General features: G+C 43.6%; 2 protein-coding genes across 2 annotated transcripts; one reads left to right on the top strand and one right to left on the bottom strand.

The window, feature by feature from the left end:
- The first annotated feature begins 47,000 nt into the window (after positions 1 to 47,000).
- On the top strand, positions 47,001 to 62,915 carry LOC142740413 (high-affinity choline transporter 1-like). The gene is made up of 5 exons (XM_075849950.1): positions 47,001 to 47,135; positions 55,682 to 55,825; positions 58,204 to 58,357; positions 60,274 to 60,491; positions 62,261 to 62,915. Exons 1-5 carry the CDS (start codon positions 47,007 to 47,009, stop codon positions 62,777 to 62,779), a joined length of 1,164 nt encoding a protein of 387 aa, XP_075706065.1. The 5' UTR covers positions 47,001 to 47,006; the 3' UTR covers positions 62,780 to 62,915.
- Positions 62,916 to 66,657: 3,742 nt separating this feature from the next.
- On the bottom strand, positions 66,658 to 102,737 carry LOC142742065 (high affinity choline transporter 1-like). The gene is made up of 8 exons (XM_075851482.1): positions 102,364 to 102,737; positions 92,211 to 92,324; positions 81,012 to 81,167; positions 78,230 to 78,378; positions 74,242 to 74,385; positions 72,176 to 72,329; positions 69,766 to 69,983; positions 66,658 to 68,364 (listed from the first exon to the last, which is right to left on the bottom strand). The coding sequence occupies exons 1-8, from the start codon at positions 102,539 to 102,541 to the stop codon at positions 67,864 to 67,866; spliced, it is 1,614 nt and encodes a 537-aa protein (XP_075707597.1). The 5' UTR covers positions 102,542 to 102,737; the 3' UTR covers positions 66,658 to 67,863.
- Between the last annotated feature and the right edge of the window lie 41,442 nt (positions 102,738 to 144,179).

The raw sequence follows: 144,179 nt of genomic DNA, 5'->3' as shown, positions 1-144,179 counted from the left end.
TAGTTCTAAAAATTTTTGCAAAAAAACTGTCCGGTCAAAATGCTTGCTACACCCCTAAATAAATTCCTCGAGGGGTGTAGTTTCCCAAATGGGGTCACTTTTGGGGGGTTTCCACTGTTTTAGTTCCACAAGACCTGTTCAAAGCTGACATGGTGCCTAAAATATATTCTAATAAAAAGGAGGCCCAAAATCCACTAGGTGCTCCTTTGCTTCTGAGGCCGGTGCTTCAGTCCAGTAGCACACTAGAGCCACATGTGGGATATTTCCTAAAACTGCAGAACCAGGGCAATAAATATTGAGTTGCATTTCTCTGGTAAAACCTTCTGTGGTACAAAAAAAATGGATTCAAAATGAATTTCTGGAAAAAAATAATGAACTTTGTAAATTTCACCTCTACTTTGCCTTAATTCCTGCGCAATGTCTAAAGGGTTAAGAAACTTTCTAAATGCTGTTTTGAATACTTTGAGGGGTGCAGTTTTTAAAATGGGGTGACTTATTGGGGGGTTTCTAATATATAAGGACCTCAAACCCACTTCACAACTGAACTGGCCCCTGTAAAAATAGCATTTTGAAATTTTCTTGAAAATGTGAGAAATTGCTGCTAAAGTTCTAAGCCTTGTAACGTCCTAGAAAAATAAAATGATGATCAAAAAACGATGCCAATCTAAAGTAGACATATGGGGGATGTTAATTAGCAACATTTTTGTGTGGTATAACTGCCTGTCTTACAAGCAGATACATTTAAATTGGGAAAAATGATAATTTTTGCAATTTTTCGCTAAATTTTGGTGTTTTTCACAATTAAATACTGAATGTATCGGGCAAATTTTGCCAGTAACATAAAGTCCAATGTGTCACGAGAAAACAATCTCAGAATCGCTTGGATAGGTAAAAGCATTCCGGAGTTATTACCACATAAAGTGAAACATGTCAGATTTGAAAAATGAGGCTCTGTCAGGAAGGTCAAAAGTGGCCAAAGAGGGAAGGGGTTAAAGGATAAAATACTACAGTCGGCTTACCTTATAACCCTTCACCCCTTCCCCTGAATAAAACTCCGACAACTGTTGTGGTGAAAGGCCATAGCAGCCATATTTATTAAAATTTTCAATCAAATATGCTGATTCAGCATAATCATCAATATATAGATTAACATATAAATAACCAATAAGCAAATAATAACATAATAATAACATAATGGTATATGTCAAAATATGGGAAAGAGGAATAGCTCCTAGAAGGTAGTCTCCAAAATTCATTTTACCCTTGACCGTCCACACCTGACCCAAAGGCACTGTATATAATTTGTAAACTGCTCCTAGGGACTCCATCCCCCCAGGAACTCCACCTGGTGTATTTTACACCAATCCGATGCACGGCCCCTTTTCGTGCACCTTACCATAAATTTTCTGCCTCCAAGGAACCCCCTCTCCCTGCCACAAATGGGCTACAGTGACACCTTACTGTCGACCGTCCCGCCCAGGCGTGAACCTAGCCCCTTTGCTGGCGAACTATAGAAAGGCGCCCCCCCCCAAATCTATCCCAGTAACCCCAGCCGAACGTTCTGACTTTCTGAGTTCATCGGCCCAGCGCAGATGGCATGATGAAGTGACATAATCGCGCTAGGCCGCTGACGTCAATAGTGTGCTCTTGGACTGTTGTAGACCGCAGGCCTAAACCAGGCTGTGGTCTACAAGAGAAAACAGTGCGGCAGAAAGCCAACGGTCCAGGGTTGGCTGGCAAATTTTAGCCTGGAGGCCAGCACACAGCACTTGCCCAAGAGTAGCAGCCCATTTTGGGGGCACTTGGCAATGGTTGAGTTTGCCCTCCCTAACACCACCCCTATAGAACTGCTACATTTCAATGGAAAAATCTTCAACCAGAGGAAAAAATGTTTCCCAATGGTGGAGCCTTAAAAGAAAGCTTCACTTGAGCCTGGGGCCGGGTACTCCGCCATGTGGAAACATTCTTTCCTTTGGCGATTTACTTTTCAGTTGACAGGTAGCAGACTTACATGAAGGGGAATTCTTTTTCTTTGACCTCTAGTTTCTAGTGCCTTTGCAGGGGAGAAGGAAAGTGTATATTTTTTTATTTTTCATTACCTTTTTTTTTTCCGGTCGGTTTCAATGAACCGTTTGGACTACGCCGTAGAATTATTGGACTACTTTCACGATCTATGTTTTTTTACATATTTTTTTAAAAATAAAAGGTTGAAAATGGGTTGTGTGAGGGAGTTTTTATTTCAATTAAAAAAAGGTTTCTAGTGTCCATCTGTTTTTTTAATACATTATTACCGCCAGTGTAATGGCCGCTATCTGATTGACAGCATCCATTACTAAGGCTGGGGCTGATGGTATGTTCACACGCACTGTTTTCAGACATAATTCGGGCGTTTTACGTCTCGAATTACGCCTGAAAAAACGGCTCCATTACGCCTACAAACATCTGCCTATTGCTTTCAATGGGTTTTACGATGTTCCCACGAGGTGTTATTTTACGCGTTGCTGTCAAAAGACGGCGCGTAAAAAGACGCCCGCGAAAAAGAAGTGCATATCACTTCTTGGGACGTTTTTGGAGCCGTTTTTCATTGACTCCATTGAAAAACAGCTCCAATAACGTCTGTAAAATACGCAGAAAAAAACTCGAGTTGCCACAAAAACGTCTGAAAATCAGGAGCTGTTTTCGCCTATTTTGCTAAGGCGTGTGAACATACCCTTACTGTTCACTAGTAAAAAAGCTAGCACCAACCTCCCCCCGGTACCCAACGCCGCCAGAGGTACCGGGAAGAGCCGGTTACGATCCAATACCTGAACATCTGAAGTGACGGCCGGGCACCGTCATCCCTTCAGATGGTCGGGTCCTGGATCGTACCCAGCTTTTCCTGGTACCCTGAAAGCGGTGGGTACTGGGGTAATAATGGGATGTTGGTGCTAGCCTTTTTACTGGCTAACACTAAGCCCCAGCATTAGTAATGGATGCTGTCAGACAGCGGCTATTATGAAGACGGTAATAAAGTATAAGAACAGACATAAAAAATTATTTTTAAAATTGAAAATAAAAACTCCCTCACATAACCCTCTGACCAATTTATTAAAAAAAAAATGTAGATCATCGAAGTAATCCAACGAATCTACGACGTTGTCCAAATGGTCCAGCGGAACCTGCAAAACAAAACATAACCAGTATGAAAAATAAAAATACTTCTACTCACCTACTGCAGTCTTCTGTCTTCTCTCCTGCGCTGCAATAGAAACTAGAGGTCAATTAACTGTACTTCCTATTGTGGCGCCCGGGACCTAAAGATCCGGCAGAAATGTTAATCGTTATTAATAATTCTGACGTCGTTTGACATCTGTTTTTCATGGCCGTTAAAAAAACTGATGAATTTCATTGGTCAGCCTTTTTTTGTCCCAACCCCCTGAAAACACCCAAAAGAAGGTCACATGTTCACCTAGACACTATTTACAGCCCCCCTGTATATGATGCCACACGCCTCCCTGTATATGATGCCACACACCTACCTGTATATGATGCCACACACCTCCCTGTATATGATGCCACATATCTCCCTGTATATAATGCCACACACCTCCCTGTATATGATGCCACACACCTCCCTGTATATGATGCCACACACCTCCCTGTATATGATGCCACACAGCCCCCCTGTATATGATGCCACACACCTCCCTGTATATGATGCCACACACCTCCCTGTATATGATGCCACACACCTCCCTGTATATGATGCCACACACCTCCCTGTATATGATGCCACACATCTCCCTGTATATGATGCCACACACCTCCCTGTATATGCCACACATCTCCCTGTATATGAAGCCACACACCGCCCTGTATATGATGCCACACACCTCCCTGTATATGACGCCACACACAGGGCCGCCATCAGGAATTTCAGGGCCCCATACAGCTAAATTTTCTGGGCCCCACTTTTACTGCTCGCGGGAAAAAGACGCCGACGCCTCCCATTGAAATCAATGGGAGGCATTTTCGGGCCGTTTTTGACGAGTTTTGCGACGCGGTATCCGCGTCAAAAAACTCGTCAAAATACTCCGTGTGAACATAGCCTTACACGTATAAATTCCCTGCGAGTGGTGCAGCACCCCAGCCTACTGTATAATGACATTCTGCAGCTTTCTGTCTTCCTGCTTCAATTCCTCATGATTTTCAAGATCTCTGCCTGCTGTCTGTGAATGAGAACATTAAAACCAGTCCTGGCTTATTACTTTCACAGCTGATGGTCTTGTTACAATGTATCAGTGTAGATAAGAGCCATCTGCCTGGAGTCCAGCACAGGAGAGGGGTTTGTGCTGTTGCTGCGTTTAGCTCACAGATGATTGACTGATACATTGTAACAAACTTTCTTATCTACAACTTTAACGCCATACAGCCCCCCTTGTAGAGAACGCCATACAGACCCCCTGTAGATAACGCCATACAGCCCCCCTTGTAGAGAACGCCATACAGACCCCCTGTAGATAACGCCATACAGCCCCCCTTGTAGAGAACGCCATACAGACCCCCTGTAGATAACGCCATACAGCCCCCCTTGTAGAGAACGCCATACAGACCCCCTGTAGATAACGCCATACAGCCCCCCTGTAGATAACGCCATCCAGCCCCCTCTGTAGATATCTACAAAGGGGGCTGTATGGTGTTCTATACAAGGGGGTCTATATGGCGTTCTCTACAGGGGGTCTGTATGGCGTTCTCTACAAGGGGGTCTGTATGGCGTTCTCTACAAGGGGGTCTGTATGGCGTTATCTACAGGGGGGGCTGTATGGAGTTCTCTACAGAGGGGGCTGTATGACGTTATCTACAGGGGGGGCTGTATGGAGTTCTCTACAGGGGGGGCTGTATGTCGATCTCTATGGGGGAGGGGGAGTGTATGGCGTTATCTACAGGGGGGCTGTATAGCGTTACCCACAGGGGGGCTGTATAGCGTTACCTACAGGGGGGGCTGTATAGCGTTATCTACAGGGGGGCTGTATAGCGTTACCTACAGGGGGGGCTGTATAGCGTTACCTACAGGGGGGCTGTATGGCGTTATCTACAGGGGGACTCTGTATGGCGTTCTCTACAGAGGGGGCTGTATGGCGCTAACCCCATACAGCCCCCCTGTAGGTAACGCTATACAGCCCCCCCTGTAGGTAACGCTATACAGCCCCCCTGTAGGTAACGCTATACAACCCCCCCTGTAGGTAACGCCATGCAGCCCCAACCCCCCAAAAAAATCTGACCTACAGTGTGTCCTACAAAAAACATGTATCCCCTATCCACAGGATAGGGGATACATGTGTGATCGCTGGCATTTATAGGGAGAACGGGGGACTGAATGTCCCCCGAAGTTCTCCATGACTAACCTCTGACTTCCGGCGTCTGCGCAGCTCAATAAAAATGAAAGGAGCGCTGGTCACGCAGGCGCACAAGCACGACCGGCGCTCCATTCATTTCTACAGATCTGCCGACAGACCCCGGAAGTCCGAGGTTTGTGATGGAGAACTTCAGGGGACTTTCAGTCCCCCATTCTCCCTATAAATGCCAGCGATCACACATGTATCCCCTATCCTGTGGATAGGGGATACATGTCTTTTGTTTAATGGCAGAGCGGGGAGATACCTCCCTGCTCTGCCGTAGTGTTCAGCGGCGTCACAGCCATAGCGGCTGCTAGCGGAGCCTCCGGCCACGGTGGGGGCCCGTGCCGGCGGGCGACACGGGCCCCCTCATGCTGCGGGCCCCCGGCGGTAGTTACGCCACTGGCCGGGCCCCTTACAGAAGTACCCCTAATACCCCCCTGATGGCGGCCCTGGCCACACACCTCCCTATATATGATGCCACACAACTCCCTGTATATGATGCCACACAACTCCCTGTATATGATGCCACACACCTCCCTGTATATGATGCCACACACCTCCCTGTATATGATGCCACACACCTCCCTGTATATGATGCCACACACCTCCCTGTATATGATGCCACACACCTCCCTGTATATGATGCCACACACCTCCCTGTATATGATTCCACACACCTCCCTGTATATGATGCCACACACCTCCCTGTATATGATGCTACACAGCCTCCCTGTATATGAAGCCACACACCTCCCTGTATAGGATGCCACACACCTACCTGTAAAGGATGCCACACACCTCCCTGTATATGATGCCACACACCTCCCTGTATATGATGCCACACAGCCTCCCTGTATAGGATGCCACACACCTCCCTGTATATGATGCCACACACCTCCTGTAAATGATACCACACACCTCCCTTTATATGATGCCACACACCTCCTGTATATGATGCCACACACCTCCCTTTATATGATGCCACACACCTCCTGTATATAATGCCACTCACCTCCCTGTATATGATGTCACACAGCCTCCCTGTATATGATGCCACACAGCCTCTATGTATATGATTCCCCGCTTCTCCCTGTATATGATGCCACACACATCCTGTATATGATGCCACACAGCCTCCCTGTATAGGATGCCACACACCTCCCTGTATATGATGCCACACACCTCCGTTTATATGATGCCACACACCTCCCTGTATATGATGCCACACACCTCCCTGTATATGATGCCACACACCTCCCTGTATATGATGCCACACACCTCCCTGTATATGATGCCACACACCTACCTGTATATGATGCCACTCACCTCCCTGTATATGATGCCACACACCTCCCTGTATATGCCACACACCTCCCTGTACATGATACCACACACCTCCTTGTATATGATGCCACACAGCCTCCCTGTATATGCCACACACCTCCCTGTATATGCCACACACCTCCCTGTATATGATGCCACACACCTCCCTGTATATGATGCCACACACCTCCCTGTATATGCCACACACCTCCCTGTATATGAGGCCACGCAGACCCCCTGTATATGATGCCACACAGCCTCACTGTAGATGCCACACAGCCCGACATGAATGACGTACATTCTCACCGATGCTGCGCTGTCCTCTTCAGGTAAGGTCTCTCATCATTACGGGATCTGTGAAGGCGACGCGATGGCACTCACCAATGCAGCGCTGTCTTCTTCTGGTGTGGTCGATAGTCTCATGGAATCTGCGAAGGTGGCGCGATGAACTAGTGGTTCCCCCCCATGTCACAGATCAGTTTTTAACAGTTGTTACATGTATTGACAGTCGTTAAAAACGGATCCATTGACTTCTATGGGGGCCATCAGGCCGTTAAAACAGCCAAAAATAGGACATGTCCTATTTTTTGACGGCCATTATTCACGGGCTGTTAAAAAAACGGCCGTGTGAATATACCCATAGAACATCACTGTTCTGAAAATGTTGTTTTTCACTGTCGTGTGAATAAGGCCTTAAGGGTGTGGGGCAGGAGGAGGTCGGCAATTCGAATGAATTGACGGGCAGTTCTGCATTCACAGCAGGCAGGGCCTGGCAATTCATTTCAATTGACAGACAACTCCTGCGATGACTGCAGTGGCTGTCGCTCTTAGATAAAATGGCGCCCGTCTTCCCCCTAGAAGCAAGCGTCGCTGTAGCTCACTGTGAACCGTACATGCCACAGAGCACAGTTCAAAAATATAACGTCTCCAGCAGGAGATATGAAAGTAGGGATGGGAGCCGACCCTATGCCCTGGGTGCGCCATATAGCACCAGTGTATGTGTCATGCAGAAACACTTACACAGATGCTAATAAAGATGGCTGCCCCATCTAAATTAGTACAAATATATGAATAAATACAGTTACATTAGGGAACATATTAAAATAGTTAGAAAAAATAGGCTCATAACTTAAAAACACATAAAAAAATTACTTTCCTTAGAAGTGTAATTAAACTTTAAAAAAAAAAAACCTTTGATATGCCATAGTAAAATGTCAGAAGTTTTGATCATTGGGGGACTAAGCACTTAGCACCCCCTGATCATTGCGGTCCGGATTTGCGGCCCCCACACGGATCCGTGTAAACCACGGTCGTGTGCATAGGGCCATAGAAATGAATGGATCCGCAATTTATCCGCAAATATGCGGATAAATTACGGCCGTGAAAAAACGGTTGTGTGCGTGAGGCCATACTGTACATATATACATACATTACACATATATACACATCCAGTACATACACATATATACACATACAGTACACACTACACTTACACATTACACTTACCTTTTGTGCAGGCTGCTGCCTATATGGATCTTCTCTCGCTGTGCAGGGAGACTCCAGAGAAAATCAGTAGAAGAGGTGGTGAGTCCATGGCAGGATTTCCCCTCAGCCTCTGCATGTCGGCAGCAGTGCAGGCACTCTGTGCGCTGCCCCCTCCGTCCAGACACTGAGCAGGATCATATTACAATAGGGACAGAAGAGTGGAGAGCAGGGGGGGAAGTCAGGGGGGGTTATTAACCCCTTCCCCACATTTGACGTATCCATACGCCAAAGTCGGGTAGGGGAAGTATGGAGCGGGCACTTCAGACACTTCAGACTAACTAGCGGCATCGCGCTCGAGCGCGATCCCGCTAGTGTAACTCGTTAAATGCTGCGGTCAATACTGACCGCAGCATTTAAATCGTCAGAAAGAGGGGGGGCGACCCCCTCTAACAGCTCATCGCGCCCCCCGCGGGGGGCGATGCTTGCTATGGCTGCCTGGGGGCTTAATGAACGCCCCCAGGTCCGCCATCTTTGTACACCTATTAAGCCTTGCCTCCGGCAGGGCTTACTAGGTGCCCGTCAGAATCACGATATACTGCAATACATTAGTATTGCAGTATATCGTACAAGCGATCTAACGATCGCTGGTTGAAGTCCCCTAGGTGGACTAATAAAAAAGTAAAAATGAGTTAAATAAAGTTTTTTTTGGTGTAAAAAAATAAAAAAAATTAAGGGTTCAAAAAACCCCCCTTTTCCCATTTTCCCCCTAGAACATAGTAAAAAAATAAACAAATAAACATAATTGGTATCGCCGCTTACGCAAAAGTCTGAACTATTACAATATATCATTATTTAACCCGCACGGTGAACGCCGTAAAAAAAAAAAAAATTGTAAACGCCAGAATGTCTATTTTTTGGTCACCTCATCTCCCACAAAAAACTACATAAAAGTGATAAAACAGTCGCATGTACACCAAAATGGTATTATTAAAAACTACAGCTTATGCCGCAAAAAAATAAGCCCTCATACCCCTTAATCGACGGAAAAATAAAAAAGTTATGGCTCTCGGAATTTGGCGACGCAGAATACATTTTCTTTTTTACACTTAGGTTTTTACTTGTAAAAGTAGTAAAATATAGAAAAAACTATATATATTTGGTATCGCCATAATCGTATTGACCCACAAAATAAAGTTAACATGTTGTTTTAATTGCACAGTGAATTCCGTAAAAACGGCGCCCAAAAAACCATGGAGGAATCACTGTTTTTTTCATTTTCTATCCCACAAATAATTTTTTCCCGTTTCCTAGTACATTATACGGAAACATAAATGGTGCTACGAAAAACTACAACTCGTCCCGCAAAAATCAAGCCCTCATAATACTATATCGACCGAAAAATAAAGACGTTATGGCTTCTGGAATGTGGGGAGGAAGAAACGAAAATGAAAATCTGAAAGTTGTTTACGACGGGAAGGGGTTAAGGTGGCACAGGAGAAATGTTCTCTTAAAGGGAAGGTGTCATGAATATTATTATTTTTTATCATATTGCTTTTAATATGATATTAACATAAATTGTATTTATTTGTGTTGTCATGTTCTACTTTTTACTTTGTTCTTACTTTTACTTCTCTATGGGGGCTGCCATTTTTTTTCATCTCTGTATGTGTCGATTAACGACACATACAGAGATGGAATACGGCACATACAACCCCATAGAGAATGCGAACGGGAACCGTTCCATTCTCTGAAGGGTACGCCGTCTGTGTGGTAACGGCATATGCGCCGCTCCCACACAGACCAAAACTAAGCTTGTTCGCAGAGCGAAATGCGGCACCATTTTCATGTGGACCGGAAGCCGCTGCCGGACAGTAAGATGACGACTTCCGGCTGCGGCTTCCGGCCATATGTTCAAGGAAGAGAAGGCACAAGGAATAGGAGCGGAGGCGGCTGCGGCAGGAGAAGGTAATGTATGTTCGTGTATGTGATGTGTGTATTATGTTCGTGTATGTTCGTGTTATACTGTCGTCTGAGCACTGTATCTAATCCTGCTACACTGTGCAGTCGCTCAGAAAATGGCGGCACACAGTGTAGGAGGTTTGAAGAATCAAACCCCTCCTTCTCCTGGCACTAGCCAGAATAAGGGAGGGGGGATTGTGTGAGGACACTAGAGAGAGAGTGTCTACCCCGAATTTGCAGCATAAAGCAATGAGGTTGCTTTACCACATTGACCATGCTGCAATTTTGGGAACTTCTCCCTCTAGTGCTCAGCACATGGAAATTTTATAAATTAGAATCTAATTTATAATATTTCTTGACTTGTGAAAAAATGTAAAAAACTTAAAAACGTGTAATCACTTAAATATTAATTGTTTAACTAAAAAAAAAAAATTCTAGCGACACATTCCCTTTAAGGAGGCAGCACATCTTGCAGCTGCTGATAAGTGGTGGAAATGTCGGCCAGCAGCTCTGGAATGCCGCCCCCTCTGAGACTCTGCAGGGTGCCGCCTGAAGCCAGAGGCTCAACTCGCCTCATGATAGGTGTGGCCCTGGTCCAGCCACACCTGAAGGGCAAGCTTCAAACAATTCTGCAAACCCAGACACCAGATATCGATGCCAATGGCTTTTAAATGCACCCTGCCGGCTCTGCGAAGCTCTGGCGATGGCGCCTCCAGCTCGCGATGACGCACTGCAATACCGCCATTCCTGCGAACAAAATGGGCAATCTCCTTGTTGATCTTCACCCTAGCACTATTTAGGCTATCAACCGATCTTGCCTGCCGCCAAGCTCGCCTTGCCACGATATCTGACCATACTACGAGCATATTTGGAAAAGCCGCCCATAGCCGCAACAAATCCAGCTTAATATCCCGCACTATGTCCCTGGAAAGCCTGATCGCAAGATCATTGCCCCCTACGTGCAAAAGTAAAACATCCGGAGGTCTATCCAGACCAACGTAAAATTGCACCTCTGACAGCACCCTGTTCCACAGCATACCCCTAATTCCCAGCCACCGCACCTGCATCTGTGACCGAGCCAAGCCCAATTGACGACCGGCTGGCCGTACATCCGCTCGCAGCGCACCCCAGTACACAAGGGAGTGGCCGACAATCCAGGCCAGGCAAACGTCAGCGCCTGAAAAACAGTAAACAAAACATAACATGCAATCCCCATGCAACACATGCAGGCAATCCCCATATCCCCTCTAATACAACAATTCCACACATAACTCTTAAATCTGGCAGATTCCCAGCACCCAATTCTCATAATCACCGTATCCGAGAGCCCCCACCTAGACGCCTCCGTGGCCACTCCAATCCTGAAAGAATGAGAACAAAAATCCATATCTAAGGAAGCCACACATTTCCGAAACACCGCTACAAACTGATAGCAGGATAAAAATCTACCATTCGTATGCAACAAAAGAGGCTTACCACCCCGAGGCCGAACAACCAAGAAGCTCTCCACACAACAGTACCAACACCACCCTCAAGCCTTTTCCCAACTGGTCAGTTTTGGACCGCCGGATCAGACAAGACACAAAATACACACCAAGCCGCACATCACCCACCAACAAACCGCCAACCACCGTCCCACTTCGCGCCACCAATTCTGAAACTCGAAACGCATCAAAGAAAGCCAAAGAGAAAACCGGCCGAAATAATCAAACCTCATACGCTGAGGAACATACCCGGACCAAACACTCACTCAACGATCTCAACAACTCAAAAGTAACCGGCCGGCGAGAATCTCTCTGCACCAACTGTTTCCTATAACCCTTCAAGGCCTGCTTAACCATAAAAGACTTAGAAACATCGCAAATGCCCCTTAATTTGTACCAAAAAGCTACAGCCGCCACCCGCTGTGAAGCCACTGAAAAAGAAGCCCCTTCACTAAAAGACAAACCTACAAAGTACAATAGCAAAGATCCCAACGCCCTGTCTGACTCAACAAATCCTCCCAACAAGTCCATACTCTGGAATACGCCGCCCTTGTAGCGGTACTCACGAATCAACGCTGCCGACACTCCTGGACCACGTCCCACAGCCACATGGGGCAAGACTTCCCAAGCCGCTCCGCACCCGATGCCAACCTGCGAAATCTGTACCACTGAAAGCGAGAGAGAGAATCAGTGATGTCGTTAACAATTCCAGGCACATGAACCGCCACAAAGCAAGCATTCAAAACCAAACAGTGTAACACTACGTGGAGAAGCAAACGAATAACAGGAGGTGAATTAGCCGTTTGTTTATGGCTTGCACCACCCCCAGGTTATCGCAACAAAAACGGACCTTCTTGTTGCGAAAACATTCGCACCAAATTTCAGTGGCCATTACAATAGGGAACAATTCTAGCAAAGCCATATTCGTCACCAAACCCTCCTCCTTCCAAACCTCCGGCCACGGCCCAGGGCACCACTCATCCTGAAAATATGCACCAAACCGATGCGCACTCGAAACATACGTATGCAACTACATGTCCACATTACACACAACCGCGTCCATCCACACCGACCTGCCATTGTATTGAACTAAAATTTCCTCCCAAACCCATATATCAGCCCGTACGTCCGCTGACAATGAAATGATGAGGTACTGCCACCCCTGCCGTAGCTAAGGCCAGCCGGCGGCAGAACACTCGCCTCATGGGCATGATCCTACAGGCAAAATTCAACTTCCCAAGTAGGGACTGTACCACATGCAACTGTACTTTATTTGCCCCCCGCACCCGAGCTACCGTTGCCCTCAAATCAAGAACCTTGTCGTCCGGCAACCGACACACCATGCGGACGGCATCAATGATGATGCCCAAAAATGTCACAGTCGTTGCTGGTCCTTCTGTATTATCTGGAGCTAACGGCACCCCAAACCACGCGCCACACGCTCCATGGTATGCAATAATATGGAGCAAACATTCGACCCTTCCAGGCCTACAAATATGAAATCGTCCAGGTAGTGTAGCATGGAACACCAGCCGGCTTCCTGCTTCACCACCCACTCCAAAAAGGTATTGAACATCTCGAAATATGCACACGAGATAGAACAGCCCATAGGCAAGCAACAATCCACATCAAATTCCCCTCCCCCTCAACAGAAAAACGATACGGATGGACTGGCAACAGCCAAAACGCTGCCTCAATGTTCGTTTTAGCTAGTAGCGCCCCCTCACCAAACTTCCTAACCCAAGAAACCGCCGCATCAAACGACGTATATGAAACTGAACACAAATCAGTATCAATGCCATCGTTGACCGACCCTCCCACCGGGAAAGATAGATGATGGATTAGGCGAAATTTATTGGGCTCCACGGCGGAACGGTAAACGAGCCCGCTATCCTCCCGAGATCCACCTCCTTCTTGATTTTATCTGCTGCCACGCCTGGCCTAGCCAGCGCCGATGCCAAATTCCTATGTACAATAAAAGGCCCGTTTGAGTGACTCGGGATACGAAAGCCATCCGTGAACCCCGCCTGCAAAAATTCTGTCGCCACCTTATCTGGGTACATCCCTAGATACGGAAGCATCCTTACCACCCTCACCGGCGTCGCCCTCTTCTGTCCAACCTCTTGTCCTTTACCTTTACCCCGCTTAAAACATCTCGACAAGCTATGTGTGCCTCCACAGCCGGAGCACTCATGCTTGTAACGGCAGTCAGAGAAGAATTTGCAGTGTCCTACTTTGAACTGCCAACAGCAACCCTTTCGTGTCCCAGCCGAGGACCCCGAACCCGAGGCACCCCCGGCTGCCCCAGGAAAGGACTGCCCGGTACTTCTTGGCGCAGCTATAAGCCACATCCACAAACTCATATCTTTATGGTCCTAAAGCAGCGTGGGCCGTACGGATTTCTGCTGACGGAATTGCTCAACGTAGCGCAACCACGCCACCCCGCCATACACCCGATAAGCCTCCCCAATTCCGTCCATATAAAAAAACAGCGCAGAACAATTCTCCGGTGCTTTTTCCCCACCACACTAGCAAAAGTTCAGAATGCCTGTAGCCAGTTAGCAAAAGTGCGAGGAATCAAGCAATACCGACACTTCTCCTCCTAAACTTTCTTACTTTCATCCGGCTTTACACGATCCTGGTTAAACTTCTCCGATGGCAACAAGGATAAGATCTCGACGTAATCGTCCTTCCAGATCTTCTCCTTGACCTCTGGCTTCAGATGAGCCCTGAGCGGCCCCTCAAAGCAGATGTAAACTTCCACCTTAGCCGCGTCCGCCACCCTAACATTCTTGACCGGTTTTGCCTTACTGGGCATGCCCCCATCAGCTGCGGGCATCCCACCCAGCCGAGGGTGTTGCCTGCACCTCCACCACAGTCGCCGCCCCTTGCCCACTCCTAGTAGCAACCGCAGCCTCCGATACCATTACAGAGCCCGCCTGACCCTGCTTCCCTATCTACAACAGGCATTCCACACGGCTGCCCCAGCGCAGACCACACTAACACCAGCGCTCCATTCAGACCCGGTGTACCACTCCCTAACCTAGCTAGTAACGCCATCACCCCCAACAAAATATCCTGCACAGACCGGTCACCCAACATTCCCCCAGCACCTGCATTTAATACAGATCCCCCAACCACCCCACAACATGCTCGCTCCTCACCTGGCCGTGCCTGGGCAGGACCCACAGCAGCCGTTGAGACCTCGCCTGGTGAGGTCGTTGACTGGCTGGCAGCGCCTCTGGCCGCCATCCTGGATACCCCTCCCGACATGGGGGGACATCCGGAAAGTCCTCCTCCTCGGCCTCCTCTAGTAATTCTTGGTCCTCCTTTTTCATCCCTGACGTCACTCTTGGGCTCCAGACCAGGGGAACTAGGCTCCACCCCCTGCTTACGACGAGCAGGCTGCCGGCCCATACTCGTGTGCAGGCCGCAGCGCCGGAACCCGACATCTCCTGCTGTCCTGCTCCCCGCTGCTCCAGCAGAGGAGCCTGTACCACGCTGGAACATCCCACGAAGCACCAATAAATCCAATAAAATATTACAAAATTGAAAGAATATGGCACAACTGCAAACCTGACAGGAGAAGGTGGCCCACCAAAACTCACAGACCGGGCCAGAAGGGCATTACTTCAGCAAAGACACCAACGCTAACACTGAAGGAGCTCCAAAGGTACAAGGCGGGGATCCAAGTGTCTGTCCATAGGACCACTATAAGCCGTGCACTTCACAGAGTGGCCAGAAAAAAAGCCATTGCTTAAAGGGGTTTTCCCACGAGCTAAAATACAGTTAAATCTGTCCACAGATGGCAGTTATACATTTGTGCAATGACATGTTATTTTCTAAAATGTCCTGTTATAAAGATATATATTCTTACCACGCCTCTGTCAGAAGTTTTGTTGTGTTATTGGTTGCCCTTGGATCCGACCATAACCCATTCCTCTGGCTATCAATGTTCTCATGAACACGCTTTATTTCGTTTGCACTCGGGAACTTCTGATTATTCCCGAGTGCTTGGTGTGACTGAAAGCCTGTAGCTGCTACTGCGCATGCGCAGCAATAGCGCTGTCCAAATCCCCGCCTGCACTCGGGAACTGGCAACTATTCCCCTGTTTCCAAGTGCTTCTGCTAAACTTGCAATTCAGCGTAGAAGACTGTATGCACCCGGGAACCGGAGACTGTTCCCAAGTGCAGGCTAAGATTTGGGCAGTGATGCTACTGCAGCAGACGCTGAAATAGTAGATTAGAATCACTCGGGAACAACCGCCGGTTCCCCCATACTGATACTGAATAATATCGCCACACCATAACCACATAGTGACTGAACAATACCCCCATACCGTTACTGAATAATTCCTCCACAACGTAACCACAGTGACTGACTAATACCTCATACTGTTACTGAATAATACTGCCACAACATGACCACATAGTGACTGAATAATACCCCCATACTGTTGCTAAATAATACCTCCACACCATAACTACATAGTGACTGAATAATACCCCCATACTGTTACTGAATAATACCACCACACCATAACCACACCGTGACTGAATAATACCCCCATACTGTTACTGAATAATACCTCCACACCATAACTACATAGTGACTGAATAATACCCCCATACTGTTACTGAATAATACGCCACACCATAACCACATAGTGACTGAATAATACCCCCATATTGTTACTGAATAATACCACCACACCATAACCACATAGTGACTGAATAATACCCCCATACTGTTACTGAATAATACCACCACACCATAACCACATAGTGACTGAATAATACCCACATACTGTTACTGAATAATACCCCCATATTGTTACTGAATAATACCACCACACCATAACCAATTGTGACTGAATAATACCCCCATACTGTTACTGAATAATACCGCCACACCATAACCACATAGTGACTGAATAATACCACCATATTGTTACTGAATAATACTGCCACACCATAACCAAATAGTGACTGAATAATACCCCCATACTGTTACTGAATAAAAACCACTATACAAAGACCAATATTACCACCATGTAGTGACCATATAGTGAAATATTTCAGTTATACCCAGGAGCTCTGCGGACCATATAAGATATAAGTGATTTACAACACATTTATACCTTACAGGTGATGTCTTCTCTGATTAGTTGTCCACTTTCCCTTTTTTTCTCCATCCAGCCCAAACCACTGTGACGACTTATTCCAGCCACGACTCGTATCTGCAGAATTTGACACACAGACATGTTGGTTTCTCGCTTTTCCAGCATCATCCCCACCTATAAACCCATCCTCTAAACAAACTCGTAATCCACAGTGCCCCAGATGGTAATAATGATCCCTTATGCAATAAAAGTGTCCCCTTTGTGCCCCCACAGTAATAATGTCCCCTTCGTGCCTCCTGCAGATAGCGCCACACACAGCCCCAATGCAGATAGTGCCACACACAGCCCCACTGCACATAGCACCACACACAGCCCCCCTGCAGATAGCTCCACACACAGCCCCCTGTAGATATGCCACACACAGAGCCCCCTGCAGATAGTGCAACACACAACCCCCTGCAATTAGCGCCACACACATAACCCCCTGCAGATAGCACCACACACACAAGCCCCTGCAGACAGCGCCACACACACAACCCCCTGCAGATAGCGCCACAGTCCTCCCCCCTTGTATATAGTACCACACAGCCCCCCTTAGTAGATAGCACCACACACAGACCCCTGTAGATAGCGCCACACACACAGCCCCCTGCGGATAGCACCTCACACACAGCCCATGCAGATAGCACCACACACAGCCCCTTGTAAATAGCGCCACACACAGACCCCTGGAGGTAGCGCCACAGTCCTCCCCCTTTGTATATAGTGCCACACAGCCCCCCTTAGTAGATAGTGTCACACAGCCTTCCCTTAGTTGATAGCGTCACACACAGACTCCTGTAGATAGCGCCACACAGCCCTTCCCCCCTTGTAAATAGTGCCATACAGCCCCCCTTAGTAGATAGCACCACACACACAGCCCCCTGCAGATAGCACCACAGTCTCCCCTTGTATATAGTGCCAGACAGCCCCCCTCATGTAGATAGTGCCACATAGCCATATAATAAGACATATGAATGGATTGTCCTGATGGGACAACCCCTTTGATTTCAACTAGCTATTGGGTGCATTTTTAATACTAACAAGCATTTACAAACATTCACCCAATGTCTACGGCAGAAGTCTGCAACCTCTAGCTCTCCAGGTGCTGTGAAAGTACAACTCCCATCATGTACAGCGCAGCGATGGAAATCCATATAACAATTATGTTCTGACACATCATGTATATACAGTACCAATATATAGACTCCACATACATTTGTAATAGGGGCTGGACACTGTTTATAATACAAACATCCCCCCATGTCACCTAGGTAGATAGGGGAACGCAGATTAAATCATTGCAAAACACATAGATCTACTCACTGACAGTTCTTGCTGGGATGCGGTGCGCATGTCCGTTGCGGCGGCTGGTTGTGATGCACTCCTCCTCCGTCTCCATGGGCGCATTGCGCATGTCCGGAACTCCCGTCACGCGTCGGGATTCCGGATGTGTGCTGCCGTGCCGGGAGCCGGATGTGGGGTCTGCCTCGCTTACGGTCGCTCCAGCGGAGATGCGCCGTCATGCATCTCACTAATTACATGTCATGGGGACTACTTAAGGGTCGCTTAAGGGAGCACATAGACACACATCCCCCTGAGGAAGCACTTGTGGCGAAACGCGCGTCGGGGGTCTATGTGGAGGAGCGGACACTATCACCTAGTTTGCTGACCATGGGTAAGGCTGGTGTCATGCTTATTGCTTTATAATACACTGTCACTTTACTTCATCCTCCTTTGTGTATATATGCGTAATGGACCTATTACACACTCACTAGGTTGGAAATCTTCTCCTTGTGAGGGGAGGTATACACTACTTTATATAAACAACTGCATGTTACTTTGTTACCCCATGTAAAGGTATCAGCAACAATATTTGTTACTACTTCCGCCATTTCTTACTAGAGTCTTATCTTTTTGTATTTTTACATTGTTTGTGATATATGTTGAATAAAAGTTAAAAAAAATTTATATATAAATTGGCTTCAACTGCTCTATTTTCTCATGTTTGGATGTATATACAGTACGTCAGAAGATCACATTTCTCTATAGAACACAGAATTCCTTTAGCACCATGTAGAGATCCGATTAAAGTGGAGCATAAGCTAAGATAAGTAAAGCTTCATTTATGTGAATGGCCCCTTGTTTAGAATAAAGCGTCAGAGACTTCCGGTAATGCATTCTATAATTTTGGAAATTAACTCCATAACGTTGAGCGATGGATGTATCTGTCACAAGTTCCACATCGCTATTTCCCGCATTGTGACAGATATATTTGGCACTTGGACCTCGTGGGTATTACCGTTGTACCTACGAGATCAGTGGCAGGAGCATGACTGTTATACACAGCCAGGCTCCTGCCACAATTGCCAGGATCTCAAATAATTCCAATCCCGGCAGTTTAACCTGTTAGATGCTGCAGTAAAAAGCGACTGCGGCATCTGACGTGGGCATCTAAGGCTCCCTCTGTCAGTCCATTCGCGCCCCACGACGCAATCACAGGCTGCCAACGGCTTACAATGACAGTCGGGGGGCTAACAAAGGTCCCCAGGTCTGCCATCGGGATCTGCCTTTTCGACCATGCAAGAAGCTTGGCTTAATAGGCTGCCTGTCAGTAATGCACTGACAGACAGTAAGGCCCCCTGCACTCGGCCGTGCCTGTAATCACGGTCCGTGATTACAGGCATGGACGGTTGCGGAAGTCACCTACATTTGTGGGCTGTGCTCCAATTATAAAGTATAGGAGAACGGTCCGTAAGTTAAGAAAATTGGACATGTCCTATTTTTTGCAGGTAATTTCTACGGCCCGGATACCTTCCCGTAAATATACGGGAAGGTGTCCGTGTGCCATAGAAATTAATGTATCCGTATTTTTATTCGCAAATACGGATCCGTAATTCCGGATCAAAATTAAGGTCGTGTGCATGAGGCCAAATGCTTTGGAATTCTAGGTATTTCAAAGCATTATACTGAATAGAATTAAAAAGCCCCCCACAAATAAAATGTAAAAATAAAACATATATTTATTGGAAAATTATTGTATTTTGAAAAAAATAAAAACAACAGTTCACCTTAAAAACATGGTACCAAAACAATGGTAAGGACCCTTAGGGCTCATTCAGACGAGCGTGTTCCTCGTCCTTGAAATAACTAAAAAGCACATGGACCCATTCATTTCAATGGGGCTATTCAGACATGCATACGTTTTCACGCAGCGAGTGTCCTTTGCGTGAAACGCACTGCATGCCCTATATTGGCGTGTGTTCGCGCACCTAGTCACCCCATTGAAGTCTGGGTGGGTGAAAACCAGGGACAGCACACAGAAAATATCCATGGGCTGTCCGTGTTTCACGCATCAGTTACACAAAAAGGCAGAGAAATAAAAAGATAAAATAAAAAAGTGCTTGCATGGACATGAAAAACTCATGCCACACGCAAAGCATACTGATGCCAATACGCAACGCACAAGGACATGAAACATAGGAAAAACGCTGCATTTTTACACACCCAAATTGGACACGCTCGTCTGAATGTAGCCTTAGAATAAAGATAACTTATTATTGATACTGCACGGTGCATGACGTAAATAAAAAACAAACAATGGTGGATTTGGAGGATTATACATATTTGGTATCTCCGCATTTGTACCAATCTGTGGAATAAAGATAACATGTTATTTGAAAAATACAACTCATCCTGCAATAAAAAAGCCCTCATACTGCTACATCGATGGGGAAAAAAAAGTTATGGCTGTTCGGAATGCGAGGATGAAAAAAACAAAAAACGTGGTTTGGTCATCTGTTACGTCCTTCCTACTAATGACTCTAACTCAGACTAGGGTGAGAGATGAATATAATTGCAGCTCTCACTTCAACCCAAGCTTCTAATGTCTCTAACTCAGGCTGGGTCGAAGCTATAGGTATGCTTTCAAACAAGCCCTAGATCCCAGCTCTAGCCTGAGTTAGAGGAGGTTGAAGTGGGACCTGCATATATTACACTTCAGCCCACGTGGAGGAGGAAGGGGGCGCCAGCGGGGTACGTGCAGGCAACGTGCAGGGACAGGAGGAGAAGCTGTAATCCTCCTCCTGGCCCTGTATTGCTATAGATAACCCCAGGGGGAGAGATAACATGAACTTTTCTTCATGTTAATACCTTCCTCCATCAACCAGAGAGCAAACTTGCTCTTCGATTGTCATACATGAGGTTCTTTTTATTTTCAGAAAAGGAGTTGGTAGATGAGCAGTAACTTATCTAATCATCACTCTGCACCTAATTAGGCCGTTTATTGACTACACGACCCCGATATTTACCAGTGTCTGGATCACGGCGTCAAATAAGTTGCACAAAGCACTTTATACTTTCCATATCCTGTTTGTACCCGATTTTTAAATCCGCTGAGTTTCTCCTTAGCGATACCCTTCACACGCTATAGTCATAGCGATAATGATTATCACTAGAGAGGAATGTCTAATTTCTGAGGGATGGAAAATACTTCCGTCGGTCAGAAAAGACATGTTCATCCACTAACCGTCGCCATGAACTTTAGTTTCCAACTAGTTCCTAGTTTAAAAATATGGGTGCCATTGAAAAAAATTTGTATTAGTTAATGCATTAGATTAAAGTGTAGCTAAACGTTCTACAAACTTCTGACATGTCATAGAGACGTCAGACATTTGGATTGGTGGGGGTCCGAGCACTGAGACTCCCACCAATCGCTAGAATGAAGCAGCTGAAGTTCTCGTGTGAGCGCTCAGCTGCTTCATGTCTGTTCTGCTTTTTCCGGAAATAAATGTATAGTGTACGGACTCAATACAAAGTCTATGAGCCCGTACTCCGATACATCGGCTTTCCGGAAAAAGCCGAACACAAACGAAGCAGCTGTGCGCTCACACGAGCATTTCAGCAGATTCGTTCTAGCGATTGGTGGGGGTCTCAGTGCTCGGACCCCCACCAATCCAAACTTCTGCACATGTCTCTATGACATGTCAGAGGTTTGTCGAACGTTTAGCTACACTTTAAGTTTCGGAGATTGCGATTATTGATTAGGCTTAAGCTGTGTTCAAATGTTGAGGTCCGTTTGTGCTTTTTGCTGTGATTTCCACAGAATCGCAGAAAAACAGATTGGTTTTCCAGCAGTTTTTTTTAAATCACGGCAAAAGACTAATTTTGACCTTTTACAAGGGCCAATTATCGGGCAAACGAGCAATCACAGAAATGCTCATTCATCGGCTGATCATATCGTTTATGCAGCCGAAATGATAGAAATGTATGGGGATGAGCGATTGGAGTAACAAGCTGTCTCGTTGATCGGCCCTCATTTACACGGCCCATGTTGGGCTGTGTAAGTGGACCCTCAGGGTATGTTCACATGGCAAACAAAAAAACGGCTGTAAAATACGGAGCTGTTTTTAGGTGAAAACAGCCTCTGATTTTCAGCCGTTTTTTAAGCATCAATCGTTTTTTGATACGTTTTTACGTCTGTTTTTGGAGCTGTTTTTCTATTGATGCATTGAAAAACGGCTCCAAAAAATGGCTCAAGAAGTGACATGCACTTCTTTTTATGAGGCGTTTTTTACGGGCCATATTTAAAAACGACAGAGGAAAATAAACGCCCCGTCGGAATGAACCCCCGTTTTTCCCATTGAAATCAATGGGCAGATGTTTGGAGGCGTTTAGCCCCCGTATTTTCAGCAGTTTTACAGGGTGTTTACGGCCTGAAAAACGGCTGAAAATAAACCGTGTGAACATACCCTTAGAGTTTGTTTAGGGGTATGGAAAATTATCTACCTATATAAACCACAATTTAATTTGCATGCAAAAATTAATTGGTGCATTCCCGTGGTTTTGGAGTTTCTTTATCACGTGCACCTGTCTACGTAGACGTGTGGTATGTATCAACTCCTTACATCTTACAGTTCTTTGCAGTTGAATTTTCATGCAATTTTTGCTCATATTCACTGTTGCGTAATTAAATGATTACGTTGCATTTTTATACACAGTGTCCTGTGCGCTCTCGTTTTTTGTAGCATAGTAGCTGTTTGGCATGTGCAGTCTATATTTTGAACACATTTGTGGCTGATGGACAAATACTGCGTGGCCTCAGTTTCAGCGTTTTTGAGACCACAAGCTCTTGTTGACGTAGACGTATGTGGTATATATGAACTTTGCACACCTTGGTCTATTATGTTTAAATTATTTTTGTGTCTAAATCATTGCTTGAATGTGAGTTTTAGGCGCAAATGTTTGTTATAATGCACTTTTTAAAAAAAGAAAAACAATTCCCGTGTGTCACAAAGTAACGTGAAGGTGGACATGGCTGCCAACAGCATGTCAAAAGAATTGCAATCGTCCAGTTGTTGTTTTTCAGGAAATATATAGGGTTTGGGGGGTGCATTAACTTTTTAAGGTGTATAATCCCTGCATTTCATAGATTGTTACTTTTTTTGCATTTACAGCCTATATCCAGATTTTTGGTTTCTTCAATGTTCATTTAAACATAGGCATAAATGTTATGTAAAAACTCTCCACATATTGAACTTTTATTTTTAGGATCTGTGCTGCATCTAATTTTCTACTTGGGTTAAACTTTTAGCCACAAATATAAATTTTTATGCATTTTTTATGAACATTTGCACTTTGACACAAAATTGCATGACGGTGCCTGTGTGTATAAAGTGCTGAGTGGCATTTTGACGATGTGCCAGGTGTATACTTTCAGAAAATATATAGGTGGGAGCATTTAGGGTTAATTGGAATGGAGGTCTAAATTAAAAAACTCCACTGTGGGATCCAAAGTGACTTTTCAGAGAAATTCTGGGTAGATGTAATCATGATTACAGTACGGGACAGTAGTTCCACGCAGAGGCAGGGACTCCTAGCGTCGTACATCACTATGATGCTAGGAGCCCGGCCCCCTGCAGTGTGTTCGGTCCGGGTCTTCCGGCCGAAATACGTTCCGTACTTTACGGACGTAACATGGTCGTGTGAACCCAGCCTAAAGTTGCAGCAATCACACTAGGAGACCTTTTTATTTAAAGAAGCTCCATCACCAGTTTATACTTCTCTATCTCCTATCTAATCTAATAAACGCTGTGTTGTAGATAACTACTGTTTTTTGTTTTGTTTTGAAAAACGTTTATTAGTGACAAAGTTCTGATAATTTTTACATTTATGCAAATTTTTTGTGAAAGCCCAACTGGGCGTTTTTTTTTTTTCGTTTCACCAAGTGGGCGTTGTAAAGAAAAGTGTATGACGCTGACCAATCAGCGTCATACACTTCTCTTCATTCATGCCCAGTTAAATTCACAGCACAGCACGATGTGACGTCGCTCACTCCCGCAGTTCCTTCATTGGAGCGACGGGAGAATAACCAGACATCGCCTCCAGCCGTGCCAGGACTGCTGCTGAGGAGGATAGTCATCCTGGCACAGGTAGAGCCGATGTCTGGTCAATCTCTCGTCGCTCCAATGAAGGAACTGCGGGAGTAAGTGACGTCACAGCGTGATCTAACGAGATCACGCTGTGCTGTGACTAAAGCTGTGCATGAATGAAGAGAAGTGTATGACGCTGATTGCTCATTGTCATACACTCTTCTTTACAATGCCCACTTGGTGAAACAAACAAAAAACGTACAGTTGGGCATTTACAAAAAATTTGCATAAATGTAAAAATGGTCAGAACTTTGTCAATAATAAATATATTTATTTTTTTTAAAAAAGCAGTCGTTATCTACAACAAAGCGTTTATTGGATTAGGTAGGAGATAGGGAGGTATGAAACTGGTTACAGAGCCTCTTTAAAAAAAGAAAATGCCCTTCAAAGCTTTACATAGGCTTCAAGGGCTGAATGGTATATAAACAACTTATTTTAATGAGGTGTAACAGACCAAACAACTCAGGAGATAAGAAACTCAAAAGAATCACCCACATGTCTGGTCACAAGACAGTAACTTGTCAATAAAGCATGATGCTGTCCTCTGATTGACTAACTCCTTCATTCCTAACTCAATGATTTGTAATGGCCCTGAACGTCCCTGCTCTGCTGTCAGTTCTTCTATTCTATGCATTGACACTGGGAATTGGAGTGTGGGCTTCGAAAAAATCCAAAAAGTTGCAGAAAGATGGAAATTTGACAGAAGTTGCCATTGTCGGAGGAAGGAAGGTTAATATGGTCATTGGATTATTTACTACCACAGGTATGTCTAAAAATAATGGTATCTCAATCAATCTGCTGTTACCCCCTGAAGGACTGAGTTAATTTTAGCATTAAAGGCAGTAACACCTTTGTAGGCAATTTTTTTTTTTTATTAAATCTTTGTTTTATGTGATTACAAACGTTTTTGAATTTACTTTTATTTTTTTAACAATTGATTTTACAATACAGCTTCTATGTACATAGAAGCTGTATGTTCGCTACCAGTAGAATCCATTGGTGAAGTGAACTGACGGCACGGCTAAGAGCGGGTCCTTTGTGTCTCTAACACACTGGATCACAATAATATCGATCACGTTTAATTGAAACTTACATGGGCTGTTTAAACGAGCGCCGATCAACGAGACGGCTCGTTGATTGGCACTCATTTGCTCCTTTGACAAGGAGCTAGTATGTGGACGAGCGCTCGTTGCTACAATCGCTCGTCCTGATACATTTCTATCATGTCAGCAGCAAATCTCTCTGTTTACACATGGAGTTGTGCTGTTGACAACGATAATATTTTCTGCTGCATAAACGATACGACAAGCAGATGAACGAGCATTTGCTCGTTCATCGGCTGATCCTTGCCCTGTTTACACAGAGCAATGATCAGGAACGAGCATTCTGTGAACGCTCGTTTGCCCGATAATTAGCCAGTATAAAAGGGTCTTTAGAGACACACAGGTCCTGCTCTTATCCAAGCCGTCAGTTTAGCTAAATCGACTGATTGCGAATAATGCGCTTGTAATCACATAAAACATTAAAAAAACAAAACAATATTGTCTTAAAAAGGTATACATAGCCAGGGCCGCCATCAGGGGGTATTAGGGGTACTACTGTAGGGGGCCCGGCCAAACGTAATTGAAAGGGGGGCCCGGCAACTGCCGCGACTTGCCTTTGGTAGAAAAAAACAGGCCCCTGCAATGGGGCCTGTTCTTTTCACCAAAACACCGCCGTGAGCTGCGGGCCCCCCTCTGGTAAAACACCGCCCGCACTATCTTGCCGCGTTTTTTGCTGCGTTTTTTGCCCGCAACGATTGAGGACAGCAGACAAAAAACGCAGCGAAAAATGCATTTTCTGCCTCCCATTGATTTCGATGGGAGGTCAGAGGCGGAACCGCGGCAAGAAAGGACGTGCTGCTTTTTCTTTTTTCCGCGACTGGCTCCCATTGATTTCAGATTAAATCAATGGGAGGTGGTTTTGGAAGTTGTTTGGTGCTGATTCTGACGCAGTGTCCGAGTCAATATCAAGTCCCAAAAACTCTGTGAACTGGACCTTATTGTTAGGGCTTATTCAGACGAACGTGTAATACATCCGTGCAACGTGTGTGATTTTCACGCGTTTCGCACGGACCTATGTTACTCTATGGGGCCGTGCAGACTGTCAGTGATTTTCACGCGCCTCGCACGGACCTATGTTACTCTATGGGGCCGTTCAGACTGTCAGTGATTTTCATGCAGCATGTGTCCGTGTGTCCGCTGCGTAAAACTCACGACATGTCCTATATTAATGCATTGTTCGCGCATCACGCACCCATTGAAGTCAATGGGTGCGTGAAAATCACGCCCAGCACTCCCGCAGCAGTATAAACTATGAATGAAAACAGAAAAGCACCACGTGCTTTTCTGTTTACAAACATACAAACAGATTGTCATAATGATGGCATGATGATGGCGGCTTCGCGAAAATCACGCAACCGCGCATCATACGCTGCTGCCACACGGAGCTGTTATGGACCTTTTGCATGCGCAAAATGCCACGTTTTTGCGCGCGCAAAAAGCATACGCTTGTGTAAATCCGGCCTTAGGGTAAGAACACACTAGGCATGAACACTGCAGATTTTATGCAACACATTTTATTGTGGAAAATCCGCAGCGTATTACAGTCGCAGCCGAGTGGATGAGATTTGAATGCTGCGGTTCTGCCGCAAAAATCACAAATGAGAAAAAAAAGGCACTTTTTTAAATTTATAAAAAAGTTTAGACTTAACCCGGCCGTAGTTTAGGTGACGCATCTCTCGCTTCTGATGCCATGTCGGACACGCACCTATCATATACTGATGACCTATCCGGTGGATAGGTGATCAGTTGTCCGGTAGTGGAAAACCCCTTTAATCACTAGGTGTAGCTATAGTGGGTGCAAAGGTAACAGTTGCACCCAGGCATCGGTGCCTAAGGGGACCCAAAGGCCCATCTGCCACATAAGAAGACACCAGTATTATAAATGGCACTTTGTAGGTGGGGGTCCTGTTACAGATGTTAAACTGAAGCCTAACAACTTGGAGTTATGCCTCCGTATTGCAGTAAATTGCACACAGTTCTTCACCACGATGTGTGAATGTGACTTTGTAAAAACCTCATCACATCAATAGCAGTTTTTTTGGAGTCTGGTCAAAGTCTGAATTTATTTTTGGGAGTGCGTAAGGGGTCAAATGCACTACTTGTGATTTAAGTGAATTCGGACAGGGGCTGCTTAGGTATGTTACATATGTAAACAGACAGGGTATATGTTTTAAAATTTAGCAAAGTGCTCCGCTTATTACATACCTAAAAATCTCCAAACCAATACAGAATTAGACATATGGTACAATCATATCAATTATATTTTATTTGATTTTAGATTTAAAGATTACTTCTTTCTTATTCAGCTACTTGGGTTGGTGGCGCCTATATTAATGGATCTGCAGAAATCGTTTACCTTCCTGGACGAGGACTGGCATGGCTTCAGGCTCCTGTGGGATTTGCCGCAGGGTTAGTTCTAGGTAAGAGGGGGAAAAAAAGTATCCGCCATATAATGCTCAAACTTTTTTTTCTAGATGAAATTAAGTCATTTATAAATGACTGATGGATGCTATAAAATACTGGAAAAGTTCTGAATTCTTGTAATAGGTGCGTCAAAGGGCTTTTTACCTCGAACATCTTATATATAATGCATATAAGGCACTTTAAAGGTGCGTGCAAATCTTAGATATGTTATTCAGAAAATGCTCTCCCATGGTCAGAAGCTTCTGTGTGCATGGCACTTGCCCTCAAAGGTGCTTCAGCTATGCACTTATCTGAGGTGCCGAGTAGTACTTACAGACTCTCATTAACTATGATTGTTTAGATTATTGTTGGGCTGGCCATAGACACAACATGACGGATGATATTGATTGACAGTTTGACCTTGAGTCTTTTAATAATAATATGCATGTTTTACATGGTCATGCCACCTTCCCACTTTAATACCCATGGCCGCGGGCCGTCAGGTTTATTCACCTCCTGATGGCCGCAGCCATGGATCAGTGAGCGCTGGCCTGCATCGCCTCCTCAGGAGACATCAGCGCTCACTTTTGCTTCACTCTGAAGTGTTCCGTAGGGTGCGCGCGCACGCTCAGGCCCCGCTGTTAAAGGGCCAGCGCGCGGACCTGAATTAGATACCAAATTAGCCCATAAGCACTCTGGACTATAAGAGGGGCCCTGCCCCTTCCTGCATTGCCTGAGCGTTGTTGTCGTTTACCTGTGTTCGTCTCTGCAAATGGTCCCTTAGTGTTTCCCAGTTCCCAATGTTCCCGTTCCTGCTACCTGTATCCTGTGTTCCGTGCTATCCTGGTTCAAGTGCCATTTAGAGTTGGAGTCGTGTTGCACTGTGTACTACACCTTCCTGATTACACCACGCCTGGTATCTGTCTGCTGCCTAGATCTCATCCGAGCCTGTCTTCGCTACTGTCAGAAGTTACCACAGGTACACCTATCCGAACTATTGACTTTGACTTGTACCCTCTTGGCCAGCTGCTATACCATCAAGGTGGTATGGCTCAGTGGGTCCACGAACCCAACATGACAGTATGCTCAGGCCATGGACCCCGCTGGTCAATCCAAGACCATGACGAAGTCACAAGTGATGCGGGCAGATATGCTAGACCTCCGGTCTCTACAGGACCAACTCCTCTAGGCATTGAACATTATTGCACATCGGCTGGATGTGCAAGCTGCCGTTCCTCCTACTATACGTCCTGGCAGTACAGACCCTCCGACTACACCTCCTGGCAGTGCTGATCCCCGATTTTCTCTGCCGCTGCCTCATCCTTATGATGGAGACGTGAGGACCTGCAAGGGATTTTTGAACCAGTGCCAGATCCACTTCAGTCTGTATGCAAGAGCATTGTCCACTGATGGCGCAAGGGTCGTTTTCATCATCTCTTTCCACACTGGCAGGGCCCTAGCATGGGTGAACCCTATCTGGGAGAGACAAGGACCAGAGACCCGTGACTTCCAGAAGTTCCTGCAGACATTTCGCACAGTATTTGAGGAGCCTGAATGAGTCTTGTTGGCAGCTGCCTCCTTGCTGAACCTTCGCCATGGGCGAGTACGCCATCCACTTCCGCACACTGGTGGGAGATTTGTTTTGGAACAATGAGGCCTTGGTGGCTACATTCTGTCAGGGACTTTCTCCTGAGATTAAGGACTAGCTTGCCGCCCGGGATCTGCCATCTACCCTGGATGACCTCATCATTCTGGCCACCCGGATTGACATCTTGATCCGAGAACGGTTCTTAGAGGCCCTGTCGAGAGGGAGGATTCCCTAGCCCAGCTCCTAATTTGCAGCAAACCCTGCTGTCCTCATCAGCTGTTCCTCCAAAGGAGTCTTTGAGGATGGACCATCCCAAGCTGCCTATCCAGGAGAGACAACGCAGACCCACTTCGGGACTCTGTCTGTATTGTGGCCTCGGAGGCCATCTTGTGCGTCTGTGCCCCCAAAAGCCCCAGAGTCCAGGGTTGGTTGGAGAGACCTCCCTGGGTGAAGAAGGACTTTCTTCTAAGTTGTCCATTCCCGTGACCATAGTGTCCGGCGTAAAGACGCACCGGGTCTCTGCCTATCTGGACTTTGGATCAGCAGCTAACTTCATTCGGAGAGACCTGGTGGACCTTCTCCAGTGGCCGACAAACCCTCTGGAGAGGCCTTTGATTGTTGCCTCAGTGAATGGACTACCTCTGTCAGACACGGTAGCTGTGACCAAGCCACTGAAGCTCCAAGTGGGAGCCCTTCATTCCGAGCTCATCTCATTTTTCGTCCTGTCTAAGGCCGTCAACCCTGTGCTGCTGGGCCTGCTCTGGCTCCGACTACATGTCCCAGTAATGGACTGGAATTCTGGAGAGTTCCTGAGTGTCTTAACCGCTGCCTGGTACAGATCCATCCGGCTCACAGTAATAATGTCCCCTTCGTGCCTCCTGCAGATAGCGCCACACACAGCCCCAATGCAGATAGTGCCACACACAGCCCCACTGCACATAGCACCACACACAGCCCCCCTGCAGATAGCTCCACACACAGCCCCCTGTAGATATGCCACACACAGAGCCCCCTGCAGATAGTGCAACACACAACCCCCTGCAATTAGCGCCACACACATAACCCCCTGCAGATAGCACCACACACACAAGCCCCTGCAGACAGCGCCACACACACAACCCCCTGCAGATAGCGCCACAGTCCTCCCCCCTTGTATATAGTACCACACAGCCCCCCTTAGTAGATAGCACCACACACAGACCCCTGTAGATAGCGCCACACACACAGCCCCCTGCGGATAGCACCTCACACACAGCCCATGCAGATAGCACCACACACAGCCCCTTGTAAATAGCGCCACACACAGACCCCTGGAGGTAGCGCCACAGTCCTCCCCCTTTGTATATAGTGCCACACAGCCCCCCTTAGTAGATAGTGTCACACAGCCTTCCCTTAGTTGATAGCGTCACACACAGACTCCTGTAGATAGCGCCACACAGCCCTTCCCCCCTTGTAAATAGTGCCATACAGCCCCCCTTAGTAGATAGCACCACACACACAGCCCCCTGCAGATAGCACCACAGTCTCCCCTTGTATATAGTGCCAGACAGCCCCCCTCATGTAGATAGTGCCACATAGCCATATAATAAGACATATGAATGGATTGTCCTGATGGGACAACCCCTTTGATTTCAACTAGCTATTGGGTGCATTTTTAATACTAACAAGCATTTACAAACATTCACCCAATGTCTACGGCAGAAGTCTGCAACCTCTAGCTCTCCAGGTGCTGTGAAAGTACAACTCCCATCATGTACAGCGCAGCGATGGAAATCCATATAACAATTATGTTCTGACACATCATGTATATACAGTACCAATATATAGACTCCACATACATTTGTAATAGGGGCTGGACACTGTTTATAATACAAACATCCCCCCATGTCACCTAGGTAGATAGGGGAACGCAGATTAAATCATTGCAAAACACATAGATCTACTCACTGACAGTTCTTGCTGGGATGCGGTGCGCATGTCCGTTGCGGCGGCTGGTTGTGATGCACTCCTCCTCCGTCTCCATGGGCGCATTGCGCATGTCCGGAACTCCCGTCACGCGTCGGGATTCCGGATGTGTGCTGCCGTGCCGGGAGCCGGATGTGGGGTCTGCCTCGCTTACGGTCGCTCCAGCGGAGATGCGCCGTCATGCATCTCACTAATTACATGTCATGGGGACTACTTAAGGGTCGCTTAAGGGAGCACATAGACACACATCCCCCTGAGGAAGCACTTGTGGCGAAACGCGCGTCGGGGGTCTATGTGGAGGAGCGGACACTATCACCTAGTTTGCTGACCATGGGTAAGGCTGGTGTCATGCTTATTGCTTTATAATACACTGTCACTTTACTTCATCCTCCTTTGTGTATATATGCGTAATGGACCTATTACACACTCACTAGGTTGGAAATCTTCTCCTTGTGAGGGGAGGTATACACTACTTTATATAAACAACTGCATGTTACTTTGTTACCCCATGTAAAGGTATCAGCAACAATATTTGTTACTACTTCCGCCATTTCTTACTAGAGTCTTATCTTTTTGTATTTTTACATTGTTTGTGATATATGTTGAATAAAAGTTAAAAAAAATTTATATATAAATTGGCTTCAACTGCTCTATTTTCTCATGTTTGGATGTATATACAGTACGTCAGAAGATCACATTTCTCTATAGAACACAGAATTCCTTTAGCACCATGTAGAGATCCGATTAAAGTGGAGCATAAGCTAAGATAAGTAAAGCTTCATTTATGTGAATGGCCCCTTGTTTAGAATAAAGCGTCAGAGACTTCCGGTAATGCATTCTATAATTTTGGAAATTAACTCCATAACGTTGAGCGATGGATGTATCTGTCACAAGTTCCACATCGCTATTTCCCGCATTGTGACAGATATATTTGGCACTTGGACCTCGTGGGTATTACCGTTGTACCTACGAGATCAGTGGCAGGAGCATGACTGTTATACACAGCCAGGCTCCTGCCACAATTGCCAGGATCTCAAATAATTCCAATCCCGGCAGTTTAACCTGTTAGATGCTGCAGTAAAAAGCGACTGCGGCATCTGACGTGGGCATCTAAGGCTCCCTCTGTCAGTCCATTCGCGCCCCACGACGCAATCACAGGCTGCCAACGGCTTACAATGACAGTCGGGGGGCTAACAAAGGTCCCCAGGTCTGCCATCGGGATCTGCCTTTTCGACCATGCAAGAAGCTTGGCTTAATAGGCTGCCTGTCAGTAATGCACTGACAGACAGTAAGGCCCCCTGCACTCGGCCGTGCCTGTAATCACGGTCCGTGATTACAGGCATGGACGGTTGCGGAAGTCACCTACATTTGTGGGCTGTGCTCCAATTATAAAGTATAGGAGAACGGTCCGTAAGTTAAGAAAATTGGACATGTCCTATTTTTTGCAGGTAATTTCTACGGCCCGGATACCTTCCCGTAAATATACGGGAAGGTGTCCGTGTGCCATAGAAATTAATGTATCCGTATTTTTATTCGCAAATACGGATCCGTAATTCCGGATCAAAATTAAGGTCGTGTGCATGAGGCCAAATGCTTTGGAATTCTAGGTATTTCAAAGCATTATACTGAATAGAATTAAAAAGCCCCCCACAAATAAAATGTAAAAATAAAACATATATTTATTGGAAAATTATTGTATTTTGAAAAAAATAAAAACAACAGTTCACCTTAAAAACATGGTACCAAAACAATGGTAAGGACCCTTAGGGCTCATTCAGACGAGCGTGTTCCTCGTCCTTGAAATAACTAAAAAGCACATGGACCCATTCATTTCAATGGGGCTATTCAGACATGCATACGTTTTCACGCAGCGAGTGTCCTTTGCGTGAAACGCACTGCATGCCCTATATTGGCGTGTGTTCGCGCACCTAGTCACCCCATTGAAGTCTGGGTGGGTGAAAACCAGGGACAGCACACAGAAAATATCCATGGGCTGTCCGTGTTTCACGCATCAGTTACACAAAAAGGCAGAGAAATAAAAAGATAAAATAAAAAAGTGCTTGCATGGACATGAAAAACTCATGCCACACGCAAAGCATACTGATGCCAATACGCAACGCACAAGGACATGAAACATAGGAAAAACGCTGCATTTTTACACACCCAAATTGGACACGCTCGTCTGAATGTAGCCTTAGAATAAAGATAACTTATTATTGATACTGCACGGTGCATGACGTAAATAAAAAACAAACAATGGTGGATTTGGAGGATTATACATATTTGGTATCTCCGCATTTGTACCAATCTGTGGAATAAAGATAACATGTTATTTGAAAAATACAACTCATCCTGCAATAAAAAAGCCCTCATACTGCTACATCGATGGGGAAAAAAAAGTTATGGCTGTTCGGAATGCGAGGATGAAAAAAACAAAAAACGTGGTTTGGTCATCTGTTACGTCCTTCCTACTAATGACTCTAACTCAGACTAGGGTGAGAGATGAATATAATTGCAGCTCTCACTTCAACCCAAGCTTCTAATGTCTCTAACTCAGGCTGGGTCGAAGCTATAGGTATGCTTTCAAACAAGCCCTAGATCCCAGCTCTAGCCTGAGTTAGAGGAGGTTGAAGTGGGACCTGCATATATTACACTTCAGCCCACGTGGAGGAGGAAGGGGGCGCCAGCGGGGTACGTGCAGGCAACGTGCAGGGACAGGAGGAGAAGCTGTAATCCTCCTCCTGGCCCTGTATTGCTATAGATAACCCCAGGGGGAGAGATAACATGAACTTTTCTTCATGTTAATACCTTCCTCCATCAACCAGAGAGCAAACTTGCTCTTCGATTGTCATACATGAGGTTCTTTTTATTTTCAGAAAAGGAGTTGGTAGATGAGCAGTAACTTATCTAATCATCACTCTGCACCTAATTAGGCCGTTTATTGACTACACGACCCCGATATTTACCAGTGTCTGGATCACGGCGTCAAATAAGTTGCACAAAGCACTTTATACTTTCCATATCCTGTTTGTACCCGATTTTTAAATCCGCTGAGTTTCTCCTTAGCGATACCCTTCACACGCTATAGTCATAGCGATAATGATTATCACTAGAGAGGAATGTCTAATTTCTGAGGGATGGAAAATACTTCCGTCGGTCAGAAAAGACATGTTCATCCACTAACCGTCGCCATGAACTTTAGTTTCCAACTAGTTCCTAGTTTAAAAATATGGGTGCCATTGAAAAAAATTTGTATTAGTTAATGCATTAGATTAAAGTGTAGCTAAACGTTCTACAAACTTCTGACATGTCATAGAGACGTCAGACATTTGGATTGGTGGGGGTCCGAGCACTGAGACTCCCACCAATCGCTAGAATGAAGCAGCTGAAGTTCTCGTGTGAGCGCTCAGCTGCTTCATGTCTGTTCTGCTTTTTCCGGAAATAAATGTATAGTGTACGGACTCAATACAAAGTCTATGAGCCCGTACTCCGATACATCGGCTTTCCGGAAAAAGCCGAACACAAACGAAGCAGCTGTGCGCTCACACGAGCATTTCAGCAGATTCGTTCTAGCGATTGGTGGGGGTCTCAGTGCTCGGACCCCCACCAATCCAAACTTCTGCACATGTCTCTATGACATGTCAGAGGTTTGTCGAACGTTTAGCTACACTTTAAGTTTCGGAGATTGCGATTATTGATTAGGCTTAAGCTGTGTTCAAATGTTGAGGTCCGTTTGTGCTTTTTGCTGTGATTTCCACAGAATCGCAGAAAAACAGATTGGTTTTCCAGCAGTTTTTTTTAAATCACGGCAAAAGACTAATTTTGACCTTTTACAAGGGCCAATTATCGGGCAAACGAGCAATCACAGAAATGCTCATTCATCGGCTGATCATATCGTTTATGCAGCCGAAATGATAGAAATGTATGGGGATGAGCGATTGGAGTAACAAGCTGTCTCGTTGATCGGCCCTCATTTACACGGCCCATGTTGGGCTGTGTAAGTGGACCCTCAGGGTATGTTCACATGGCAAACAAAAAAACGGCTGTAAAATACGGAGCTGTTTTTAGGTGAAAACAGCCTCTGATTTTCAGCCGTTTTTTAAGCATCAATCGTTTTTTGATACGTTTTTACGTCTGTTTTTGGAGCTGTTTTTCTATTGATGCATTGAAAAACGGCTCCAAAAAATGGCTCAAGAAGTGACATGCACTTCTTTTTATGAGGCGTTTTTTACGGGCCATATTTAAAAACGACAGAGGAAAATAAACGCCCCGTCGGAATGAACCCCCGTTTTTCCCATTGAAATCAATGGGCAGATGTTTGGAGGCGTTTAGCCCCCGTATTTTCAGCAGTTTTACAGGGTGTTTACGGCCTGAAAAACGGCTGAAAATAAACCGTGTGAACATACCCTTAGAGTTTGTTTAGGGGTATGGAAAATTATCTACCTATATAAACCACAATTTAATTTGCATGCAAAAATTAATTGGTGCATTCCCGTGGTTTTGGAGTTTCTTTATCACGTGCACCTGTCTACGTAGACGTGTGGTATGTATCAACTCCTTACATCTTACAGTTCTTTGCAGTTGAATTTTCATGCAATTTTTGCTCATATTCACTGTTGCGTAATTAAATGATTACGTTGCATTTTTATACACAGTGTCCTGTGCGCTCTCGTTTTTTGTAGCATAGTAGCTGTTTGGCATGTGCAGTCTATATTTTGAACACATTTGTGGCTGATGGACAAATACTGCGTGGCCTCAGTTTCAGCGTTTTTGAGACCACAAGCTCTTGTTGACGTAGACGTATGTGGTATATATGAACTTTGCACACCTTGGTCTATTATGTTTAAATTATTTTTGTGTCTAAATCATTGCTTGAATGTGAGTTTTAGGCGCAAATGTTTGTTATAATGCACTTTTTAAAAAAAGAAAAACAATTCCCGTGTGTCACAAAGTAACGTGAAGGTGGACATGGCTGCCAACAGCATGTCAAAAGAATTGCAATCGTCCAGTTGTTGTTTTTCAGGAAATATATAGGGTTTGGGGGGTGCATTAACTTTTTAAGGTGTATAATCCCTGCATTTCATAGATTGTTACTTTTTTTGCATTTACAGCCTATATCCAGATTTTTGGTTTCTTCAATGTTCATTTAAACATAGGCATAAATGTTATGTAAAAACTCTCCACATATTGAACTTTTATTTTTAGGATCTGTGCTGCATCTAATTTTCTACTTGGGTTAAACTTTTAGCCACAAATATAAATTTTTATGCATTTTTTATGAACATTTGCACTTTGACACAAAATTGCATGACGGTGCCTGTGTGTATAAAGTGCTGAGTGGCATTTTGACGATGTGCCAGGTGTATACTTTCAGAAAATATATAGGTGGGAGCATTTAGGGTTAATTGGAATGGAGGTCTAAATTAAAAAACTCCACTGTGGGATCCAAAGTGACTTTTCAGAGAAATTCTGGGTAGATGTAATCATGATTACAGTACGGGACAGTAGTTCCACGCAGAGGCAGGGACTCCTAGCGTCGTACATCACTATGATGCTAGGAGCCCGGCCCCCTGCAGTGTGTTCGGTCCGGGTCTTCCGGCCGAAATACGTTCCGTACTTTACGGACGTAACATGGTCGTGTGAACCCAGCCTAAAGTTGCAGCAATCACACTAGGAGACCTTTTTATTTAAAGAAGCTCCATCACCAGTTTATACTTCTCTATCTCCTATCTAATCTAATAAACGCTGTGTTGTAGATAACTACTGTTTTTTGTTTTGTTTTGAAAAACGTTTATTAGTGACAAAGTTCTGATAATTTTTACATTTATGCAAATTTTTTGTGAAAGCCCAACTGGGCGTTTTTTTTTTTTCGTTTCACCAAGTGGGCGTTGTAAAGAAAAGTGTATGACGCTGACCAATCAGCGTCATACACTTCTCTTCATTCATGCCCAGTTAAATTCACAGCACAGCACGATGTGACGTCGCTCACTCCCGCAGTTCCTTCATTGGAGCGACGGGAGAATAACCAGACATCGCCTCCAGCCGTGCCAGGACTGCTGCTGAGGAGGATAGTCATCCTGGCACAGGTAGAGCCGATGTCTGGTCAATCTCTCGTCGCTCCAATGAAGGAACTGCGGGAGTAAGTGACGTCACAGCGTGATCTAACGAGATCACGCTGTGCTGTGACTAAAGCTGTGCATGAATGAAGAGAAGTGTATGACGCTGATTGCTCATTGTCATACACTCTTCTTTACAATGCCCACTTGGTGAAACAAACAAAAAACGTACAGTTGGGCATTTACAAAAAATTTGCATAAATGTAAAAATGGTCAGAACTTTGTCAATAATAAATATATTTATTTTTTTTAAAAAAGCAGTCGTTATCTACAACAAAGCGTTTATTGGATTAGGTAGGAGATAGGGAGGTATGAAACTGGTTACAGAGCCTCTTTAAAAAAAGAAAATGCCCTTCAAAGCTTTACATAGGCTTCAAGGGCTGAATGGTATATAAACAACTTATTTTAATGAGGTGTAACAGACCAAACAACTCAGGAGATAAGAAACTCAAAAGAATCACCCACATGTCTGGTCACAAGACAGTAACTTGTCAATAAAGCATGATGCTGTCCTCTGATTGACTAACTCCTTCATTCCTAACTCAATGATTTGTAATGGCCCTGAACGTCCCTGCTCTGCTGTCAGTTCTTCTATTCTATGCATTGACACTGGGAATCGGAGTGTGGGCTTCGAAAAAATCCAAAAAGTTGCAGAAAGATGGAAATTTGACAGAAGTTGCCATTGTCGGAGGAAGGAAGGTTAATATGGTCATTGGATTATTTACTACCACAGGTATGTCTAAAAATAATGGTATCTCAATCAATCTGCTGTTACCCCCTGAAGGACTGAGTTAATTTTAGCATTAAAGGCAGTAACACCTTTGTAGGCAATTTTTTTTTTTTATTAAATCTTTGTTTTATGTGATTACAAACGTTTTTGAATTTACTTTTATTTTTTTAACAATTGATTTTACAATACAGCTTCTATGTACATAGAAGCTGTATGTTCGCTACCAGTAGAATCCATTGGTGAAGTGAACTGACGGCACGGCTAAGAGCGGGTCCTTTGTGTCTCTAACACACTGGATCACAATAATATCGATCACGTTTAATTGAAACTTACATGGGCTGTTTAAACGAGCGCCGATCAACGAGACGGCTCGTTGATTGGCACTCATTTGCTCCTTTGACAAGGAGCTAGTATGTGGACGAGCGCTCGTTGCTACAATCGCTCGTCCTGATACATTTCTATCATGTCAGCAGCAAATCTCTCTGTTTACACATGGAGTTGTGCTGCTGACAACGATAATATTTTCTGCTGCATAAACGATACGACCAGCAGATGAACGAGCATTTGCTCGTTCATCGGCTGATCCTTGCCCTGTTTACACAGAGCAATGATCAGGAACGAGCATTCTGTGAACGCTCGTTTGCCTGATAATTGGCCAGTGTAAAAGGGTCTTTAGAGACACACAGGTCCTGCTCTTAGCCAAGCCGTCAGTTTAGCTAAATCGACTGATTGCGAATAATGCGCTTGTAATCACGTAAAACATTTTAAAAAAAACCAATATTGTCTCAAAAAGGTATACATAGCCATTGAACCTAGAGGAATTTTGTGTTTTTGCTTCCTCACATTCTATCAGCCCAAACTTTGCTTAAAGGGAATGTGTCGCTAGAAAAATAGATATATTTTTTTTGGTTAAACTGTTAGTATATAAATGATTACACATTGTTCTAATTTTTTTTATTTTTTCACAAGTCAGGAAATATTATAAATTAGATTCTAATTTAGAACATTTCCATGTGCTGGTCACTAGAGGGAGCAATTCCCAAAATTGCAGCATTGGCATGTGGTAAAGCAACTTCATTGCTTTATGCTGCAAAATTGGAGAAGACACACTCGCTCTAGTGTGCTCAAACAATCCCCCCTCCTTTATCCTGGCTAGTGCCAGGAAAAAGGAGGAGGTTGAATGTTCAAACCTCCTACACTGTGTGCCGCCATTTTTTGAGCAAATGCACAGTGTAGGAGAATTAGATACAGTGGTGATCACACAGTATAACACGAACATACACAAACATAACTTACTTACTCCTGCCGACGCCGCTGTCGCTGCCACCAATCCCTCCGCTCCTAGTCCTTGCTTCTGAACATATGGACGGAAGCCGCGACCGGAAGTAGTCATCTTACATGAAAATGGCGCCGGATGTCGCTCTGCCGAAGACCTTCCTTTTGGACTGTGTGGGAGAAGTAAAAGAAAGAAAAAAGTACAACACAAAAACACAAATAAATAAAAATTATTTTAATGACATACTAAAAGCAATAACATAATTTTTTTTTTTTTCGTGACACCTTCCCTTTAAGGCTATGTAGTCATTTGAGGCCTTGCCTTTTTTTGGGATCATATACTTTTAAGTATCATTTTTGCATACATATCTGGTAGCGTTTAATTTGTAGGAATTTTTCAAAATAGTGAAACGCATTAAAAAACTATTACGACAGTTTTTACTATTTTTTTTTTACATCATTCACCATTCACATTCATAGATGGGTCGTTACGAGAGTGGGGATACCCAAATATATACAGTATATGGTTGTTGAGCTTTTTTACTTGGTATTTAATTAAAAAAATATTAATCTAAAACAAATTGTGTTAGTTTTTTATTAACAGAAATTTCGTTTAAATACTTTTTAAAAAAAATTTCAGTCCCATTTTTAGGGGACATTTACACATTTTTTTTTTAAACTATAATGTAATGTCCATGTATGTATCTTTGCTTTGGAGCCTCTTTAAACATTATTTAAGGGAATACTATCACAAATTAGGGGGTTGCAGGGAATTTGGGACTAAATGAAGGTCTCCATGATAAGATTAGGTCGTGCATGGCTTTACCACTGCTAAACTGCTAATAACCCTCTCAGGGACAATTCCAGCTTTCAGCTGAACGGCTGTTAGGTTAGAAAGATTGGTTGCTATGGATACACTGTCTGACAACTACAACCTTTATGGTGTCGTCAAGTAGCAAGTCCCTAGTAACCAGTCTGTCTAAGATCACTCAGGGCTTCAGCAAAAGGCCATATTAAGGCCTTATTTACACGAGCGTGTTAAACGTCCGTGGGATGGCCGTTGAAACAGCGGCTGTCCCACGGACCTTTGTAATTCAATGTGGCCGTTCACACAGCCGTTTTTTCAACCGACCGTGTGAAGGGTCCGTGAGAAAATAGGACATGTCCTATTTTTTCATGCTTCAGGCATCCCTCCATAGACTCTCATCTATGGGGGATGCGAGACATCGCGTCCCGCAGCGCTGAGCACGGATGCACCTCGGGTGTGAAAATCTGCCGTTTTTTAAGTCCGAGGTGCGCAACGCTCGTGTAAATAAGGCTTGAAGGTTTGGCAATATTCAGACCTTACTTTTCCCCTTAGATTTTTTAAAATTTTTTTTTAGGAAAATAACCTATAATATAATATCCTATACAGTGTTGTGATTGAGGCCGTCCGGTCCTGGTACAGATTTTGTATCAGACCTCAGCTCTCCCTCTGTGGGACCCAGATCATGGACGCCCATTGATTTAAAAAATATTGGATGGGATAATTTTTAAGAAATCATTGTTTTGCCTGTAGAAAGTGTAACTCATCTATTTGTGTCTTTTGAGTACTTACATCATATATTTAGAGAGTGTTTACAGTTTAAAAAGGACTCTGAACAAGTGCCATGTAATACCATATAATTGCTCCTCATTTAGAGGTTGATCTAGATCGAGAGGCGCAAATATTTAAGAGAGGAGGAGTTCCTAGAACCTGGAAACCACCTCTGAAGCGTTCATGTGAATTGGAGTTAAATGATAAAAACATTTGCCACCGCTAGAGGAAGCGCACATTTACACTTTTTTGCTGCGCTAAATAAAATACACATCTACAGCTGTTATTTTTGTAATGGTAGTCCGTGACTCTGTAAAGGGGTTTTCCGAACAACTACTGGACAAATGATGACCTATCTACCGGATAGGTCATCAGTATATGATCGGTGCGTGTCCGACACCCACTGCTCCAGCTGCTCCGGCTGCCTGTGGGCAACGGATGTCATTGCACACTATGCAGTATTTAGAGCTGGAAGCAGTTTGCTCCGCACATAACATAGCGGCTGTGGCCGTGCTGCCGAACTGCCGCTATTCTGTGACCGGAGCCATCTGCTTCTGGCATTAACGTCCGGTGCCTGGAGGCAGCCAAAGCAGCTGATTGGTGCGTGGTCCGAATGTCGGACACGCACCTATCATATACTGATGACCTATCCGGTGGATAGGTGATCAGTTGTCCGGTAGTGGAAAACCCCTTTAATCACTAGGTGTAGCTATAGTGGGTGCAAAGGTAACAGTTGCACCCAGGCATCGGTGCCTAAGGGGACCCAAAGGCCCATTTGCCACATAAGAAGACACCAGTATTATAAATGGCACTTTGTAGGTGGGGGTCCTGTTACAGATGTTAAACTGAAGCCTAACAACTTGGAGTTATGCCTCCGTATTGCAGTAAATTGCACACAGTTCTTCACCACGATGTGTGCATGTGACTTTGTAAAAACCTCATCACATCAATAGAAATTTTTTTGGAGTCTGGTCAAAGTCTGAATTTATTTTGGGGAGTGCTGAAGGAGTCAAATGCGCTGATTTAAGCGAATTCGGACAGAGGCTGCTTAGGTATGTGACATATGTAAACAGAGAGGGGATATGTTTTAAAATTTAGCAAAGTGCTCCACTTATTACATACCTAAAAATCTCCAAACCAATACAGAATTAGACATATGGGACAATCATATCAATTATATTTTATTTGATTTTAGATTTAAAGATTACTTCTTTCTTATTCAGCTACTTGGGTTGGTGGCGCCTATATTAATGGATCTGCAGAAATCGTTTACCTTCCTGGACGAGGACTGGCATGGCTTCAGGCTCCTGTGGGATTTGCCGCAGGGTTAGTTCTAGGTAAGATGGGGAAAAAAAGTATCCGCCATATAATGCTCAAACTTTTTTTTCTAGATGAAATTAAGTCATTTATAAATGACTGATGGATGCTATAAAATACTGGAAAAGTTCTGAATTCTTGTAATAGGTGCGTCAAAGGTTTTTTTACCTCGAACATCTTATATATAATGCATATAAGGCACTTTAAAGGTGCGTGCAAATGTTAGATATGTTATTCAGAAAATGCTCTCCCATGGTTAGAAGCTTCTGTGTGCATGGCACTTGCCCCCAAAGGTGCTTCAGCTATGCGCTTATCTGAGGCGCCGACTAAGATACCAATTACACTTTTGACATTTTGACATTGGAAGTCCTCCAGTCCAGACATCCCAGTGCAGCCACCAGCATTTAGGACCTCCCAAAAACTGGATTGGCTGACTGGATAAAATAGTAAAAAGGGTACCTGCAAATTTTGATGGTAAAGACCAAAGAAATCACCTCTAAATGGCCTTTTCCTGGTCCCAAAATTCAGTACCAAGCAGTTTACCTCCTAGACACAAAGAGACAAATTCCTAGCTTCGAAACGGAACAATCTTCATATACTGTATATGACGTGTTAGGTGCAGTACTTACAGACTCTCATTAACTATGATTGTTTAGATTATTGTTGGGCTGGCCATAGACACAACATGACGGATGATGTTGATTGACAGTTTGACCTTGAGTCTTTTAATAATAATATGCATGTTTTACATGGTCATGCCACCTTCCCACTTTAATACCCATGGCCGCGGGCCGTCAGGTTTATTCACCTCCTGATGGCCGCAGCAAATGGATCAGTGAGCGCTGGCCTGCATCGCCTCCTCAGGAGACATCAGCGCTCACTTTTGCTTCACTCTGAAGTTTTCCATACGGTGCGCGCGCACGCTCAGGCCCGCTGTTAAAGGGCCAGCGCGCGGACCTGAATTAGATACCAAATTAGCCCATAACCACCCAGAACCATAGGATGGGCCCTGCCCCTTCCTGCATTGCCTGAGCGTTGTTGTCGTTTACCTATGTTCATCTCTGCGAATGGTCCGTTAGTGTTTCCCAGTTCTCAGCGTTCCCGTTCATGCTACCTGTAACCTGTGTACCGTGCTATCCTGGTTCAAGTGCCATTTAGAGTTGGAGTCATGTTACGCTGTGTACTACGCCTTCCTGATTACACCACGCCTGGTGTCTGTCTGTTGCCTACGTCCTATCCGAGCCTGTCTTCTCTACTGTCAGAATTTACCACAGGTACACCTATCCGAACTTTTGACTTTGACTTGTACCCTTTTGGCCAGCTGCTATACCGTCAAGGTGGTACGGCCCAGTGGGTCAACGCACCCAACGTGACACCCACTATGTTTCTCAAAATCAGATTGAACTAGGCTCTACCGACATTGGCGGATTAAGTAGACGATAGGCCCTGGGCTGTTCCCCAAACGTGGGCCCCCTTCCCCACCGCCGCTCTGCTGTGTCTATAGTGAACACCACCTTTTTGTATGAGCATTGACAAATGGGTGTTACGATTCCCCTTGTCAAAGGGCTGTGTCCCTGCATACTGACAGTCTCCAACCATCGCTGACAGTATCACACTGTTCAGGGATACTTCCTCTTGACAATGGGAATGGTAACACGCATTTGTCTATTAGTCCTGGGTACACAAAAATATGTAGAATACAAGGATTTCCTACAACAGACATGTCAGGTGAGGGGACAGATCCCATATAGATCCAGTGACTCACAGGTGATGTCTTCTCTGATGGGAGTCGTTTTCTTTTCTTCTCCATCTGCCGCAGACCGTTATGTCGACTTCTCCTGATGAGACATCACTTCTGCAGCCATTTCCAGCCTCTATAGAAACACACAAATTTAGACACCAAGGCCCAGGACCTAACATTAGTGGGGTTGTCCGGGCACAGACCATTTTTTATACTGATGACCTATCGATGTGCCTGGACAACCCCTCTTACTCAGACTAACAAATTTGGACCCCAGACTAGATCATAGCATACATACAGACCCAGACCTTCTAAACTATTTCAGTCCCTAGACCAGACCCCTAAACAAATACAGACCCCAGAACAAGCACCCTAAATAAATACAGACCCAGAAATAACACCATAAATAAATACAGACCTCAGAACAAGCACCCTAAATAAATACAGACCTCAGACAGGACCCCTAAATACAGACCTCAGACCCGACCCTCTACACTAATAATGACCCCAAACCTGACTCCCTTAATACAGACCCCAGACCAGACCCCCTAATCTAATACAGACGCCTAAATAAAGACCCCTAAACTAATAAAGACCCTAGACCAGGCCCCTTAAATACAGACCCCATAAACTAATACAGACCCCAGACCCCTAAACACAGACCCCAGACCTCAAACTAATACAGACCCCCTAAATACAGACCAAAGACCTGACCCCCTACACTAATAATGACCCCAGACCTGACTCCCTTAAGTAATACAGACCCAAGATCAGACCCCCTAATCTAATACAGACCCCAGACCGGACCCCTAAATACAGACCCCTAAATAAAGACCCTTAAACTAATACAGACCATAGAACAGGTCCCCTAAATAGACTCTGATAAACTAATACAGACCCCAGACATAAAACTAATACAGACCCCCTAAATAAAGACCCCAGACCCCTAAAACTAACACAGACCCCTAAATATACAGACCCTAAATCCCTTAAACTAATACAGACACCAAACTTCCTAAATACGGACCAGACCCCCTAAATACAATCCCCAAACCAGACCCCCTAAATACAGTCCCCACACCAGGCCCCCTAAATACAGATCCCTTAAACAAATCCATCCACTTATACCTACATAGCAGCTCATCTTCTCTGTGGAGTCTTGCTGCTGCTCAGGGACCTGCGGTCATGTGACCAGCAGGTCCCTAAACAGTAGTAAGAACTTCAGAGATGAGGTCATGTGACCTTATGTCTAAAGGTCCTTTTGCAGGACATATACAATGCCATTTCATCGCGGTTTTCGCCGCGATTTGTGTCAAAATCGCGGCAATAACGCAACAAAACGACAATGTACTATGGGCCCCCGGCAGCCTCGGACCCCGGGCGGCCGTCCAAAATGCCCTATGATGATCCGCCATTGTCTACCGGCCCTCATTGACATAACATTGTTGACCCTGCAGAAATCAATGGGATCTACTGAGAAAAAAACTCTCACATCTTTGGGCAGATAGTGATCTTATTCCAGGTCAGTTGTGAATGCAGGTCACCAAAGAATGCCCGTCAGTGTAGTATGCTATTCTATATGCACCTTAAATATTTTTTATTTCACAAGAAGCCCTACCTGTTAGCCCATATATTGAACATTTTCCTCATTCACTACTGCTTCAGCTATGTACAAATGAAACATGGCTAACAGGCGGAATTTCAGTCAGTGCCCACAAGGCCAACTCTTAGTACACCTTGCTTTAAAGTTGTCCCTGCTGCCCAGACCCAGAGCCTGTACTTTCAATATAAATTGTACCACATGTACATAGCCAAAGGGATTTAGCCACATATAATGGTTGTCTCCATTGGAAGCCAAAAATATACATTGCAGACAGCCATAGGATCTCATATATGGTAATACAATTTTTTAATTACGGGAAATTCCAAAAATAAATGATTTTACTCCATTCTTTACCATATATTGCCAATAGGACATCTCTATACCCATTCTAGACCACTATAGGATCCTTCAGATGGTACATTAAATATATGTAGGAATAAAAACATAGAAAATAAAATATTCATACTAAATTATTGTGTTATGATACTGTTCCTGCTTTTAGGTGCCATCTTTTTTGTAACACCAATGAGATCGAAGAAGTATTTGACAATGATGGATCCTCTCCAGGAAGCCTACGGGAACACCATGACATGTCTCCTCTTCATCCCAGCCCTTATAGCAGACGTCTGCTGGTTCGCTGCCATCCTGGCATCGTTAGTTAAGTGTTTAACTAAATATTTAATTGTTTGGATTTGATGTCTTTCATTTCCATGCAGACTTATAAGAAGATATAGTATGAAGGGGTGTCTGAGGTATTTGACAAATTTGGACACCATTTTACAGTTTTAAGGGTTTGTCTCAATGTCATCCCCGCCAATGACTAGAACGAAGTTACAATGATGCTAGAAAATCGCTAAACCACTGTGTCTCCAGTAAGCATTGCTTAGCTTTCTTTCGAAGGCATGTATTTGGCTCATTGTAGTCAGTGACTGACTCTGCTGCCACCCGGATGATTTGAGCAGAGCTGTCAGGAGACCAAGTGGCAAGACGCTTTACTAGCACCACTGCCAATTTATTTTATCAATTGTCGGAGGTTAGAGCGGTCAGACCCCTGTCGATCAGACGTGGGTGGCATATCCTAGCATTATGTCATCAATGCCTATGCTAAGGCAACCCCTTTAAAAATAGAATTAATATGAATATAAAGTTAATACATTTCATTAATTTTCTTGTACTAGTCCTAAGTTAGAGCCTCCAGAGCTGCTTGTTGTTATAGGAAACAGACGACATGCTTTTTGTCAGACACTCCCTTTAAAGCTTACCTGATCATCAATAAGACGGGACTAGAAGCTCCTATAGTGTATAATGTATATGTATTATGCAATATCATTTTTCTTCTCTATTACAGCCTCGGCAGTCAGTGTCATTATGGATATTCAGAACTACTTGTCAATCCTGGTATCCGCTTGTATTGTTGTTACATATACATTATTTGGAGGGCTGTACTCTGTGGCTTACACTGATGTTATACAGCTTGTCTTTATGGTACTTGGATTGGTAAGTACAAATCTTTTTAATGTTTTTCTTGTATATAGGAGGCAGTATTATAGTAGTTATATTCTTGTATATAGGGAGAGTATTATAGTAGTTATATTCTTGTATATAGGGCAGTATTATAGTAGTTATATTCTTGTATATAGGGCAGTATTATAGTAGTTATATTCTTGTATATAGGGAGAGTATTATAGTAGTTATATTCTTGAACATAGGGGACAGTATTATAGTAGTTATATTCTTGTATATAGGAGCAGTATTATAGTAGTTATATTCTTGTATATAGGAGCAGTATTATAGTAGTTATATTCTTGTATATAGGGGGTAGTATTATAGTAGTTATATTCTTGTATATAGGAGGCAGTATTATAGTAGTTATATTCTTGTATATAGGGGCAGTACTAAAGTAGTTATATTCTTGTATATAGGAGGCAGTATTACAGTAGTTATATTCTTGTATATAAGAGGCAGTATTATAGTAGTTATATTCTTGTACATAGGGGGCAGTATTATAGTAGTTATATTCTTGTATATAGGGAGAGTATTATAGTAGTTATATTCTTGAACATAGGGGACAGTATTATAGTAGTTATATTCTTGTATATAGGAGGCAGTATTATAGTAGTTATATTCTTGTATATAGGAGCAGTATTATAGTAGTTATAGTCTTGTATATAGGGGGTAGTATTATAGTAGTTATATTCTTGTATATAGGAGGCAGTATTATAGTAGTTATATTCTTGTATATAGGGGGCAGTATTATAGTAGTTATATTCTTGTATATAGGGAGAGTATTATAGTAGTTATATTCTTGAACATAGGGGACAGTATTATAGTAGTTATATTCTTGAATATAGGAGGCAGTATTATAGTAGTTATATTCTTGTATATAGGGGCAGTATTATAGTAGTTATATTCTTGTATATAGGGGGCAGTATTATAGTAGTTATATTCTTGCATATAGGGAGCAGTATTATAGTAGTTATATTCTTGTATATAGGGGCAGTATTATAGTAGTTATATTCTTGTACATAGGAGGCAGTATTATAGTAGTTATATTCTTGTATATAGGACCAATATTATAGTAGTTATATTCTTGTATATAGGGGGCAGTATTATAGTAGTTATATTCTTGTATATAGGTGGCAGTATTATAGTAGATATATTCTTGTATATAGGAGCAGTATTATAGTAGTTATATTCTTGAATATAGGAGGCAGTATTATAGTAGTTATATTCTTGTACATAGGGGGCAGTATTATAGTAGTTATATTCTGGTATATAGAAGCAGTATTATAGTAGTTATATTCTTGTACATAGGGGCAGTACTAAAGTAGTTATATTCTTGTATATAGGAGGCAGTATTACAGTAGTTATATTCTTGTATATAAGAGGCAGTATTATAGTAGTTATATTCTTGTACATAGGGGGCAGTATTATAGTAGTTATATTCTTGTATATAGGGGGCAGTATTATAGTAGTTATATTCTTGTATATAGAAGCAGTATTATAGTAGTTATATTCTTGTACATAGGGGCAGTACTAAAGTAGTTATATTCTTGTATATAGGAGGCAGTATTACAGTAGTTATATTCTTGTATATAAGAGGCAGTATTATAGTAGTTATATTCTTGTACATAGGGGGCAGTATTATAGTAGTTATATTCTTGTACATAGGGGGCAGTGTTATAGTAGTTATATTCTTGTACCTAGGGGGCAGTATTATAGTAGTTATATTCTTGTACATAGGGGCAGGGCCGGCATCAGCACCCGGCGAACCTGGGCAAGCGCCGGGGGCCCACTGCCCTTAGGGGGGCTGACACTGCCGTCATGGCTCCTCCAGAAGTGGAATCCCAGGCCAGAGCACTGCTGACACTCTTGCCGGCGATTCTACAGGGAGCTCCTGTCTAGGAGGTGGCGTAACTACCGCTGTAGCAGCCGCCATGGGGCCCGCGGTATGAGGGGGCCTGTCCCACCGCTGTCATGGCCCCCCATGCCCAGTGGCCCCACTAGCAGCCCTTACGGCTGCTACAGCAGTAGCGAAACCACATTCAATAGAATCTGCATCCTTAGATCAACAGTTTGGTCAATTCTTGAAAAAAAAGAGCGCACTGGTGATCTCGTGAACTCCAAAAGACCTGGATGTCCACGGAAGACAACAGTGATGGATGATCACAGAATCCTTTCCATGGTGAAGAAAAACCCCTTCCCAACATCTACCCAAGTAAAGAACACTCTCCTGGAAGTAGATGGATCAGTATCTAAGTCTACCATAAAGAGAAGACTTCATGAGAGCAAATACAGAGGGTTCACCACAAGGTGCAAACCATTAATCAGCTTCAAGAACAGAAAGGCCAGATTAGACTTTGCAAAACATCATGTAAAGAAGCCGCCCAGTTCTGGAACAGCATGAAACTAAGATCAACCTGTACCAGAAAGATGGGAGGAAGAAAGTATGGAGAAGGCTTGGAACGGCTCATGATCCCACATCCGCTGTAACACATGGTGGGGGCAGTGTGGTGGCATGGTGGAGGCAGTGTGATGGCATGGTGAAGGCAGGGTGATGGCATGGTGGGGCAGTGTGATGGCATGGTGGGGGCAGTGTGATGGCATGATGGGGGCAGTGTGATGGCATGGGCATGCATGGCTGCCAAAGGCACCGGGTCACTAGTGTTTATTGATGATGTGACTGAAGACAGAAGCAGCCGGATGAATTCTGAAGTGTTCAGGGATTTACTTTCTGCTCAGATTCAGCCAAATGCAGCAGGTTGATTGGATGTCGCTTCACAGGACAGATGGGCAATGTCCCAAAACATACTGCGAAAGCAACCCAGGAATTTATAAGGCAAAGAAGTGGGATATTCTGCAATGGCCGAGTCACCAGATCTCAACCCGATCGAGCATTTCACTGCTTAAGACAAAACTTAACCCCTTTAGGACACAGCCTGTTTTGGCCTTGTGGCACAGCCGATGTTTTAAAATCTGACATGTGTTACTTTATGTGGTAATAACTCCGGAATGCTTTTACCTATCCACGCGATTCTGAGACTGTTTTCTCGTGACATATTGTACTTTATGATAGTGGAAAAATTTGGTTGATAAATTCAATATTTATTTGTGAAAAACACCAAAATTTAGAGAAAATTTGCAAAAATGTGCATTTTTCTAAATTTAAATGTATCTGCTTGTAAAACCGATAGTAATACCACACAAAATAGTCACTAGTTAACATTTCCCATATGTCTACTTTATATTTGCATCGTTTTTTGAACATCCTTTTATTTTTCTAGGACGTTACAAGGCTTAGAACTTTAGCAGCAATTTCTCACATTTTCAAGAAAATTTCAAAAGGCTATTTTTACAGGGGCCAGTTCAGTTCTGAAGTGGTTTTGAAGGCCTTATATATTAGAATACCCCAATAAATTACCCCATTTTAAAAACTGCACCCCTCAAAGTATTCAAAACAGCATTCAGAAAGTATTTTAACCCTTTAGGCGTTTCACAGGAAATAAAGCAATTCGAAATTCATTTGTAATAAAAAAAATTCTGTAATACAGAAGGTTTTACCAGAGAAACGCAACTCAATATTTATTGCCCAGATCCTGCAGTTTTTAGGAATATCCCACATGTGGCCCTAGTGTCCTAATGGACCGAAACACCGGCCTCAGAAGCAAAGGAGCACCTAGTGGATTTTGGGGCCTGCTTATTTTTAGATTATATTTTAGGCACCATGTCGAGTTTGAAGAGGTCTTGTGGTGCCAAAACAGTGGAAACTCCCAAAAGTGACCCCATTTTGGAAACTACACCCCTCAAGGAATTTATCTAGTGGTATAATTAGCACTTTGACCCCACAGGTATTTTGCTATATTTATTGGAGTTAGCCTGTGAAAATGAAAATCTACTTTTTTTCTGAAATAACATAGACATTTTTAATATTTACAAGGAATAAAGAAGAAAATTCACCCCAACATTTGTAAAGCATCTTCTCCCGATTACGGAAATACCCCATATGTGGTAATAAACTGCTGTTTGGACCCACGGCAGCGGTCAGAAGGGAGGGAGGGCCATTTGGATTTTGGAGCACAGATTTTGCTGGATTGGTTTTTAGTGCCATGTCGCGATCGCAACCCCCTGGAGGGAACAAAATAGTGGAAACCCCCCAAAAGTGACCCCATTTTGGAAACTAGACCCCTCAAGGAATTTTTCTAGGGGTATAGTAATAATTTATACCACACAGATCTTTTGCAGAATTTAGTAGAATTAGGCCGTGAAAATGAATATAAACATTTTTGTCCACTAAAATGTTGCATTTTTTCATTTTTTATTCTATATTTTGGGAGGGGTGGTGACCAAAAAATAGTGATTCTGGCATTGTTTTTAGTTAGCTTTTTTTGCGGCGTTCACCGTGCGGTAAAAATAACATTATAGTTTTATAGATTGGGTCGTTACGAACGCGGTGATACCAAATATGTGTACTGTTTTTTAACGGTTTCATTTTTGACCTATAATAAGAGACTTATTATAGGAAAAAAAAATATTTTATTTTTACACTTTTGTAAAACATTTTTATTAACTTTTTTTTTTTTTTTCTTTACTTTGACACCTTCTTTTTTTACCTGCAGCTTTGATCGCTGCTAGAATACATTACACTACCTAGGTAGTGTAACGTATGCCAACTGTCAGTGTGACGTCACAGTCACTCTACTCAGTTAGTCTACGAGGACCAGCCAGAGGCAAGCATCACAAGCATCAGCAGCCCCCACAATCAGTGGCGTAACTATCGCCGTAGCAGCAGTAGCGGCTGCTACGGGGCCCGCGGCATGGGGGGGCCGTGTCGCCCGCCGGCACGGGCCCCCACCATGGCCGGAGGCTCCGCTATGGCTGCTACAGCGGGACGCCACTGAACACTACGGCAGAGCAGGGAGGTATCTCCCCGCTCTGCCATTAAATAAAAAAAAAATGTATCCCCTATCCACAGGATAGGGGATACATGTGTGATCGCTGGCAGCGATAGGGAGAACGGGGGACCGAAAGTCCCCCAAGTTCTCCATCACAAACCTCGGACTTCCGGGGTCTGTGTCGGCAGCTCCGTAGAAATGAATGGACGGCCGGTCGCGCTTGTGCGCATGCGTGACCAGCGCTCCTTTCATTTTTAGTGAGCTGCGCAGACTCCGGAAGGTCAGGTTAGTCATGGAGAACTTGGGGGACTTTCGGTCCCCCGTTCTCCCTATCGCTGCCAGTGATCACACATGTATCCCCTATCCTGTGGAGAGGGGATACATGTCTTTTGTCGGACACGCTGTAGGTCGCATTTTTTTGGGAGGACGCTGTATGGCGTTCCCTAAGGGGGGGGACGCTGTATGGCATTCCCTACAGGGGGGGCGCTGTATGGCGTTCCCTACAGGGGGGGTGCTGTATGGCGTTCCCCACAGGGGGGGGCTCTGTATGGCGTTCCCTACAGGGGGGGGGCTCTGTATGGCGCTCCCTACAGGGGGGGGCTCTGTATGGCATTCCCTACAGGGGGGCGCTGTATGGCGTTCCCTACAGGGGGGCTGTATGGCGTTACCTACAGGGGGGGGCTGTATGCCATACAGCCCCCCCTGTAGGGAACGCCATACAGCCCCCCTGTAGGGAACGCCATACAGCCCCCCCTGTAGGGAACGCTATACAGCCCCCCCTGTAGGGAACGCCATACAGCCCCCCTGTAGGGAACGCCATACAGCCAACCCCTGTAGGGAATGCCATACAGCCCCCCTGTAGGGAACGCCATACAGCCCCCCTGTAGGGAACGCCATACAGCCCCCCCTGTAGAGAACGCCATACAGCCCCCCCTGTAGTTAACGCCATTCAGCCCCCCCTGTAGGGAACGCCATACAGCCCCCCCTGTAGAGAATGCCATACAGCCCCCCCTGTAGAGAACGCCATACAGCCCCCCCCTGTAGGGAACGCCATACAGCCCCCCCCTCTAGGGAATGCCATACAGACCCCCCTGTAGATAACGCCACACAGTCCCCCCTGTAGATAACGCCATACAGTCCCCCTGTAGAGAACGCCATACAGCCCCCCCTGTAGGGAACGCCATACAGCCCCCCTGTAGGGAACGCCATACAGCCCCCCCTCTAGGGAACGCCATACAGACCCCCCCTGTAGATAACGCCATACAGACCCCCCCTGTAGATAACGCCATACAGACCCTCCCCTGTAGATAACGCCATACAGCCTCCTCTGTAGATAACGCCATACAGTCCCCCCTGTAGAGAACGCCATACACCCCCCTGTAGGGAACGCCATACAGCCCCCCTCTAGGGAACGCCATACAGACCCCCCATGTAGATAACGCCATACAGACCCCCTCCTGTAGATAACGCCATACAGTCCCCCCTGTAGAGAACGCCATACAGCCCCCTGTAGATAACGCCATACAGCCCCCTGTAGATAACGCCATACAGCCCCCTCTGTAGATATCTACAAAGGGGGCTGTATGGGGTTATCTACAGGGGGCTGTATGGCGTTATCTACAGAGGGGTCTGTATGGCGTTATCTACAGGGGGGTCTATATGGCGTTATCTACAGAGGGGGCTGTATGGCGTTATCTACAGAGGGGGCTGTATAGCGTTATCTACAGAGGGGGCTGTATTGCGTTATCTACAGGGGGCTGTATGGCGTTATCTACAGAGGGGTCTGTATGGCGTTATCTACAGGGGGGTCTGTATGGCGTTATCTACATGGGAGGGTCTGTATGGCGTTATCTACAGAGGGGTCTGTATGGCGTTATCTACAGGGGGGTCTGTATGGCGTTATCTACAGAGGGAGCTGTATGGCGTTATCTACAGAGGGGGCTGTATGGCGTTATCTACAGGAGGGTTGTATGGCGTTATCTACAGGGGGGGCTGTATGGCGCTATCTATAGAGGGGGCTGTATGGCGTTATCTACAGAGGGGGTTGTATGGCGTTATCTACAGTGGGGGCTGTAAAAAAGGCACTATCTACAAGGGGGGGGGGTTGTGTGACACCCAGGGGAGGGGGGTGCCCCAGTCAAAAGTTTGCTATGGGGCACAGTCTTTCCTAGTTACGCCCCTGCCCACAATTGCATGGGGGCTGTTGATGTGCTACAAACCCTGTACATGCGGAGATCGCAATCGAGCCCCGCATGTAACGGGTTAATTGCCGAAATCAGCGGCAATGAGCCGCTGATCTGCAACTAGTGGAGTGTCAGCTGTCAGGGACAGCTGACCTCCTGGTTTCCGATGCACACTGTCGCCGACACTGTCACGGACACTGTCATCGACAGTGTGCATCGCAAACTCTGACAGGAAGTCTATCAGGAGGCTGATCCTGATAGGCTTCCGTACATGGCAGACACGGAGGCCATTACTTGGCCTCCGATCGCCATGCTAGCCATCTGCAAACCTCAAGATTTCATCGTGAGGTCTGCTGTTGAGCTAGAAACCCCTGAATGCGGTGATTGCAATCGATCACTGCAATCAAGGGGTTAATTGCCAGAATCAGCGGAAATTAGCCGCTGATCGGCATACAGTGGAGTGTCAGCTGTCAGGGACAGCTGGCCTCCCGGTTTCCGGTGCACACTGTCGCCGACAGTGTGCACCGGGAAACACGCAGTAATTGTACGTCCCTGTGTGCTAAGACACTGGCCACATGGACGTACAGTTACGTCCTGGTACGCCTGGTGGTTAAGGCAGAAAGACGCACAAACAGCAACAACTGAAGACGCTGCAGTAAAGGCCGGGCAAAGCATCACAAAGGAGGAGACCCAGCGTGTGGTGATGTCCATGGGTTCCAGACTTCAGGCAGTCATTGCCTGCAAAGGATTCTCTACAAAGTATTAAAAAACACATTTTCTTTATGGTAATGTTCATTTGTCTAATTACTTTTGAGCCCCTGTAATGAGGCGGCTGTGCAGGAAAATTGTTGCAATTCCTAAACGTTTCACAGGATATTTTTGATAAACCCCTTGAATTAAACCTGAAAGTCTAAACTTCAATTGTATCTCAGTTGTTTCATTTCAAATCTAATGTGGTGGCAGCAGAGCCCAAATCATGAAGATTGTGTCACTGTCCAAATAATTCTGGACCAAAACTGTATATTCTTGACCATATGAGGCAGTATTAATGTAGTTATCTCCTTATCCATAGGAGGCAGTATTATAGAAGTTATATTCTTGTACATAGGGGGCAGTATTATAGTAGTTGTATTGTTTCCATAGGGGGCAGTATTACAGTAGCTATGTTTTTGTCCATAAAGTGTAGTATTATAGTAGTTATATTCTTTTCCATAGGAGGCAGTATTATAGTACTTATGTTAATGTTCATAGCGGGCAGTATTATACACCATATGAATTCAGTAAGAAGAACGCACTGTGAGTGTAATTACCTCCATCACTGCTTCTCTAAAAGGGTCTCATATATCCCTACTATATACATAGTACTAGGCTACAGAGACAGCCCTACCGTGTTTTGCATCAATAATACATTTATAGGTTGGTTGCATAGCTGTGATATCTTACATACTTTTTATGTTTTAATCTACAGTGGATCTGTATACCTTTTGCACTTCTGAACTCTGCTACTAAGAATATTGCTGACACAGCTATTCAAGGAGTGTTTCAGGATCCCTGGCTAGGAAAAATCGATATGCAATATATTGGAATATGGATAGATGATGTTTTATATCTGGTAAGCTGCAATTCCTTAAATTCTGAAACGAGAACCGCAAGGAATAATACATAAAAGGCAAATGTATAAATATATCTCTTGTGAGTGTTAACAGTTAGGGCTTATTTAGATGAACGTTATATACGTTCGTGCAACGCGCGTGATTTTCACGCGCGTCGCACGGACCTATATTAGTCTATGGGGCCGTGCAGACAGTTGATTGATTTTTCCGCAATGTGAGTCCGCTGCGAAAAAGTCACGACATGTACGTTCTTTGGGCGTTTTTCGCGCATCAAGCACCCATTGAAGTCAATGGGTGCGTGAAAATCATGCATGCCACACGGAAGCCCTTCCGTGGGACAAGCATGATTCGCGTAACAGCTTTTAAAATGATGAATGAAAATATAAAAGCACCACATGCTTTTCTGTTTACAAACATCCAAATGGAGTGTCATAATGATGGCGGCTGCGCGAAAAGCACGAAGCCACGCATCATACGGGGCTGACACACGGAGCTGTTAAGTGCATTTTGCGCACGCAAAACGCCGCGTTTTTTGCGTGTGCAATACCCACACGCTCGTGTGAATCCGGCCTTACAGAACTAATGTTAACAGCTCCTCTACCCCTGTGTCCTGTCGTGGAAATCCATCGCTCAAAATATATTAGACTGACATTTATACGAGTCCCAACAGACTCTCAAGGCCAGACTCCATTAGTCAGTATCCTAATTAGGATATTTCACCGATATATATCGAGAGAGGAGAAGAAAACACACAGACACGCTGAAATGTTCAAAATACTCCTCTGAAGGATTTATTACCAAACTCAAACTGTTAAACTGAAATTCAGAAGGGGTGTCGGCTTGAGGTTAACCAATCAGAGACAATGTAACAATATTTGTTATTCAGTAAAAAGCATACATTAAAATACATCCCAGATACATCATTATAATTCTTCACACATTATGTTTACAAGTGTCTTATCTCTCTCTTGGACAGAATATTCTCGTGGAGATGGGGGAGACCTTCCCTCACGCATACTTGCCATCCCCCCATCTCACTCCCTGTCCATCTTCGCATGGGAACCAAGGTCAAAGATAAAACATACGAAATCAACATTACTTGTATTAAAGGAACTATGACTTTCCTATTCACTACAAAAGAACCAAGATGGGAACTCCAGACAAGATGGCTGCTGAACGAAACTAAATCATTTAAACATTATCATCACTTTTACATATTACATATCTTAGTAATTCGGCATCCTGCTTGGTAATTCACAATGTAATTTCATACAGAGAATATAAGCAAATAAATCATCCTTCACAGTCCCCATGGTAACACTTCCTGCACACATCTCTAGTAACCCATCCTCGTTATAAGGTCATGGGTGTGAATTTAAATCACTATCCATATTAATCTACACATTAAACAGTACCTGTTTTTAACCCTTTATGAACGTCTTATAGATATCCTTTTTAAATTGCGACAGTGTCTAAAAATCTCCAACTAAAAATTACAATTGTGCTTTGGAGGGAACCTATAAAAACCTATAATAAATTGTGTTAAAATACGGTCTGGACCTTCTATGTAGGTGTAAGCTCCTGGTTCTGAGTGTGTGGATGAGAGAGCGTGCGCCTGAACCTAGTTGTCTATAGTTGTGAACACCTAAACCAGGAGTCTGAATGAGTAAGCAGGTGCTGGTACCTGGGTGTCCGATTGAGGGATTGACTGACCCTTGTGGGTCTCCAGTACATTATTTGGATACTGTTTGTCTGTTATTTGTGCACCATATGGCATCATTGTGCAAACACTGTTATTTGTAATGTGAACCTTATTTGTTTAACACTGTTATTTATACATTTTGGGCTAGTGTTATTTGGACATTGTTTGGCATTGTTTTATATGTATCCTATGGCTCTGTTATTTGAGCATTCTTTGGCACTGTTATATGTGCACTCTATGGCCTCAGTATTTTGGCATTGTTTGACACATTTAGGACAGCTAGCTATATTTATGTTGGTGTGAGTTTTGGGGGCATGCCATGGAATAGCCACATGGTTCTCTCTCTTTTTAAAAAAAAAAAAAGAAAAAAGGCACAGCAATTATTTACAAATGGTTGCCAATTTTTTTTAATTTCAATTTCAATGTTTTGACACCAACCTTGATCCATCATCCGATTTACCGTTTAGGAGTTTCTAAAAGCATGGTGGCATCTGAGAAAGGTGTAATGGCAGCTATATTGAGTGTCACCCAAATTTCCTAAGAATAAAAATATTTAAGAAACTGTTGTGAAGAAGACGATTCAAATGCTTATATTTAGTGGTGATATTTTTGGGGGGGTAATACTTTTTTTTTTTTATCAATATGTTAATGTGTACTTCTCATTTACTTCTCTAGAGTCTTGGCAGCATTGCATGGCAGATATATTTCCAGAGAGTCTTATCTGCTTCTACTACAACCCAAGCAAAAGTAACGTCTGCTTTTGGAGCAGGGGGATGTGTGGTGCTGGCGATCCCATCTGTATTAGTTGGAGCTGTAGCGGCTTCTACAGGTAAATAGAAAAGACAACCTCATTCTCCAGAGTTGCTCTGCCATCTCACAGTGAGGTGACCACCACCAGTGGCGTAACTACCGCAGTAGCAGCCGTAGCGACTGCTACGGGGCCCTCCCATGGCCGGAGGCTCCGCTAGCAGCCGCTATGGCTGCTACAGTGCGACGCCACTGAAGGGGTTGTTCCTACAAAAGACATGCATCCCCTCTCCACAGGATAGGGGATGCATGTGGGATCGCTGGGACGCCCAGCGATAAGGAGAACGGGGGACCAAAAGTCCCTCGAAGTTCTCCATGACAAACCTCGGACTTCCGGCGTCTGTCTGCAGCTCCATAGAAATGAATTGCGCACCGGTCGCGCTTGTGCTAGGGGATAGGGGATGCATGTCTCTTGTAGGACAAACTATAGCCCGTTTTTTGTTGGGGGCTGCATGGCGTTACCTACAGGGGGGGGTTTAGGGCTGTATGGCGTTACCTACAGGGGGGGGTTTAGGGCTGTATGGCGTTATCTACAGGGGGGGCTGTCTGGCGTCATCTACAGGGTGGGCTGTATGATGTTATCTACTGGGGGGTTGTATGGCGTTATCTACAGGGGGAGGGCTTAAGGCGTTATCTACAGGGGGCTGTATGGCGTTATCTACGGGGAGGGCTGTATGGCGTTATCTACAGGGAGGGCTATATGGCGTTATCTACAGGGGGAGGAATGTATGGCGTTATCTACAGGGGGGGCTGTATGGCGTTATCTACGGGGAGGGCTGTATGGCGTTATCTACAGGGAGGGCTATATGGCGTTATCTACAGGGGGAGGAATGTATGGCGTTATCTACAGGGGAGGGCTGTATGGCGTTATCTACAGGGGGAGGCCTGTATGACGTTATCTACAGGGGGAGGGCTGTATGACGTTATCTACAGGGGGGCTGTATGGCGTTATCTACAGGGGAGGGCTGTATGGCGTTATCTACAGGGGGAGGCCTGTATGACGTTATCTACAGGGGGAGGGCTGTATGACGTTATCTACAGGGGAGGGCTGTATGACATTATCTACAGGGGGAGGGCTATATGACGTTATCTACAGGGGAGGGCTGTATCGCGTTATCTACAGGGGGAGGGCTGTATCGCGTTATCTACAGGGGGAGGGCTGTATGGCGTTATCTACAGGGGAGGGCTGTATGACGTTATCTACAGGGGAGGGCTGTATGACGTTATCTACAGGGGGAGGGCTATATGACGTTATCTACAGGGGGAGGGCCGTATGGCGTTATCTACAGGGGGAAGGCTGTATGACGTTAGCTACAGGGGAGGGCTGTATGGCGTTATCTCCAGGGGGAGGGCTGTATGACGTTATCTACAGGGGAGGGCTGTATGACGTTATCTACAGGGGGAGGGCTGTATGACGTTATCTACAGGGGGAGGGCTGTATGACGTTAGCTACAGGGGAGGGCTGTATGGCATTATCTACAGGGGGAGGGCTGTATAGCGTTATCTACAGGGGGAGGGCTGTATGGCGTTATCTACAGGGGGGCTGTATGGTGCTATCTACAGGGGGCGCTGTGTGGCGGAATCTATAGGGAGGCACTAACTACAAGGGGGGGTTGTGTGATACCCAGGGGAGGGGGGCCCCAGTCAAAAGTTTGTTATGGGGCCCAGTCTTTCCTAGTTACGCCCCTGACCACCATATATGGGCTGCAGTGGTGGTCAACCCAGCAGTTGAGCCTGGCTTCTCAATGGGCTTCTGCTTTTCGTCCATGGGCACAAAAACTTGGGTCCACTCTTTTATGGTGTTGATCTCCGGAGGTGGAGAATTGGTGAGGAACGTTCCTCTCCTGACCCTGAAGTTCTCTGTATTATTATTATTACTAAAAGATTACATTAATTTAGACATTTATCAGCCAAAGACCCCTTTGTTCTCGTTGCTAGACTGGAACCAGACAAGCTATGGATTGCCAACACCGTATGATAGAGGAGAATCTAGTATGATCCTACCAATCGTCCTGCAGCACCTATGTCCTCTGTACGTGTCCGTTGCTGGTTTGGGAGCTGTGGCAGCAGCTGTTATGTCTTCGGCAGACTCTGCACTTTTGTCATCCAGTTCTATGTTTGGATATAATATCTACAAAAGGATTCTCCGTAAAACGGTAATCTAGTATTTCCTTATTTTAATTCTAGAATAGAGTCTCTCTGGGATTTTTGTCATCATTCCTCATCTCCTATATGATTGCAAATAACCTGGTTTAAAGTGGGTAGAGAAAGATATCCGGCAGCCAATGAGATTATAGGAATGACAGCAGCAGGAGAGGAGTGAGCTGATCCTGTAAGTGGCAGTGACCTGTTCACCCATGTAAATATGTTGGTGGGGGCAGGGCTGTATGTTTATTGAGCTAGTAGACATGACACTCAGATCAGCCAAGTATGTACGTTTAGTTTAATATCTCCATGGGGAACAAATAATTGGATTTTAATTCTTCGTCAGTTGAGTTGTTTCGGATTGGCGAGAAAAATCTAGTATGTACGGCCAGAATAAGACTCCTGTCAAATGATGACAGATAAGGCAAGCTGTCGTTTCGTGAGCATGATATTTTAAAGTACAATACAAAAAAATAGAACAGCAAGAATAACAGGTGTGACTGTGCTCTTAAATGAGATTCGTAATCTTCACTTATATGTAAAGGTCACTATAAGGGTATGTTCACACGAGGTCATTACGTCCGTAATTGACGGACATATTTCGGCCGCAAGTACCGGACCGAACACAGTGCAGGGAGCCGGGCTCCTAGCATCATAGTTATGTACGACGCTAGGAGTCCCTGCCTCGCTGCCGGACAACTGTCCCATACTGTAATCATGTTTTAAGCACGGGACAGTAGTTCCCCGGAGAGGCAGGGACTCCTAGTGTCGTACATAACTATGATGCTAGGAACCCAGCTCCCTGCACTGTGTTCGGTCCGGGACTTGCGGCCGAAATATGTCCGTCAATTACGGACGTAATGACCTCGTGTGAACATACTCTTAATGTTATCAATGGGTAGGAAGAAGGCCGTGCAGCTGTTTACAATGAAGAAGGATCCTGTTCCTGTTGCACTGGCGGAATAAACCTGTTCAGGGACATCCTCTCCACAGGAATCACATTGTTAGTAAACAGGAGAGGGGAGTCAGGTAGGATAGAAAGGAGGAACAAACACTTCTGTCCTGGGGTAGGGGGAGATGGTGTGGAGGCATGAAACCGCACCAGGTATGAAGTCATGCTAGTGTTAAAGAGCGTACCCACCATTTAGCCCAGTGATGCCCAATTGGTTTCCCAAGAGCCACATGTGGTCCCCATGTGCCTGATGTGTGGCCCAGGGCCCCAGGGTCACGCAAATTCATATAGTGAAGCTGCCTTCCCCAGAACAATAATAATACATGAGCGCTCATAGTTATTTTTTTTTCTTCCATTTCTAACCTGCTTTAGCGCTATAAAATATATAAAGACATATACACCGGCGAAAAATATAGCTGTATAAAAAAAGTCACATGTATGTGTGTGCCTACTCCTTGACTCGTCCCTGGCTGAATGTGATAGAATTAAGGGCCACATTTGAGGCCTCCACAATATGTTGGGTTGACGACCACTGATTTAGGTAGTCCAGGTAGTTGCTATGGGGCCCAATGGGGAAACTCTTTCAAGTATACCTTCTCTTGCTCTACCCCATTTGCAGTAAGTTGCATCAGCTTCCCAATGTTAGGATAATAGTAAGGGAGCAACACATGGGTAAGGGAAAGAAGGAGTCCGACAAGCACTGTTCTTCACATATGGGATTATAACTATCGAGCTCCCTCACTTCACCACTGAAATATCTTCTGGCAAACTATATTTTAGGAAGAAAAGTAAAATTTACTAATTTATTTCATGTTTTCTTGTCTTCAGGCCTCAGATAAAGAGGTGATGGTGGCTATGAGAATTTCTACCATTGTGCTAGGTAGCACAGCAGCTGGGATGGCTTTCCTGTCTAACTCCATCTACGACCTGTGGTTTATGTGTGGGGAGATGGTCTATGCTTTGGTTTTCCCTCAACTTTGTTGCGTATTGTTTGTTCCAAGAACTAACACTTATGGTTCAGCAAGTGGTTACCTCCTGGGCTTCGTTTTGAGAATACTGGGAGGTGTGAACTCCATAAACATTCCACCCATCATCCACTATCCCTGGTGTACACTTATTAATGGAGCCTACGTCCAACTCTTTCCATTCAAGACCTTCACCATGCTTGTAGCTTTAAGTACACAGATATTTGTATCTTATTTCTCAGAATTCTTGTTTCAAAAATCTCTGCTGCCAAAACAGTGGGATATTTGTAATGTGTTAAAAGTAGGGAAAGTAAGTCCTCCGGCAAAGGAAGAACTGGTGGCTTTTCATCTCCAAAACATTTGCAATGATGAGTGTAATTAAGTGTGAGCTCCAGGTCCAACTGTCAATGTATAAATTTACTATACTCATCAGAGTCACCAATTCATTTATATTGCACAGTGTTAAGAGGTATTTGAAACATTGAGCGCTTGGCTAAAGAGGATGTTTTAAGTTTCAGCCACAACACTCATTATACATTACAATGTAAAATAAAAGTTATAAAGTACTGTATTTATTTATTGTTGTTATCTAACTTTATATTTCTTAGTAGAAACCATAGGAAAAAGAACTCAGGTTTCTTAATTTAGTCAGAACCCCCATTTTTTGTGTGCAGTGGTCAGTTCCACAACATAGGGGAATCTGAATAACTGCATCATTGTGGAACAAACCACTGGACACAGATTAAGAGGGGTAATGACAACGTCTGCTTCTATTGCTTTTATTGTTTTTTTGCTCTCGTTATAGTGTGAGCTACTTCGGTAATAGGCTAGAACATGTGTCTGTATTCCGTCAATCGGGAGAGGAGGGAGGATGTCACAATGTGTTAACAACTATCACCATATGCCATAAAAAAACAACTTTTACCATAGGCCCCATGTTCTCTTCATATAGGATACAGACCTCTATTAACATAATTCATCTTATTCTTAAGGCCTGGGCGGCTCCCATTTATGTGTCCATTTGGTCTAAAAGAAAATCCAAGAATGTCTGATTTTTTGCGAGCCCATGAAACAGCACCTACCCTTACAAATTCATGGGCCACCCATAGATTAGCATTAGTGGCAACAATGTACACTGACGTGGTGCGTTAAATCACAGCACACAGCAGGTCCGTGGTGGGGGTCCTGGTGGCTGCCTCACCAGGCCGGATGGGTGTTGGAGATAGGGGGATTCTGGGGACAGGACTTTATTTAAGTAATGGGGCTTATTTCCTTGGTCTCTTATGGCAGACAGAGCAGTGGGAGAGGGCTACTGCTGTAACTACGGTAGTTGCCTTACAGCCAGAGACAAGTTTGTGACAAATGTCGGATTTCCTATTAAACACTCCTGCGGCATCTACATTCATAGTTAACAATGGTCTATTCTATTCTCAGAATCTGTCCGAGAGGGCAGACCCCACCAGTCATATATGGTACATTCTCTTTCATACTTACAAACATATAAAACTCCTGGAAGCCAAAACCAGGAGTGGAACCCACACAGAGAAAAACTATAATTGAAAGATTTGCAACTCCTCCGTGTTTTGGATCCACTCCTGGTTTTGGCCTAGGGCCTGTTCACACTTGCGTCGGTGTATCCGTTGTTATCCCCCTATAAAGGTGTTCTCTAGAAAACCCATTTTCATATTTCATTAGTTAATAGAGGGGGGGGGGGTCCTCTGTTCAGGATCCTCATCTCTTGGCCAGAATGGACAGTGGTTACAAATCACATCTCTTGATCTGGACGACTCGTCCTGTCCTGCATTACACAGACAACCCATTGATATGAATGGTAATACTTTGTGTCTCCTGTGGTGGCACTGCAGGGAAATGCATCACTTACTGCCAGATTTCCCCACAGATCACAGCTGATCGCTGCAGGTCACAGAAGGGGGAAGGTTTGTAATCAGTTATTTGTCAAGAGGTCTTTTTAAGGGTCAGTTCACACGTTGTGTAAGCACTGCGGATTTTCTGCAACGGAATTCGTTGTGGAAAATGCACAGCATATGTAATAGCAGCAAAGTGGATGAGATAAAACAAATCCCATCCACACGTTGCGTAAATACTGGGCGAAAAAAACACTCAGAAATTGATCTACGGTGCAGAATTTTATTCCACAGCATGTCCATTATATTTGCGTAAACGCTGCTTATTTGTTGTGGGTTTTCCCCATTGAATTCAATGGGGAGGTAAATCCCACAACAAATAGCATTTGTTGCGGTTTTTGCGGCCGGTTCACTGCGATTCCGCCCCAAAAAACGCAACTCAGAAAAAAATAAAATCTTATACCTACCCAAGAGTCTGTGTTTCTTTCTCCAGGCCGGCCTCCTGGGATGACGCTTTATCCCATGTGACCGCTGCAGCCAATCACAGGCTCTAGTGGCGGTCACATGGGATGAAAAGCCACCCCAAGAGGTCAGCCTGGATGATGTCAGGGGGCTGGCCACCTAGGATGACGCTTCATCTCATGTGGCCACCACTGTAGCCAATCAGTGTCTGCAGCGGTCTCCCGGCAGGCCGGCTAAGGGCTGCAGTTTTCCAGGTGAAAAACTGTACCACAGTTTGGTGCGGTTTATCGCCCAGAATTCCAGCTTTCACGCAACGTATCCGCCCCATGTGAACTCAGCCTGACAAGTAGAAATTGTCCAAAGCGGACAAACCAGTAGCGTATTATTTATTATATAACTTTTCTTTGAGATGAACGTACCATAATTGCATAAAAAATAAAGCGGAGGGTCAATGTCCATAGCATATAAGGGAATTCAAAATCCATCACAGAAAAAGATGGTCTAGATTCAGGCGTGGTCTTGTCACAGATGTGGTCTTCTGGAGAGGTTTCACTGTATATATTTTGGTCGTAAAGTACCACACATTTATATTCCAAACAGTCTTATATGTGATTTTGAAAGAAGAATATGCAGACGGTTTCATAAATTGTATATAAAGATATATTAAAAATATGATCTCTTAATAAACCAAGCAGTGTAAGAATATCATTGTATGGGGTATTACATTTTGGTGGTTTTAATTACACACAATTATACAATTTTTGGGAAAAAAATACATATTATAACTCTCTAAACATGTACACAGTTGTGTGTGGACACAATTGTATATGATTATACTTAACAGCTTAAAATGTTTGTCCAGTTTAATGCATCTTAATATTGAACACAATTTATTTATGAATAAGGTTATTGACATAATGAACATATGGCTAGCACTCTATGGCATCCACCATAAGTAAAATCGTGGCATTATCATGACTTGGGCCATGTCACCCTATGGGGAAAAGAAGTTGAAAGCCAATGGTGATACAAGGCTGGTCACAAGGCTGATATTTTTCCCAAAGGAAACCATTAGTTTAATGGCACAAGTCACGGTAATGGCGCAATTTTACCACATGTTAGGAGCTATGGCTCTACGGTGACTTTTGTATTTCGCGATGGTTGCGGTAAAATCTTGGGTTATCGCAATCTACAGATGACCTTATCGTTTCTCAATCGAGCAAAAATCTCACAACAATTGAAATTCTTGTGAACGTTACAAGTCACCTGCAACTTTTTCCCTCATAGGGAAACATTTATTTTAACCCCCAAATGTACAGTGACTGTCAAGCATCCAAGAGGTGCTATTGAGTCTAGCCTAATTCTGAGAAAATATATGAAATTAGTAGTTGGAAGACAAAACCAAAATTGTTGACATTTTTTATTCTTTCGATTCCTACAATCTGATTGTGTGACTGTGTTAGAATCCTAACCCTTTCTTACTTTGTTACTAGTGTGAAAATACCCTAGGGAACTTCCAATATTATAGTTTTGGGAATGACCTGAATTTGCTTTAGGTGATTCTAATGTTATGACGTTATTGTCCTGATTACAAAGCCACGACTGGCTGAGCTTTACAGAATGCCTAGGGATACACTAAGCGTATGTTCACACGAGGTCATTACGTCCGTAATTGACGGACGTATTTCGGCCGCAAGTACCGGACCGAACACAGTGCAGGGAGCCGGGCTCCTAGCATCACAGTTATGTACGACGCTAGGAGTCCCTGCCTCGCTGCCGGACAACTGTCCCATACTGTAATCATGTTTTCAGTACGGGACAGTTGTCCGGCAGCGAGGCAGGGACTCCTAGCGTCGTACATAAGTATGATGCTAGGAGCCCGGCTCCCTGCACTGTGTTCGGTCCGGTACTTGCGGCCGAAATACGTTCGTCAGTTACGGACGTAATGTCCTCGTGTGAACATACCCTAAGTCATTATATGGCTGGGATATGAGGTTTCTTTGATCCCGGCCACTACAGCAGAGCCCGGCTATCAATCACCGACGAGTGATCGCACGGTCACAGCTTTCGATCACAGTGACGCACGTGTACATCAGTTTGTCTTCGCTAAAGGCATCCTATAACATACATACATGTCATATTGTGGAGAGGGGTTTATGCTCAAGTGTAACCCCCAGATATCATAGCGATGCAGCACCCAGTCGCCATTTACCTGTACTGTAGAGAACTACACAAGGACGCCGGGGTGATAACTGCAGCGTGATTAATTTTCACATTACGGTTAATAATAATTTTAGACTAAAATAAAGAAAGGGAATGTGACAAGCTCCTTTAACTTAGGGCATCTATTAGAACACAAGCCTGCGGGTGCCACTTGACTCCCTGATCAGACCCCGCAACTCCCTTCACCTTCATTACCAATGTTGTGTGAATGCAGCCATGTAGTCACTCTTGGCCCACTGGATTGTGTTCCTTAGGGCATCTAATAGATGATCTAGGTTAAAGGGGTCTGTTACCACGCTGTTTATTTTCTTTAGTCTCGACTGCTTTTTAGCTCTGTTCAATTAGGACACTGCTATGGTCAGCAACTGCAAGTTAGCTAAATTGTCTATTGGAGTCTCAAATAGTCTGAAATTCCCTTGCTGTCGCACAAGAGGCTGAGGCCACCGCTGTGTCCCTCCCCATGTTTTAAACTGAAGCTTGGCATCTTCTGATTTGCTGCATGAGTTCACCACAAGCTCACCAGGAAGTCGTAGAAAACTGATTCATGTTACATCAAGGGTATAATGATTGTAAATTAGAAGCAACTAAACCATCAGTGAGGATAAGACGATTTTATACTGAGCCTTGTATGGGGGCTAAGTCTAGAGATCTGCTCTAAGTTTTTGCCACTAGTATGTCTTAGTCTTCCAACTTTCAATTTTCGATAAAAGTCGTCAACTATATCAGGAGGTCATTGTATGCAACATAGTCATTTTAGGCAAAGCAATTTTTATCATTAGCATTTTACAATTTGAGCCACACGGCCTAGATAACAGATTACCACTCTGCACATATTTACATTGTAGTATTATTATTGCATATAATTGTTTTTGGAAAAATATATGGACAATTGTCCTCTCAAAATGTTCTCTTAGCCTCATGTGGTCTGCAAGCCCACCTGCTCCTCTAGTTCATGTTGACTGAGGTGAGATGGATCCTTCCGAAATACATTGCACACATCCCACTGAATCGGTAAAATCTTCTTCATGAACAAAACCTGCGCCAGATATGAAGTGACGATGATGGTGATCAGACTAACTAACATAGTAAATGTCTTAAAGGGAAATAGCTGAACGTAGATATCATCAACCATGATGCATCCTGGGTAGTGGAGAGCCGGAGGAATTTTTAAGGAATTTTCGCCTCCAAGGAATCGTAAAATAAAACCCAAGAAAAATCCAGCTGCCGAGCCATAGACATTGGTGCTGGGTATGAATAGGGCGCAGCAAAGTTGTGGGAATAACAGAGCATATACTAGCTCCCCGCTCAGGAACCAGAGATCATACACCGAGTTGGAGAGAAATGCCAATCCCGTGCCTGCAGAGCCCAGCAAGATCATCGATAGGCGCATGATCCATAAGACCTCTCTTTCAGAGGCCTGCAAATTAAAGAAACAAACTCTTATATTTTATTGCATTGAGAGGTAATATACAAGTTAAAATATATATGAACAGTATTAATTTAAATCAGTGTTAGTATTTTATGTCGTGATATCCATAAGACTGGGTTCACACGACCTATTTTCAGACGTATTGGAGGCGTATTACGCCTCGAAATACGTCTGAAAAAAAGCCTCGAATACGTCGGCAAACATCTGCCCATTCATTTCAATGGGTTTGCCGATGTACTGTGCCGACGACCTGTAATTTTACGCGTCGCTGTCAGAAGACGGTGCGTAAAATAACAGCCTCGTCAAAGAAGTGCAGGACACTTCTTGGAACGTAATTGGAGCTGTTTTTCATTGAATCCAATGAAGAACAGCTCCAAATTACGTCCGTAATTGACGCCTCACAAAACGCGAGTACGAGCAATTACGTCTGAAATGCAGGAGCTGTTTTCTCGTGAAAACAGCTCCGTAATTTCAGCCGCAATTGATGTTATCGTGTGCACATACCCTTATAGTAAGAGTAGTGAGCATGTCCGGAGAGCCAAGGGCGTACATACCAAAAAGGCAGCCCAAGCAGCTGCTATGCAGGCCTTGGAAAGAGGGTGCCCAGCCCTGGTATATAGACCAGTGCTTGAGAAATTACTCTGATCATTTTGCCGATACATCGATATGTTTTGATCAGAGACAAACACAGGAGGGGTTTCCAAGAATGTTGGCGCCAATAGTGGTGATAAATACCCCACACTTTGCCACATGTACTACATTACACCTTTTTTCAAAGGGTGACTTGAGGGTTAGCGATAGTATTGCAGTAATATTCCTAGGGGCCTTGAGCAGTTAACAATACCCAGTATCTCTGGTGGTCTAGGGTGTTGTAGGGGTTAATGGTCACATCCCAGTATCTCTAGTGGTCTAGTATGGTAGCTCATTGTCTAGCACTATTGCCTTGTAACTTTGGAGTCCTGGGTTTCATTTTGGCCAGGGGCCATATCTGGATTGAGTTTGTACGTTTCCCCCCGTTTTTGTGTATGTTTCCTGCAGGAGGAACTAATTGCATATGGATTTATATAACATAGTACAATGTTAAATTCAATAGTAGTTTATATAAATCTCATATGCAGTGCACCCCCCCCCCCTAGTGGCAGCTGCAGGTATATACTATGACAAGTTCACAGGAAGTAGAGGAAGCAGTTCAGTGTCAGGCCACTCCCACAACAGATTCGACAGTAGTTGTCCGCCACTGATCATGATCTCACAAATTTCCTGGTAGACTGGCTAATAATAAATAGTTTGCATTACTATATAGCAGATTATCCGTTTATGAATGTTACAAACACAAATTTAAAGAGCGATTAATGACATAGTTTATCTGAGAATTATGTTTAAACTCACAGTTTTCCTCAGCATCTTCTTGTAGATATTGTAGGCAAACATGGAGCTGGCTGACAGAAGTGAAGAGTCCGCAGAGGACATAACAGCCGCCGCTATGGCTCCCAGCCCAGCAACTGACACGTAGGTTGGGCACAAGTACTGGAGAACCAGTGGAAGAATCATATTTGCCTCATCTCTCTCGTATGGTGTTGGCAAGCCATAGCTAGTCTGGTTCCAATCTGAAAAAAACAGCGAATAGCAGATGAATTTCTCATAATATGGAACGCTGCAATTGTATTCATTTAATTTTCCAAATTAAATAGGTTATTTTACTTTTAATTGTACTAGGCATATTATAAGCCCCTTCATTTTTCTAGGGATACAAGTAATGATATAAAACAATATAATCTAAGTCAAGACATATATTATAATTGTTCTATACCATATGCTTTGGGCCCATGTCCAATTATCAAGTCATTGATGGGGCACTCATCATTGCCAGACTGGAAATAAAAAGAAAATCCTCTAATATAGATATAATTATTTTTTTTTGTAATGCAGAACTCCAAGCTCCCCCCTGAAACACACATGGTTTCCTGATTTGTAGGGAACCCGTGGGTAGTTTTGGGGGTGAGGTGGGCTACTCCACTCCAGTATTTTAATCACTATGTGTAAAGACGGTGTAGGGAGACAGACAGGTGAGCCCTAATCCACCCGCCACTCAGTCCCTGCCTACTTGCAACGGCCCGTCCTAGGCGACGGCGTACAACTGGGCGACGGTCCCTACTCTCACTATGTGCACGACTGACAGACAGACAAGGGTACAAAGAAGCTAAGGGAGAAGGGGCAGATGCCCACGGCAACACCGTGAGCTACAAGAGTAGTGAACGAGCCGAGTCAAACCAGGAGTGTACGAGGTACCAAACGCAGAGCAGGAGAGTAGTCAGTAAAGCCAGGGTCAATATGAAGCAGAGGACAAATAGTACAAGCAGCAGCAGCAGAGCCAGGAAACAAGCAGAATCACAGGCAAAGAAGCAGGAAATGAAGGTATAAATAGCCAGAGGGCGGGAGCTAGCTCCCTCTGGCCAGGCTGTGATAGGCTCTCCCACTCCTCAGCCTCCCAGCCTGAGTGGTAGAAGAAGGAGTCAGTCTATCAGACTTAGGAGCAGGTGCAGACCGTCTAACCACGGGCGTCGACACAGAAGCTGTGTCTGGCAGATCCTTTACAGTATGTCACTTTTTATTTCACTGGAAGGGTATGTTCACACAGGGTGGATATACTGCCTAAAAGTAAACAGCGTATCCAACTTGGACGGCGCAGGGAATTCTGTCCGAAAAAAACACACCAAATTGTGTGGCCGTTTTTCAGCTGGAATATCCCCTGTGGAAAGTTGCAACAAACAAAAAGCTTATACATTTTTCCGATTTTTGCGTCGGAATCGTAGCTTTTCCGCCTCAAAAATTGGAACATCTGCATATGGGAAAACCCGTAAAAGAAAAGCAGCGATTCCGCAGCATAAATGAAAAACCACACCCAAGACAATTTATGAGGAATCCCCGGCCAGAGCATTTTTGACACTCTGGCCAATATTCCGATCCTAGAGGGAGCCACTGAAATCCTTGTTCATATATGGACAGTGACATCAGGGACTCCTCCAGGGAGCCCCAATGGCGCTATGTACAGGGAGGGGGGTGTAGCGATATCTACAGGGGTGTGTGTGACATTATCTACAAAGTGGGGCTGTGTGGCTTTAACTACAGGGCGGGCGTTTCGCACTATCTACAAGGGGAGGGTGTTTGGCACTATTTCCTAGGGGGGAATGTGGCACTATCTACAGGGGGGTGTGGCAGTATCCACAAGGGGGATGCTACTATCTACAGGGGGGGCTGTTTACCACTATCTACAAGGGGGGGTGGCACTTTCTACAAGGGAGGGTGGCACTATTAACAAGCAAAAGTTGTTTATTATTTTATCATATAGTCTCATCAGCCTCAATTACACAATCTGTTTTAGTCCGGCACTGACCTTGTTAATTTATTTTCTTTGTTATGTTAACTATCTTAAAGAACTATATTGTTTAGTAAAATTACATCTTATTGATTGGTAGAGAAATTAAACAAGACGAGGGGGAAGGAGATGTCGGGAAAGAAGATGGGGGGGGGGGCGCCAAACTGAATCTTTGCCCTGGGTGCTGGAGAACCTAGCTACGCCACTGTTTTTACGCAGCCTGTGGATGGCATTTTTTCAAATCTCATCCACTTTGCTGCTACTGTAATATGCTGCGTATTTTCCGCAATTACATCTCTTGCAGAAAATCCGCAGTATTTACGCTACGTGTGAACCAGGCCTTATTAGTACAAAACACATTATATGTAACTTTACATGGTTAAGATTTGCAATGTTTATTGTCCATACTACGAATGTACTCACCAGTGGAGACTGCAATAGCGCCGATGAGAATGGATGGGACACCCATGACAGCACAGAGCACTCCTGACAGATAAGAAGTCACCGCTGCTTGCTTGGAGGACGATGACGCAAGAACTCTCTGAAAGTAAGTCTGCCATGCAATGCCCCCCAGACTCTGAAATAAAAAGTACTAATAATCTAGAGATATAGGTAGAAAGATATCTCCATTAAAATGAACCCGTCATAAATCAGATTAGAGACTGCCATTTGGTCAATCCAGTATCTATATCATTAACACTTTAATAACCAATAAAATCTTACTATACATTGCAAATATAAAGTCAACATACCTGGTGCCTTCCTGCTGAACAATCCTGCCGCCGTTCCGGTGTTCCAGTCCCCCGTTCAAAATAGGCACCATATTCTCAGACTTAACTATGCAGAGCGTTGTAAATCTGAGACACACACCCCTTTCCATCTGAGTCATGGACGATCTGAGTCATCGGTGCTGGACCACCAAAGGGCAGTGGGGGGGGGGCGTGTCTTCGATTTCCTCTGCATGGGGAAGTCTGAGACTGTGGTGGACATTTTTTAAAGATGACTACAGGGGTCTGGAACACTGGAACGGCGGCAGGATTATTTAGGGGGATGGCAACAGGTATGTTGACTATATATTTGCAATGTATAGTCAAATTTTGGGGTTTTGATACGAGAGTCGCTTTAATGACCAGCTAAATTTATTCGTTTTTGCCTCTGCATTTCAGCAGCCATACCTTTTTTTTTCATTGACCCGACTGTGTGTGGCCTTGTTGTATGCGGGAGAAATTTGTGTTTTTTTCAGCGCTGGTTGCATTATATGTATGTCAATTTATATAATTTTTTGGGGGCGCGGATATACAAAAATGTATTTTATACTAAATAATCAATTTTTTTGACATTTTTTTTGCCTTTTTATTTTTTTATTTTTTCAATCCTATTAAGGGATTACTATTTAACTGTCTTTATTTTATACTTTATATACTTATTTTAGTCTTGCTTTATACTTCTAATGTATGAGCATACTTCTGTATGCTAATAAATCATGATTTGTGTCATTTAGTGTGCCCTAACAACCGACTTACTAAATAGACAGCCATGAGGTTCTTTCTAGGTCCCCAGGGCTGACTGCACAGGGTTCCCCAAGTCTGCGATCGATTCAACAGGAAACCCGGTGACCCAATCAAAGGATGGACTCCCCTTTGATCATGCAGCGATCACATACTGCAGCCATCAAAGGGTTAGACGGTCGAGATAGAAGGTTTCTCTGATCCCAGCCATAGAGCAGGAGGCTGCCCTAAGAACGGGAGCTGCTAGTTACAGATTGTTCTTACAGCAGGAGCGCAAAGAGAACCGCTCACCCCCCAACTACTGTAGCGTTGCTAATAGACATCCCTGTAGACTGAGTACCTGTCAAAAGATCATTAAGGGATTAAAAGTGTTGTCCAACCAGGTCAACCTCCAGCTTGTTGTAAGGGTTCCAGCTGCCAGAGCTACTCTGTAGAAGAAATGTAGTATGACATAGTATTTTCAGTGGGCAACCATGTCCAGGTACTCCAGAGTGGGCACCGTTCTTTGCAGCAGCTCTTTGCTGTGGCTCAGGCCAAGTGGGGGCCACCTCTTTGTGACATCCATATACCGCCACCAAAAGCTTCTGGGCCTTACAAAGTAAAATAGTCAGTATCCTTTGGCCCCCTCCAATAGGCCCTAGGGTATGTAGGTTATGTAGATTTTTTTTTTATAAACTGCACTAAGGATAGGCTCACCTTATGAATGGTGTTTAAGAATAGTACTGTATGATCTTTATTGATCCTATTACCCCATCCACATCCCCCACTCCAGAGAACACCAAATGTATGCTACACACTTAATGATATAGGGAGTGCCGTATTACCCAACGTGGTGCATAATTGTTAAGGAATAATATATTTTTTTATATTTACTACTTTTTTCTTTTACTTTTTTTTAGATGAGTCACTAACGAAAAAATATTGTTACAGACAAAGCTCATGACGCTATACTGGAATCTACACAATAACAAAAAAACTTACCAGAAAAGCCAAATCATCCAACCATCTTGCTATGTACTTTGGCTGTATATTACCAATCCAGGGCCCTTGGTACAGTTCATGCACTGCTGTGTAAGCAATGTTTTCAGATGCAGAATTTAGAAGAGCAAATGGTACACAAATCCACTACGTTTAAAATAAGACAAATGATTAGTATTCATTTAATAGTTAATACACGTTAAAAACAATAAGGAAAAGAGCTCTGTCTATCATTTCTTCTACTTCACACAAAGTAGATTGCCACCCAAAATGGAAAAATGTTCTCTAATAAGTCTTATTAGCCGAAATAACATCAGCAAGTGCAGCCATATTAGTTGTCACCAACATGGGGGGAGGCGGAGTATGCGGCAATTGAGAGGGGGGGTGCTATTTAGGCATTAAAAATGAATGCCCCACCTTTAATTGTCTTTGTACAACCAATTAGATGCTCTACCCATGCTGCTGTCAATGCTGTAGGTGCCAGGATGCGATTGGCGCTCCCCTTTAGTGCATTGGTGAGGGAAGGGACTTAGGGAGTGCTGAGGTATCAGTTGCACCCGGGTCCTGGTACCTGAGAGGGACCAAAGGCCGTTTTGCCACATAAGAAGACACCAGTCACAGATTTTGCATCGGAGCCAAAGAGCTTGTAGTAACGCCTCTGGTTAAGGGAATGGATCCTGTCCCACAGGAAGGGATGTTTACTATGTGACCAGTGCCCACAGTAACCAATCAGGCCTTACATGTGGAGGGTGAGGGATAGAGCTAGGAGGAAAGCTGAAGGAACCAGCCGACCCTACTACAGATATGTGTTACAGTGGCCAACCAGCCCAGATTTAGGGTCTAAGTAAACTTTTAAAAAACGTTTGACATGTCATAGTGACATGTCAGAAGTTTTAATTGGTGGTGGTCTGAGCATCCCCATTGATTGCTAAAACACAGTGGCGGAAGCGTTCGGGTGAGCTCTGTGCCGCTTTGTTTCTGATTGTCTTTCCTCAGGGAGCCAAGAAAGCATTGTACGGACTCATAGATTTTCTCGAGTCCATACACCGATCGCTCGGCTTTCCGGGAAAGCTGTTCAGAAACTAAGTTGCACAGCGCTCACCTGAGTGTTACTGCCGCTTCATTTTAGTGATCAGTGGGGGTCTCAGTGCTTGGTCCCCCACCGATCAAAACTTAAAACATGTCACTATGCCATGTCAAAAGTCTTTTAAAAGTTTAGTTAGGCTTTATTCAAACGAACATGTAAATCATCCGTGTGACGGACGTTTTCTTTGACGGCCGTCACACGGGTACAACTATTTCTATGGGGCTATTCACACGACCATTGTTTTAACAGACCGCACAAACTGCTGGTGAAAAAATAGGATGTCCTATTTTTATCTGTTTTCACAGATCCCTCAATTCTATGAGGGATCCTTGAAATGGGTACCACACGGGTGCAAATCAGCTGTGAAAAACATCAGTTTTTCACGGCCGATTTGACACACGTTCGACTGAATAAAGCCTAACCCTTTAAGAACCGGGTAGAGGAATGGGGAGTATGACTTATAAAAACACTAGGGATTGGTGGCAATTCAATTGATTATTGTCCAAAATCTATCATGCTGAACTTCTGTAACTGAAGGTTTAGGGGGCATTCTGAAACCCTGCCTTGGGCACAAGAGAGAGCTTCTCCCGCCTCTGATTATCACCTTTGAATTTCCTTCTCATAAACAGGTGGTAAACTCTAAATCTGTCAACAAGTTCACCTATAGCAAGTGACAGTTTTCTCATCACTTTCTGAGAAGATCATTTAAAGGTGACAACCAATATGGCCGCTCTTCCTGTTGTCACATTTGGAAAAATGGCCGACGCAGGTGAAAAGAGAAGATGCCAATATCTCCGTAAGTAAAACAAAAAAAGTGACCAAACTTTTGCTGCTGCTCCAACTTCTGAATTACTAATATATGGACAATTTTAAATTTTTGGGTGGAAATCCTCTTTAAAGGGTTTTCCCCAGAATTGACATTTATGACAGGTAAATCAGACACTTCATCATTGTTAATTTGTGAGAGTCTGACTGCTGAGACCCCAACTAATCTCAAGAACCACGCGGTCCCCATTTTCACTTAAGAAGCGGCCATACATACATGGTGACTTTCCATAGAAACCAACTGTATTATATTAATGGGGGGTCCATATGCCAGATACCCACTGATTGATGTTTTATATATGTCAGTTCTGGTAAAACCCCTGTAATAATAAATATATGTGTCTGGCAGATCTGACAACCAGCACTTTCTATACATTGTCAGTGAGTAAGCACGATAATCTTACTATATAGATATACATTCTGATCATAATAGTCATGTATAAATAATAGCAATAATAATCATAAATCCCTTCTAGTGTCCATTTCACGATCAAGCTGGTATGTAACATTTCAATGCCCCCTCTTCATTTTGATTGCGCTTATAGGCTATGACATGTTCTTATATTTTCTCACATAATCCTGTGAATGGAAATCTATATAAACACTTGATAAACTGCCCCAAATGGGTGGGACATTGCATAACATTAAGGGGGCGGAGTTGTGACAACCACTGAGATAAGTGATCAGTTGTTATAATAAATGACTCTTAGTACAGAATAAAAATGTTGCCACAAAATCTGATCTTGTGTCCTCTATAAGGGCCATACGCTAAAGAAGCTGCCATAATACTCAACCTACTTATAATCATTGGTCTCGGATCTTTGTAATATGAGATTTAGGGTATGTTTAGATAAGTGTTAACTAAGGTAAGGTTCCTCTTACACAGGATCACAATAATATCGATCACCTCTAATTTAAACTTACATGGGTCGACATGGGCCGTGTAGACGAGCGCCAATCAACGAATCAGCACTCGTTTGCTTCTTTTGCAAAGAGCTATGTATGGGGACGAGCAATCGTTACTAGGATCGCTCGTCCCCATACATTTCTATCATGTCGTCAACACGTCTCCCTATTTACACAGGGAGTTGTGCTGCCCACAAGGATAACATTTTGGGCTGCATAAATTATACAATCAGCCGATGAAAGAGCGTTTGCTCGTTCATGGGCTGATGGTTGTGTTTTTTACACAGAGCAATAATCGGGAAGGAGCGTTCTGTGAACGTTTGTTTTGCCTAATAATTGGCCCGTGTAAAAGGGACTTAACCCTTGCTTTGGAGACCTGCTAAGCTGAAATGAATAGAAACAATGTTCACCAATTAGAGATGAGCGAATCAATTGCACACAAATTTAATTCAGTCTAAATTTCGCAAAAGTTTTGGATTCTGCAAAATCAGAAACTGTCGGGTTCATGGCGCATGAATCGTGGCAAAATGGCGGTAGCCATTTTACACATTAGAAAATGCATCACATGACTTTGGCGGACTTATATTGCCTTGCAGACAGCTTTCCCTCATAAAAAATAGAGTTATTATTCCCGCCTGAAGTTAAAATGGGTTGGATACAGTCCTAGAAAACATCAGACACGAGTTTTCAGGGCAATTGGGGCACTCGTGATTTTCGGTGAAGTTATTTTTACCCAATCGAATAGCCGATTCAAACAAATCAAACCCTAAACAAATTTCGAGTACTTCGCTCATCTTTAGAACTATTCACTTCAAGGGGCACTCTGTGGTACTGTCATACTAGCAATAACTTAGTGGTCACAAAGCAGTTAACATCTGAAGTATCCAGTGGTACCGCAATCAGCTTATGTAAAGGTAAAGGACAATCTGAGCAAGAATCAACCTCAGAGATCTTCTCTACTGTGCCATAAGCAGCGCCACTATTGTCCATGCACTTTGTCTGGTTTTGCAGGTCAACCCAACTCAAGTGAATGTTGCTGGGCCGCAATACCAGACACAACCTATGGGCAAAAGTGGCACTGTTGCTGGAAAAGAAGGGAATTCCTCTTTCTAATCTCATGCCCATTTAAACTGGTTTTCTTTCAAGCTCCAGACTGCCCGTTTTATCACTCACCAGACTGACTAGCATAAAGAGTAGCTGTATGACATCTGTATAGGCGACGGAATAGAGACCACCAAGCAAAGTATACAGAATGACTGTGCAAGCCGATATTATAATAGATAAGTATCCGTTCACATCCAGGATAACTCTGACAGTGGCTCCTATAAGAAAACATCGGACGGATGAGATAAATGAATATATGCTGTCAATTCTAACATATACTGCAGCAATGTTTATGGAAAGTAGACTGTTGTTGCCCAGGGATGGTCAAATTTACTGATTTGCAAACCCCCAAAATGTAGTTTATCTGGGGTATCAATATGTTTCCATGTTCCTTCATCCAATTTATGACGCGCTTGTTCTAAAATCTGTATTGTCTAGCATTAGGAGTATTACTTTAATTAAAGTGTATAATAATAGCAGTAGTAGTGCATGGGTAACCCCAATAAAGTTCTTGAAATCTTCGACCCTTCACCATTTATCTGACTGGTTTCATCAGTTCAATGAGTAAGGAATTTAAAGGGGGTTCTCCACTTTGGACAACCCCTACTTGTAAAGCTGGCCATACACTTTAGGATCATGCCATGCACGCCTAATTTCAGCTGACGAAAGTCGAAAATACCCAACATGACAGATCACTTTTTTAGTAGACCGTAGTCTTCTGCCGACCATCGCAAGCAATCGTTAGTGTATAACTTTAAAACAATGGTCAGATGAAATGGTCAAAATCGGCTATTTCAGCGGACTTTCATCTTATGTGTATGGCCAGCTTTAGAAGGGTCCCATGAAAATAGGCTGATCACAAAGTGTCCCCCTGCTGGGACCCCCAGCGATCAGCTGTAATCTGTGCGGAAACCTGGCAGTGGGTGTTAAATTTCCCTGCAGTGCCACCACAGGGGAAATTAAGCATTACGCAATGCCCAGTCATATCAATGTGTTGTCTGTGTAATGTAGGACAGGACAGGTCCTCCAGAGTGAGAGATGCTCTTTGTTAGGGTATGTTCACACAGAGTGTTTTTTGGCAGTTTTTCAGGCCGTAAATGCCCAAAAAACGGCCGAAAAATCGGAAGCAGAACGGCTCCAAACATCTGCCCATTGATTTCAATGTGGGAAAAACGTTGTTCTGTTCCGATGGGCCGTTTTTTTACGCGCCCGTTTTGAAAAATGGCCGTGCAAAAAAACTGCCACGAAAAAGAAGTGCTGGATAATTCTTGGGACTTTTTGGAGCTGTTTTTCATTGACTCTATAGAAAACAGCTCCAAAAACGGCGGTAAAAAACGCAGCGAAAATCGCGAGTGGCTTAAAAAAATGTCTGAAAATCAGGAGCTGTTTTCCCTTGGAAACAGCTCCGTATTTTCAGACGTTTTTTGCTAAGCGTGTGAACATACCCTAACTGCCCTCCACTTTGGCCAAGAGATGGATTGGGACCCCCCTATATTAACTCAGCTTTCCCTAATAGAGTATTTAAATATGGATTTTCACATCTAGACAAACCCTTTAAATGAGCCTACAATATTCTAGTTTAGGTGATTTTGACTTTAACACTAACGGATCCTGGATGGGTGAAAATCTTTATACACTCCTCAACATTGAAATTGCAACACCAAGAAGGAAAAGTTTTTGAATTGTGGAAATCACAGGAACGAGAGACATGTTAATGATATGCAAATAATATGGCAGCTCCCTTTGCAATTGCCGATCAATGACGTCCCAGATGTGCTCGATGGGAGACAAGTCCTAGCATGTTTAGGCCACACAGGCAGTTCCCAGTAGCACGAGCAACATGAAAGCTGGCGTTGTCCTGTTGAAAAACGGCTTCTGGGACACTTTGGAGAAATGGCTGTACCACTGGTTCCACGATCAAATCAATGTAATGCCGATTTGTTAGTGTACCTGAAATGAAGACTAGAGGGGTCCCGCTACTGTACATTATGCCACCCCAGACCATAATCGCGGGAGTAGGACCGGTGTGACGTTCTCTTGTAAAGGCCTCTTTATGGCATTGCCCATGTGGTCTCTAGACCAATCTCCGGCTATCAATGCATCTGAGCCGAAAGCGGAGCTCATCGCTGAAGAGCCTTTCATTCCAGCCTCCATTGCCCTCTTTCTGTGCATCACATTTCTGTGCGGTGACGTGTGGTCATTGGAACACCCGTAGCTGGACATCTGGCTCGTAGGCCAATTATGTGCAAACGCCTTCTGATGGTCTGTGTCGACACCGGTTGCCACCCTAGGCTTGGGATGTGACGTCCAATTTCACTTGCAGTACAGATTGGATCACTACGTGCCATTCTTCCAACCAATTAATCCGTCCATGCAGAGGTTCACCTCCACGCACCTTTTGCTGTCATTCCCGTTCATTGTTGTTCTCCCAACCTCCAGGACACACAACGTTGAACAGTGCTGACATCTCGGGCTAGGCGCGTAGCAATCTGCCGGAGTGATAATCCAATGTCTCTCAGTTTAAGGATTCTGTCCCTCTTAGTTCACGACAAGTGGAGATAACTGTCACGTCCACTAACAGGAGGCATCGCACAATCATCCCACACCGCTTGATCCCATTTTTGAGGTTTCGTGTGGCTAAAAACTTTGCTTTCAATCTGGATTTTATGCCTCTCCACATGCCACCGATTGGAGCTCAGTGCTTGAAAATTTGATCGTTTGCAGATCTCAGTGACCTGCTACTTCCTCGATTTGCAGAACCTTACGGATTGCCCTTCTTGGTGTTGCAATTTCAATGTTGAGGGGTGTATATGAGCGTTTTGATTGCTAGCAATATTGACTTATGACTTACCCAAAGAAGCTAGAATTGATGCAAACCAAAAAATGTCTCCCAGCAATGATGGGATAAACAGAATACTCCCCATTGTATCTCCAAATGTTTCCTGCAGAGGATCCATCATTGTCACATAATTTTTAGACCTCATTGGCTTAACAAAGAAAAGTGCACCTGGAAGATATTAAAATACATAGGATTATCCAAGAACAGACACATATAAGATAAGAGTGGTGAAGACTAATGAAAAAGCAACAGCTTTATATTTGTACTGAAATTGAAGAGGAGAAACTAGGACCGCACATCCATAATATTTATCAGAACACATGATCATGAGGTTATTTGTTAACATTTTGATCACATTGTATGAGTCCACTTGCCACTTCACGGCGACCTCCTTTAAGGGGTCCCTACTCTATTGGTTGCAGCACCGCATGGCGGCACCCACCACCACAATACCGCACCCGCAGAGGGAGCAACACATGCAGTCTTTCCCTTTTTTGCAATCTCTGGTACCAGCACTCCACGCTTTTGACCCAGCTGATTTTCATTTAGGATCAACCTCATAAGTGTTTCTTCTCTCAGTTTTCAGTTGGCCACTGGGGGCGCATCTAAAGGTGAGTTCATTCCATCTTTTCACTTGTTGTGGAGCCGTGTGGTGGTGTCTGTTGCTGTGGTGCTGCACTTGTGGGGGGACGTGGCCCAGAGCCAAGGTTGGCTTGGCTTCACAGCAGGGGCGCTTCTAGGCCTCTGGGTTGCTCCATCTGCGGGTGCGGTATTGTGATGGCGGGCACCGCTATGCGGTGCTGAAACTGATAGAGTAGGGACCCACTTAAAGGAGGTCGCCGTGAAGTGGCAAGTGGGCTTATGCAATGTGATCAAAATGTTAAAGTGTAGCTAAACGTTTGACAAACTTCTGACATGTCATAGTGACATGTCAGAAGTTTGCATTGGTGGGGGTCCGAGCACTGAGACCCCCACCAATCGCTAGCATGAAGCAGCTGAAGCACTCATGTGAGTGCTCAGCCGCTTCGTGTCTGTTCGGCTTTTTACGGAAATAAATGTATCGGTGTACGGACTCAATAGAAAGTCTATGAGCCCGTACTCCGATACATCGGCTTTCCGGAAAAAGCCGAACATACACGAAGCGGCTGAGAGCCCACACGAGCACTTCAACTGTTTCGTTCTAGCGATTGGTGAGGGTCTCGGACCCCCACCAATCCAAACTTCTCACATGTCACTATTACATGTCAGAAGTTTGTAAAACGTTTAGCTACACTTTAACAAAGAACCTCGCGCTCGTGTTAACTGATTAATATTGTGGATGTACGGTCCTTAGTTTCTCCTCTACAATTTCAGCTCTATAATTGTAGTGGTGAGGTTCTGATGGAATAAACTAGTCACTGAACTATTGCAGAAATATTACAGAAAGACCTAGGTAAGCTGGCAGCATGGGCAAAACATGGCAGATTAATTTTAATGTTGATAAATGTAAAGTAATGCACCTAGGCTGCAATAATAGTATTAACACATACAAATTAAATTGGGATAATAGAACAAGAGAAGGACCTGGGCATTCTGGATTCAAATATGATAAGCAGCAGTACTCAATATCAAGCAGCAGCTGCAAAAGCAAATAAGATTTTAGGAGGACTTTACAAAGAACCAGGGAATATTCATTGCATGTGGAAGAAAGACGTTTTAGACATCAATATAGGAAAGGATTCTTTACAGTTAGAGTAGTCAAACTATGTTATGCCCTACGTAATGGCAGATACTATGTCAGTATTAAAAAAAAAGGGCTGGATGTTTATTTAGGGTATGTTCACACGAGGGCATTACGTCCGTAATTGACGGACGTATTTCGGCCACAAGTACCGGACCGAACACAGTGCAGGGAGCCGGGCTCCTAGCATCATACTTATGTACGACGCTAGGAGTCCCTGCCTCGCTGCCGGACAACTGTCCTGTACTGTAATCATGTTTTCAGTACGGGACAGTTGTCCGGCAGCGAGGCAGGGACTCCTAGCGTCGAACATAAGTATGATGTGTGAAGGATGATTTATTTGCTTATATTCTCTGTATGAAATTACATTGTGAATTATCAAGCAGGATGCCGAATTACTAAGATATGTATTATGTGAAAGTGATGATAATGTTTAAATGATTTAGTTTCGTGCAGCCGCGTCTTGTCTGGAGTTCCCATCTTGGTTCTTTTGTAGTGAATAGAAAAGTCATTGTTCCTTTAATACAAGTAATGTTGATTTCGTATGTTTTATCTTTGACCTTGGTTCCCATGCGAAGATGGACAGGGAGTGAGATGGGAGTGAGATGGGGGGATGGCAAGTATGCGTGAGGGAAGGTCTCCCCCCATCTCCACGAGGACATTCTGTCCAAAAGAGAGATAAGAAACCTGTAAACATAATGTGGGAAGAATTATAATGATGTATTTTATTGTATGCTTTTTACTGAATAACAAATATTGTTACATTGTCTCTGATTGGTTTACCTCAAGCCGACACCCCTTCTGAATTTCAGTTTAACAGTTTGAGTTTGGTAATAAATCCTTCAGATGAGAATTTTGAACATTTCAGCGTGTCTGTGTGTTTTCTTCTCGTCTCTCGATATATATCGGTGAAATATCCTAATTAGGATTCTGACTAATGGAGTCTGGCCTTGAGAGTCTGTTGGGACTCGTATTAATTTCAGTCTAATATATTTTGAGCGATGGATTTCCACGACAGTAATGGTGCCGATAAAACCCAGGAAGATTGCACGTCTGATAAGCTGTCACTGGAGAGGTCTGGCTTTGCATCTGTGAATTACAAAAAACCGCGGTAGGTAAGGAGCTTATTCTTACACCATTCACACATGTATTGCGTAAGCCTTGGAATCCAGCTGTCAGAACGTCACTTCTATGGACGAGACTCCTTAGTCAGTGGGTTGAAAGATGGATCCAAAAAGGTATGTTGAAGCTTTTTGTGTGATGAAGGATTACAGGTGTGTACGTGATCTTAAACTGTTGATATGAAAGACATGAGAGAATTTTGCCAGCAATTACATAGTTAACCAGGAAAAATTGTGAGAAGCCTTTGGAATGCAGTGACGTAGCGCATGGCAGAGAGAAGTCGTAACTCACATGTGAAGTATTTGAAATGCAAAGAGTTGTTTTGGACTGTGAGGAAAAAACAAAACTTCTGCTTGCTGCTTTGTTGTAGCGTTATTTGTTATTTAGTTGTGTAAAATTGTTGAGGATTAATAGTTGTTCTGTTACCCGTTTGTCTGGGATTATAGTTGGGAGATACTGAATGTCTGTAGGTGAGAGGACAGTTGGATAGTTGTGAGTAATATCCTGTAGTACCACAGGGGCTTCAATGGTTAAGTCCTGATAATGTAGAATCCAGTGCAAGGAGAAGCAATTGTGTCTATATTGAATTTGCACTAAATACCATTACCCAGTACAATAGGGAAAAACTTTGAATACTGTATTAGAAAATCATTTATATTTTCCTAAATTCACTGCCAAACAGTGATATTGTGTGTAAGGGTCCATAAACCAGTTGTATGCATTGCCAGACTGGCATAAGGTGGGAATCAGTACAGACTGATTTCTAGCACGTGATAATCCGGCATATACACTTTGATGTAAAATAACATCCAAGTAATGAAGTCTGTAGTAGTATAACATCAGACCGCTGGATTGAATACCGTTGTAATATAACATCCTGTATTCAATGAATGACCCTGACACTTATCCCAGGTGCCACCTGTGTTGTAGTAGTAATTACAGTGAAGAACATTGGTATTGGATCAGACCCATAGCCCGTAAAGAAATTATCACCAACATACATAACAGGCCCCTAAACTACAACCCACAGAGTGAACGGCTGAACGGGGAGGATAATATATATATGTTACCAAATATAATTTGCATGTGAAACCATTGCAAAGTGCTAGAGGAAAGAGTTTGGGATATATGTTACATCATGGGCTCTATGAACTGAAAGACACACCCCGGCAGCAAGTGTTCTGCATAAGTGAAGTGACCAACTCCTGCTTGAATCAATGGAGGTTCATGAATGTCGATTGTGTTGAAGAATTTGCTCTTGTAATTGTTGATTGGCAGCATTTTGTCTGTTCTTGATGTTCAATCCAGTGAGGGATCAGAGGAAAGGGGATCCTACTGCTAGAATGTCTGGAGGAACGACTTGTGATATCGTATTGGTAAGACAGTCTAGGAGATAGACTGGTCTGAGATATCTGTCGGCAAACGTGGCCTGTTTGCCTGGAGGTGGGGGATTTACCGGAAATCACCCTACTGCTCTCTGACCATGGGGTCAGGAGGAAGTTGGACAAAGATGCTTTGGGGAACTGGTCCCGGCCAACATTAGAATGAGCAAAAGGAGCTGGGGCTTTAATTATAAAGTATGTGAAGGAAAAATAACACACTGAAAAAAAAAAAAAAATTGTTGAAAAGGCTGGCAGCCGTAAGAAGGATGTTTGCATGTGAGAAAGAACAATTTAAATACAGGTGTAAATTTTCATTGGAAGAGTGAAGAAAACGGAGCAGCCAGGTACATTGCAGTGACTAACGTGGGTCAGAACGGGGGGAGTGTAATGTGTGATGTGATGAGACATCTGTGTGATGTGTGCAATGTAACATGTGTGATGTGATGAGACATCTGTGTGATATGTGTAATGTAACATGTCTGAAGTTTGAAACTAATGGCCACAATAAAAGCAGAACTATATTGTATGTTTCCTATTTTTAACAGCAGTAATGTCTAAAAATGTTAGTGTTTTGTGTATGGGGTTAAAATCAGTTCTACTTTTTTTTTTTTCATTTTTTTATGGAACGTGTTTTATTTTCGCGCAGCGCAGTCGTCTGTAACTACACCAAGCGAGAAAAATATTACAGCCGGCTGGATCTGTTTGTAGAAATATAAAAGCTACACTGCAGATTAATGTGTTATAATGTGAAGATTTATTGTTGGAATGTTTTGATGTTGATTCAAATGTATTAAACTACAGATATTGTGAGACACGGGGTCTTGAACATGTATGTGCCCCCTCTGTTCCCTATTCTTATGTACAGCTTATTGGTTTGCAGTAATTAATATTACCAGATATATTATTTTCTGTGTTATTGAATAACTAATTACAATTGTTTTGTTTTTGTTATCACACATGAGGCACGTGCTATGGTGCTGCCTAAATGTTATTTTTTAAAAATGTGAGATGTTTTACAGGTAAATGGTTGCAGGTCATTTTAAAGATAAAATGTATTTTTGTCAGGAGAAAGTAATCTTTTTTGTTCCAGGCTGTTGTGTATTACAGGGGGTTAAACTAGTGCCCCCCGATAGAGTGCCTAATCTCATTATGTTAATATGTAGTTTTGAACCCTGCTACATTACTTTCGCAGAGTCCAAATAGGAGGGAATGGTGAAGGGACTGATCAGGTAGTTTTGTTTTGTGTTTTATTTTGTTTTGAATTAATGAATTTGGTTCTAGGAGATCTACAAAATGTGTATGAGTTTCAAGGCGTAACCCAGATTAAATGTGTATGACAGTAACTTATATTTTGAGGTTTTTCTGTGTAGATGGTTCCAGATCCCCCTCCAGCCAATTTACACAGGAGGCAGAGGTGACGTCACTCACAGATGAGTCTTTACAGATTTAGATGGGGAGAAGGCAAAACAAAAAAAAAATTGTTTGAATATTGTTTATTTTATGCCAGATTTCAGTAACATATTTTGTTTGTTTTTGTATTAATCAGGTATTTACAGGACCTGGTGGGTGGGATTTACAAGTGTTCTGGATCATCAGATAAATGTGGAACAATAAAACTCCACCCTTTTGAAATGTTCTATCTATATGTGACATGGGTTTCCAATGTAAATTTGTAATGTAGACATACTTTATCATATACAGCATGTGTAGAACAGGATACGAGGCACAAGGTAAATTACACAGAAACCACTCTCACCTTCTTGTTCATCTCAAGGAGCGGAGCTGGAGGTGCTCGCTGAGGCTGTAACCTGGCAGAAGGTAAGACGGCCGACATTTACACTGACTCTAGGTACGCTTTTGGCATCGCCCACAATTATGGGCCCATTGGTAGTAGGAACTTTATTGGATCATTGGGTAAGCCAATTGAGAGAGCGAGAGAAGACAGACCTGACAAAAAGAGTATGTGCAGCCAGGTGTCAGTAAATTGGCTTGTCCCTGGATACAATAATGCCACCACTAGGTTTGTAGCAGCCGGCATGATGTGCGCACGGCATGACATAGGTAAAACAGCAAAGGTACCTGTGAAAAGTGCAGCCTGGCCAGATTAACAGTCCCAGCGACTGCAGAACATACAACTACCCGAGGTAGACGTGTATGACGCGGTGCTCGTGTGTGTAGACCTGTTCTCAGGGGGGGCCTGAAGCCCGGCCTGTATTTTCCCCACTGCAGACGTTGTGTGTAAGTGACAGGGGAACAATGTTATCCCAAGTATTGACCTGATGTTTGTACAATACGATATCAGCAGTTCTCCAGATGTTATTCCAAAGTTAGTTTGTTTAACAATTGTATTTAAGAAGTGTTGTGGGAATATTAAATATTGAAGTTAAGTTTTATGCAAAGTTCTGGACCAGCCTTAGCATTGGACTATTAGAGTCATGCGTCAGATAAAAGGTACAGAAGTGGAATATTCCCATTTGAAAACATTTTTAGTTATTTGTTTTTTGTCGTTGTTATTGTGAAAGGAAAATTCTGTGCAGTGTTCGTGTGTGTGTGTGTGTGTATATATATATATAAAGAAGAAAAATGAGTTTGCATGTATCACTTCTAGTTATTGCTCAATGTGAACGTTTGATGTAAAGATGTTATTTGTTAATGTTTTTCTTCAAATTAATTATTTGATTAAGATCAATTAATGTTTATACAATGAAAAAGTTTGTTCTCCACAGGAAGAGTCCAACTCCGAATGGAGGCGTGAGAACCAGATTCTAACAGAATGTGGATGGATAAGGGAACGTGAATCGGTAAGACCCAAGGCACTCTTGATGGCTTTTGCATTGATGGTGTATGACCTCACATAGGCCCCAAGACTGCAAGGATCGATTTGGTGAGATCTAATTGGTATGTCCCAGGCTTTACAGCTGTTGCTGCTAAATTCTGTTAGAGCTGTTTGATTTGCCTACAGAACAGTCCTGGCAGACCGGTGCCAACCTTATCATACCCGCCTCCCACGAAGAGAACAGACCTTCAGAGGCCTCCCCATGCAATACAAATTAGAGTAAGGAAAATTGGTTTGCAACATTTGTCAGATAAACATGTTGAATCTGTGTATATTTTGGTGAGCTGGAAATGTTCCAGGCAATCAGCTCAGATCAAGGTACAAATCCTGCTGGAAAGCGTGACACCAAGTGCAAATGAAATGTACCCAATAATTACACATCTTCTAGGTGCCCTGTCCATTGGAACAGAGACGTTTTTCTTATATAAAAGGTGTTTGTTTGATTTAGTTTAAGGGCCTGACATTGTTACGTAGATGTTATCACTAGATTAGTAACAATTGACAAGGATTGGGGTCCCCGAGCAAGTGGCAGTAAACATGAACTAAAAGATTTTTAATACGATGAACTCCATTACTGAGGTGCGGCAGGAGCAGCCGGAGCCAGTACAACGCGTTTGTCATGAACTGACGGCAGTGTCACAATTCCAAGCAGCCGCCCAGACAAGTAAGAAGACAGATGAGCGGAGGGTTTGTGGGGTCACAATAACACCCCACTAATCCGCCTACGTGGGATCTCACACCAGGCTCACAGTATGAGGTGCTATGTACAGCCCGGTGACGTAAACTAAAAGAGACGGTGTCTGACAGATGAAAAGGACCAAATCAAGTCCTGATGACATCAGCAAAATTCCAAGTAAAGACCAAAGACCTGAGTGAATCCGTCAGCAGTATCAAGTGTTTTAATCAGAAGACAGGAGAAGAGGACGGTGATGTACATGACTTGTCGATACACTGGTGGGACCCCATACCCTAACCGGACATTGGTGATGGCATCATATTAGTTGTGGCCCTATTGATATATTGTTTGAGTTTCATAATCATAATATATAATTTCTGTAATTTAATATGAGAAAAAGGGAGGTTTGTGAAGGATGATTTATTTGCTTATATTCTCTGTATGAAATTACATTGTGAATTATCAAGCAGGATGCCGAATTACTAAGATATGTATTATGTGAAAGTGATGATAATGTTTAAATGATTTAGTTTCGTGCAGCCGCGTCTTGTCTGGAGTTCCCATCTTGGTTCTTTTGTAGTGAATAGAAAAGTCATTGTTCCTTTAATACAAGTAATGTTGATTTCGTATGTTTTATCTTTGACCTTGGTTCCCATGCGAAGATGGACAGGGAGTGAGATGGGAGTGAGATGGGGGGATGGCAAGTATGCGTGAGGGAAGGTCTCCCCCCATCTCCACGAGGACATTCTGTCCAAAAGAGAGATAAGAAACCTGTAAACATAATGTGGGAAGAATTATAATGATGTATTTTATTGTATGCTTTTTACTGAATAACAAATATTGTTACATTGTCTCTGATTGGTTTACCTCAAGCCGACACCCCTTCTGAATTTCAGTTTAACAGTTTGAGTTTGGTAATAAATCCTTCAGATGAGAATTTTGAACATTTCAGCGTGTCTGTGTGTTTTCTTCTCGTCTCTCGATATATATCGGTGAAATATCCTAATTAGGATTCTGACTAATGGAGTCTGGCCTTGAGAGTCTGTTGGGACTCGTATTAATTTCAGTCTAATATATTTTGAGCGATGGATTTCCACGACAGATGCTAGGAGCCCGGCTCCCTGCACTGTGTTCGGTCCGGTACTTGCGACCGAAATACGTCCGTCAATTACGGACGTAATGCCCTCGTGTGAACATACCCTTACTGACGAATGGCATTGGGGGTTATAATTAATCAAACAATAAATCATGGGTAATTGAGTGAGAAAGGTAGAACTTGATGGACCTGTGTCTTTTTTCAACCTATGTAACTATGTAACTAAAACTTTATCTAAGGGCTAATGATTGGGTGAACAAGTTTTCTTACGAACGCTCGTTCTTGATCATTGCCCTGTGTAAACAGGTTAAAGATTAGACGAACGTCGACCGATCGCATATTTTATGCGACCCAAAAAATGGTTTCTATTTGGCAGCACATCGTTCGCCCCCAAAAAATTACAGATGACTGTCCCTTGGGAATAGAGATAACGAGCACCAATCGACGTGCTGTATAGGTGGTCTATGCTCATTTTTATGACCAGCATTGGGCCGTCTAAAAGGACCTTAAATGAATGACACACCATTGAGGATAAAGAAGTTGGAACAACTGCATGAGGCATCACCTGGCTCATTCAAAGATGGGCACTGAAGACGATAGTCATCTACCTCTCAGGGGCTGGAACAGAATAACTGGTGGCACAAATCAATACGCACTACCAGCATTTATTGTTTGCATAAGCACAGTGGCCTGTCTGAACGAGCGGCTGCAGCTTGTCTCATTTGAGGATAGTCCATCAATGTTGATGTTTCACAGAACTTCTTTTAAAGGGAATATCCAGCTAATAGAAGCTAGACTTTTGAGCTGTGCTGCCTCTTTAAGCCTCAAAACGTGTGATGTTAAAGCCAGTGCCTCACTCCCTCCCGGCTGACACAGCATGGGAGATGAGTAATCAGCACAATTTGTTCTTTCTATCACTAACCACAACAACAACACAAACTGCTTGTTAGCGGCTCCCCGCTCTGGATCATAGATGGGTCCCCCCCCCCTCTATGACTTCTATATAAATTTATAGGGTATATTGACAGAGGTTGTCATAATAAGTCAATCCCTTTAACCATTGCAGAGCCACTGAAGTTATAGTCAGCAACTGGCCCTAAAGTCCATGGAAGATTTGTCCCCAAGATTTTGTACGTTTAGAGGGGTTGTGTGAGATTAGAATAAGGGGTCTGCTTTTTTTTCTAGGCAAAGCACGACCATAGTCCATGGGCTGCATCGGGTACTGCAGCTAAGTCCCATCCACTCAAAAGTTCTAGGCAATAAGATCAGAACAAAAAAAATGTGCAGAACTACATCTACGTACAGGCTGCCATCAAAAATGTTTGGGCCCCATACTGACAAAAAATCTCGGCCATGGGTCCCTCCATCTGCGGGTGTGGGGCCAGATACAAGTTAACACAGACTTTGCAGGGGTGGGAAGATGGAGACAGGGCTTTGTTAGGGGAGGCAGAAGCAGGTGGAAGGGGCTCTGTGGTGGGTGAGGGGTTAGAAGGTGCCAGGGGCTCTGTGAAGAAGCACGGACAAAGAGACAGGGCACTGTTAGGGGAGGGCAGACAGAAGTAGGTGGCAGGGGCTTAGTAGAGGTCAAGGGGTCAGAAGGTGTCAGGGCCTCTGTGAGGGAGCAGGCACAGGAAAGTCAGAAGGAAACAGGGCACTTTTATGGGAGGGGATAGAAGCAGATGTTGGGGGCTCTATAAAGGCAAGAGGTAAGAAGGTGCCAGGCACTGTTAAAGGAAGGGAGACAGTAGCAGGTAGGAGGGACTCGTTGGGGGTTGGGGCATCAGAAGGTGCCAGGGGCTCTGTGAGGGGAGGAGTGGGACAAGAAAAACAGAAGGAGACAGGGGCTCTGTTAGGGGTGGGGGGCATTGGCAAATAGCAAGGGCTCTGGGGGTGGCAATAGTCAGAAGGTGCCAGGGGCTCTGTGAGGGAGCAGGGACAGGAAATACAGGAGGAGACAGGGCAATGTTAGGGGAGGGGGAGACCGAAGCAGATGGAAGGGGCTATGTGGAGGGTGGTGGGGTCAAAAGGTTGATGGTAGAAAAGGCTGGAATACCTGTGAAGTGAATGGGAGAAAAGGCTGCAATACCGGTAAATCGCCACTAAATGTGTCAAACATCCACTAGAGCAAGAAGAAATGAAGGGGAAGCAGGGCTCGTATGAGCACTGCGGCCCCTTCAAAACAGCTGAACGGTGGGAGTGCCGGGAGTCGGACCCCGATCCATCAGCTATTGAAGGCCTATAGTGAGGATAGGCCATACATTTTTATCGGCTGGAAAACCCCATTAGTTATTTGCCCAACTATTGCTGCCCCAAAGAACTCAATAACAAATTCAGTTCTGCTATATAATAGTAATTAAAAGCACTTGGTGCTCCACTCACCAATGATGAATGTTGCTGCAAATCCTAATGGTGCGTGAACCCATGCAAGTCCTTTCGTAGGAAGGTAAATTATTTCTGCTGTACCATTGATATAGGCACCTCCAACCCATGTCGCTATGCAAACAAAAACAAGAGATGCATTCACATTGTTAACATTTTCCGCGTCGAAAAGCACAATAAGGCCCTGTTCACACAGAGTTTTTTTTGCAGGCGGAAAAAATTTGAGGCAGATTTTGACCTGCCTGCACTCTCTTTGCCATTGAGTGCCACGGGCAAGAAAACACTGTGAAAAACGCTTTCTCTGCCTCCCATTCTCCGGAAACGGCTGAAGAAAGGGCATGACGCTTCTTTGTCCCTTGAGCATTTTTTTTAAAAACTGCCTCCGCCTTCCACTAAAATCAATGGGAGACGTTTTCGAATGTTTTCTTGCATGGTTTCTGACACGGTTTCCGCGTCAAAAGCAGCGCCAAAAGAACTCTGTGTGAACAGGGCCTAAAACTGTAAGTTAAGGTCTGCTTTCAAGGTAAGTTCATGTTGTTTTCTCTGCGTCTATAAATATCTGCTTTCAAAATTCTGCTGGTTGCTCTTGGAAACAGACAGCAGTTTAGTTCCACTCCGCTGTTAGACATGTGACTTAACAGCTCAGCCCTTACTATGTAACTGTCATCTGAGCTCCTACAATGCACTGCTCTCCGGTAACAGGAAACCAGCAGAATTCTGAATTTAGGTTTCGGTCTGCACAGAGAGTAAAACATCATGCAATTCAAATGCAAAAAAAGTAAAGCAAAGCATTTACAATGTTACTAAACATTTCATGCAGATTCTAGCATGCCAAATGTTATTTAAATGTGGGGTTTTCTTAAACCCTTCTTTCCCCAACCCGTATGTAAATTAACAGTCTATCTATCTATCTATCTATCTATCTATCTATCTATCTATCTATCTATCTATCTATCTATCTATCTATCTATCTATCTATCTATCTATCTATCTATCTATCTACCTACCTGTTTGTCTGTCTAATAAATTTTCTTCGTCATTTTAAATTATTTTTCTTTAATTACTATGTTGAGAGACTCAGACATCATAATCCCTTCCACTTTACTGAAAAGATCCTAAACTTCCTGATTAATTTACTATTTCAAGGGACGAAATACCCAATTGATGAGATTTTGAAACTTGGTTAATTAACACAGGAAACTGCTATAATAAGGTAGAAAACTGAAGAATGGACTATATTCAATATTGGACTGTAGGGAAAATAAATTATAGAGTAAATTAGATGATTTGTCGATAGGTAACTATATACAGTAGAAGACCAAAACACCCCAAAACTACAGAGTATATACTAAAATTGAAAAGTTTGGATACAAACTTATTATCTGTGTGCATTACAGGGTAACTAAGTAGTAAAAATCGGAATACATGTAGTTTATGCAGGGCTGGCCTTATGGTGTGCAACCTGTGCTGTCGCACAGGGTGCATCAGCTGCCCCTACTGAAGCGAGCACTTGAGAGGCACCTCAGGGGTGCTTGTTAGCATCACGTAATAATAGGCTCTGTTCACATCCTGCTATGTGAACACGTTCAGCGTAAGTGCCAGGAAAGCTCTCAGGCGCATACGCTGAACGTAGCTATGGCCACCATTTACCTAACGGAGGCCAAAAGAATGTCTCTTTGGCCTCCGTTGGGGTGGTATGCGTCTTATGACAATTTTTTGTGTAGGAATGACTGGCGTGGGCCACCGCTATAAAACCTATTATGCGCTGTAAACTTTTTTTTTACCATTGAGGCCATGGCCGATGTGTGCCACTGCATGCAGTGTATAGTGACAACCACAGTATAGTATTGTTATTTAGGCAACTGTAACTGGAAGTGTTATTTGGCTAACATATGGAATTATATGGTGCTTTTAGTTTGGCATTGTTCGCTATGGTTATTTGTATACTGGGTCAGCCTTAGGTTGGATGGCGCCCTGTGCGGGACTCTCTATTGCTGCCCTCCACAAATAAAATAAAATAAAATAAAAATTAACCACATATATAGACTTGCACATATATACTGCTATGGAACATATATACTGCAGATACATAAGGAAATATTTAGACATCCAGGCAAATGTATATATATATATATATATATATATATGTAAATATATATTTACATAGGTAAATATGTTGACATACAGACACACACACACACACACACACACACACACACACACACACACTGGAGGCATGTATACACACACACACGCACAGGAGGCACGTACACAAACACACACACACACACACACAGTCAAGTCACATTATTAGGACCACCTCGTACTTTCGACGTCGGCAGCGCGTGGTCCATGAAGGAAGTGATGTGTCATAGGCTGGCTTGGTGAGTATATAATGTGTGTGATAGGCTGTCTGATTACATATCACTTGTTGTTGCCATGGGTAAAAGGGGCGATTTATCAGAGTTGCAAAAAGGGATGATTATTGGGTTTCGGCTCAAGGGTTGCAGTATTTCTCAAACAGTGCAGTTTGTGAACTGTTCGTGTGTTGCTGTGGTGAAAATGTATCGTGAGTGGACAAATGGCACCATTGGCATTAACCGACATGGAAACTGCGGAGCACCACTTGCCATTGATGTGAGAGGTGAACGTCGGCTTTAAAGGTGCGCGAGGGCCAAGCGACACGCTACAGTGGAGAAGCTCACCGTGAAAATCAACCAGGGGACTACCAGACGTGTGTCTAATACAACAGTTCAGCAAACCCTACTAAGTATGGGGCTCCGAAGTAGACGGATGGTCACTGCTCCTATGCTAACAAAGCTCCATCGGAAAAAAATGCTTCAATTTGCACGGCTGTAACGGAATTGGACCACCGATAATTGGTAAAAGGTTGCCTTCTCCGATGAGTCACGTTTTCTGCTTCATCGGACGGATGGACGTTGGCGTGTCAGGTGACAAACATCAGAGAACAAACACCCGGCAATCATTGCTGGAAGAACACAAGCTGGTGGTGGCAGCGTTATGGTGTGGGTAATTTTTTCATGGCATTCTCTGGGCCCACTCATCCATGTGAAAGGCACTTTTAACCGATTTGGGTATGAATCCATCGTTGCAGATCACGTCCCCCCCATACATGCTGTTTGTCTTCCCTGGGGCAGATCGAATCTTCCAGCTAGACAATGCGACATGTCACACACCCAGAAATGTCCAACAGTGGTTGGAAGAGCACAACCAAGACTTCCAAGAACTTCCCTGGCCCCCTAATTCACCAGAATTGGACCCAATTGAGCATCGGTGGGACCACCTCTATCGTCTTGTTCGTTCTATGGATCCTCCCCCATGCACCCTCCAGCAAATGTGGGCACTGCAGTCAGCATGGCTCCAGATACCTGAGACAACCTACCAGCACCTCATTGAATCACTCCCAGCCCGTCTAGCTGCTGTCCGTGCTGCACACGGGGGTCACTCTGGATATTAGCTGGTGGTCATAATAATGGGACTCAACTGTGTTTATATACACACACAGAGACACACATATATATATATATATATATATATATATATACACACACACACACACGGCACATATATATTTATTTACATACACGCACACGGGCACATATATACATGCAGAGAGACACATATACACAAACACAGAGCCATATATACCCACACAGGCACACATATGCACAGTACAGTTAGTGTGGTAGATGTTACCTGCAGTCCTATGTAACACCACAGTTAACACACAGTGATAACTCTCTGAGTACAGATAATGTAGTAGTATTATCTGCAGTCCCATGTAATACCATACCTCACAACTTTCAAGTACCGCAAAGAGGGAAAACATTTTTTGCATTTTAAGCCGTGCCTCTATAATCCCGCCCAATTCCTGCCCATACACACCCGATTCAGCCTACAAAGTATTATACTACAGTAGTGCTTCCCACACATTATAATGCCCTCTAGCTGCCACCATACAATATAAAGCGAACACAGATGCCCCCATACAGTTTAATGCCCACACAGATACCCCCATGCAGTATAATGCCCAAATTCGCCCATTTTGCATAATGCACCCATAGCTGCTCTTATATGGTATAATGCCCCATAGCTGTAATGTCGGGGTAGGGAGACAGACAGGTGAGCCCTAATCTACCCGCCACTCAGTCTCTGCCTACTTGCAACGACCCGCCCTATCCGACGGGGTACAACTGGGCGACGGTCCCTACACTCAATAGGTGCACGACAGACAAACAGACAAGGGTACAAAGAAGCCGGGGAAATGGGGAAGTTGCCCACGGGAACACCGTGAGCAACAAGCGAGGTGAACGAGCTGAGTCAAACCAGGAGATGAGCGAGGTACAAAAACGCAGAGCAGAAGAATGGCCAGTAAAGCCAAGGTCAATAACAAGCAGAGGGTCAGTAGTTCAAGAAGCTGCAGCAGGGCCAGGAAACCAGCAGAGAAGAATCACAAGCAAAGGAGGAACAGGAAAGGCAGGTATAAATAGACAGAGGGCGGGAGCTAGCTCCGTCTGGCCAGGCTGTGATAGGCTCTCCCACTCCTAAGCCTGCCATCCTGAGTGGTGGAAGATGGAGTCAATCTCACAGACATAGAAGCAGTTGCAGACTGATTACCTATGGGCGTTGACACAGAAGCTGTGTCTGGCAGATCCTTTACAGTACCCCCCCTTTTATGAGGGGCCACCGGACCCTTTCTAGGTGGACCTAGTTTATTGGGGAAACGAAGGTGGAACCTCCTGACCAATACCCCAGCGTGAACATCCCGGGTGGGTACCCAAGTCCTCTCCTCAGGCCTGTATCCTCTCCAATGGACCAGGTACTGGAGGGAACCTTGGACCATCCTGCTGTCCACAATCTTGGCCACCTCGAATTCTACCCCCTCAGGGGTGAGAACAGGGACCGGAGGTTTGCTCGAGGGAGCCAAGGACGGGGAGCAGCGTTTAAGGAGGGAGGCATGAAACACGTCGTGTACTCGAAAAGACGGGGCAACTCCAGTCGGAAGGAGACAGGGTTGAGGACTTCAATGACCTTGTACGGCCCTATAAACCGGGGAGCAAACTTCTTGGACGGGACTTTAAGGCGCAAATTTTTTGACGATAGCCACACCAGATCCCCGACCACAAACAAGGGATTAGCAGAACGTCTTCTATCTGCCTGAGTCTTTTGTATGCTCTGGGACGTCTCTAGGTTCTTCTGAACCTGGGCCCAGACTGTGCACAGTTCCCGATGAACGACCTCTACCTCGGGATTGTTGGAACTACCAGGTGAAACGGAGGAGAATTGTGGATTAAACCCAAAATTACAGAAAAAGGGGGAGACCCCTGACGAGTTACTGACTTGGTTATTAAGGGAAAATTCGGCGAGGGGAATGAATGAGACCCAATCATATTGACAGTCAGAGATAAAACACCTTAAATATTGTTCTAGAGACTGAATAGTCCTCTCAGTTTGGCCATTAGTTTCAGGATGGAAGGCAGAGGAGAAGGACAGATCAATCTCCAACTTTTTACAGAAGGCTCTCCAAAACAATGAAACAAATTGTACCCCTCTGTCAGAAACAATATTGACAGGGACCCCATGGAGACGCAGGATGTGTTTGACAAACAAGGTAGCTAACGTCTTAGCATTGGGTAGTTTCTTGAGGGGCACAAAGTGGCACATCTTACTGAAGCGGTCTACTACAACCCACACCACCGACTTGCCTTGAGATGGAGGCAAATCAGTGATAAAATCCATGGAGATATGGGTCAAAGGTCTCTGGGGAATGGGCAAAGAACATAGTAAGCCCGCTGGTAGGGACCTGGGAGTCTTGGACCTAGCACAAACTTCACAAGCGGCGACGTAGGCCTTAACGTCTTTAGGCAACCCAGGCCACCAATAGTTTCTGGCAATGAGGTGCTTGGTACCCAGGATGCCTGGATGACCAAATAGTGCGGAGTCATGATTTTCCCTAAGTGCCCTTAGCCGGAATTGCAGGGGAACAAACAGCTTGTTCTCAGGAAGGTTCCCGGGAGTTGAACCTTGATCAGTCGCAATTTCAGAGACTAAATCAGAATCAATAGAGGAAATGATTATACCTGGAGGCAAAACACAAGCAGGATCTTCCTCCGAAGGAGGGCTGGCCATGAAGCTACGCGACAGTGCATCAGCCTTAATAATTTTAGACCCAACCCTATAGGTGACCAAAAAGTTGAATCTGGTAAAAAATAACGCCCATCGAGCTTGTCTCGGGTTTAGCCTCCGGGCAGATTCTAGGAAAACCAGATTCTTGTGGTCGGTAAGGACCGTTACCTGGTGCCTAGCCCCCTCCAGGAAGTGGCGCCACTCTTCAAATGCCCATTTAATGGCTAAGAGTTCACGATTGCCAATATCATAGTTACTCTCAGTGGGCGAAAACTTCCTGGAGAAGTAGGCACAGGGACGGAGATGGGTGAGGGACCTGGTACCCTGGGACAAGACAGCCCCCACTCCCACCTCGGACGTGTCAACCTCCACGATAAATGGCTCCATTTGGTTGGGCTGAAACAGCACAGGGGCCGAGATAAAGAACTTCTTAAGGACCTCAAAAGCCTGGAAAGCCTCAGGAGGCCAGTGGAGGAGATCAGCACCTTTGAGGCTAAGAGGCTTAGCGATGACCGAGAAGTTAGCAATAAATCTCCTGTAATAATTAGGGAACCCCAGGAAGCACTGTAACGCCTTCAGGGAGGCAGGTTGGACCCATTCCGCCACAGCCTGGACCTTGGCGGGGTCCCTGCGGAATTCATGAGGAGTGAGGATTTGACCCAAAAATGGTATCTCCTGCACCCCAAACACACATTTTTCGGTCTTAGCAAACAGTTTGTTTTCCCGAAGGGCCTGGAGCACCTTCCTGACATGCTCAATGTGGGAGGACCAGTCCTTGGAAAACACAAGTATGTCATCAAGGTACACTGCAAGAAATACCCCCAGGTAGTCTCTTAAAATCTCATTTATGAAATTCTGGAAGACCGCGGGAGCATTACACAACCCAAAGGGCATGACGAGGTATTCGAAATGACCTTCGGGCATGTTAAACGCAGTCTTCCACTCATCCCCCCTCTTTGATGCGGATAAGGTTATAAGCCCCCCGTAGATCAAACTTAGAGAACCATTGGGCCCCCTGAACCTGATTGAAGAGATCAGGAAAGCCAAGGTCAATAACAAGCAGAGGGTCAGTAGTTCAAGAAGTTGCAGCAGGGCCAGGAAACCAGCAGAGAAGAATCACAAGCAAAGGAGGAACAGCAAAGGCAGGTATAAATAGACAGAGAGCGGGAGCTATCTCCGTCTGGCCAGGCTGTGATAGGCTCTCCCACTCCTAAGCCTGCCATCCTGAGTGGTGGAAAATTGAGTCAGTCTCACAGACATAGAAGCAGGTGCAGACTGATTACCTATGGGCGTTGACACAGAAGCTGTGTCTGGCAGATCCTTTACAATAGCTGCCCCCATACAGTATAATGACCCCAGCATTGCCCCATACAATATAATGCCCCTATACATTCCCCCATACAGTATAATTCCCCATACAGAATAATGCCCCCTCAGCTGCCACCATACACTATAAATCCCTCACAGCTGCCCCATACATTATAATGCTCCTATAGTTCCCCCGTACAGTATAATGCCCCTTTAGCTGCCACCATACAGTATAATGCCCCATAGCTGCCCCATACAGTATAATGCCGCCTTAGCTGTCCCATACAGTATAATACTCCTTAGATGCCCCTTGTGCCAGTGTCCACGTAGATAGTGCCAAACACAGTGCCCATGTAGATAGTGCCACAGTGTCCCCTATAGATAGTGCCACAGTGCCCATGTAGGTAGTGCCACCCTCCCGTAGCTATTGGGACTCCCTCTTGGGGCAGAATCCCCTGCCAGATCATCGGCCACTCAGTGGCCAGGGATTCCACTCCAGGAGGAGCCCCTGACATCACTGTCCATATATGGACAGTAACGTCAGGGGCTTCTCCTGGAACGGAATCTCCGGCCAGAGCGTTGCCGACGCTCTGGCCGGGGATTCCACTCCTAGAGGGAACCGCGGATGTCATTGACCATAGATGACAGTTCCCTGCTTCAGCATTGGGCTCAACTGTATCTGCGTCCTGAGGACGCAGATACAGTTGACACGGGACATACCACTGGCCACTCGGGACAGCTGAACACCGCCTAAATTCCGGGACTGTCCTCCTGAATCTGGGATTGTTGGGAGGTATCGTAATACCACAGATAACACATTGATAACTACCTGAGTACAGTTAATGTAGTAGATGATACCTGCAGTCCTATGTAACACCACAGATAACACACAGTGATAACTCTCTGAGTACAGGTAATGTAGTAGTGTTACCTGCAAGCTCATGTAACACCACAGATATCACACAGTGATAACTGAGTGCAGATAATGTAGTAGTGTTACCTGCAGTCCTATGTAACACCACAGATAACACACAGTGATAACTCTCTGAGTACAGGTAATCTAGTAGTGTTACCTGCAGTCATATGTAACACCAAAGATAACACACTGACAACTCTCTAAGTACAGATAATGTAGTATATGTTACTTGCAGTCATATGTAACACCACAGATAACACACAGTGATAACTCTCTGAGTACAGGTAATATAGTAGTGTTACTAGTAGTCCTATGTAACACCACAGATATCAAACAGTGATAACTCTCTGAGTACAGATAATGTAGTAGATGTTACCACAGATAACACATATAAAACAGTGATAACTTTCTGAGTACAGATAATGTTGTGGATGTTACCTGCAGTCCTATGTAACACCACAGATAACACAATGTTAACTCTCTGAGTACAGATTATTAGTAAATGTTACTTGCTGTCCTACGTAACACCACAGATATCACACCCTGGTCACTATACCCACGCAGGCACAGACACAGAAAAATATACACAAACACGGAGACATATATGCACACACGGACACATACATAGACACACAGGAACATATACTCACACATACTGGATCATATACACACACACACACACACACACACACACACACAGAAACACTCCTCAAACTGCCTGCCCAGTTGCACCCCCTACTTGTGGGGAGGCTGCAGCGCCCTGTGTACTCTCACAGGTCGCACACCCCTAAGGGGTGATATGATATGGGAAAGGGGTTCAACAACAGAAGGTACCACACAGGGCAATGGCTATCTCAATAAGGCCATGTTCACTTAACGTTTTTACCCTAAGCTTAGTGTGTAAGTCAGGAATATGTACACGTATACATTAAACAGATACTTAACCAGTCTATGGGCGACTGATACGTTAAATGGGTGCCTGATAGTGCCACCCATCACCAATAGACTATAATGTATAGTCATGAACTCTGATGACCCCAGTTCACGACATAGCCACTTTTCGAAAACCATTAAAGTCTATGGTGATGGAGGCCACTGTTTATATTTTGTCACAGCCTAATATACGTCAGGAGCTTTTTTCCTGACATATATACCAAATGTAGGCAGAAAACGTGACGTGAACTTCCCATTACACACACAATTGTTTGGGGAATCTATCAGGATTTTGATGGAAAGTATAGAACATAAAAAAATACTGGAACCCCAATAGACCCCATTAAAAGTCAATAGTGGTCTGTTTGGAATCATCACGTAGTTCATGGCTCCGTTATATACAGAAGCCATGACTCCATTGTGAACAAAACCTTATTTTCCTATCTAATAATGGAAATCAACTACTCGAGTAAGTATTGGACAAATTAAAGGGGCTCTGCGCCTTCAGCTGCTCCCTCCCACAAGGATAAAGGTAATCTACTGTGTCCCCCTTAAACATGTTTTATAATTGGAGGTATGCTTTAAATATGTTGGGAATATGGGGGTCATTTACTTTTACATGTCATGTACAGGTTTATTTTCATCTTTGTGGACAAAGGTGGTCAAAAATTAGAACCCCCTCCACACCAGAAATGGTCAAATTGGAAGAACCATTCAACTACCCCAAATTACATGCAATAAAGAAAAATTGGTAAATTATTTCATTAAATATAATAAATCTATGAGTGTGTGTATATTAAACATAATGTTTAGTTGATATCATAAGTTTCAGTCATTCTATAAGCTTACCAGTAGTTGTGAATAGCCCAACGAATATATTCAAGTTCCTTCCTCCGACAATGGCCACCTCAGTTTGCTTCGTGTTCCTCTCACTTTGTTTGGCTTTCCAGGCAGCCCAGAGACCAGTCACTAGAGTCATAGCATAGAAAATTATCACAGCTATCAAGCCGGGAACATTTAGAGCCATCTTCCTAACAATTGTTCCCACAACTTTAAAGTGGAAAGACAGAGGCAAGCATAATAAATTCACTGATAGATCCTATGGTATGAAAACCTTTGAAAATTCCACACCTAACGCTCGACTGATCTATATACTGGGTCACCATATGCCTCGGTAGTGCTGGGTCAGCTCATCCAGTGGACCTCCTGTACTTGTGTAAAAAAAAACAAGAAAAAAAAAAACTTTTCTAGTCCCTCCAACAATTGGTGGGGGGGAGGTATTTGGCCGAAAGCCCAGGAGCTTCATTCAGATGTGAAAGAAGAAAGGAGCTTGTATGTTCTCTTTATGTTTGTCTCTTTCTTGTTTCATCTTAGTTTCATTCACTTTGCTCTTGCGCAATATTCGGGACCATTTCAAAACAACAATAATAATACAGAAAGTCTTCACCTCTGGGCTCGGGGACAATTGACAGTTATCAGTGCAGAGGTTTAAGTTATGTTTTATATTATGCCTATTTATGCTTTTATTATAGAACATATCCACCCAAAATGTATTTATCTATGTATTCAATCAGGGGTGTACTTAGATAGATGTGACCCCATAACAAACATCAAAATGGTTCAGGTCCCCACACCTCTCCTTACATGGGACTTGTTTGCACTGTCAACCCTTTCCATGACCCTTGGGCTGATTCCCCACTCCCGTCTTTGCTAAAGTTGTAGTACTGTAGACCTGCATACATTCTCACCAGCCATTAGAAAAGAAGATAGGGCCATCTTGGACTTCCCGAGGCCCTATAGCAGCCATATGGGCTATCTTTATACTAGGAACACTCTTTAATGCAGTTCAGTATAAGGGTTCACGTGCATTGCAAAGCCATGTGCATGGCATCAGACAGAGTACATACAGGTCTGTATTACAGCCCTGCAGGCACGTTGTGTGCCACCATATGGTGTCTCCATGAGACAATGTGTTCTCTCTGCATACAATACGTCTAGGGGTAACTATTTCCGTAATCAGGCATGAGGCATATGGAGGTACAGCATGAGACCATAGTTTTCTATGGACACCATATTACAGATCTGTACATCTGGGGAAAAAACTAAAAAACAACACTCCTTTTTGGTTGGGCACTGTCTCCCGAAAATTATGCAGACATGGTGGACTCTGCATAAGGTACAATCGGTTTATTCACATCGTTTTTGCTCTAACGTTACACACGAGGAGTTCCTTATAAAATAATTTCTTATTTGTAGTCAATTTAATTGACTGTCTGTGGACTACAATATGGTGGCAGAACGACACAGACCTTTAGGGACCTTTAGGGAGCGTATAATTTGGCACTGTTTTAATATTAATCATAGCTTCCCCCAGACACGTCCTGCAGGCCCAAGGAGGCAGATTCGAAGGGGTTATAATTTTCTCGATTGAACAGATTTCCCCTCTGAGCCTAAATAGACGGGAATCATTGAACAAATGTGAGGCCTTCTGGATATAGAGGTTACAAACTTTATATCCTGATGGCCTAAATGAGAGTAAAGAATGGGGCAGATAATTCATGGTTTTATTCTATCTTTGTTCTTGGGATAATTTTATTATTTATATTCATTTATTGATATGTCTCTGTGATTTCATGTTGATTATTTATTAATTTCTTATATATATTTTTTTTTCTTCCTGGTGTGGCTATTCTCTAGCCGATGTGCCTATTTCTTTAGGTACAATGTTGTGCTTTTTATTAAATTTTTAGCTAGAATCGACAGTATATTTTATGCTAATAGAATTTAGAATACATCCGCATAACGAGTGGTTAGAGTCCTTGGTGAAAATAGTAAATATCTACATTTATCTACCCCAACAACCTGTGCTGGCACGGCTGGAGGTTTAATTTACCCTCCCGTCCCCCATGGAAGTTGTGAAACAGAGAACAGTATCTCCGTTTTCATAGTAATCCCTTTTTGGCCAGATGCAAAAATTTATTGTAAAAAGATCTGAAAAATGTCAGCATGATCTGAGTTTTCATATTTTTATTTTTAGATTTTTTTTTACCAATGCTGTATTGATTATATTAATTTTTGTTCTTTTCTGCTGCTGCATATAAACTCAGCTCTTACCTGACTTCCATGTCTGATGAAGATCCCGAACTGGAATAGAAACGTGTAGCCATGTTTTTTTATGGTACTTGTAAACATCTCCAGAATATACTTGTTGGGAGAAAGTGCCTGACTGAAAAGGAGTGTTGCTTTTTGCCCCAGATGTACAGTATTAACCTCGGATCCTAGAGATCACAGAGGTTCTCCTAGTCTGTGGCAGCAGTCTCTCGCCCACTTGTAGGTGGGTGCTGCTGTGGTGGGCAATAGATACGACACTGCGGTTGGTTTAACGGTTATTTACTGTGTAAATTCAGAAACGGATCTCCTCCTGGTTACAACATTTATCTTCGGGTGGCAGTTGTCCTTTGCGATGAACACCCGAACATGGCCAGGGGGTAACCACGGGCAAAAGGTTGGGAGCGTTGTAGGGCGTGGCTCGATGGCTGTTCCGCCTCCTCCTTGTGGAAAAGTCTCTGGCGCACTGTCGCGACTACGGGAGCCCGCTTCCTCGTCCGCGCTTAGGGGAAAACAAGTCCAGTACCTGTGCTCCTCCGTGTCTTGCTTCTCGGCTTGGGGGTGGCGTCCCAGGTTCGGGCTACCGGACCTCTGCACGGCTGGACCACTGCACGGCTGGACCTCTGCACGGCTGGACCACTGCACGGCTGGACCTCTGCACGGCTGGACCTCTGCACGGCTGGACCTCTGCACGGCTGGACCACTGCACGGCTGGATCACTGCACGGCTGGACGGATAGTGCTGCTGGGGGCTGGGTGGCTAGTGCTGCTGGCTGCTGGGGCGGCTAGTACTGCTGGGGGCTGGGTGGCTAGTACTGCTGGCTGCTGGTGCGGCTAGTACTGCTGGGGACTGGGTGGTTAGTGCTGCTGGGGGGGGTTCTTTGGTACTCACTGCTCCGCTTCATTACACTAGTCCGGCCTGCCTCTTCTTGGTCCGGCTTTTCTCTCCTTGCTGTCACACTCCAAGGCTGCCTGCCTTGTGTCTCTGCTCCACCAGTCTCCCTGCCGTTTCTCTCTCTCCACCGCTCCCTCTCTGCCACACTCCGCCGCTCTTTCTCCCCTCTTCTCTCCTCCTTACCGCCCTTCCTCTCCTCCTCTTCGCGCCCGTTCCCCAGCTTCAGGTCTCACCTCTCTCCCTCCTCCTCCGTCCTCTGCACGCCCTTCTTCCCACTTCCGGCCGTATGTCCTCCTCCTTTCGGTGCATGCGCGCGCCCCACTTCCGGCGCAACCGTGTGCCTCACAGCCGCCGACGCCGACCCGCTCTGGACAGGTAAGTCTTCGGTGGTATTGACCACCCTTACACACTGGTGCTCTGTTCTCTCGCTGCCACCAGAGGATGCAAAAGACAAATAATTCTCTCTTTAATAGGTTGTCCAGGAATCTCCATTGATTTAGGATAGACCATCAATGTGTGCTTAGTGGTATTGGGAAGCAGCTCAGCCCCATTCCTTGAGCATAGGCCATCAAGGTAATTTCCTGAAACAACCCTTTAAATGATAACATCCAAGTAAAGATAGCAGACTGAAGATAGACTTGTCACCAGGCGTTCACAATAGGGGTGGACCAGATGGGTGCTCGAGGTCTTTGATCCCAGAGGGTCTCGTAGCTTTCAGATGTGTCCTGACTACAGAACCTTTTCTGATTATTTCCACATTCTAGTACCCTTATGCATTGGTTAGGCTTGGGAGAAGAAAACCACAATGGTAAATATGGTAGGGGAACATGGGACTATTAATGCATAATTTTACATCTTGACATGTCTCCTGTGCATGTATATTCATTTCTTTTTGTGGTATAAAAATGAAAACCACTGACCAAGAGTCATGTTCTAAGGTAGTCATCAGCATGTTTTCCAATGTTTTTTAATGAAAGATTCCTTAAAATTCTTTTGAGTATATTTCAGACAAACTTCCCTCTTATCTGTTACTATCAGTCATCAGCTGCTATCTAGTTAAATGTCTCATACAGCTATGTCATGCAAAAAATAAAAAAGTTATAAGCGCCAGGATGCAAAGAGGAAAAAAATCTAAAAAATGCTCTGGTCTACAAGACCAAATTTGGCTCGATACTTAAGTTGTTAATACTCAAAGAAATGGCCAATATTTCTATGATTGTTTTAGTCAGTCAAATTGCCTTTGACCCCTTCCTCTCTTTCCATATCTTTTCCAATGAGTCTGTTCATAAAATGTTTAAAATAAGATAAAACTTAAATCTTGACATTGGATGTTCCAGTGGACGGTTTGGCTGGAATTGGTCAAGGCTCCACTTTTTCACATTCCATAGCATCTATTATGGTCCTAGGTTTTCATCTTCAGGGGAACGGTCCAGTGGATCATACGTTTCATCTAGCCCTAAACCCTAACCCTTTACCAATCTACTTCAGTTTGGGTTGCAGATTCTGTTGGCCCAAAGACTTAAGCATGGTGGTTTTCCCAAAACTACTGTAGGAGTGAACTCCAGATATTTTACTAATATACTGGAGCAGCCAGCTGCCTCTGGCATTGGGACAGAAGGCTTAGTTATTCAATTTGCATTGGCAACTGGATCAAAGGAATTTCAGAAGTAGTAGACAGCAGATTGCTTGGCAGTAGGCACGAGTCAGCAACAAGAGCTCAGCATGGTTCTAAACTGGGTGTCAGAATAGGTAGCTGAGAGAGTATCCATAGCACCAAATCACCTTTGACAAAAGCAAAGTCAGATAAAGCCAGGTCACTAGATCAGGTCATGAGGTCAAAATTAATTGACACCGAAACTATCACTGCCATCCTAATGGTGGCAAAAGCAAATTTAAAGAGGTTGTCTTGGTTTAGAAAACCTATTTTCAAAAAGTCTTATAGGGAATTCTGAGTTAATAGATAGAGAGATCCCCGTTCAAAACTCTCATCTAATAGCCAGAGCCAAGAGCAGCTACAAAGAGCAGTTCTCACTCTGGAGGACCCAGCGCGTCTCTATATTACAAAGATAGACTATTGATTTTAATGAGAACGGTGTAATCCTTCATTTCCCCTATGGAGGCGCTGCTATAAAATTGGACAGCTGATTCCAAGTTCACTAACAGATTATAATTGATCACTTAGGCCTCTAACGTAACACCCTGTAATCTGACTATCATCAGTGAACCCTTGGATAGGTCGTCAGTATATGATCGTGGGGATCCGACACCCATACCCTGCCAACAGCTGTTCCGGCTACAGAATTTATGTAGTGTTCAGTACCGTAAGCAGATAACTCCGGTCACAGTATAGAGGCCGTGCTGCAGTACTGCAGCTCTGCTCCTATTCAAGTGAATAGGAGCAGAGCTGTAGTAACCCAGCAAGGCCGCTATACTGTGTATGGAGCCATGTGCTACTGGCACCGACCACTACATAACTTACGGTGTACGCCCCCCTCAGACCCTGCACTAGGCATAACACTGTGTATCACTTTTTCCCGGAGTGCTCCTTTAAGACTGCATCTCATAAATAAAGCTTATATTCTTACAAACGCTGTCTTACTTTATTACACAAATAGAGGATTCAAGGATTCATTTACTACAATTTACTGTGACAAGCGGGTTGGTCTCACCGCTACAAGATACATGTCCAGAATTGCAATTATCCAAAAGAATAGTAACAAAGAAACAGTTACAAAACTTTAAAAAAGGTTAAAAAAAAAATCCAAAAACATAGCATTATTTCTGGACTCCGGCTGTCCCGCTGTGGTAGATACCAGGATAGATGGATTACTCTCTTCATAAATATAATACGTGTAGCATTTAGAAATACAAACTCCTTCTTTCTTACTTTTTGTACACAACCGAGCAATTGACGAGCTAAAAGCACAAGAATTCTTTGTTAGTCGGTATTGTACAAAATCAGATCCACATCGCATTTGGGAAATCATTAAACAGTTCACACAATGCTTGCTTGGCCTCCTGCCATACCGAACAAAAAAACTTTGCTATACAAGTATCCGTTGATGGAAAATGAAACTCAAGAAATAGATGTCTCTTATATTTGGGTTCTTTTATAAAGATGGGGGGCAGATAAACAGAGCAGGGTTAACCATAGCAACCAAAGATATTGGCATGTCTATTTTTGCAGACAGGGTCCAGTCACACGTGGTGTATTGCTTTGTAATTCCACAGCGTAAATCTATGCTGCGGAAACCTATACAATATATGCCTGGAATATTTTTCCCATAGGCATGCATTGTAGTTTTCCACAGCAAATATGTGTGAGGGCAACCTAATAGGACCAGGGATCCAACTCTGTTGGACAGGGTATTGGGTACTTCTGGCCAGTGCTGGAGTATCAATGAACAAATAAAAGGGAAAGATAAGGGGAACACAAGGACAAGACAAAGTGTAGGTAGGTCAGGGTATTTTTGAAAATGGCACAATACCTATTAGGGCTTATTCACACGGGCATATTTCAGTTCCGTATTAGGGTATCCATAGAGGTAAATGGGCCTCCACTGTACATTTCTATGCCTCAGATTTCATACACAAGCTTTTTCTGTCACGTACGAATCCGGCAGAAAAAAAAACCATAACATGTTCCATCAAACTCCGTAATCATTGCTTCTAGGGGGAATATCTTAGTACATAGGTGCCTGATAGCGCCTGTACGATAGTGCTCAGAGGCGGTGTAGCTCCATAGTAAGGAGTCATACAGCCTCCATGTACAATCTGAACTGATGGAATCGGCTGAAAGAGAACGATACAGCTTCTATGTATACAGGATATATAGAAGCTGTATCGTGAAAAGTAAAAAAAATAAAAGATAAAAGTCAATTAAAAAAAGTGCTTAGAATCACAAAACGTATTGATTTAATAAAAAAAAAAAAGAGAGAGCTTTGCCAGAAACTGCATTAATAAAGGTTTCGGTAGGTTATCAAGAACATAGACTATGCAGCTTCTCTATTCCTAATAATAACATGAACCTTGTCTGTTTGACATATTCAACCCTTTTTGTAAGAGCATTCCACCCTAAAAATAATGAAAAACAAAAAAACACTAAATCCGACATTTTAGTTCCTAAGTTGTTCTCTCAATTAAACCTTTTAATATTGATATGGGTGGTAATCACGAGCGGCACCCAATGAAGCACCCAAAGGGGTTGTTACCCCACTTTCCACAGACTACGAGCGTCAAGCCCTCGATTCTTTTTTACATGCATATGGATGGGAACACTTCTCTTTCCAGCCTCTAACAACTCTATATCAATTAGCAGGTCTGTTGATGCGCACCGAAGCGTCCAGCAAATTAGTTTCTCCCCACGTCTCTGGAAATATGTTTAAGCATCTGACCGTTTAAGCCAAATATGCTTTTCTGCAAATCTCTGGAAGAAACTCTTAAGGCAGTCTCTGACAATGGAGTCAAGAGGTAGGCAGCAAAATGTAAAGAACATTTCCTCCTAAATTAAGAAAAAAATTATCCTGAGTTCCCCTATTATAAATATTTTATTCAGTCAGTGGGTGAGGTGGAAAAGGTTTGGGAATATTTTTTGGAATAAATGGAGGCTAGCTGAAAAAAAATAATTGTTCAACTACAACATACAAAACATTTACAAACAGTAGCAGAACAATAATTTTTGAAAAACTACCATAAAGTGCACAAATACCATGGAGTGCTCAAAAATATACCACCATACAACGCGCAAAATGCCCAATTATGTCACACAATGCCAAAGTAACAATACAATTGCCCAGATTACAGTACACAGGTCCCACGTCTTTAGCCCAAGCTTCAGACACTTGAAGTTGATGAATTATACTGAGTGAGAGGAAGGGGCATTTTCCCCTTTACATATAATATAGCCCTGGGTTTGGATGACAAGGAGACAATTATGCACCTGTATAGTGGATCCTCACTACCTTGATTGGGCCAGGTCAAACTGTAGAGCAGATTCTAAAGCTGACCATACACAAGATAAAAGTCGTCCTAACTCGCCAATTTTAGCGCAAATCAGACACTGTTCTTATGTGTATACCGGCCTCGCGATTCTCCCCTGATGGGAGATGTTGGAAAGAAGAGGTATAGGGCGTGTTGGACTTCATTGTGACCGATCTTTTGTTCCTATAGGAGATGTATCAGTGCTAGAGAGGTCTGGCAGCAACTTATTAGCCTTTCCCCATCTAAATAAACATGCAAGCTCGACAGAGCATGCATGTTTATAGCGGAGTCGGAAGAAAAAGTTGTCAGCCGAACAAGCTGCCAACAGTCATTTGATGTGTGTGGCCAGCTAAGAAATACCCCAGTAGTCTCTGGTCAGACTACAGGAAAATGACTACATAACCCTTTTAGTGAAAATAATACAGCAACTGTGGGTAGACAGGTGGGACTGATACTATTTGGCGGAGAGGTGGGCAACAGAGGGTCTAGGTGTCTTGGAGTAGCATAGAAGCAGAGAGACCAACAGTGATTGAAACCACATTACTTTTCCGTGATATTTGAAATAGGGGTGGGTCTGTGACAACCTCTCAGCTGCACATGTGAACCAAGGATGAGCTGACAAAGCAATAGGCAGTCATTTAGCTGGAAATTTACCTTAACAACAAATGTCTCAAATCCTAGAATCCCCTGAATGTTTCAACTATACATATTTGTCTATGACTTGATTTAACATGACTAAGTAAGCACATTTTATTTAATTCTCTATAATTAAAGTAAAATATTCCTGGTAGAACTTAAAAGCAAATTATTATTATTTTTTTTTTTTTGATTGAGCCTTTTATAAGCAATTACCTTGACTGATCATGATTGATGTTTTTATGCATTTTTGCACAGCCTCCTACGGAGAACATCGCCATCTTAATCGCTAATCCCTGGAACACAAATGGTAGCGGCTCCTCAGGGAGTCCGCTGAGCTCTAATTGACTTCTTGGCTCTCCTTCATTAGTGCTTGGGTTACAGTTGGGGAATGCCATTGCAATTGATTTACCACAAGATCATACTGGGCTTTTATATATGGCCAAAAATAAATGTAAAAGCAGTTCTTACCGCAATAAAAAAAAAATACGCTCTAATTATGTCTCCCCGACAAAGTAGGTAAACAAAATACAAATAATATACAAATGTTAAAATGGGTCCGTAATATTATTATAAAATAGAATATACAATAGAATACAACCTCATTGCTTTATTACAAAAATTGATATTGACGTTTTTGCTGGAGGCCTTTACAGATGAATGCCACCATTCTGAATATATATTTTTTAGATATAACTTTTGTTTTTGTCAAACTATTTTTGTATAAAAACAAAATATACAATCCGGAAATATTAACACCCCAACTCCCTCCTCCGTATAAGGAAGAATATCCAAGGGGTGGCCCTTAGGTTTGATGATGCCCTGAGCAGTACCTTCTGTTGGCAATCTCCCATACAGATGTGGCCATCTTTATCTTTTTCCAATGACCTTTTTAATGCCTTTTGTTGTATGTTCACTGAAGTGATAATGAGTAAAATATATAACTTTAATTCATAGCTATCTAAAAACAGGGGTACAATCACCACTGTGAAAAGCCCAACCGTGTATTTAAAAACGTATTAAACAAAATACTCCAAGTCCTAGTTCGTTTGCGAACCCTTTATGACTGGGTATATAACAAAGATAACAGATTGTGGTATCAGCGTTTGAACATTGGTGTGGCAGTGGTTTAGACCCTCGTACACACAGGAGCCTGCGTTTACCGCGCCTGAATCTCCCAATGCACAGATGCACAACAATGCCACTGCCCCCTACGCAAAATTCCTTCACTTCACCCGACCCTACGCGTTTCTATACTTATCATCAGGGGTCTGTCAGTCTGGCCAGGATGCCAGCGATATTTTCTTCAGCAGCGGGTATTCTACTGCACAACACGGAAGCATGCACGCATAGATGTCAGCGGCATGCTTCACTACGGGACTCAGAGTAACTTTTGTTGTGTGATATCACGCTGCAGCAAGTTATCAAAGTCAAGATAAACTTGGCTACATCTGTTTCGTGTACTGTCATACAGTGTACAAATAATAATACCATATAGCAGCAAATGATAAGTGTCATTCAGTATAATGCCTAAATAACAGTGCTTTACATTAGCAAAATAACATTACAATACAGTTGCCTAAATATCAAATTTCTACAGTGACAACGTCACCATGCACTCCAAAAATAATATACTGTATAATGCCACACAATGCCTAAGTGTTTAAAGGAAGACAAAAAATACACGCCGCACATAGCGCATCATCCCAAAGGATTTTGAAGGGGTTGTGCTCTGGATGGTCAAGTTATGGTCACCTGAAGACGTTGTGCTAGGAGCACAAGGTCTTGATGCGTCTATAATGTTATAGGGTACTGCGGCTCGGGGTTCATATGGAGATCTACAATGGTTCCTTTGGCAATATGGTGAGAGACGAAAAAGATGAAAATTCCCCCGTAATGACGCTGTTCCTCTGTAGTGTGTTTTCTATGGTCCTTACACTTCCATTCTGGACAATTCGATAATCAAGGAAAGAAGGTCTGCGGCCAAGTAGTGTGAAGTTCAAATGGTTTATTCAGTGTTTTTATAAATAAAATAGCTACGCGTTTCGAGACCTCACCGGTCTCTTCCTCAGGCTCAAAAACACAGTGCAAAAACGCAATCCTGATGAATACTTTTATAGCTGCCTCGAGCTCCAGAGGGAGGCTCAGAGGTCAGAGTTCATATTACTTATGTTAGGCTCTGTTCATATCTGCGTTGGCATACCGTCCTGACATTCCGTCTGAGCTTTCTGTCAGAATGGGACCCTGACCAGACACAAACTGACACGAACGGAAACCAGAGGTGAGTGAGGGATCCGGTGAGGGATCCGGTGCCTATGGTTTCCGTTTGTCTCTGTTGTGCACCAGACCCGTTGTTTTGTCGGAAGCAATAGCAAAGCAATAGCGTAGTCGACCACGCTATTGCTTCTAGCAAAACGTTCGTGTCAGTTTGTGTCTGGTCAGGGTCCCATTCTGACGGAAAGCCCTGACGGAATGTCAGAACGGGACCCCAACGCAGATGTGAACAGAGCCTAAGCAATACTAAATGTCAATAGAGACCTGGATACAATGTTTGCACTTTTCACTTCTAAAAAATATACTTAGAAGTATATAAATACACAATAATGTATATACACATAGGCAGAGATAGTGTCTCTGAGACAACACTAAAGGTAAAACATGGTGAAGCGGTATACTGTCGACCTGTAAACATATCTATTTTTTCTCAAGTTCAAGATGTTAACATGAAACGGATATTTTGAAATTACACCATTATATTAATAATGAAAATCCAATTATTGGTATATGATGCTAAAAATGTATCAATCTAGGGATAAAGATATTATCTCTATTGGTAAATATTAATATATGATAAATACAAATACAAGAATATATAATACATGTACAGCGTAAAAAGTCTTTACTGAGTTTTTGAGTTAGGGGGGAATATATTTGTTTATTTGTGTCTTGAAAACGATGGGTGGGCCTTAGTTATAAATCCAAAGTCACACTCACAGGGGTTATCACTTTTTGCCAGACATCGGGTCAGTCTCAGAAACACAGCTCAGAGGCCACTAACAGTGTGTACAGATAGCTTCGATGTTAGCTGAAATGGACGGCAACTTATCCGTCAGTAACGATTGCCAAGAAGCCCTAAAGGCGGAAGGCTCCCGAGGGACCAGAGAGGAACCAATGGCGTTCCATAGAGAAAACCTTTTCTTACGCCGTCGAGGAAGCAAAAAAATAAAAAAACTGCAGATCCCCCGAAATCGGACAACAGTGCAAAAAGGGAATCAGAGCCGAGACCGACATACGAAAATACAAGAAGGTATATTCGTGATTTTTACATAACTACAATAATTTAGTAGGTCTGTCTAGTTTTTCTTTAAAAAGTTACATATATTGTTACTCAGAAATATTCCTTGCTTCCTTCTGTTTACTGAGTATTGATTTCTTTGATGGGATTGATGTTACATCAATTGATATTTGGAGATGTTTATAATTTATTTTTTAAATTTATTTAAAAATCTACTATTAGATAATGGTTTCCGTGATAATATTCAGACCCACTGGGCTCGGTGTGTTCAGCTTGTACATCCAGAAAACTTGTCTTCTGTTGACATTTTCCATACTGATACGGAACAGTGTCGAGATACACTGTGTTGCATAAAACCTTTGGAGCAATTAGATCTATGCTTATTAAGTCTGCAATGTAATGGTTGTACCGTTATTCCAATATATTGTAGAGAGCACATGTAGTGTAATAGTTAAATGAGTGATTTGGACTTACAGTTGAACTGATATTTAATATCGAAAATGTTGCCGAAGTACATTGAAGAAAAGGTGGTTCGGTTGTGTGTGATTGATTTGCAACTTTTTGTGCCACATTTGTAGCTGCCCTTTTTGTTATCTGTCGGAATGGTCGAATTTTCTGAACGTCCCCATTGTCGAACTTTACTAGGGGCAAGCAGGTTTTTTAGAGTGGGAGCCCATCGAATGGTTACCATTGTTTTTTTTGGTAACACAGATTTCAGAAAGGGATCTAGCCCTAATATGCTCCAATGCTTGGCCAAAGTGTTTCTTATTTGCTTATATACAACATTAAACGTGGTGATAAAATTAAGGTTCTCTCTGGTCACTTTAGGGGTCCCCTGTTGGACTAGTTTTTTTCGGGGGTTTTGGTTGCGTGCAGTCTCTTTGAAATAAATTTTGGGTTTTTCTAAAAGCTTGTACTACTAATTGTTTTGGATACCCTTTTTCTCTAAAACATTTGTTTAGGATTGTGGATTGCATCACAAAATCAGTATCCATGGTACAATTCTTTCTGATTCTCTTGAATTGGCTAAAGGGAATATTTTTAATCCATTTTGAGTAGTGGCCACTTTTGAAATCCAAGTAGCTGTTTGTGTCTACTTTCTTAAAGAATGTGCGTGTGGTAAAGATATTGTTATTAGATGATATGACAAGGTCCAAAAACTCTATTTCTTATGAGTATATGTTGCTCGTAAAGGAAAGACCACAGGAGTTGTTATCTAGGGAGTTGCAAAACTTATGTGCATCGTCAATAGTTCCCTTCCTTTTTTCTATGAAAGGAGGAATCTTTCTGCCGATGGCACAAATAATTCCGCGCTAGATTTGCAGCGGGACCCGCCACGCAAGATCTGCCATCTAAACAAGCCCTTAGTGTATGTTATTTATACAGACAATCAACCTTACCCATGGCCCATGCCCTTGCCAATCTATCATTCACCATACCAGGTTGATCAAGGCAAGCCCTTCTGACACTGTAGACCTTTTAGGACTAAAGCAATGTGAGACTATTAGGGTATGTTCACACGCTTAACCAAAAACGTCTGAAAAGACAGATCTGTTTTCAAGGGAAAACAGCTCCTGATTTTCAGAAGTTTTTTGAGCAACTCACGTTTTTCGCAGTTTTTTTACGTTCGTTTTTGGAGCTGTTTTTCAATAGAGTAAATGAAAAACGGCTCCAAAAACGTCCCAAAAAGTGACATGCACTTCTTTTTTGCAGGGACGTCTTTTTATGCGCCGTTTTTGGAAAACAAGGCCTAAAAAAAAAATTCTTGTCGGAACAAAACGCCGTATTTCCTATTGAAATCAATGGGCAAATGTTTGTAGGCGTTCTGCTTCCGATTTTTGAGCCATTTTTCAGGACATTTACGGCCCAAAAAACGTCTGGAAACACTGCGTGTGAACATATCCTAAGTTTCTATGTCTCATATAAGATCTTGGCAAGAGCAATTTCGATAGAGGCATCCATAAGAGGCTCATCAAGGTATCTCAGTAGACACCAAAGGGGCTCTACTGGGGCGGTAACCTAATAGACTAGCACTTCCATCCAAAACCCACCCAGATGTAGGAATGCCCATATAGTGTAATAAAGGGTATATGACCATCTATAGCATTGAGCTGTAGGCCTTAATCCAAATCAATTTAAATTAGCTATAGACCCTATATATTAAATACAACTGAAAGACTCTGTGGGTTGTCCAGGATTGGAAAAAAAACATGAATTGTTTTTTTCCAGAAACAGCACCTCTCTTGTCCATAGGCTGTGTCTGGCATTGCAGCTCATCCCTATTCAAGCAAATGAGGCTGATCTGCAATATTAGACACAGATCATGGACAAAAAGCACATCCTTTCTTCTAACGCAGACATATTGGGATAGCTTCCAGAATTGCTGACCAGGTTTCAGTAGATAGTGGGCTGCAATTGGCTTCTCATTTAAGTTTCACATGATCCTTGATGTCCTTTAATTTGGATGTAAGTATATATAGCAGAGATTAAGCCCCCTCATTGGTCACCTATCCAGGGGCAGATCCAGGATTGAAATCTAAAAGTGAGCGGGAAAATAGTGGCACACATTGCACGCTGCTAAAAAAAATTCTGTTTGCCATACACATTGCCACTCCCTAAAATAGGTAAGCAATACTGTCAACACAAGAAGGCAAAATAAGTGTACACAGTCATGGACTGGCATACACTACCACTATACAAAGACCGATAAAGCCAATAATACAGCCATACAGTGACCATATAGTGCTCAGATATCAGTTCTACACTGGCGGCCTGCAGACTATTAACACACTGCAGACTATACAAAAGAATATAATACTGATCAGATACAGGTAGAATACAGTGCAACTAAACCCAGTGACTCACAGGTGACGTCTTCTCTGACTGTAAACATTCCCTTTACTTTTCTTCTCCATCTGGCTAAAACCGTCCTGTAGAGTTTTCTCGATGACTGCAGAGATTCTAGCCCAGACATATTTAGCCCCTCGCTACCCTGTGCCACCATTACTGTACGTACAGTGCTTCCGAATGCCTCCACTTGTCCCTAAAGCCCACTTGCCAGCCAAATCACAGTAAAAAAAATGCAACTTCTGTGAAATTTCCAGCATGACCTGACAATTGATCATCATCAGAGAAGAATGGAAGTTGTAGATTGACAGAACAGGTATCACAACTCATGTGAAACTACAACTCCCAGCATGACCTGATAAATGATCAGAACATGCCGTGGGTTGTACTAAAGATCCAGAAACAATCGTACAGCACACACACAAAATTAATTCAGACCCCAGACTAGACCTCAAAATTATTTCAGACCCCAAAATTTATCCAGACCTCAGACTAGACCTAAAAATGTATTCAGTCACCAGACCCCTAAATAAATTTAGACTTCAGACCAGACCCAAAATTAATTCAGATCCTATACCGGACCTCAAAATTAATTCAGACCCCAGACCAGACCCCTTAATTAATCTAAACCTCAGAATAACATAATTTTTTTTTCACTCCCCAAAAAAAATAATAAAGTTACTCAATAAGCCCCATGTAAACATAAATAGTACCAATTAAATCTTGAAAATTTAAAAAGTTACGGCTCTTGAAATGTGATTTGCACGCGCGTTGCACGGACCTACATGTGTCTATGGGGCCGTGCTGACATGTCAGTGACTATTTACTGACGTCGACTAGCCTCATCTCTATGATGGTGGCTGCGCGAAAATCACGCAGCCGCGCATAATACACGGATGGCACACGGAGCTGTCAAGTGGTTTTTACGCGCGCAAAGCGCCGCGTTTTTGCGTCCGCAAAAACGCCACGCTCGTGTGAATCCAGCCTTAAGTGTACACAGGAGTGGACATTGTAAGGAGTTTCCTTCCTATATTTCACATATTTCTGTATTTGTTTATTTCACTAGTCTTATGCTGCTGCGTCGGGATTCTTTCCCATAGAATTTAGAGATGTGTCTACTTTATCATATAGTACTATTAGGGGAATTCCTAAAGGAGAATTTCTGCGGTTGAGACGCAACTGCTCAACATTTGAGATCTTTAAAGAAAGAGCTGTAGAATTAAGCCCTGACAAATTGCTCTAGAACCCTGATGGAAATTTTGATCGAAGATGAGTCTTGCATATTAGAGAGAGTAGAAAAAGAAATAGAAACACTCACTCCTGAATTACAGACTCATGAAAGTACACGTGGATTTGAAGAAGCCTTTAATAAAGCTTTAGACCAAGTTGACATTATAGAAACAAAAGTTAAAAATAGAAAAAGGAGGAAATATTTAAGGGATCAATCAGATTATCTCAAGGGGGAAGTATACCAATGGGGAAAAAAGAAATCCACTCGGTTTAACAATAAAAACAGGACAAGAAAACCTGACCAATTTGGAACACATAACTTTACAGATACGGACACGGAGGCAACAGAAGCCTCAGAGTCAGAATCAGAATATCCAGTACAGAGAAATAGAATTAGACAAAGAGATCCGACTAAGAGAAAGCCAGAATTAGACAAAGAGCTAAACCCCAATTCGGAAGTCCCTTTTTTACGGGACAGAGGGACATGGGGTTTCAGGGGATCCCAGAGAGGGAAAAAGAAAAATCAAACACATCAGAGGACATAACCCAAAAAACTATACCTATGGATTCACTACAAGTCATAAATCTATCCAAACATTCTCTGACAGGAGCACAAGCTAAAGTTTTAAAAAGAGGTTTACATTTTTGCCTGACAACCAGATTGAACAAATTCTCCATTATTAAAGATTTAAATCTCTTTGGACGTAAACTCACTTACAAAAAGATTTTTTCTAAACATGAGCATAACACCCTGCTAGAAAATCAAACCATGATATTTCCAGAAGATCCAATACTAGAACAGGAAATGGAGACTATTAGGGATTTGGAAGAACTTCTCTTGGAAAACCTTAATCAAGAAGAAACAAATAATCCAATTTTTGGAACAAAAAAACATTTAAAACCAAAATCTACTATAATGCCACCAATGGATACATGCCCAGCTATAAAGGTTTTTGTGGATTTAGTCAGTAAGGACATTTTATCACTTCCGGCCCACACAATGAATGACAACATCTCGCAGGAAGAACAAAAAGCGATAAAAGAACTTAAATTATGGGATGATGTAGTCTACAAACGATCCGATAAGGGAGGTAATATTGTTATCTGGCCAAAGGACAAATATATACATGAGGCCAAGCGTCAATTACTTGATAGAAATTGTTATAAACCACTATGGGGTGACCCCACATCTCAATTCGTAGAAGAATATAAAATCATGATAGAAGAGGGCTATGGCCTGGGAGCCATATCTCTCAATGAGAAAAAATACTTATCAGTCAAAGATCCCAGGGTATCTACTCTATATCTGCTTCCTAAAATACATAAAAATAAGGAGAATCCCCCAGGAAGACCTATAGTCTCTGGTGTGGGAAATCTAACCGAAAAATGCAGCATTTGGTTAGATCATGAACTTAGAGATATAGTCTACCAGCTGCCTTCCTACACCAGAGACACAATGCAGATTCTGAAAGAGATAGAAGGGATAAATCTAAACCCAGATGAGATACTTGTGACTTGTGATGTGGAAAGTCTCTATACAAGCATTGACCACTCCAGAGGATGTAGAGCTGTGGAATTTTTTCTATCTAAAGACACTAATTATAACCCTATACGGAAAAATTTTGTTCTCCGGGCCCTGAAATTTATTCTCACCCGAAACTACTTTCTATTCGATGGTCGGTTCTACTTACAAACTCGCGGAACTGCAATGGGAGCAGCAGTTGCTCCTACCTTTGCTAATATTTATTTGGGCTGGTGGGAGGAAATGATTGTCTTTGATGACAGAATGAGGTATTTTACAAATCATGTCAGTCTATGGCGGCGTTTTATAGACGATATTTTGGTGGTTTGGAGCGATACTGTCTCCAACCTTCAAGAATTTATACAACAACTTAATGATAATGACTTCAATCTTAAATTAACTTTGGATTTTAGTTATAACTCAATACCATTCTTGGACATTAAAATATACAAAGACGATAATGGAGAGTTAAATACTGACTTATATAGGAAAGAAACTGCCACCAACAGTCTGTTAGACGCCGAGAGTGCACACTCTCCCAGTACTATTAGGGGAATTCCTAAAGGAGAATTTCTGCGGTTGAGACGCAACTGCTCAACATTTGAGATCTTTAAAGAAAGAGCTGTAGAATTAAAATCAAGACTACAAATAAGAAATTACTCTAATAGAAGCATAAAAGAAGGCTATAATATAGCATTACGAACAAACAGAATCGATCTCCTAACTCCAAAGAAAAAAGATCTTGAATTTCCACGCCAACCGAGATTTATTACTGACTATCATGAAGATTGGAACACAATGCTTGACATTTTAAACAAACATTGGCATGTTCTAAAAACTGATATAGATCTGGGAAAAATTTTGGGAGAAAGAATTCCCACAGGCTATCGTAAGAGTAAAAGCATCTCAGACATATTAGTTTCAAGTCATTTCTCCCGAACTAATAATCAACCAAAAATCTTAGCACCAGGATTCCATCCCTGCAAGCTATGCAGGGCATGTAAAATTCTAAAAAGTACAAAGACCTTTCTGGATGGGTCAGGTAAAAGTTACACAATAAGGGAACACATTAGATGTTCATCAACAGGTGTCATTTACTGCCTCGAGTGCCCTTGCGGCCTTAGATATGTAGGCAAGACAAAAAGAGAACTGAGGATTAGAATCAGAGAGCATATTGGCTCCATCCTAAATTATGAGAAAAACAAACTGTATAGTCAGGCACAAAATAAACCCTTTACCCCGACCCCAATTGCTAGACATTACAAGCAACATCACAATCTTGAATGGACAAACCTTAAAGGATGGGCAATCTGCCAACTCAAAATGGGCATAAGAGGAGGCAATTTGGATGAAGCCCTTTTAAAAAGAGAAAGCCAGTGGATTTTTCAGATGAACTCTGTTAATCCAAACGGCCTTAATGAGAGTTTTAATTTTGGTTGCTTTCTGTGAATAAAAAAACCCTTAAAATAAATAAATACTCTTGATACGTTAATAATTTGTCAACCTCTACTGGTAATCTACCATGGGTATGATAAAGATAATTTGTTAATTCAACGTGCTTAATATTCCTAAAAAATCCCCCTATTTCTCTCCTTCTCCTATAAAATTTGATAATTAAAAGGGTACTATCTATGGATGTCACTTCGTGGGAAATAACAATGAGCACATGACAATTAGAGCACTCCCTGTGGTGCCCATTCACACAGATTAACGCACCGTTGCTATTTCAGACAGAATTAGCCAGCATGTTAAAATAAAACAATGTGGACAATTGCAAGAATCTAAAATTGTATAATAAATTCAGTGAATCTAAGAGAACTTTGAGAATTGACAACTTTTAGACTAGCAAGCTTATAGTGACACATTCAGTGCACAGCACAGAACCAAAAATTGATACAATTTCTATTTACAAATAGAAAATACTGCAACTGTCAATGCATACAAGAAACAGATACAATGTTTAATGATTGACAGCAATACTAATTCACACAGTACATACAATATACCAATGTGATAAGATTTTCACTTACCTCAGCAAGCAATAGAGTCCAACCTTGTTGTACAACAGTAGCAATTGATAATAGATTATACAAAAGACAAATTCTGTTCTTCAAGTGCAGGACAAGGGGTTTTCTGCACTGCTATATAAATTTTGACCTACATTGATAAAATAAAAAATATTATTTTAGAATTATTTTAACAAAAACATATTAATAAAGTTTATTATTTTCGTTCTCTACAGGAACCACAACTCTTTTCCCTTCTTCCTATTTCCAAAATATAAAATAGCATATACTGGTGGTATACACCTTTGTGGTTCCCTAAAACTCACTTTGTATATAATAAATAAGTGAGGGTATCAGCAAAATCTCTATGTTTGTTAACTGCCGAGCAGTTAACTCTTTCAGCACCCTGGACAGTGACTATTTACTGACGTCGACTAGCCTCATCTCTATGATGGCGGCTGCGTGAAAATCACGCAGCCGCGCATAATACACGGATGGCACACGGAGCTGTCAAGTGGTTTTTGCGCGCGCAAAGAGCCGCGTTTTTGCGTCCGCAAAAACGCCACGCTCGTGTGAATCCAGCCTTAAGTGTACACAGGAGTGGACATTGTAAGGAGTTTCCTTCCTATATTTCACATATTTCTGTATTTGTTTATTTCACTAGTCTTATGCTGCTGCGTCGGGATTCTTTCCCATAGAATTTAGAGATGTGTCTACTTTATCATAGCCTTATGACAGGTTCATTCCAATTTTCCAATTTAAGATCCTAATTCGGTTTTTCTATTTGTTGTTTGACTATTGTCTGTTCACTGTTTTGTGAGCTTGTTTCTCACAAATCCTGTATTTTTCTGTTATGATTTTTATCAAGAATTTAATAAAAAGAGAAATTATAATAAAAAAAGAAAAAGAAAAATACAATTCATCCTGCAAAAAACAAACCCTTATATGGCTATGTACATAGAAAAAAGTTATGGCTCTCTGAATGCAACAACACAAAAAGCTGCAGGCTCTAACGCCAAAATAGACAATGCAGTAATGACCACGGTGAAAGTCTCAAACAATTATGCCTTCATTTCTCTTAATAACTAATCTACTCTGTGTGTTTTGACTTTCAGGTCTTGTGACCTTGTGGCCATAAAAAGTACTGCAGGATCATTAGGTTAATTATTTTTAAAACATTTTCTTCTTGGTCTAAGGGAATTCCACGCAGCTGCAGTCCTGGATAGCATGCCAATGGTAGGATATGTCAGCTGCGGCAGAGATTCTGCTTGTGGGGTTGTTTATTTATTCAGCAGACTGACTCTGGACGTGTGACATAATGATACTGGAGTGAACAGCTTGTGAAAAACTATTACATTCTGCCTCCTTTGACTGTACAATTTCATTCCAGTCAGATATGGATTTTGTTTTCCAGTTCAGATCCCTATTCTTGTCCATACTGGACAGTATTGTAGTAGTCACATATTCAATAGTTGGTCCGTCCAGATGGGCTTGGAAGTGACAACCACTTTTGTTTGCCAGAAATGTGCGCAAAGCAGTTGTCGCCCCCCCCCCCCAACTCTTTTGTTCATATAAAGCCTCAGTCAGCAGTAGGCTCCTCTGATCAGGGGTGCATATAGACAGCAGAGGGCCCCTGGTCAAGTACAGTATATTGGACCCTTGTCTTCAATTAGCTCATCATATTGCACCCCCTGTATTACTGTCACTTGTTATTTACTTTTTGTTGTTAACCAATTCTGTGGCAATGGAACAAAACACCCACGGACTATGCAAATCTGGTGCATTGTGCAAGTTGAGAGCACTAGACAGTTGTGCAAATACCTCCAACTAAACATGGAAATAGAAATTATCTTACATTTTTGTTGGCGGGTCACGACAATTTAATTGGGGTCTATCAGCAAATTAAAGGAGTTATCCAGCCTTGTAAAAATACACTACCGTTCAAAAGTTTAGGGTCACTTAGAAATTTCCTTATTTTTGAAAGAAAAGCACAGTATTTTTCAATGAAGATAACATTAAATTAATCAGAAATACACTCTATACATTGTTAATGTGCTAAATGACTATTCTAGCTGCAAACGTCTGGTTTTTAATGCAATATCTACATAGGTGTATAGAGGCCCATTTCCAGCAACCATCACTCCAGTGTTCTAATGGTACATTGTGTTTGCTAACTGTGTTAGAAGGCTAATGGATGATTAGAAAACACTTGAAAACCCTTGTGCAATTATGTTAGCATTGCTGTAAACAGTTTTGCTGTTTAGAGGAGCTATAAAACTGACCTTCCTTTGAGCTAGTTGAGAATCTGGAGCATTCCATTTGTGGGTTCGATTAAACTCTCAAAATGGCTAGAAAAAGAGAGCTTTCATGTGAAACTCGAAAGTCTATTCTTGTTCTTAGAAATGAAAGCTATTCCATGCGAGAAATTGCCAAGAAACTGAAGATTTCCTACAACGGTGTGTACTACTCCCTTCAGAGGACAGCACACACAGGCTCTAACCAGAGTAGAAAGAGAAGTGGGAGTCCCCACTGCACAACTGAGCAACAAGACAAGTACATTAGAGTCTCTAGTTTGAGAAATAGACGCCTCACAGGTCCTCAACTGGCAGCTTCATTAAATAGTACCAACGCCAATGTGAACGTCTACAGTGAAGAGGCGACTCCGGGATGCTGGCCTTCAGGGCAGAGTGGCAAAGAAAAACCCATATCTGAGACTGGCTAATAAAAGGAAAATATTAATATGGGCAAAAGCACACAGACATTGGACAGAGGAAGATTGGAAAAAAGTGTTATGGACAGACGAATCGAAATTTGAGGTGTTTGGATCACACAGAAGAACATTTGTGAGACGCAGAACAACTGAAAAGATGCTGGAAGAGTGCCTGACGCCATCTGTCAAGCATGGTGGAGGTAATGTGATGGTCTGGGGTTGCTTTGGTTCTGGTAAAGTGGGAGATTTGTACAAGATAAAAAGGGATTTTGAATAAGGAAGGCCATCACTCCATTTTGCAATGCCATGCCATACACTGTGGACAGCGCTTGATTGGAGCCAATTTCATCCTACAACAGGAGAATGACCCAAAGCACACCTTGCCAATGTCTTGACTACATTTTCTAGTCATTTTGCAACTCATTTGATAAATATAAGTGTGAGTTTTCATGGAAAACACAAAATTGTCTGGGTGACCCCAAACTTTTGAACGGTAGTGTATCTACCAAACAATCTAGTAGGTCCACATGTAAAGACTGGGGCTTAGGGTGTTGCATGGTCCTGGCAGGTGTGAAGCGGAAAAGAAGGAAACGATGCCAAGAGATTTTGCGACAACTGAATTTAACTCGACCGGTTTTGGTGGTTCACAGGGTCACAGCAGAATGACTTGGTTCAACACGGCCCAGGCAGGCAGATGATGGTTGGCTTCCACAATCTCGGACAAATTCATGGACATTCCTTCTTTAAACAGGGGATAGTCCAGCAATTTCAGGCTTACTAGGCCGCGACAAGCTTGCTGACTTGCTGCCCGCTGACACACCTGGGGAAGCTGCTGCCCGTCACCTGCCACAGATCACTCTACATCACAACCGGCAAGGAGGCTTCTGTGTATCACTTGCAACTAGCTCCAGGACCCAAAGACTCAGTCCTAACCCTAGTGCTTGTCAAACCCACCTCAGCTCTACGGGTCATTCTCAGCAGCTCACTCCATAGCCAGGTCCCTCCACTCTCCCACTCAAACAATGTTAGCGGCAACATCAGACGTTTTATACAAGAAATGCCGCACCTAGCGTTGGGACGTGTAGCCACAGTGCAATGTCCTTAGGCTTCGTTCACATCTACATTAGGTCTCCGTTCAGGCGTTCCGTCGGACCTTTCCGTTAGAACAGAACCGTGACTGAAACAAATGGAATCCATAGGATTCCGTTTGCATCACCATTGATTTCATGGTGACGGATCCGGTGCAAATGGTTTCCATTTGACTCTGTTGTGCAAGGGTTCCGTCGTTTTGATGGAAGCAATACCGTAGTCAGCTACGCTATTCGTTCCGTCAAAACGATGGAACCCTTGCACAACTGAGACAAACGGAAACCATTGACACCGGATCCATCACCATTAAAATCAATGGTGATGCAAACGGAAACCTATGTTTCAGTCAGGGTTTTGTTCTGACGGAAAGGTCCGACGGAACGCCTGAACGGAGACCTGACGCAGATGTGAATGAAGCCTTACACTGCTATGGAACGTCAATACAGTAACCAAGATGGCGTACGGGCCCTACATTCCAATGCCAAACAATTTAGTTCACAAGTGAGCCAACCATCATTTGTCTGTACAAATAAACATACAGTACAACATAATCATAATGTGTAACGTTTCGGACTTTAATAATATATTCCCTCTTCCCACTCGCACTCCGCAAAATATGAAACATCACAGATCATGAGATCAGTCCTTCTCTGTTGTATACTCCTCCCTAATGGATAGTCACAGATGATGTGACCAATCCTTCTCAGGAAAATACTCCCCCGCAACAGCGGTTCAGAACCTGTGACTAAACCTACTTTCCAAAATTATAGCAGTGAACTAAACGGGGCGATCAGGTGACGTACATGTGATTTTACATAGAGATGCTCTGCGCGACCATTCAGTGTTTTAGATGCCATACAAGGTTTTTTTTGGGAGGGGGTTGAATAACCCTTTCATGTCTATAATGCATGGCAGACCCTTGGCCGAGGTCTGTCATCAGGGGACATAAGGATCTACTGGGATGAATTTTCCCTGTTTGACATATATTATCCCTTTCTACTGGGATCCAACATTTAGTGCCAGTCTAATGGCCCTTTTACACGGGCCAATGGTCGAGCAAACAAGTGTTCATATGAATGCTCATTACCGATCATGTGTAAACAGGGCAAATATCAGCCGTTGACTGAGCAATCGCTCGTTTATTCGCTGATTTTATTGTTTATGAAGCACAAAATATCATTGTCGGCGGGGAGATGCGCTGTCGACATGATGGTTATGTATGGTAGCGAGCACTCCTCTATACATTGCTCCTTGTGAAAGGAGCAAACTAGCGCCGATCAACGTGCTGTCTCGTTCATCGGCGCTCGTTGTTACGGACCATATTTGCCGGTCTAAAAGGACCCTAAGATTCGATGGTGTACCTTGTATTGATTACCCACCTTATGGTGTAAAAATAATGCCCAAGTAATACCATTATACAGTACCCAAGTAATAGTGCAGTAATTTGTCCAAATAACCTCACCCGATCAATAAATTCGAAAATGAAGATGATTTCTGTGCAGCTGACTTTTCACAAGTCCAGGCACCAAATGTGGGAATGGGGGATGCAAGCTCCGGGTACTCAGACCATCAGGGTGCTGCCACATTAGTAATGACAGTAATGACAGCGCTCTGGCCGGCCTAATGTAAAGAAGTTCTTCTAATGGGCTGCTGCATGGAGGGCCGCTTACTCTGGAGTACTCGATAATACCATGTGTTATTACATGGTCACCCGTTTTTACATTGGGTGGTGTAATACCACATTTCTCCTGCAGATGATTGTAGGATCAGACGGACCCCCCCGCGATCAGCTTATCATTGGGGAAACTTGAGGAAGGGGGGTTCTCCTGATAGGACAACTCTTTCAAGCCTGTCATTGCCAACATTAATACAACCTTCATATAATTTGGGACTTTGTTGAGATTACAAAAGTCGGCCACCAAGCATGGGACCTCCTTCTTGTAGAAACTTGTTGATCTGTTTGAAGATGAGGCTTGATCTGTTTGAAGATTAGAAAAATGGGTCTACTTTGTTTCCAGAAAATAAATTTATTTTGTCAATTAAATGTGTCTGTTCAAGTCAATTGGGCTGAGGTGCAATACCAGACACAGCCCATGGACAAAGCTGGCGCTGTTTCTGAAAAAAATAAATAGAACCTTTTTTTCTAATCCCAAACAACCTGTTTCATCTGAATTTATTATAGGAATACTAACCACAATAGAAGATCTATAGTAAGTGGAATCGCTATTGATTCTATGAATTTTCCTGGAGCATATGGCGAGGCTGTGACTGTGTAATTTGTTAAAAACATTCCAGCAATGCAATCATCAACAATCGCTCCTGTAACCTCCACCTACCTTCCTTATAACTCCTCCGCTACAGGCGGCAGCTCAGAATGAATCATTGGATTATTCATAACATCCTATTTATTTTGCGATTCTTTGGAAGGATTTGCCAGAATTAAGAGATTCAATCGGGTCCAAAATGACGTCATTGTCCAATCAACTGAACCCCACTGTTGAGATTTAGAGGTTAAGCAGACACCCCCCACCCCCATATTGGGGGTAATTTGCCTCAATCTATGTGTGACAATCGCCTGATGAGCTACTTTTTCTTACTGGTGGTTTAGTTCTTTGTAGTTTATAATCATAATGACCAGTTGACACATTCTGTATTTAACAATTGTTTACTATGCAGACGTTCCAGATATTTTTCGCCCGGATTTCAGTCCCTGTTCCAGAAAAAAATTAACCTCAACCGCAAAGTGTGAATGCACCCTTAATCATGTGTTGCAAAGCGGAATCTTTGCAACACATGATCTTTTAATCACATCAGTTACAATGGGAAAAATCCCACATTTAAAAAAAATTCCGTTAGTAAAAAAGACTAGTTGGAAAAAACGCCACAAAAAATGCCATAAAACCGTCTATACCATTTAAGTGAAAAAGATGAGGTTTTTTTGGCCAAAAAAAGCCAAATAAAAAGTGTGTGTGAAGGAAGCCTTAGGCTCTGTTTAAGTCGTAGTCTTCATCGCAGATTTTGTCATAGTTGGCGGACAAAAAGTGCAGCATGTAGCACTATTGTGTCCGGCTAAATGACGGAAACCAAACGCAACCAATTAAATGAGTCTGCGGATCCAGCATGACGGAGCAGAACAAAGGAAAACAATACCGATGTGAACATAGCCTTAAAGACTATGTACACTTTTGAGGGCATTTTTTATTTTTTTTAAAATAATAAATAGATTAGTCAGTGTGATTAGTGTAACTTTGTAAATCGTCAGCGGGACTGACGGATTCAGTGTAAAGCGAACGATACAGCTGCTCTGTATAGAGAATACAGAACAGCCGAATCTCCAAAAGTAAAACGAATTTTGAATAAAAACTATTTAGGAAGTTACACTAATTACGCTGGCTAATCTATTTATTAGGGAACAAAATGCCCTCAAAGGTGTACATAGCCTTTAATCTGCTTTTCTATTAGTATGTTTTCAAATATGACCACAGAATGGAAGACATAGTACATGTTTAGAGATGAGCGAACCGGGACAACCGAACCCGGTTTCGGTCCGAACATCGGGAAAAGTTCGGTTCGCAGCGAATCCGAACTTCACCGGGTTCGGCCGAACCCGTTTTGACCGAAACCGGTCTAAAATATTATACAAATCGGCAGCCACTTGTCTCTATCAATCACTGATAGAGAAAAGAGGCTGCTGATTAACAATAAAATAAAAAGCATTTCATACGTACCCGGTCGTTGTCTTGGTGACGAGTCCCTCTTCTTCCTCCAGTCCGACCTTCTTTTCTGACGCGGCAGCCTGTGATTGGCTGCAGAGGCCTCTGCAGCCTGTGATTGGCTGCAGAGGCCGCGGCAGCCTGTGATTGGCTGCAGCGGTCACATGGGCTGTATCGTCATCCAGGAATGTCGGGCCGGATGTCGAGAGGGACGCGTCACCAAGGCAACGGCCAGGAGACCGGACTGGAGGAAGCAGAAAGTTCTCGGTAAGTATGAACGTCTTTTTTTTTGACAGGTTACTCTATATTCTGATCGGAATTCACTGTCCAGGGTGCTGAAACAGTTACTGCCGATCAGTTAACTCTATCAGCACCCCGGAGAGTGACTATTTACTGACGTCGCCTAGCAACGCTGCCGTAATGACGGGTGCACACATGTAGCCACCCGTCATTACGGGGCCTCATGCACACGACCGTAAAAACACCTGTTATTACGGGTCGTAATTACGACCCGAAATAGCGGGCCCATAGACTTCTATTAGCCAGGGGTATCTTCCCGTTTTCTCACGGGAAGGTGCCCGTGCCGTTAAAAAGATAGAACATGTTCTATTTTTTTATTTTACGGGCCGTGCTCCTATACTTTATAATGGGAGCACGGCTCGGAAAAACGACCGGCTGCCCGTGGCTTTTAAAAGAAACAGGATCCTGACCTGTCCACAGAGTTTAAGGCAGCACAGAGTATTTCAGGAGAGGAGCGTGTGATTGGCTGCAGAGGCCGCTGCAGCCTGTGATTGGCTGCAGAGGCCGCTGCAGCCTGTGATTGGCTGCAGAGGCGGTCACGTGGGATGAAGCGTCATCCCTGGAGGCCGGCCTTCTGATGTCATCCTGACGTGCGTGACGCCACTACAGCCTGTGATTGGCTGCAGCGGCGACATGGATGAAAAGTCATCGCTGGAGGCCGGACAGGAGGAATGTAAGTATGAACGTATTTATATATTTTTTTTATTACATTAAAATTGTATTTTCCGCGCGCCGCTTGCTGAAAGAGTTAGGCTGGGTTCACACGACCTATTTTTAGACGTAAACAAGGCGTATTATGCCTCGTTTTACGCCTGAAAATAGGGCTGCAATACGTCGGCAAACATCTGCCCATTCATTTGAATGGGTTTGCCGACGTACTGTGCAGACAACCTGTAATTTACGCGTCGTCGTTTGACAGCTGTCAAACGACGACGCGTAAATGGACTGCCTCGGCAAAGAAGTGCAGGGCACTTATATACATTATATGCAGGACACTTATATACATTATATGCAGTACACTTATACATTATATGCAGGGCACTTCTTTGCCACGTAATTTGAGCTGTTCTTCATTGAACTCAATGAAGCACAGCTCAAGATTTACGAGCGTCTCAGACGGCTCGCAAAATGCGAGGAGGAGCATTTACGTGTGAAACGAGGCAGCTGTTTTCTCTTGAAAACAGTCTGCCTTTTCACACGTAAATGACAGCTAGCGTGTGAACACACCCTTAGTGCAGCCCATTAACTCTATCAGCACCCTGGACAGTACCATGCTCGGCGCACGGAAATTACAGGTTCGGTCAGAACTAGTTCGGTCCGAATTGAACTTTTTCGTGAAATTCGGCGAACTAGCCGAACCGAACTTTTCATAAGTTCGCTCATCTCTATACATGTTGTATTGAAAACTTCAGTTTTTCATGTCTAAGTCACACCCGTGCGGGACCCGCTTTCATGGATCCCTCATAGACTTGAGTCTATTGAGGGATCCGTGAAAATGGACAAAAATAGGACATCTCCTATTTTTTCACGGGCCCTTCACACAGTCCGTTCAAACAACGGCCATGTGAACAACCCCATTGAAATAAATGCAGCCATGTGACAGGCGTAAAAAAAACAAACATCCTTCACACAGACCAGATTTCCATTCGTCTGAATAAGCCCTAACCAGTACTTTTTTTTAAAAGGGTTGTCTAGGTTTATAAAACCCTATTAGGGCATTCTGAGGTTAATAGAGCGTTCCTTGGTTCAGGCCCTCCATTAATTTGAAGGAGGGGAAAGCGGCTACAGAGAGTGTCTCTCTCTGGAAGACCCGGCACATCTGTGCATTACACAGAAAGCGCATTTATTTCAATGGGCACCATGCAATGCTTCATTTTCCGTGTGGTGGCGCTGCAGGGAAATGAAACACTCGCCACAGAGTACAGCAGATCACTGGGGTTTTATTGTCCTAATGGGGTCTATAGACATTACAGGGGTATTGACATCATAAAGGTGATGTGTCACCTTTCAGACCTACAGAAAGAGCAGTGTCCAAGATGTTCGACTTCACCAGTGGTGGTGTAGCGGGCATATAGCCTACAGCCCTAAAGTCCCCTACCCATCACATAGCCGACACCACTTATCCCTTCTTCCTTGGTTTTACTGTATTACCAAGTGCTGTTGGGACTATCAGACCTTGTCGGGATGGGTAAATGGGCACTTGGTTTCATGAAGGGGTAAGTAGTTTTGACCCTGTAATCACCCGCTGACATATTTCAGTGCTACTAACCTTATTCATTTGGTAAATGTTTGAGTTGCATTATCACAAAAAATTAGAACATTTTTAATTATTTCGTTTGGGATAAGGTAATTACTATGTAAAAGCGTACTCAAGGTTAATACAGAGAACTGTCTAATGATATTAATACCCAGGTACACTAAAAATAAAAAAAATCACGGCAATTCCTCCCTTAAAGAGGTATTCCTAACTCAGACATGGATATACCATAAACCCAACCCCCGTCTCACTTGGTGAGACAGCCGCCGGCCACCACATCCAGGAGGAGAATGCATGGAGAGTTGACACTTTCCGTTCACTTCTATGGGAGTTATGAACACAGTCGAGCAAGTCGACTGTCTGAGTTGAGAAGCCCTGAATCTCCTTCTTTACTTTGATCCTTTTTGGTGGTTTTTGTAATAAAAAAATTAGGAATATATTAAGCCCCACCCTTTGTTCAAGCCCCGCCCCTCTGCCTTCTGTCAGCCGAAAATGGAAGAGATGAGGAGGAAATTAATCCTTGTGTTCTTTGTAATAGTTTCATACCACCCAACATTTTTTGAATCCCCATTTGTGGGACATTTAAAACCCAACCGGATCCACCTAGAAATGCCTATGAAACCATCCAGAAACGCCTACTTTGGGACACACTTGTTTAAGCCCCACCCCTTCGAGGTTCATTTCGCAGGGCTAATCCTGCAATAACAGGATAGTTAGGAGGTATGCATGTCACCTGCCGCGAGCTAAAAAAAACTTTCCCCAGCATTAACAGCTGAGAGTCGGGGGTTCCAAGAGCCGGGCGTACGGTGATCAGTTGATCTTCATGAGACTAACTCTTTTAGGATTTCTTTTTTAATTTTCATCAACTTTGAAAAAGTATTTTTTTAAAGAGATAGGAACTGTAAACTTGCCCAACAGGATTTTTTTGCAGCTGCTGAAACAAACAGTTTTGCAGAAATCTTGCAGAAATTTTACTCCTGATACTTTCCATTTTTGTTTGGTAGATGGCTGGGGGGATGCGGCTTCAGTAAGCGGTGGGGCTTATCATTCCTGGTCTTCAATTGCAGATAGAGCATCTGGGGGGGGGGGGTGCTCCTGCTACAACCAGTTGCCTTACAGGAAGGTATCGGTCTGATCTGAGATTTGTGAGAAAGAAGAAAAGAAAGGTGGATGATCTCCTGGGGAATAACAGAGGAAAACTTTCTATATTTATCACAATTTTGATTGTGATATGAGACAAGATAGGATCAAATGAGCTAGGAATATTAAGGGAGGAGGTGTCCGAACTTTCTAATTTAATTACATTTTTCTGTCCATGTAGCTTGTTTTTTACAGGACGAGGTTTAGTTGTAATTGGAACCATTTTGGGGTACATGGGACTTATCGATTAATTTTTATAATTTTTTATGGAGAGTGGATAGAAAAAGAGCAATTCTGCCGTTGTTGTTTATGGGTTTATGGCTGCGATCACCGCAATATCATATGTGTATTTTAAATTGTTTTGTCACTTTTACAAAGTTAAAGGGGTTGTCCACGACCGGACAACTGATGACCTATCCACAGAATAGGACATCAGTATATGATCGGTGCGGGTCCGACACCTGGACCCCGCACCGATCATCTACTTAGGCTGCCGCCGGGGACCGGATGTTTTGAACGGTATGCAGTAGTTGGAGCCGGAAGCAGATGGCCTCGACCACTGCATAGCGGCCGTTCTGCAGAACGGCAGCTCTGCCCCTATTTGCTTGAATAGGAGCAGAGCTGCAGTACTGCAGCTCGGCCACTACTCCGTGACCGGAGAGATCTGCTTCTGGTATGGACGTCTGGTGCCCTGAGGCAGCCGTAACAGCTGATCGGTGTGGGGTTCAGGTGTCGGACCCCCACCGATCATATACTGATGACCTATCTAGTGGATAGGTCATCAGTTGCCCAGTCGTGGACAACCCCTTTAAATTACTGTTTATATAATGGCTTTATTTTTATTTTTTACTTTGCACTTTTTTCAATTTCACTTTCTTTAATTATTTTTTTTGTATTACTAAGGGACTTCACACTGCAATCTTCTGATTTAGAATATAATATTTGGCATAGTTGGTATACAAAAGCATTACTTCCCTCCAGTGTAAAACAGTCTATGAGGCGTGCATACAGTCATGGCAGTAAGGCCTCCGGCTGCCATGGTGATCCATTGGCTTTAACCCCTTCCCGACATTTGACGTATCCATATGCAAAGTCGGGTAGGGGAAGTATGGAGTGAACCCGCTCCATATCATGTCGGTGTCGGCTGTTTGTTACAGCCGACACTTCAGAGTAATGAGCGGCATTGCGCTTGAGCGCGATTCCGCTAGTTTAACTCGTTAAATGCTGTGGTCAATAGCGACCACAGCATTTAACCCCCTCTAACAGCTCATCGCGCCCCCCGCAACGCAATCTCGGGGGGGGGGGGGCGATGGTTGCTATGGCTGCCTGGGGGCCTAATGAATAATGAAGGCCCCCAGGTCCGCCATCTTTGTGCACCTATTAAGCCCTGCCTCCGGAAGGGCTTAATAGAAGCCTGTCAGAATCACGATATACAGCAATACATTAGTACATTAGCATCGTCAGATCGCTGGTTGAAGTCCCCTAGGGGGACTAATAAAAAAAAGTAAAAATTGGTTGAATAAAGTTAAATAAAGTTTTTTTTTAATGTAAAAAAAATTTTTTACGTTAAAAGTTCAAACAAAAAACCTTTTCCCATTTTCCCCCTAGAGCATAGTAAAAAACTAAAATAAATAAACATAATTGGTATCGCCGCGTCCGTAAGAGTCTGAACTATTCAAATATATCATTATTTAACCCGCACGGTGAACGCTGTAAAAAAAAAAATTGTAAACGCCAGAATGTCTATTTTTTGGTCACCTAATCTCCCACAAAAAATGAAATAAAAAGTGATCAAAATATCGCATGTACACCAAAATGGTATTATTAAAAACTACAGCTTATCCCGCAAAAAATAAGCCCTCATACCACTTAATCGACAGAAAAATAAAAAAGTTATGGCTCTTGAAATTTGGCGACACAAAATAAATTTTCTTTTTTACACTTAGGTTTTTACTTGTAAAAGTAGTAAAATATAGAAAAAACTATATATATTTGGTATCGCCGTAATCGTATTGACCCACAGAATAAAGTTAACATGTTGTTTTAATTGCACAGTGAATTCCGTAAAAACGGCGCGCAAAAAAACATGGAGGAATCGCTGTTTTTTTCATTTTCTACCCCACAAATATTTTTTTTTCCCATTTCCTAGTACATTATATGGCAAAATAAATGATGCTACGAAAAACTACAACTCGTCCCGCAAAAATAAAGCCCTCATAGGACTATATCGATGGAAAAATAAAGACGTTATGGCTTTTGGAAAGTGGGGAGGAAAAAATGAAAATGAAAATCTGAAAAAGGGCTGAGGCGGGAAGGGGTTAATGTAAGCCAATCCATGACGCACAGTTACATTCTGGTGGCTTAACGGGTTAATGGAGTTTTCAAGGAATAGACATTAATAGCCTAACCTTAGGATAGGCCATCAATTTGTGATCAGTGGTGGTCCATCCCCTAGGATCCCCACCAATCAGCTGAGCAAAGGGGCGTGAATGGTGTTCAGCTGCAGTAATAGGCATAGCTGCATGTACGGATGCGCCGATATAGGTGAATAAATATTGATGGGGCTGCTGCACTCTAGCAAGTTGGTTTGCGGTGGTAGTCCCTGTGGTTTGACTCCCACATTAATAGCTTATCGGAAGGACAGACCTGCTATGTGATCTACATTTTGCACCATACTTAATGCCTCTTTTGCAAATGAACCCAGTCCAGTCTGCCTTAAAAAAAAACAAAAAAACAATATTCTGTATAGTACATTTGTATTTAAACATGAATTGAAATTTTACAATGTAGAAATCCCTCTGTCCGTAAAAACAGGCTATTCAATTAAATGAAAATGTACATGAAAAAAGACAAAATTTGCCTGATTGCTATGGGGAACATTATCTTTTCTTCTTCATGAAATAGTTTTTATTGATTTTTTTATAATGCAAAACAATGTACAAGATGCACCCCTTCCCCCTCCCTACAAGCCCCTGAGGTGAAGAGAGGCCACATATATAAGGCGAATACACTTCCTTCTGGAGAACATAGTGACATTACAAAAAAAAAATAATAATAATAAATGGACCATATCATTACATGACAGAGGTACGTCACACTGTCAAGGTACAGTAAACATATCATGCAGAAAAATAGCAATGCAATTAAGGGGACAGTATATTGCCTCTTGCGGGGTCCGTAAAGGGTAACCCGGGAGCCATAGAGACCACTGATCCCCAAACTTCTGAAGGGCACCCCTTTTGAGATAGATACTTTTTTCCGTGCAGAACACACCATTAAGATTAAATAGTTCTTTGTAGTGAGGAGAATTCGGATCTAACCAGTTAACCGCTGTATGGCCAATTTATGGAATATCAATTGGTGATTACCAACTTAACCTGAAACCTCCACCCACAGGCGTAACTAGAAAAGACTGGGCCTCATATCAAACTTTTGACCGCCCCCCTCCCCTGGGTGCCACACACAGCCCTCCTTGTAGGTAGTGCCCCCTGTAGATAGTTCCCCCCTGCAGATAGTGCCCCCTGAAGAATGTGCCATACAGCCCCCTGTAGATTCTGCCATACAGCCCCCTGTAGATTCTGCCATACAGCCCCCCTGTAGTTTGTACCATACAGCCCCCCTGTAGACAGTGTCACCCCCTTGTAGATAGTGCCACCCTTCCCCCTGTAGATAGTGTCCACTTCCCCTTTGTAGACAGTGCCATACAGCCCCTCTTGTAGACAGTGCCATGCAGCCCCCTTGTAGATAGTGACATACAGCCCCCCTGTAGATAGTTCTCCCACCTCTCCTTGTAGATAGAGCTATACAGCTCCCCTTGTAGATAATCCCATACAGTCCCCCTGTAGATAGTGCCTCCTCGTAGATAGTGTCATACACCCCCCCCCCCTGTAGATAGTGGCATACAGCTTCCCCCTGTATAGTGCCATAAAGCCCCGAAGGACGCAGATACTATTGAATGCGGCGTCGCTACCGCTGCAGCAGTCATAACAGGCCCCTTAGCAGCCGCTACAGCGGTAGTTATGCCACTGCCCCCACCAACAGACATAGGTAGAACAGTGTGGAACACTAATGCGATAAGTTGAAACACCTTCCCTGAAAACCTCCATAATGCGGGATTCATTCACATCATTTAGGAGATCTGCCTGTTCATCCGGGCACTTAAGGCATCTGGCATCAAAGCATAAGTCTATTTCTTGCAAAAAAGTTGGGTTACGGTACACCCGGTGCACAAAGAACAGTTGAGATTGTCAATGGACCACTATTAATGAGATCCTAGGAATATCAGCCAAACCCTCTTTACAAATATAAACTGGGAATGTAACATGATCTTTTCTATACAGTTGAATTACATTGTCATAATTATACAAATATCCTCCGTAGCCAAAGGTATATATGGATGATGCTTGATCCTGTCTACTTTATATAGTTTTCAACGAGACCCACCCAATAATTATTACATTATAAAGCTCCAGGTTTAGGAAGTACATGGAGATAATTACATCTAAAAAGCAGAAAATGGGAACTGTCAAGGCCACCAATAAAAATATCTATCTATTTCTGGAAATTAGAAGCAGTTGGTTAGTATACAGTTTATTGTCCCATTTGTGTTTTGTACAGTTATTTTTTTATACTGTATTATAGCAAAAGCATAAATGTGGATGTCAATGCAACGTGTTTCCATCTGAGTGGTTGCTATAATTATGCGGTCACCATGTCTACCCATGTTAGGTTTGATCCGCTTGCTATAGAAACACACCTAGGATACTATGTATGGGAGCACTGTGCGAACTGTAATATAGGGGCACTGTGGCAGGCTGTTTTATATATGAAAATGCTTCCATGGAGGAAGTGAAACGTTGCTGTGTTGGGTGAATAAATTTCATTTTTTGCTATTGAGTGCTGCTTCTTTGCTCGATTTTTTCCATATATATATATATATATATATATATATATATATATATATACAGTACATAGGCCTGGTCATTAAGGGGTTAAGGAATCTTCACTGTAAGGCAGCAAAGCTAACCAGTGTGCACTGTGACCTCATATGTGACATCATCGGATGATGTGCAGGAGGCCATTGTCACCTTACTGCATGATGTCACAATGACTGTGGCTCTATAAAAACTGGGGTTCAGGGGTCAACTGCTCAGTCCAGGAGATGAAGATGAGGAGACACAGATACCGGAGACTTCACCATGAGGATCGCATAGAGAATGGTGGAATCAGTGGCGTAACTACCGCTGTAGCAGCAGTAGCGACTGCTATGCGGCATGAGGGGGCCCGTGTCGCCCACCGGCACGGGCCCCCACCATGGCCGGAGGCACCGCTAGCAGCCGCTATGGCTGCTACAGCGGGACGCCACTGAACAGTACGGCAGAGCAGGGAGGTATCTCCCCGCCCTGCCATTAAACAAAAGACATGTATCCCCTATCCACAGGAGAGGGGATACATGTGTGATCGCTGGCAGCGATAGGGAGAACGGGGGACCGAAAGTCTCCTGAAGCTTACATATACCCTGATGTACACCGCACAGCTTACATATACCCTGATGTACTCCACACATATTACATATACCCTGATGTACACCGCACAGCTTACATATATCCTGATGTACTCCGCACAGCTTACATATACCCTGATGTACTCCGCACAGCTTACATATACCCTGATGTACTCCGCACAGCTTATATACCCTGATATACTCCGCACATATTATATATACCCTGATGTACTCCGCACAGATTACATATACCCTGATGTACTCCGCACAGATTACATATACCCTGATGTACTCCTCACAGATTACATATACCCTGATGTACTCCGCACAGCTTACATATACCCTGATGTACTCCTCACAGCTTACATATACCCTGATGTACACCGCACAGCTTACATATACCCTGATGTACTCTGCACAGTTTACATATACCCTGATGTACTCCGCACAGCTTACATATACCCTGATGTACTCTGCATAGCTTACATGTACCCTGATGCACTCCGCACAGCTTACATATACCCTGATTTACTCCGCACAGCTTACATATGCAATGATCTACTCCGCACAGCTTACATATACCCTTATGTACTCCGCACAGCTTACATATACCCTGATGTACTCCGCACAGCTTACATATACCCTGATGTACTCAGCACAGCTTACATATACCCTGATGTACTCCGCACAGCTTACATATACCCTGATGTACTCCGCACAGCTTACATATACCCTGATGTACTCCGCACAGCTTACATATACCCTGATGTACTCCGCACAGCTTACATATACCCTGATGTACTCCACAGATTACATATACCCTGATGTACTCCGCACAGTTTACATATACCCTGATATACTCCGCACATCTTACATATGCCATGATGTACTCTGCACAGCTTACATATACCCTGATGTACTACATACGCCCCTACATTATAAACTGAAATACCAGTAAAACCCCAAACAGAACAACTGCCAAGCAAAATCTGCGCTCAAAAAAGCCAAATGCCACTCCCTCCCTTCTGGACCCCACATTGTGCCAAAACAGCAGTTTACGTCCACATATATGGCATCACCATACCCAGGAGAGCCCGCTTAACAGTTTATGAGACATTTGTCTGTAGTGGCACAAACTGGGCACCGCATATTGGGCACTAAAATGGCATACCTGTCGGGTCAAAATGCTCACTGCACTCCTTAAAAAATACCTTGAGGAGTGCAGTTTCCAAAATAGAGGTCACTACTTGGGGGTTTGTTTTACTATTTGACCTCAGAGCCATGCCATTGTGGGCCAATGCTGTGAAAATCACCAAAATAGACCTCAAATGCAAATTGTGCTCTTCAATTCTGAGCACTGTCATATGTCCAGGGATATGATAAATGCATTGAGGGGTGTAGGGGTGTAGTTTCCAAAATAGGGTCACTTCTCAGGGGTTTCTACTGTACTCTTGTACCTCAGGAGCTCTGCAAACGTGACATGGAGCCTGTACACCAATAGAGCAAAATCTGCGCTCTAAAAGCCACATGGCGCTCCTTCCATTTTGAGCTCTGCCATGTACCCAAACAGCAGGGCCACACATGGGGTATTGCCGTACTCGGGAGAAATTGAGTAACAAATTGTGTGGTGTTTTTTCTCCTATTACCCCTTGTGGAAATAAAAAATTGGGAGATAAAACAACATATCTTTGGTAAAAATTACATTTTTAATTTTCACTGCCTAATTCTAATAAAATCTATGCCTTAGAAACACCTGTGGGGTCAAAATGCTAACTACACCCCTAGATGAATTTCCTGAGAGGTGTAGTTTCTAAAATGGAGTCACTTCTGAGGAATTTCTACTGTACTGGTATCTCAGGGGCTCTTCAACAGCGATATGGCGCCTAAAAACCAATCAAGCAAAGTCTGCATGCCAAGTAGCGCTCCTGCCATTCTAAGCCTTTCCGTGTGTCCAAACAGAAGTTTATGACCAGCTATAAGGTATTGCCGTACTCGGGAGAAATTGTTTTACAAATGTTGGGGTGCTTTTTCTCCTTTATTCCTTGTAAAAAATTGAAAATTCTATGTTTTTTCAGAAAAAAAATAGATTTTCATCTTCACAGACTAATTCCAATAAATTCAGCAAAAACACTGTGGGGTCAAAATGCAAACTATACCCGTAGAAAAATGGGGTCACATTTGGGGGGTTTTCACTGTTTTGGTCCCTCCAGTGCGTTGCAAACGCGACAAGGCACCGAAAACCATTCCAGCAAAATTTAAGCACCAAAATACAAATGGCGCTCCTTCCCTTCTGATCCTTGCCGTGGGTCTAAACAGCATTTTATTACCACATATGGGGTATTGCTGTAATTGGGAGAAAGTGCTTTACAAATGTTTGGGTGCTTTTTCTCTTTTATTCCTTGTTATTTTGGGTGGTATTACTATCTGTTTTACAAGCAGATACATTTAAATTTAGAAAAATCATAATTTTTGCAAATTTTCAAAAAATGTTGTTTTTTTTCACAAATAAGCAATGAATTTATCGAACACATGTTTCCACAAACATAAAGTCCAATATTTCACGAGAAAACAATCTCAGAATCGCATGGATAGGTAAAAGCATTCCAACGTTATTACCACATAAAGTGACACATTATAGATTTTAACAAATGGGGCTGGTCCTGAAGGCCAAAATGAACTTGGTCCTGAAGGGGTTAAAGAGGGACAACTCTTGTGGTGCTTTCAATTTTAATTTTTTAATGGTAAGCCCTGCCTCTAACCCTGCCTAATCCTTGCCCATACACACTGACTACAGTTCACCCAGTATAATACCCCCATAGTCCCTCCCCACAGTATAATGCTCCCATAGTAACCTCCCACAAAGTATCATGCCCCATAGTGTCTCCCCACTGTATAGTGCTCCCATAGTGCCCTCCCACACAGTATAATGCCCCAATAATGCCTTCCCACAGTTTAATGCCCCATAGTGCCTCCCCACACAATAAATTGCCCCACATAGAGCCTCCCCACACAATATATTGCCCCCATAGTGCCTCCCTTATAGAGTATTAAGCCCCCATAGTGCCTCCGCACACAGTATTATTTTCAGGATCCAGCGGGACAGTCCCAGATTCCTGGCGGTGTCCCATTGTCCTAGGCGAAAGGCGGCATGTCCCGGTGTAAACTGCATTTGCAACCTGAGGATGCAGCTACAGTTGGAACCAATGGTGGAGCAGGGAGCCGTCAGTCTCATGCTCTACCATTCACTATGTAACGCCAGTCATGAGCGCCTTGGCACAGACAGGCGCATGATTGAGCCTGTCTTCACCGAGACACACACAGTCCAGATCGGAGGATCTCCTCCACTCGTCGTGGGGACAGGAATAGGTGAATATATATTTATTATTTTTTTTAGGCAATATAGGAGCATTATAATATGTGCGGAGAGAGCACTATGCGAGCATTATACTGGAAAGGGGAAATATGGGGGGGAGGCACTAAAGGCAATATAATGCCCCCATACTGTATAATGCCCCCATAGTGCCCTCCACACAATATAATGCCCGCATAGTGCCTAATAAAAAAAAAATACTCACCTAGCCCCGTTCTTCTGACAAGCAGAGGAGATCCCCTGGTCTGTGCTATATGTGGCTCGCTGCATTGTACCTGACTGCAACAAGTTTGCGCCATTTGATGATTGTCTACAAAGTGTCTATATAAAACTGACTACTTTGTTACCTCAGACAGTATACAGTGCACACTATATACACTGTAGCGATTTCTGATTTCCTACCCTGACTGTATATACCGTATACACAAACAGGAAAATAAATATATATATATATATTCTATCTATTCGTACATTTATTGTTCATATACGTCACACACACATATATATATATATATATATTTATTTTTTCGTTAATTTATTTGGTTAGTACAGCAATGTTCACACTGCTCCCTGTAGATATTGGCACGCACTGTTTCCTGTAGACAATGCCACAATGCCCCCTGTAGATAGTGTCACAAGGCCCCCCTCTAGATAGTGTCACATATCCCCTTTTTAGATAGTGCCACACAGCCCCCCTATAGGTAGTCCCACATAGCCCCCCCTGCAGATATTGCCACACAGCCCTCCTTGTAGATAGAGCAACACAGGCCCCTGTAGATGATGCGACACAGCCCCCTGTAGATGATGCCACACAGCCCTCCTGTAGATGATGCTACACAGACCCCCTGTAGGTGATGCCACACAGCCCCCCTTTAGATGATGACACACACAGCCCCCTGTAGATAGTGCTACACAGCCCCCCTGTAGATAGTGCCACACACCTCCCGTGTATAGTGCCACACACCACCCTGTAGATAGTGCCACCCACACCTCCCTGAAGATATAGCCTCACCCCCTCCCTGTATGTAGATAGAGCTATTGTGGTTCCTTCTAGGAGGGGAAACCCCAGCAAGGGCAGTCAGGGCAAAATAAAAACCCAGTTTCTTCACTTACCTTATCATGGATGCTTCACTGGAGTCCATGATGGCCAGGATCAGAGACGCAGCGCTGCAGCACTGTCCTGGATGGCTGGAGCAGCTGTTCTCTGGGGCTCTTCCTCCGGATCCAGTGGTGGGAGTGAAGAGCGTGGAGGGACGCAGCAGCAGGCGTTCCAGGCCTCCGGAGAGGCCTTCACCTGAGGTAACGCCTCAGTCCTGTCGGCGCCGTGGGAGCCCCTCCAGGGACCCTCCTCCTCCAGGTCCTGAGCTATCGCCAGGCGAAGGGGGGGCCACGGCCATCTTTCCTCCTCCTGTCTTCAACGACAAGGCTGGAAGCGAGGGCGGGACCGGAAGTGACGGCTCTCTCCGGCGCCGAGGTTCCGGGTGCCGGAGGAGCTCAACAGAAAGACGAGCGGACGCCAGGCCCGACCCGCAGGAAAAGGTGGGCGGGCTCCAACTGGAGGATGCGGCGGGGAACGAAAAATACCCGGTCCAGGTCTGTCGGTGACGTCGTGCCCCTTCCGGTCGGGAGGGGGCAGCGGCCATCTTGCTCTACTGTGAGGGGTAACGAGGAAGATTATGACAGCCCTGCAGAAGGACTTGGTAGCCAGGGCTGTCTTTCTATCTATGCCAAGCCAGAAGCAGGTGGCAGGGCATTGGACGGGCCGGTGTCTGCTGGGCCTAGGACGTCTTCGGCCGGAAAGTCGGTTAGCTATGGGGAGCGAGGGGTGCAGGAGCACCGATCCCCTGGAACGACGGGATGGACACCGGGATCGTCTGGATCGGTGGAAACGGCCACTGGTAGGTCACCTCAGGGACGGCCGGGTGAGTCTACCACTGATGTGGTGCCGGGGATGGGTGGGGGGGATGTGGGGGGGCTGTTTTCTGTGTCTCACATGAAACTGTTTTTTAGGGGTATGCAGGAATATTTTACTAGAGGTTTGGGAGGTGTAGAGCAGTCTCCAGCG

This window comes from Rhinoderma darwinii, chromosome 2 (assembly GCF_050947455.1).
Source record: "Rhinoderma darwinii isolate aRhiDar2 chromosome 2, aRhiDar2.hap1, whole genome shotgun sequence".
In the NCBI taxonomy this organism is placed as follows: Eukaryota; Metazoa; Chordata; class Amphibia; order Anura; family Rhinodermatidae; genus Rhinoderma; species Rhinoderma darwinii.
The sequence above is the reverse complement of the archived record's forward strand: the minus strand, read 5'-3'. Positions and strand labels throughout refer to the sequence as shown.

Excerpts from the sequence above, each read along its gene's own strand:
- LOC142740413 (XM_075849950.1), top strand. The coding sequence starts at position 47,007 with ATGGATATTCAGAACTACTTGTCAATCCTGGTATCCGCTTGTATTGTT. Across the intron at positions 47,136-55,681 it reads TCTTTATGGTACTTGGATTG|TGGATCTGTATACCTTTTGC; the intron begins GTAAGTACAAAT and ends TTTAATCTACAG. Across the intron at positions 55,826-58,203 it reads TAGATGATGTTTTATATCTG|AGTCTTGGCAGCATTGCATG; the intron begins GTAAGCTGCAAT and ends TTACTTCTCTAG.
- LOC142742065 (XM_075851482.1), bottom strand. The coding sequence starts at position 102,541 with ATGGCTCTAAATGTTCCCGGCTTGATAGCTGTGATAATTTTCTATGCT. Across the intron at positions 78,379-81,011 it reads ATCAATTCTAGCTTCTTTGG|GAGCCACTGTCAGAGTTATC; the intron begins GTAAGTCATAAG and ends GTTTTCTTATAG. Across the intron at positions 72,330-74,241 it reads TGGATGATTTGGCTTTTCTG|AGTCTGGGGGGCATTGCATG; the intron begins GTAAGTTTTTTT and ends TTTTTATTTCAG.